The 144,179-nt window shown below is 41.7% G+C and overlaps 3 protein-coding genes and 1 long non-coding RNA gene across 9 annotated transcripts; 2 read left to right on the top strand and 2 right to left on the bottom strand.

Moving 5' to 3' along the window:
* Positions 1-24,344: 24,344 nt before the first annotated feature.
* Positions 24,345-79,048, bottom strand: LOC114681979. Its single transcript, XR_003732971.2, has 8 exons — positions 78,768-79,048; positions 76,015-76,265; positions 59,060-59,247; positions 58,284-58,453; positions 55,713-55,793; positions 34,286-34,393; positions 32,717-32,812; positions 24,345-27,139 (listed from the first exon to the last, which is right to left on the bottom strand). It is a non-coding gene; the product is annotated as an uncharacterized LOC114681979 (long non-coding RNA).
* Positions 34,594-58,289, top strand: LOC114681978 (glycine receptor subunit alpha-4). Its single transcript, XM_028855734.2, has 9 exons — positions 34,594-36,243; positions 39,985-40,115; positions 40,395-40,462; positions 41,189-41,412; positions 41,553-41,635; positions 43,132-43,272; positions 46,977-47,191; positions 51,523-51,672; positions 57,773-58,289. Exons 1-9 carry the CDS (start codon positions 36,176-36,178, stop codon positions 58,061-58,063), a joined length of 1,371 nt encoding a protein of 456 aa, XP_028711567.1. The 5' UTR covers positions 34,594-36,175; the 3' UTR covers positions 58,064-58,289.
* On the top strand, positions 77,095-88,412 carry Morf4l2 (mortality factor 4 like 2). 4 transcript variants are annotated; one of them, XM_037198995.1, is made up of 4 exons: positions 77,095-77,181; positions 80,808-80,897; positions 85,614-85,710; positions 86,855-88,412. In XM_037198995.1, the coding sequence occupies exon 4, from the start codon at positions 86,880-86,882 to the stop codon at positions 87,744-87,746; it is 867 nt and encodes a 288-aa protein (XP_037054890.1). In that variant the 5' UTR covers positions 77,095-77,181; positions 80,808-80,897; positions 85,614-85,710; positions 86,855-86,879; the 3' UTR covers positions 87,747-88,412. The 4 variants fall into 4 exon arrangements, with proteins under 4 accessions (XP_037054890.1, XP_028711564.1, XP_028711561.1 ...); XM_028855731.2 differs by lacking the exon at positions 77,095-77,181 and adding an exon at positions 77,970-78,051; XM_028855729.2 differs by lacking the exon at positions 77,095-77,181 and adding an exon at positions 79,398-79,501.
* Positions 88,413-111,596: 23,184 nt separating this feature from the next.
* Tceal1 (transcription elongation factor A like 1) lies at positions 111,597-113,470 on the bottom strand. 3 transcript variants are annotated; one of them, XM_028855754.1, is made up of 2 exons: positions 113,361-113,470; positions 111,597-112,670 (listed from the first exon to the last, which is right to left on the bottom strand). In XM_028855754.1, the coding sequence occupies exon 2, from the start codon at positions 112,638-112,640 to the stop codon at positions 112,143-112,145; it is 498 nt and encodes a 165-aa protein (XP_028711587.1). In that variant the 5' UTR covers positions 112,641-112,670; positions 113,361-113,470; the 3' UTR covers positions 111,597-112,142. The 3 variants fall into 3 exon arrangements, with proteins under 3 accessions (XP_028711587.1, XP_028711584.1, XP_028711585.1); XM_028855751.2 differs by having other exon boundaries at positions 113,365-113,467; XM_028855752.2 differs by lacking the exon at positions 113,361-113,470 and adding an exon at positions 112,996-113,196.
* Between the last annotated feature and the right edge of the window lie 30,709 nt (positions 113,471-144,179).

The following is a 144,179-nucleotide window of genomic DNA, read 5'->3' as shown; positions in this document are numbered from 1 at the left end:
ATGTTTTTCCTATGTGTAATTAACAGAAGAAGTCTGGGCACCAGAGAACTCAAGTGATGTCGCCCATCTAGTAAGGGGCAGAAGTCAGACTGCTGGCTGGCTGATTTCATATGCATGTGCTATCAATGAGCATGTGCTCAAAGATCATGAGGCATACACGTGGAGTTGATAAAGCTGGGTTTGTCAGTTCACTGCAGCAAATGAAAACACCCCGTTCTCATCCACTGTATTCAGTTCCCCTCAAGCATCGAGTAACAAACTCAACTGTATCAAGCACAAATGTACTAATGATCTTTGGCTGGCAGGCATTGATAGAAATGGCGATTGATCAACATTTACCTGAACTGTCTCTACCTTGGAGCCACATCTTCCATTTAGTGACCAAAGGTTTCATGTTTAAAGTTTAAGAAAGACACTGAGATCGACTGATCTTTTTTTTTTTATTAGAGATTGATTAGAAGAGATGGTAATGCTACAGATAGACAAAAACATGGCGCTGACTCTGAGATCAGCCCTGCATGGTAGAGTAGGAGTTTCTTCTCACACTTTTCACTGCAAGTGGAGTGTGGAGGAAACTGAAAAATGTCTCCCTTTTCACTCTGAAATTGGCCATTGCTGGGGTAGGTAATCAGTAAGTGCCCAGTTAAAGAACTTCAAGTGCACAATAACTATCTTTCATAGCCATTATAACACAACCCTAGCTAATAATAACCACACTTGAAATTCCTTCTAGCTGCCTCTTTGAGATGACAGTCTGTCCACATGTATTGGGGGAGATCTAAGTGGGGGAGGTCTAAGTTCACACTGAATCCAACTATGATGTCTCAATGAAGCCCTTCATGTGGTTACCATGATTAACATTTTTATTTACTATTATTAATATTCAAACGTAGTTAAAACCTTAAGATTATAACCTAGTTTGCTTATATATTTGTGTATGTATAAGTTCATACAAATAAAGGTAGAGTAGGTATTCATTTCCTATAAATTTGTAAGAATAAAGCGCTGAAGGAGTAAAATTTTAACTTGTCATTTTTACATAAAGTAACTGAATTATTTGACATCCAGATTAGTTGTGGTTCCTTTCTGGCCTCAAAATGTTCTTCTACCTCTCAGAGCTTTTCTATATATCCTGAAAACATTTTTAAGAAGTCCTTACCAGTAAACCAAAAATTGACATACAGGTAGTTACTGTTTATTGCTGAATGACTTTCCAATGTTGACTACAAATCTTTCTCAAGGTGCTTATGACTTACATATTGCCTCTTATACTGATGAGTCCTAATTTTACCTCCCTGCAGCGGTTTGAGTGGAGAATGTCCCTGCTGGGTTCATGTATTTGAAGACTTGGTCTGCGGTTGGCGGCACGGTTTGAGAGAGGTCATGGAACCTTTAGGAAGTGAAGCCTTCCTTGATGGAGGAAGAGCATCACCAGAGGCAGACTTTAATGGTTGATAGCCTCACCTCACTTACTGTTTGCTCTCTCTGCTTCTGGCGTGTGGACAAAAATGTAACCAGGTAGCTTCCTGCTCCTGTCCCGCATGCCATCCCTTCCCCACCATTATGGATTCTAGCCACCTGGAACCATAAGCCAAAATCAACTCTCTCTTCTTTAAGTTGCTTTTGGACATGGTATTTTATCACAGTGACAGAAAAGGAACTAATACACCTTCCTGCCTGCAGAATAATAAAATCATTACAATATTTTCTATGCCTAAGTTATCTCTGGGTTTTCTAAAGTGGCCATTTAGATGACACAATGATTTAACATTTTACCCTATAAAAGAGAGAGCAGAAAGATAATTAGGTTTATCTAAGCTTCTCTTTGAATTAAGTACAACTATTAAAAGAATTTTGTCTGTCATACTTAGCATCAAAATAATCTGACAAATTAAAAGCAGAATTCATCAACCAGATATAAGTATGCAAATGGAAACATATTTCAGTGCCTGCATACTTTTCAAAAACCTTACTTCTATTTAAACACAAAGACTGTAAAATATCTGTGTGCCAAAATCTTTCTTGGGATTTTAGCTCAAAACCCTCTATTCCGTTTCCATTTATAAAGTTTCTGCACAGGTGCTAAGGGTATTTATTTGATGAGTGGTCAGAAGTTATTGCGTATTTCAGGCTTTCAATAGATGCAGGAGATAAGACATAGCTACTTTTGTCTAAGAGCCATAATAGCAACAGTAAAAAGTGCACAAACCAGAGCTGGCGTAGTTCTAGCTTTCCACGGAAATACTGGTTCTCTATGCAGTGCAAATTCGGTGTTACTGACTCTCATCACTCGTCAGCATGTTGCCACACCTACTAAACACCATCAGTGTTCCTTCCACACTTGCTGGTGTGCTCTAAACACAAGTGAGCGTCTTCATCATAGTCACCACTGTTAGCTTGTGCAGACCTTCAGAGACACTTCGGTCTGCTTTACAGGAACTGGTCAACAGTACTAAAAAATATAAATAACTGCGGTAGGCGGAACACTTACATCGCAAATACCAAGTTGTGGGTTCCACCCCTAGTATGCTAAGTCCATTAACTTAGAGGGACCTAAAATGGGTTCACTCAGCTTGCTATATATAGGTGATGCTTTTACTCCCAATACAGTCCATGTCTTTCCTTATATATGGCATGAGACATACTACATCCTACTTTATCCTCTATGTTTTAGATACTTTTTAGAGACTATTAGATCTTTTTGAAAATTCAGTCCTTCAGAGGATAGTGTTTCTCCAAAAGTCTTTGTTGTTGTTTGAGACAGGGTCTTACTATGAAGTTCTGGACAGCCTGGAACTCTGTGTAGACGAGGCTAGCCTCAAGTACTAGAGGTGTGACTGCCTAAGCTTCCCAAGTGCTGGGATTAAAGGCATATGTCACCACACCTGGATATCTATCTTTTTAAAAAATTACCCCCAAATACCCAATTTCCTCCAAAGTGAGGCACACATGGGATTTTTTTAGAACTCCCAAAAGGAAGCCTGACTGCTTCTCATGCCCACTACACGAGCTGAGAATCTCATGGTAGGAACAATGCAACTGACAGGAATGATTACTTCTCACCCCTAGCAAGAGTCATAAATAACATTCTACTCTGCAAGTACAACAAACTATTCTAAATTCAGAATCTATGCTTTTTATGAGCAGTCTCATTGTCCTCACTAACCTCTTAACTGTTAAAGCAATTATATGCTGTAACAAATAATTCTTGCCATGGCTATATGACAAGAGATAAATAAAATAGTCGAAAGTTTTGAAAAGGTACATAATGACTAAGTAATATATACTGTCCACTTTCAAATGCTGCTGCATACCCACTGTCTTATGAGAGGTCTCAACATCTCATCCTGCAACATAAGCAACAGAAGAGACTAATATCATTCTTACTACAGACTATGTTCTCTAAACTAAATCTCGGTGGTGTTGAAGCTTGTCCACCACTGATTCCCGTCCTGCAGGCTGACTATGTTTACTCTTGGCAATAAGTGAGGAACTAAGACAGAAAAAAGCAGCCCCCAAAGCTAGAACTTGCCCTGGTCTTACCAGTTAGCCCTGGCTGTTGCCTGCTAAACAAAGTCACAGAACATCAACATCAAATAAGGCCAATCCATGACCATGAAAGATCAAGACTACAGTGTAACTAGCTCTGAACAAAGACAAACTATGAACAATGTTTAAACCATAGACAAGACTGAACTTGCCACTGCCCTTGCTAATACGAACTGATGCTCCTTTATCTTTGTTTTCATATTTCTCCTCACAACAGATCATTACTAAGATGCCTTATTATAGAGATGCCTGCTTCCTGAGTGGAGACAGGAGGATTCCTGCAGGTCATCGGCCTGCAAGCCTAACTGAATCAATAAGCTCCAGGTTCAACGAGAAACCCTCTCTCAAAAGCTAATGTCTGGGGAGTTGGCCCAGTAGGTAAAGTGTTTTCTCTGCAAACACAAAGGCCTGTCTGGATCCCAGGAGCCAAGGAAAAGCCAGGCATGCTAACGCATGCATGTAATCCTAGCACTAGGGAACAGAGACAGGAGGATCCCCAAGGCTTACTAATCAGCCACCCTAGACATAATGGTCAGCTTCAGGATCGAGAGAACCTGTCTCAAACACTAAGGTGTGAAAGAAGATATCCAGACCTCAGCTGCTGGCTTCCACACATACCTACAGGGGTGAGCACACTCATGCACATGCATATACCACATATATGCACATGCACGCATGTGTGGGAACATAGACACACACAGAGAGACAGAGACATACACAAATGTATAAAGTGGGTTGTGATCTTTATACTCATGCACATACATGCACATCCATGCATACATACACAAAGTGCACACATATACAAGGTGAAGGAGGAGGAAGAGAAAGGACATGCTTTAAGACTCTGCTTCCTGAACGTATTCAACCTAGAGCAAAGACCTGCTCCCATATGCCCTCCTCACCACATTGAGATGAACCCAAATCCTATGACATTCTTAATACCATCTTACTAAGGTATAACCTAATTTTCCCTTGCTGCAATAAGTAACACACATATTACTTCACTTTTATTGCTCCCATTTTACAAGTATTAAACACAGGACCCCAAATTTAAATAACTTCTTCAAATTATTCAGCAAATAAACTAAGAAACCTATGCAAGAATCCAGGATTTGCTCTTTGCACTACGCTACACAGCCCTTAAAATACTCCACACATAGAAGTTGTATTACGTTTCTGGCAGTTCCTCAAAAGAAAATTCCATTTTCTGACAAGTTACATCATAAGCTTGTATTATACCCTCTACAACTGGCCTTGCCAGGGGCTGGAAAGATGGCTTGGTGGTTAAGAGTGCATACTGCTCTTCCAGAGGACTCACGTTCAATTCCCAGACTCACATCAGGTGGCTCACAACTTCCTTTAACTCCTACTCTAGAGGATCCAACACACTCTTCTGTCTTCTGTGGGTACCTGCACTGTTCCCATAGGCACCCACACATATTTTTAAATTAAATAATAACAAAATAAATTTTTAAAAAAGATTGTCTTCCGCAATTTTAAAAGCTCAAATTAGCCTTGATCACAGTAGTGGGTCATTAAATTGTGTCTGTATGTTTATCCAAGATATGGAACCACTCTTGGTACCCATACTCAGAAAATGTGGTACATATACACAATGGAACTTCATTCAGCATGAAGAAAAATTACATTGGAAGGAAAATGTAGGGAACTGGACAACATATTAAATGAAACAAGTAGGATGTAAAAAGACAAATGTTGCATGTTTTCTCCATATGCAGAATTAAGGTTTCAATCTATAATACTGATATATAGTCTGCATAGTCTTTAAAAAAGGTACTCCCGGCCGGGCGGTGGTGGCGCACGCTTTTAATCCCAGCACTCAGGAGGCAGAGCCAGGCGGATCTCTGTGAGTTCGAGGCCAGCCTGGGCTACCAAGTGAGCTCCAGGAAAGGTGCAAAGCTACGCAGAGAAACCCTGTCTCGAAAAACCAAAAAAAAAAAAAATAAATAAATAAAAAAAAAGGTACTCCCTCCACCCCCTCTAAACATATATATTAGGACACAGGAACTGAAAGAGACTATGAGAGGGGAGACGAGAACTAACTAAATTGAGGGAGAGGAAAACAAGAAAAGGGTGGAACAAATCTGACATTGAAGTCTAAGGAAGGACTTTGAGAGTGGAAGGGGACCAGCAAAGAGGCAAAAAGAGTAAAACGTAACAGGATTGATTAGGAAAACATCACATGGAAGCCGGGTTCTGTATGCTAACCAACAAAGTATAAAAAGAGAAAGTGGCATGTGTGTGTGCTTGTGTGCATACATGCTTTCATGTGTATGTGAGTTATGATTTGTGACGCATATTAATGTTACCTGATTTATTCTGGGATTTCACCTGGCTAATAGAATTATTGTGACCCCGTCTGCCCAGTACATAAACAGGAAACGCTCATTTTTTTCAGGTCTCTTCGAGGCTGGTGCTGACAGAGGTTAAAAGCTCTGCAGGCCATGGTAAGGCCGCTGCTAGCTCAGCACAGGACTTTCCAGGGAGAATGGAGGGAGGGGCCAGAGCTACCGCTGCAGAATGTCTATTTAGTGCTGATGGAGGACAATTACAGCTAGTCTTACAACAAGGACAGAATACTTCCTCTGCTGCCAGCCTCCCAGCCCCTTTGTGATAGACACACGAACTGGGGGTTAGGAAGAGGTCTAAGACATGACTTCTGCTCTATGGCACTTACCTTAGACTCCCCACAATGGGGAAGACTTTCTCTTCTCTCCTTCCCAACTGGGAACAGTGTTGAATTGCTGAAAGAAGCTCTCTTGGTAAGAGGGAGGGTGGACTGTGGGCTGATGTAGGCATGAAGCCCAGCCATGGGGTTCCTACTTAGGTGTCAGGATTCATTGACCTAGGATAACTGCCTCGCACACAAGTTTCCACGGCAAGGGAGGAATATGGGGAGAGGAACAAAGTCTATTCAGCAGAGCCTTAGTAAACAGAAATGTACATTAGGAGAACAGGGGGGTTGCCCAGAGGCTGTACTTATTTAAATCTACTTGATTTGGCTTCTTCTTTAGCTTGGATGGCCTTGGTAAGCAGGGGATGGCTTACATGAGAGTAGAACCGAGGCTGCCCCCAGCCGCCCATGCTTTCAGGTGTTAGGAGGGAGCCACTAGGAACCAGATTCTTTCAGTCTTAAGACTCGGGACGGTGGCTCTTGTGGACTCCCTAAAACCATATTCAGGTCCTTCCCATAAGGCACCGTAGTCACAGGGCCAGGGGCTGTGCTAGGCCAACCTCACATGCAAAGGCTCTAAGAATAGGAGGTCCTCTCCTCACAAGATCGTAGACTAGTGTGTTCCTTGGCATGGCTCTTCTATTAAACTATCAGAGGGCACCATGGACATATGAGAGGCATGGGATAGATAGGATGGCTCACATGCTCCAGAGATTTCACCCTCCAGACTCCAGTCATAAAGTTTAGAGCGGAGGGCTGACTTTGTCCATCTGGACTACTAGTCTACTGTTTATCTCAGAGCCACCACATACAGTTACCAATCTGGTTTCTGCTCCTACCAGGGGAAAGTTCCAACCTCCACAAAGATGCAGTTTTTCCTTGTGCTTCTCCAGCAGCCCAGCCTGTGCAGTTTGCATTTATTTTTCACTATTTCATTTAATATTCATATATGCATATGTGTTTTGATCCATCCATCTCCAATTCCATCCCCTCTAATTCCTCTCGTATCCCTTCTACCGCTTTTCCCTTCCAACTTCAGAAGCTTTTTTAAAAAACTTAATACCCACTGAATTCATGGAGTGCTGCCTGTAGGTATGAGTGTGGGACCATCTGCTGGAGCATGGGTAACTTAAAGGCTCCCATTACCTAAGAAAGGTGACTCTCTCTCCCTTGGCAGCCATTCATAGCTTCTCAGCTAGGGCTGGGGCCTCATGAGATCCTCCCCATCCATACTGGGATTTTGGCTGGTCTGATCTTGTGAAGATAGTCTGCATTTTAAAAAAGGACCTAGGTTGGACATGTTGGCACACGCCTTTAATCCCAACACTGGGGAGGCACAGAAAAATGGATCTCTGTGAGTTCAAGGCCAGCCTGGTCCAGTACAACCAGAGTTACATAGTGAGACCCTGTTTTTTAAAAAAAAAAATGAAAAAATAGGAAAGAAATTATCAATTAAAAAACAGTGAGAATATTCCCAAAGCACTGATACATTTTATTAAAGCCCCTCATTGGAGGGAGAAGAATTTCCCAAAGTGTGTTTCAGAGAATGACACTTCCTCACAATGGGGAAAAGTTGGACCCCCTTGTAAGGAGGTGGTCGGTTTATCTTCAGAACACAAGAAGTACTTCAGTCCTGTCCAGCCCAAGGAAATTAAGAGTGGGTGTGTGTCCTTGTTACCTCAACTGTCAACTTGACATAGCACAGAGTCACACCTCAGAAGGTGCTGTCAAACTGATGTATTTCCAGATCAGACTGTCTTGATTGTTAACTGATACAGAAGGGCCCGGCCCACTGTGGGGCAAAGGATCATGGGCTGTGTAAGAAAGCTAGCTAAGGTGGGTAGGTGGGTAAGCGAGTGAGGCATCAAGTAGCATTCCTCCATGATTTCTGCTCTGCTTCCTTGGCTCTGAATCCCCCAATTAGAGGCAATGATGTATGGAATAGCAAGAAGGCCTGCCTTCAGGTTAATGCTGGAGTTCCTATTTGGATTTCCCTCAATGATGGACTGTGACTGAAAAGTAAGCCAAAAAAAAAAAAAATCCTTTCCACTCCTAAGTTGTTTTTTGGTGGTGGTGTTTGTCACAGCCACAGAGTTGAAACTAGAACAGTGTGTATGCCTCCTCCAAATTCTTTCTCGCCAGTTGGCAGAATTCAGAGTATACAGTAAGATATAAAACATGGCCCAGTAATACTATGGAAAGAGCTTGGTCCCAGAGTGAGTGTATAGCTTAAAGCCTACCATTTCACCCCATCTCTCCACTAGGCTATGAATTCACTACTGATTTACTGAACCACTGAAATCGGGTGCTGCTTGTTACAATATCTATCCTATTCTACTATGACCAATACAATCAGGACATTCTTTTTTCCTGTAGCTTCTCCTGGGAGAAAAGCTTCTGAAGTGTTTATCCTCCCCGAGGAATGGCAGTGTAGTATAGTGAGCACTAGACATAAAGTCAGACAGAACGATAATCAAATCCCAATGCACATCAGCTGTGCGGCCAATTTACTGAGTTTGTGTTGTCTGATTTAAAAATGAAGATGCCAATGCATAACTCACAGAGCTGGTGGAAAGACTGAATGAGATTATATGCAGAAAGTGCCCAGCACACAGTAGATGCTCATTTGAAGAGTAACAATTACCATTACCTAGGAAGCCCTGACATGCTAAGTGATGCCTAATAATACTATGGTCTTATAAAAATAAATAGTTTTTGTGGTTCCTTCCCAAATCCTGAGAACAAAGTGATTGGCTTGGTATGTACTTGTCTCAATTACTGCCTTCCCAGCTTCCTCCTGGTTTGTGTCTTTTAAGCAGTATCTTCCTTTCCCTCATCCTTAGGAACGAGCTGATGCTCAATGTCCCATCATCCTCTCATTCCAAACCAACACCAAAGTCCCAAGTAAAGCTGCACTCTACTGGGTACCTGCCTCCTTAGAAGCTCCACAGGGTCAACTGTGTCTATCTTCTAGACTTGGGCTGTCAGCTCCACAGCCTCTGGCATCCTCTGAGCTGACTCCTATGGCTGGAACAGGCCAGGGCTCTATTGCTCCCCTTCTACTCCGTTCAATTTCGGGCTGGCATCACTGCTCGGGGATCAGCTGTGGACTGTTTAAGTGTCAGCCAACACAATGCCACTGAATGTTCCAGAAAGACATGCCCCAGCACTCTGCAAAGAACACAACTTACAGCTCCTGCAGGCTGAGGGCTTGAGGGAGATTAGTTATGGCAAAGACAACTCTGGTAACAAAGGGGATTATTGATCAAGGGTGCTATGTGACTGCTGTGTACAGTAGTAAAAAAAAAAGGTTGAATTCATATTCATCTACCTATTCCTGGAGAAAGCAGAATCCATGCTTATTTTCTTGTCTTGTAAGAATTTTTATTTCAGGTTTATGTTTTTTTTTTTTTTTTTTTGATTTTTCAAGACAGGGTTTCTCTGTGTAGCTTTGCGCCTTTCCTGGAACTCACTTTGGAGACCAGGCTGGCCTTGAACTCACAGAGATCCGCCTGCCTCTGCCTCCCAAGTGCTGGGATTAAAGGCGTGCGCCACCACTGCCCGGCAAGGTTTATGTTTTTAAAAGGTAAGTTATTCAATCCATTCCTATCCCCATTCTCTCCCCCTCCAAGAACCCCCCCCATCCCTCTACCAGTCCTTCTCTCCCAACTTCCTGTGCTTTTTTTTTTTAAAAACCCCACTGAGTTCACTTAGTGTACCCAGTATGGGGATGGGTAAATGGCCATCTACAGGAGATGCCATTTATTGTGATGCCAGGGATCAAGTCTAAGAGGTTTTGCATATTAGGCAAGTGCTGGACCACTGCACTATAGCAACAGCCCTGATAAGGTTGTGTGTAACCTGTCTAGCTCTAGTCCCCACCCCTTTCCTCCTCCTCCTCTCTCTGTCTGTCTCTGTGTCTGTCTGTCTGTCTGTCTGTCTGTCTGTCTCTCTCTCTCTCTCTCTCTCTCACACACACACACACACACACACACACACACACACACACACACACACACACACTAACAGAGCTATTTTTAATTTTGTTTCTCGAAGTCTGCCTGGATCTCTCATCTCTTTTTCCTCTATACTGGGGTTAGCACTGACTTGAGACTCTTACGTTCCCTTAGGCTCCAGGCTGGTAAGTCTTCTGAGGTATCCACTTTGTGTGAACTACACTGGTAGGTGGTACTGGAGAGCTTGCTCTTACTGAGGAAAGAGGCAGTTTCTCCTTAGCTCCTCCAGGCACTGACCACCTCCTCACCCCAGCCCCTATTTTTTCCTGATGCTCTTGACTAGAAGGCTTCCAGACCCTTCCATAATCGAGACTATTGTGTGCTCTGTGTGGAGAAGTCTCTCAAACAATGACAGTATTGGAGCTGGCCCAGGAAGCACTTCTCAGAGACCCCCCAGTTTCGATGCTGATCACACTGGGTTGCAGCTGAGGTCAGTTGTCATGGCTCTTCATCTGGGCAGGAATGTGTCTAATGGGAGCTCCTGGAGCTTGCACATTGGGAACAAATTCTCCTGAGTCTTGCCCCTAGAAGGCAGACCCAAATTATTTAAATCCATGGAAAACTGTAGAAGGAAGATATTGTTATTATCTCTCAAGTTAAAGGAAGAGGTAATTGAGGCTGTATAAGCTTACACAGCTAAAAGGACGTAAACATTTTCTTCTTAAATAATCTGCCTCTCAATCCTACATCGCTAACCACTAGGCACATCACCTGACTAGACTACCCCTCCTGTGCCCCATACGTCCTGAGTTAGTCTTAAGTATTCTTTACTCAGGATCTTTTCCCATTTTCTGGAAGCATCATCCATTTCACAGAATGCCCTAGAGTAAGGTTCAGGGACAGTGTGCCCATAGGGGCACAAGGAGCCCTTATTGAGAATGTGAGGAGGACCAGGAAATGAAAAAATGGAATGGAGCAAAATCAAGTATCTGGGGAAGGAAGCAGCTAGCAAGGTATCTGGAAAGCAGAAAGCAAGCTCATCTCAGCCCAGGCAATCAGCTGCTGACTCCACTTTCCCCACATATGAGCACATGCACTTTATCACACGCACATGCTGCTGTGCTCAATTATTCCAGCACAAGAGCTACCAGAGAAGAGACTGCTTGTTAGCAGGGGAACTTGGCAGATGTGCCCTCCAGCTCTGTTTTTGAAAGAAGCCAGAGTGTTGGGGGCGGGGTGAGCTGCAGAACTCCTGGGGCTCAGAGGACACCTCCTATGAGGACAGATGCTGAGGAAGCCATCAGCTGCTCAGCATGACTGGCTCTTCCCAGACACTCTGAGCAGAGCTTTGTAAGAAGCCTGCTGCACTTCTATGACTGTACCCTGAGTCAGGCTCAATAGGCGGACCCAGAAGCCCCAGGCCTTCTTCACTCAGCTTATCCTGCTCAGACCCCATCGGTTCTGCAAGCTTTCATCCTTTGGTGTGAAAGTTCACACTTGGGTGATCCCCCAGTTCTTGAAGAAAAAGACTGCTTCTTGGTAAACCATCGCCACGTTTCTCTTTCGGTGGACCAGCATTTTGTGTCTGTTTGGAATCTGTATATGACACACTATTAAACACCTTTGCAACTGACACTCTTTTTGAAGCTTCTCTCTTACTTTCATACACAAGTCGTTTCACACATATTATACTTATGTGGTTTAGTTTTCTCATCTGAGAAATGAAGATGATACTATTCTACTTCCTAGATGGTTTTGAGAAGGTGATGACAAAGGATTCTGAAGGTCCTGATCAAGTAGACAGGTGCTACAATGTGCTACGAGACTCACTTGTTTCAACACCAGCTAGCAAGCTTCTTATCTGCCTGATGACTCCTTTCTTAGTGTCAAGCAGGGTACCTTGTACACAGCAGATTCGCCACAGAATCCTGTTGAATGACATACAGATTTGACTGGGAACACAGCATTTTAGGACTATACATGGCTGTCGAGTCTCTATTTTACAAGCCAGGCCTTAGACTAGGTCTTTCCCATCTCCCTAAGATCAGCATCAGATGACACAAAATGAAGACAATGACACTCCTTTTAATTTCGGAGAGAAGAGATGAAGGGACGGCTCTAAACTATAAGACTGAGCCACAGCACAGCTTTCCTCCCTGCTTGATAACAAGCAGCTGAGGAGATGAGGAATTCCCAAGGTCAAGACTGAGAGGAGAGGGTAGTAAGAGGGACAATAAATAGCAAACGTAGGGCATGGTTAGTCTTTCCTTGGTCATTATAAGACTCAGTCATTATAAGCATACCAAAGAAAGAGGCTGAATGGGACCGAGTCACTCCAGCATCAGCCAGCCTGCCAAAATAAGGGACATGACCAGAGAAGCACAGGACTGGGTGGTACATTCAAAGCCACCTTCTTCACTTTATGCCGAGGCTCAGAAACCCGTGGTGATTCTTCAAACACCACAGAAACAGTGGAGGGCAATGCCATCTCTGAAATTCAGGCAGCCAGATCTCGGACCCGTGTTCATTTTACTCCCTCTTTTCCATCTTAAGGAATTACTCTTAGTCCATATCCCCTAGCCAACTTTGACTTTACTACAATCCCCAAGTTTGGGAAGACAAAGGTTGTTTTTTCCTATTTTATGCAGAGGAAACTGAGGCCCAGGAAGAATTTTCCATTAGTAGTCACACATATCTGTGATATGGCCTCAAACATAAATTAATGTTCCTAAGATGGCGACTCTGTGACTAATGGTAATGTAGCTGGAGTCAGATAAAGCTAGGTTTGAATCACAGCTCCACATGAAACCCAGAGGGGGTAGCTTATTCTCTATAAAGCTCAGTTTTCTTAACTATAACCCAAGGAAAGATTATACTATTGACCTCTTAGAGCCATGGTGAGCATCAAGTAAAACAGACACAAAGTTCCTATTATGGTGATAGAAACACTGTAGTTATTCTCTCCATAAGTCAATAGGTATTTCTTTCTCTCTGCACTCTCCTATCCTTGGTGCCTCTCTCCAGGAGGAATCCAGTGAAGTTGCTAACAAAAGCTGAAATGTGAACTTTTCAACACACAACTGGCAGATTTCCCTTATCATGTGGTGCTAAGCCCCCTTCCTGCCTCCCTTAATCTGCCAAGGACACTGGACAAGTATATCCAAAGCGGACAGGCACTCCCTGTGCCATTTGTGTTCCTGGGCAGGCAGCCTACAAAATATTTACAAAGTTTTGAAAAATCAGCAAATCCCAATTGTCTGACCTTGGAGGCAAAGACAGACAGAAAGACAACAGATGTAGAGCCAGGAGGACTGGGGCACCCCAGCTTGGGAGTAGGGGAGGAGCTAGAGAGAAAAGTGAAGGCAAGGAGACAGGGGTACACAAATATGGATGCTTATCACATGATGGAGTCTGTTTCCCCGTAGAAAGGCAGATGACCAGCTTGTACAGGGCTAGGACTCCTATTTCTCTTACTACCACTGAAATCAAGGTCAATGGTAAGTCCTCACACTGGTTCAGTGAGAATCCTAACCAGAGGACTTGACTCAGAAGAAATGAAAAGAAAAATGAGAAGCAATTGCTTTTTCCAGAAGCTTTCCTCTTTTATGTCCCCACATATACTTATCTGCTCCTTCCCTGTCTATACTGTTTTCCTGGTTTGTAGGAGACTGGCTTAGTTGTGTCAGACAGACAGCCCTATGGGTTAGGTTTCTTGATTCAAGGTCTCAGAACAAAGATGGAGAGATGGGAACACGAGAAGACAAAGATCACATTCTAATGAGACACGTAGAGGATGTGGAGGGTCCTCAATGGTCTCTAGCTAAGGCATCTTCTTTCACTTTAGGTGCCCTTCAGCAGAGACACTTCCACCAGGGAGACCAAATGAGCCCAAGGACATATCCACATACCCAGCTTCTTTAGCCTGAATGTGCCTTCCCCAGACATATGTGCTAGAAGCTTAACTGCCTAAGAAACAATGTTTGGAGCTGGCATTCATGACTGGATAAATTCCACTATAGAAAAGAATGTGGGATGAATTCAGCATTTCTTGCCCTTCTGCTTTCTTCGATGTGAGGAAGCAATAGTCTTCTTCTATGGAGGAAGCAACAGCCAGGCGACACCTCCGAGCTGAAGACTGACCCATGTGCACCGTAAATGAACTTCCCAGGCATGGAAACCGTGAGAAATGTCTGGGGTTCTTTTTGTTCATTTTATTTTAATTTCCCAGCCTGTGGTATCCTGTTACAGCAGCACACAATATACTAAGGCACCAGGGGTTGGGCTTTGTGGCTCTTAGGCCTCCCTGTTCACAACCACTTCCTGCTGTCAGAAAGGAAGAAAGAAACACAGGAGAAAAAAGGCAACACTTGCTGAGCAAAGGCTTGTAGCCAGATGCAGTTCTGAATACTTCTCCATACTGTATCTTATCTTTTCCTTCCTTCCTCTTTTCTTTCCTGCCTTTTCCCAGGATTGGGATGTTCCTGGGGGCAAAGGTTTGCAATTATTGAAATTCTGGTAGAGTCACACTATTACGATTAGTTCACTGATAGTCCATTTCATTTAACTTTATTTCTAGTTATTCTTCAGTTAACTTCATTTCACTTATTTCCCTCTTTATTATCAATCCTCTCCACATTGACTTTCCAGGGAGATACTCTGATCTATATGGATTACATAATAGTATTACTCTGTCCATCTCTTGCTGTTTGTCTCATGTAATTTAATTCCTATGGAGCTAACTCCACTGATAGACTATGGATTTAATGTGTTTGTTTGCACTACTGCATAACATGCCATATTTTATATATGTTGAATTTTACTCATCCATTCCCTTGTTTGTGGATATTGGTAAGTTGATTCCAAACTACCTTATTACAATATCACAACAAACATTTTTCATGCTAGTCACTTAGTGTAATTTGAGTATAGTTCTTGATGTGTATAGTCAGAAACAGATTTGATCTTCACAGGTTAGATTAAAAACTCAAATCCCCCCTCCCAAACTTCTAAATTCCGCTCCAAAATGGTTGTGTTCATTTGCATAATCCTTAGGGGTATGTGAGGATCCTGAGGCCCCTATTTTGTTGCCAACATTTATTGCATTACTCTTATTTTTTTAAATATTTCACCAGTCTGAGGTGTACCAAATAACATGTACTATTATTAATTAGCTATACTGGTTGGTCTCTCCCTGCTCATGAGACTGAATGACTTCGTATCTGAACCTCCCCTCTTCTAAGTTGTCTGTACATTTGCTGTCTTCTCTATCTGGTTTCCTTTCTCTGCCCATTTATTTCCTCGCTGCAACAGAGATCTTTACTTTTAATGGATTACAGTAAAAACCCATCTACTGTTCCTTTATGGGTTGTGCTTTCCACGCTTTAAGAAAACCTATGAACCTTAACATAGTAAAGAAATCCCCTACATTTTCTAACAATAATTGTACAATTTTGCCTTTCATGTTAAAGTCTTCAATATTTCTAGAGATTATTTTACATCTAGCAAGTAACAAGCATTTAACCTTATTTTATGTATGTAACAAATGAATTTTCCCAATATCACACATTCTGTGTAGCAGAGACCTTCCCTGTGACTCTTAGATCACAAGCAGAAAGTTAACATGCATTCCCTGAGCTCCTATGGCATGGCATGTAGATCCCTCAAGAGAGATTCTGGTGGATTTTATGGTACAGAACCTGCCTCTAGGAAACAGGCCATTAGGGATAATAAACATAGATACGAGAAAAGGATTCGAGAGTATATAGTCATAGATTCACAAGTATGTGAGGATAAAAAAAGAACTTGGAAGATGAGAATACACACTTGGAGAGATAAAAAGGAATGCTCATCATTCCTAGGCTGGGATGGAGAAAAGGACAGGACTAAGGGTATGAGGAGAACGCCTGAAATTTGTACTCTGCCGCACTCCTGCAGCCCAGGTAGCATTATGCAATTAGCACAGAGTGCAAGAGAGAGCAGACACTGAAACTCCTACATATGCCACGAGCTGCCTTTGCTGGTGTGCTCAGGGTTTCCTTCTCTTCATACTGCTCCCACTTCAGCCCCAGGGTACCAATTAAGAAGGAAGCGAGGTCAGTTTTCACTGCAGTCCAGTCCACAAAAATCTTCCTGAGTCAGCTGTCTCCCTTTTTCAGAAACATGGATGGAACTGAAGGGACTTATTTATAAAATAATAATAATAGCTGATAACAATAATTATTACATAATATGCGCATGGTCCTTCCAGAACCCGTACTTTCTCTACAAATATGTTCTACCCAGGTCAGCAGTGGGAGAGAAGATAGCTAATTGAGGAAAATTGTGTGGACTAGATGCCTGGACCTGTCAAAAGAAAACAAAATTCCAAATCCCTCGGGTATGAAGACACAAGCCAAAAGTTCCAGGACTGAGTTGTCTCCCTTTTTCCACAGGCATCCTTCCCTGTCTCAGGATGCTGCACCATGCCACAAAGGTATAACAACTTATATTCCAAACTTGGCCCTCCCAGGAGGCTGCATTGCCAAATACACCCCAATTATCCTCAGCAGGGCAGCCTGTATTTAGTAGAGCCTGCATCGGGACCTGCTTTTGCTCCTAGTATTCGCCTTCTGCTTTAGTGATTTGAGACTCTGGAGGGGTAGGCAGGAGGGGAGCAGAAGAGAAAGAGACGTGGGGGGATAAAGCAAACAGAACTCATCAAAGCCAACAGACAAAAAAGCTCCAGCTCCCAGCTTCTTAATTCTCTCAGGGCCTACTCTTTGCCATTGCAACCAGTAAGCCTTCAGGTTTACTTCAACCCAGCTGATAGTGACGAGCAGAGGCTGGCTGCTTTGCCTTGCCTGGGACGATTAAAATACTTGGTCAATTAGGCCGGTTCTGGGGATATATGAAAGCGAGAACAAAGGGAAGAGTGAGGCTAGGCAGCACCCCTAAGGAGTTCTCTTGGGAAGATGGTGAGGGTCTCCAATGCCAACTTGTATTAAAATTCAGTATTCTTGGCATAATCTCATTGAGCTATTGATCTACTTCTCCTAATCCCTCCAACATCACCCAACTCCATGTGCATGCCTCAGCTACTCAATGAGTTGTCATGTGATTACTGTGTGTCTGCGTGCAATTTTTTTAGAGTGGATTAAAGCATGAGCAAATGAACATATGGAGCATGAATTATGTCTAGAAATAAACTTTACTTATAAAATAAAAAAAAAATCCAGTATTCTTGGTGAAGACCAACCCTGACCATTTCTTTCCCTAAGCCTCCAAAAAAGATTCCTCTGCTTCAGAAAAATGTGTGTGGTGACCAGTCAGCACATAGCCATTTGTTCTTTCTTTGGCCAAGAGCAAGGAAAGGAAATAGAGTAAAAGAAAATAAGAAATGAAGAAGCAGCACATCCCTTAGGACACAGTCATGGCAACTTAAAAAGTCTCTGACCTCCAACTCTGCCTTACCAACTTTCCCAAAGGCACCATTGCCACAACCCTTATTTGCTTCTGTCTGACCATTACAGGGTACTAAGCTCATGGATGGACAGGCATGTCCCATGGTGGGCAGTCTTTAAGGCAGTGAGTGGTCTCAACCTTCCTTCCTAATGCTGCAGCCCTTCAATTCAGTTCCCCAACCTTAAAATTATTTCCTTGCTACTTCATAACTGTAATTAATTTGGCTGCTCTTATGAATTGTAATGTAAATATTTGATATGCAGGATATCTAGTATGTGACCTCCATGGCGGTCATGAGCCACAGGTTGAGAACCACTGCTTTAAGGGGATGTCACAGGCTGTATTATTCTCACTGGCTACTGCTTAACTAGCCACTTGCCCCAAGAGATTGAGGCTGAAGCTAGACATGGGTAAGAGGCAGAATTAGTGACCCACACTATGACCTAGGCTTTGAGTGACAAATCAGACAGGAGGCTAATGCTTGGGTAGCCACCATTAGTCCTCTAATGAAGAGGTAGGGTTGAATGCTAACATTCCCAAACTCAATGATGTAACAGAGAAGGCTGTAAGCTGTGAAGGAAAAACTCAGGGCTAGGGAGATGGGGTTTTTGTCCATGTGCACAGCTAGTAAAAGGTTACTTGCTCATTTGTTTCTTAATGGAGTGGATGTCTTCATTTGTAAATGGACACAGCTTCCTCCTGAAAAATGCATCTTCCTTCTTCTGTGCTGCACCCCATGCCTGATATAATTTACATACCCTTCTCATATCCCGAGTGAACGGCTGACTCTCACAGTCTGAGGAAATAATCATCTCTTTGGCCACAACCGCTAGACCTCAATATCTTACATATATTATTTTCTGAGCATGTGTGGAATCCCGCTTTCACCCATCAATCACTTGTTGAGGGTCATTAGACTCTGTGAAGGCAAATCATTTTGCCTCTACCACTGTATCCAGTACTTCTAGGTACACATTAAATATTCAGTGAAGATTTTTAAAATTAAGCCTATTACGTATATAAAGCAATTTACTGATCACTTTAAATAGAAATAACATCTACACAGTGAATCTTACATTTATTGAGCATTTACTATGTATCAGGGCATCTGTACACTCTAATTTAACACTCAGTAAAATAATGAGAGGTAGAAAGTATTATTATTTCCATTCCATGGATGGCAATGAGACTCAAGGATATTTTTTCCAAACTCACACGACTAATAAATGGCAGAGCCTGGCACCAAACTCAGGTCCCTTAGACTCTAAGGCTTCCCACTCCTGCATCTCTGCATCTCTGGTGATGGGGAAGTGCCACTAATAATAAAGTCATTAAACTGGCACCTTGACATGTTTGTTAGCTTGGCACAGTTACTTAGCCACTCTGAACTCTCTCAAACCAGTCTGGCCTAAGGGTCTCAGCTGACAACTTGGAGATTTACATCCTTTTTCCTATAAATACCCCAAACACAAGGGCCAAATCTCAGTTTTAAATGCGTGCGCGCGCGCGCGCGCACACACACACACACACACACAACTTCTTTTTATCAAACAGTTCAAGGATGTTCTGCTGTTCCTTGTTTTACAGATAACAACATTGACGCTTAGGAAGATGACACCAATTTCCTAAGGTCATACGGTTAAGGAGGAGTAGAGCTGATTCTAGAACATCCAGAAGCCACTGGACTGTTGGCACCAAAAGCCCTGGAAACCCTGCTTTTGCCATGGTGAATCCCAACTAAGCGACTGCCAATTTTGGTCCAAGCAGCTAAGACCTCCATGCGGTGCCCTAAGCTGTCAAATAGCAAGCAACTAGCTCTCCATGCCCTACAGGATTACAATCACATCACCTTGTGGAAGAATCAGTTGCTGTCTTAGCCTCCAAGTGCTGTCTAAGAATGACCTCAATCACTGCTCCCCGACAGGGGAGGGGCTTATGCTCAGAGACAATCGGAGCAGCAAGGTGCTTCTGGGCCATTTGTTTTTCTATCCTGGCACTTAAACAAGAAATGGAACCTTGGGGGAAGGGCTGTAATATGAATCTCCACGGAAGAGGGAATGTAAAGTTTGTAAGGAGTATTAACGTTAAGGAAACAGTGCTCCGCAGACAACAGAGCAGTTGAACACATGAATTCACAGAGATTGTGACAGCTTGGACATGACCCACAGCCAGGAAAAAAAATTCCAGCACACAAGGGGCAGGGAGGCATGCAATCCCACCGTTAGTTTAGGAGCTACTGGCCTTTGATAGCTGCTGGGAGAGGGAGAGTCTGTTTCCTTTAATGATGTGCCCTTGGTAGGCTGGCACACACCAAGAACAGTTAGGCAACACAAACCAGACTCAATAGTGAAAGAAGGCAAAAACAAAGAAATCAAAGTCGCGTGGGAAGGCATGGGGGTGGTGGTGGAGAAGGTGCTACGGGGGGGGGGGGGGGGGGGGAGTTCAAATACATCGTATGAACTTCTCAAAGAACAAATTAAAATGTTGCTCTCAAAAACCTGAATGCATGCCTGTCCTTCCCTTCTAGGTTCTTCCCCCCTTGAGCCATCTTAATCATTTTGAAAGTCCAATGAATTAAGAAAAGAGGTTAATTCCCACCCAGGGATGACAGCACTGCTCTTTGGAGATAGACAATGGTCATTAAGAGACCACCACTCCTTTACAAAGCAAAAGGCACGGATTAGTGGAGATTTTACCGCAGCCTAAATCGGCTTAGCTCCAAAATGGCAAAGAGCTTTTGACAAGGATCTCTTCGATTTCTGCTAGTGATTCCTGTGAAGCCCTCCTCCTGCTCCCCGCTCCTGCTGCTGTCACCCCACCCCCAGAAGACGCAGTGGTTCTCTGCTTCTCCCACTGTCAAGGGAATCTGCTCCGAAACACTAACATTCCTGGGCTTCCTTTGCTGAATTATTCATTTTTGCTGCCTGGGCATAACCAAATACCTCTCACTGAAAGCCCGGGGTAGGGGTGACCAACTCCATCCAGCCCCTGCAGCTAGCCAGAGGGGAAGCCGAAGAGGGAGGCAGATGGCAGCAGGGCTGGCAGCTGTAACCTTAGCACGAAAGGATGGCTGAAAGGAACCCCTGGAAGATGGCAGCCACAGCGACTGTGGGGTTACCATGCTGGTGGTGAGGGCTGATATCCTCCTACTTTGGTCCAACCTAGAAGGCTTGCTCTCACCATGGACTCACAGGCCCAGAGTCTTCTGAGTGCTCAGCACTCACAGTTGATCTAGCACCAGGACTTAAGAGACCTCAGTGCCCTATCTAGATTGGTCGCCAACTCTATGTGGCTGGAGACATAGGACAAGCTATCACGAGTGTAGTTAGAGACACTGGGGTCACGGGATGGAGAGGAGCTGAAGAGGGGAAGGGGACTTAACTGCTGACTCAGCTCTAGCATTAACTGGCTGTCTGAATCCAGGACCATGGCTGGCCTCCCTTCGCCCAAGTCCTCTCCTTACATAGCAGACAGCACAGACTTGGAAATGCTTCTGATCGTGAGCTCTATGGATACAGCATGAGGATACGACACGAGGATACGACACGAGGATCACAGTCCAGTTCTGGGTCCTCTGAGTGTGGGAAGGTAACAACCCATTTACTCTGCCAAAGCCTCAGTCTCCTCATCTGTAAGAAGGACAACAGTAGCACCTATCTCAAAGATTCCTGAAGACATGTATAACGCAGCCAGTGCTGGGCCCTGGTGAATACTCAGAAATGCTGGGTACTCATCAGAGGCCACAGCCCTTGATCCTCAGAGCTTCACCTTTCCAGGTGCTCTCAGCTGTCTCTGCAGAAGAAACATGGCATTCTCTTACAAGTTGCCTAAGGCAGCCGTTCAGAATATATTCAGTCTTGGAAATACTGCATGGGGACCAGTGCTCCCATCTCTCCCCAGACTGCAGGCAATAAATAAATGCTGAGGGCTGTTTAAGGGGCCAAGAACGCTGAGCAGGTAGGCCAAGAGATGCAGCAAGAAGCAGCCGATTCCCTTCCCCCGCCCTCAGGTATTTACCAGGCCAGCAGCAGCTGAGGGTCTTACCTTTTCCCTTTCCCAAGATCCTGGTTTTGCTGTTTGCTATGCTTCTGGGGTACAATGCAATGTACTTAAACACTCGAAGCTATGGAGGAGGGGCCCAGCTCTGGCTGCATCCTACCTGTACTTCTTTACAGAAACGTGCAGACACGCCACCCTTCTTATGTAGGTGCTGCACATCTGAAGTTAGGATCTCCTGCGTGTGAACAAGCCCTCTAACCCACTGGGCTCTCTCCCCACACCTATTAATGGCTTTATGGATTGAATGTTCATACAATTCATATTCTGAAGCCCTTACCCCCACTCAGCATGATGATTATTTAAAACCGAAGACTTTGGGAGATAATGAGGTTCAATGATGGTAAGTGTGGGGTCCTCACAATGGGATTAGTGTCATGGTAGGAGAAAGAGAACAGACTTGAGAGTCTCATTGTTTCTCCTGTCCCCTTCCCCCACGTTAGGACACAGATGGCTTGTAGCCATCTTCCCATCTGGGCAAGGTAGTTTTGCTAGAGACCTTGCAAAGAGAACATCTAGGCCTGGCCCCATGGAAACACTGCCTTTCAGCATTATTCCATAGGCTAAGATGGGCCGCAGTGCCTCTTCATCAATCAGTCATTCGTGTACTGATCCAGCAATACTTCGCTGTCACGTTTCCCATGCTAGATGCATAGTGCATAGGACTGAGTGAGTCCCAGTATGGTAAGGATGAGCACTTAAGTACACAGGAAGGTGGGATTGCAAATTCCAACAAGCGCAGTGAAACAAAGAGACAGGGTGTAAGACAAGGTAAGAGGCCAGGAAAGAGCTCTGAGGAGATGCTGTTTAAGTCTCATTCCCACGAAAAACCAAGCAATATTCAGGCAAGTGTGGAGGGAAGGTGAGTGCAGACACAGAGTGCAGCAGGTCTCCACCCCGGGGCCAAGGTGTTTGCAAACCTGTTCTACTGGAGGAGTCAAGTTCTCCACAGCCTGGGTGCCCTCTGGGTTTCAGCTGTCTAAAAAGATCCCCCCATTTGAACTTGTGTCAGATTGTGGAAATGACCATGAAGACGAAGAAATACAGATGCCTGGGCTGCACTGTGACAGTGACTTTGATTAAGCAGATCACAATGGGGTCTTAAAAGTTTTCATTTTTCCACGTCTCAGTTGGTTTCAATATTTGATCATGGAGAATCACATTACATATAATGAATAAGATGAGGATGACCGCTAGGCAGTGGTGGCACACACCGGGTGGTGGTGATGCACACCTTTAATCGCAGTGCTCAGGAGGCAGAAGCGGATCTCTGTGAGTTTGAGGCCAGCCTGGTTTACAGAGTGAGATCCAAGACAGGCTCCAAAACTACATAGAGAAACCCTGTATTGAAAAAAAACAAACAAACAAAAAAGATGAGGATGATGAGCTGATGGCAAAAACTAAACTAGTAAATCAGTACCTGTGTTTGGGTACCACAGGCAAATGGTGAGTTTGTCTCATGAGCCTTCTTTAATCTTTAGGTGTCCACTTGAAACTTAGGTTTTTTGCCATATTGGGGGAGGGGAGTCCAACAACCTTGGTTTGCCTAGTATCTGCTGTTTTATAATAACATCAAAAATTCTGTTTCCATGGTAATCCCTTAGTCTTGAACAGCCCAAGATGTTTACTGACCCAAGTTTTCTAAGGAAGTGCTCACTTTATCTTTTAAAAGAGAAATGTTACTTACTGCTCCTCACGGCTGCAGCACACAAGAGAGTAGACTCTGCACCTCCCCTAGGCAATACACTAGAGCCCCTGTTGGCAGGGGCAAAGGTGAGCCAGTGATGAGGATGTAAAAACAGAAGAGCTGACCCTGCCTCCCCCTCACTGCCCCCCCACCTGCCATGTGGTGACATGGATGAGGGAAAAATGCCCTCCCCCACTCACCCCTTGCCACCTGTGGCAGGAGAGCTGGCCTCGGGGGCATGAGAGCTATTCCTGCCCCTCACCAACTGCAGCACTTGGAGAACAGGCCCTGCACCTCACCTGGGCAAAACAGTAGAGCTGGCCCTGGTGGTGTGGATCTGGGTAAATCGACCCCGAAGGCATGATAGCAGGGGAACTTGCCCCACTCCTTGCTGCCTGCTGCATTGGGTGAGCTAGCCAGGGCAGTGCTGGAGAACTCACCCTGGTGGTGATAATGAGGGAAAGCTGACAGGCTGACCAATCCAGCTACTACCCAGGCCGAGAACCAAGGCTGTAAGTTAGGCCATCCAACATCCACTTCATCTATGAACTGCAGGAGCATGTGAAGGGGCCAGACCTGCAGATCCAAAGCTGTAGGATTTCCATGACACAGGGCAACAATAAGATATCCAAGAGGAGTTCCTGTGAGGGCCCAGCATCAATAGTATAACAGAAGCCATTCCTCAAACCAGACCAATGACTCATTGCAATGAACACTTGCAAGTAAAGATGTATGGACTAAAGGGTACACTGTGTGACTCACTGAGCCACACTACAGCATCCATTACAAGACTGTTTGTTTTTCTTTTAAATTTTATTTTGTTTCACTTCGGGGGGAGGTTGCAAAGGTAGAGGGCAGATATGAAAGGACAGGAAGATGAATGGGATCGGGATGCATGATGTAAAATCCACAAAAAAGCAATAAAAAGTTTTTTTTTTTTTTTTTTTTAAAAAAAGGGAGGTGTTACAAAATTTTCTCAATCTCCCCAGACATGAGGTGTCCTGGCCTGCTAAACATGCCTTTCCATGCATCTGAAAAGAGGTACACAGGCTTCTGCCTTCAGCTTCCTAGTATGTAATTTCTCCATTGTCTTCCTACATGTGCAACTTATCAAGAAGGAGCTAGACAACAGCCAGTAGGTCTCACAGTGTAACAAAAGTACTGTAGACGGAAACACCAATGCTTCAATAAGGGCTAAGCCCTGGTGTTAGAAACTAAAGCAGAAAGAAGCCATCTGCTGACAGATCACAAGGTAATAGAAAAGAAGACATATAGCATCACCATGGTAACCAACCTCCAAAGGCCCTTAGCAACTGCTCCTTTCTATATGAGATTTCCCTAAACAAGGATATTTCCTACTTCCTGTTTTCGTCTTCAATAAAGATGTTAATTTTATTTTCCTTCATTTGTGCTTTAATGTTCCAGGATCGATTTAGAGTCTCTTTAGTTCTACCCTTTCACTATCTTTTGCAATCCTTTTCTTCCCGTCTTCCCATTTTTCCCTTCCCTACTATGTCTCCTTTGTTTTTGTTTTTTTTTTTTTCTTCTGGCCTCCCAATTTCCAGTCCTCTGTACCCTTAGCAATATTTCTATTTCTCTTCTGCCAGATCCACACCCTCATCCAGGGTGCTTTATCAGACACAGTACCAATGTCCTAGTAAGTACTGGCTGTTGCTCTAACTGAGCTCTAAATGGTATTCCTTCTAAGGCCCACATTCTCGGTTCTGGCATCTTCCCACCACTTAGCTAGAAACACAGTATAGCAAAACCATTTCAGAGCACAGAGCCAATGAAAGGAAAGAAGGGCCCCGGGGTTGAGTCATAATCATCATTTATCAAGTGCTGTGTATCTGACCGTGCTCCAGTGCTTAATGTCTCTTAGTCCACTTAATATTTACAACATCCCTGATGGATTTTATCTTCTCGGTTAACAAACAGCGGTAGAGAATGGGGTGTGGTGATGCATGCATGCAGTCCCAGCATTTGGGAGGCCAAGGCAGAAGGATCATGAGCCCAAGGCAGTCTGGGATACACAGAGTTCCAGGGCAGCATGGACTGCATAACAAGAGCCTGTCTAAAAATGAAGCAAAACAAACAAGACAAAAACTGGGGATCCAGAAACAGGAGAGTTAAACTTCTTGTAAAAGGTCACATACTAAGGAGCAGAAGAAAGATCTGAACCCAAGTAGGCTACCTAAAGCCTGTCCATTTTGTCTACTTCCTGAAGAGAATTAAGGAACATATTGTTCTGACTACTTAATGAGAACAAGGGGGTCAAAGAAAATACATTAATTGGTATTATTTGAAGTATGAATTGGTCAATAAAAAGCTATTGTACAAAAATAAGTAGAATAACACCCTCCCACACAAATACCACCACCGACAACACAAAGCATATGTCTTTTGCTGAAGCCCACAGCAGTCGGTCAAGTGGAAGAGGAGTGGAAGAACCCTAGCTGTGAGCCCCTTCTTTCCTCATACAGTTCCTGCAAACACTCATTCTTTATTCAGCAAACACACTTACAGTTGTTGTTCCCCATAAGCCAGCCTCTGGTGGTCTTAGACCTCCATATATACTTGAGGAGTTGTTAGGGGCCAAAAGTCCTGTCTATAAGTCCTGGGTGTTCAGCTGTCATTTCTGAGCTTGTTTCCAGGAATAAGGATATTTATGAGTCAAACAAAATGATGGCTATGGAAGTGCCATCTACAGTGTCTAGCACACAGAGGCCAACTTTGTAGGGGCAGACTCCCTTCTACATGCTGCATTCTCCCAGAGATGGAATGGATCTGCTGGTACTGGGCCGTCTACCGACCATTAGGATGGCCTTTGTCTTGCTTTGTGCATTTAGAGATTAGGTTTCATATAGTCTAAGCTGGCCTCAAACTTGTTATGTAGCTGAGCTAGCTTAGAACTCCTGATCCACCTGATTCCACCTCCAAAATGCTAGGATTACAGGCCTGTACCACCATGCCCAGTAAAGTTGGAACTCTAAAGTTGCCCATAACATGTATGTACTTGTCTCGTGGAGAAGGAAGGACCTCACTACAGGTTACTTACCTCTTGTTCCTAAAGAAGAGCCTCTCTGCCCACTATGGATGGAGCATGGCACTTCATTACAAAACCATGTTGGGGGTGTTTCTAGATAAAAACATTGCCAAGACATTATTGTCATTATTGTATTGAAATAATGGATGCCAGAGCTACAAAGGAAGGCTGTCCCAAAGAATACAGTTTAAAGAAACGGTTCAGAAGGCTGAGGAGACAGCTTAGTACATAAGAGTGCTTGCTTGCCTATGCAAACATGAAGGCCTGATTTTGAATGTCCAGCACCCACATAAAAATTCTGGCATGGCTATGCTTGCCTGAACCCCTGCATCAGAGTACTGAGACAGGGAATCCTTGATCTCTCTAGCCTAGCCGAGAGAGCAGATGGTCAGTTCAGTGAGAGACTCTGGCTCAAGACAATAATGCGACCAATAAGGCAGAGAGCAATAGAGGAAGCTACCTGATGTGCTCCTCTGGCCAATGAATGCATTCACATATGTATGTCCACAAACAAGACAACACACATACAATGCACAGCGTATACTGATTAGTTACCTTTCTATTACTGTGAAGAGACACCATCTCCAAAGCATTTCATTGGAGGCTTGCTTACAGTTTCAGAGGGTGATTCCATGATCATCATGGTGGGGAGCATGGCAACAGGCAGACAAGCATGACACTAGAACAGTAGCTGGGTGCTTATATCTGATCTGTAAGCTCAAGGCAGAGAGAGAAGCTAACTGGTAATGGCATGGGCTTTTGAAACCTCAAAGCCCAACCCCAGGGACACACCTCCTCCAACAAGGCCACACCTCTAATCCTTCCTAAACCAGCTTTCAAGGTTCAAAGTAGGGACCAAGCATTCAAATATATGCACATATGGGGGTTATTCTCATTTCAAACTACCACATTCACACAAAGACACACATCTCTCTCTCTCTCTCTCTCTCTCTCTCTCTCTCTCTCTCTCTCTCTCTCTCACACACACACACACACACACACACACACACACACAAAATATGATTCGAGTAGATGGAAGGAAGTCAAGAAATTTACAGGAAACTGATCCAATTCTGTTTTTCTCTCTTGCTTCCTCCTGTCTTCTTTCTTAGCTCTGATTTATTTTTGAGAACAAGTTACTGAGTAAACAGTGGAAAATGTATATTATATATGTGTAATTTGACTAACTTGTGGCTTAATATATCTTCTGTGGCCCTTTCCTAAAAACTGGAAACTGGGGAGGGCCAGATTTCCTGACCTTGTGCTGTAACGAGAGGAGGTCATGGTTATAGAGTGCAGTACAGAGCACAGGTGTGTACATGCATGTCTTTTGGGGAAGAAAACCGTGGAAATGTCACAGAGCATAAAGTAAACTAGTTTGAGTTTTTGGTGGGAGGGAACAATCTGACAAGAAACACATAAAAAATTAAAACTTCAGCGATCTCATCCAAGTTCTTCACTAAATCCTTGGTTCACTTTGAGCCTTGGCCTTCAGTGACTCTACTGGTCACACTTGTGGCCTTCAAAAAGAAGGACTTGCATTTGGTCTCAAAGATCTGGGCACACCTTACTTGATTTTTGCATAAGATTTTGAAGAAGGAAAATCCAACCTTTCTTCTTTTGCCACATGAAAAAAAACCCTCTTCTCTCAAATATTAGTCTTTCTCCCCATTCTTCACCCAAACAATGTGTCAGCCATCAAATAGAAGTGAAACGGCATGTCTAAATCACCCAAGAAGACAGTCGGTTTTACTGACATTTCTGTTCATGGTTAGTGGTAAGGTAAGCTACTAGGCAGGACTGACGGGAACTAGCATCATGAGGAAGAGACTTGGGAAAGAAAAGAAGACCTTTAGAAGAACAACTGAATTATTCTATTCATAGTTCATCTTGTGGAAGAAAGGATATCTTCATTGGGATTGAGACAACTTCATCACTAACCACAGAAAAGTTTGGTCAGGAAGCAGGCACTGATTTTGACTACTGCTCCTTTATATTTTAAGCAAATGTTAAGAATCCAGTTTATTCTCACTTGACCTTGAATAGCTAGTCGAAGCCTGGCTGGCTTTATCTCCTGAGTTCACGGTAACTTGTTTGACCTTTGGGGAAAAGGCCTATTCTACAACCATGTTCTGGTGAATACAGGGGGGAAGTGTATAGTCAGGTGTTTGCGCTTTATAGACTAAAGCGTACTGAGTTCGGCTTCTACAGAGAAGATAAGAAAAAAAAAAACCTGTTCGAAAACAAACAAACAAACAAAAAGCCTCCAGGGTGGCTTTAGATTACTTCAAAGCTTGAATGCTGTCTCTTTTCCACTTCTACTCACCTCCGGAGACCCTGGGAGATGCATGACAGAATAAAGTCCAATGAAGAATCAAACATTCTCTACTTCCTACTGCCTGATTTGCTAAATGAAAAGATTATCTTTAACCCTTAGTGGGCATCAGAAGAATTAGTTCAGAACTGAACATTAGATATCTAAATATTTCCTGGTCACTAGCTATAGAATAGAAGAAGCTTTATGTACTATCTTCTATTGTCTATCTTGATTTTTTTTGCCAGTTTATAAACATTATATAGTTATGTACGGGGAAATCAAAGTGGGGTAATAGTGGAAGTATAAGAAGATTGTATAGTGTTGTGAGACTTTCTTTGTCCATCTGTAAAATGAATCAAAGAAGGATCAATTGAAACAGAATGCTGAATATCAGATAGTTGTTCTGTATCCCACCAACTTGGAATGACTTCCGAACCTCTGACAATTTGAGCCCATTTGAATATGCGTGAAACTTCTCAGAATAACTATGCTTCCATTTCAGTCTCTACAGGACAGAGTCATGGGGAGCAGCCTTTGGAATCACTAGAGGCTACAGTAGACTAAATTCCATAGCATGATTCATGAATGAAGAATCCCTAGACACCAAACATTGCAGCACTGATTAAAAACTTCTCGTGGAGACTGAATCCTAGCATCTGGGTGGTAGAGGAGCATTTTTTTGTTCTGGGTTTTGCTTTGTTTGTGTGCATTTGTATTATCTGTTTTGCTTTGTTAACAGAGTCTTGCTACATTGCCGACACTGGCCTCATACTCTCTATGTATCCCAGGCTGACCTCAAACATACTATCCTCCTGCTTCTGTCTCCCAAGTGCTGAGAATGCAGTCATGCATGACAATCTGAGGCTTAGCACTTTGCCTTTCTCCTCTGACTGCTGCTGACTGTTATTTCATTTTGAATGGATTCACAGGAAACATTTTATTGGCATCAGAGTCATTTAAAAAAAAAAAAACAGAAAAAGAAAAAAAGCAAAGAAAATTCTCTCCTTCTAACACACCTGCCTAAGCTGGTCTCCCCGGCTCTCACTTCCAATTTCCTAATGAGTGCTTCTCTGCAGTGCTAAAATGTTCACCCCTACTCAGTGAGCTTTCTAACAGTTGTCTTTTTTCCATTTTACCACTTCATAGACCTGGCGATATACATGGAGAACACACGGTCCCCCAAGTCCCTTTGCTTGAGGTAATACAGCTGAGCAGATTTCCTGCCTCTGCGCTACTGCTTGCCTGGAAATATCAAGACCTCAGCATCCTATTTGTCTCTCCTGAAACTGGACCATAATTGAAGCTAGTTGTACTGGGTTTGCAGTTGTGGAAGAGCACCTGCCTTTGACTCAGCAGTGGCCATACTGCTGTGGAAAGTGAGGGGATTATAGAACACGTGGGAAGTAATACATGGCAGCAAGGCACTGTGAAGGTTACAGAAAGAAACTGACAATGGGTAGAAAAGAGAAGTCAGATTTTTCAAAGCACCACGCAGTGTCTAAGGATGATGCTGCTGACACTGCAGGAGCAGGTGGCAGAAAAGCTGATGTGTGTGACCTGCTGAGCTTTGGAGGACCCTGTTATCTGATTAGCATCTTCGGTGATTTTTTTTTGAAGTACTTGATATTTATTAGAATTTTTTATTTGGGGTCATATGCAGTAAAACATCACAAAAATGAGTAATCATCCCTGGTGCAAAAATAAGTGGTTCAGTTTGGCACCTTACCAATTCCGATTATTCTGGATAAGTACCTGTGGCTAAGGGGGCTTCATTAGCACAGTATATGAAACCACAGCAACAAAGGTTGACTCATCAAAATCCAAATTCTTCAGCTATAGTCAGTTGCTCTTGGATGATAATTGCTAGCAGCAGGAGTATCACCTTCAAATTATGAAGGAGGGGACCATTCTATTAGTCTGCATGCACACATATGTGCATAACTCAGATGATGAGCCCCGTAGGCATGCAAGCTTAGGCTAATACAATGCTCATTCAATTACATTTCTAATTCTTAGCATACAAATTTTCGAGACTAAGCTCTATCTATATTACTGGTGTAGCTTCTGTAAATTCAACTTTGTACATAACTCTATGTAGTCACCAAACAAAGTTCTCCTCGCTTCAGTGTCTGGTGTCCTACCTACCACAGTGCACGTTTAATTAAATCATGATGAAAAAGGAAAGGGAGAAAGATAGAAAAACTAAAATAAAGGTGGAAAAGGAGGGGAAAAGAAAAGAACCATAATCCGAAACGATTAGAAACTCCCTGAAGAGGCCCCACAGTGAACAGTGCTGCTAATAATCTCACCTAACTCTCCCAGTGAGGAGAAAGGGCTTACGGCTGGATTGCTGGAGAGAGTATAATCATTTGGGAGAGTTTCTCGAGAGTGATGAGCTATGTCAGCACTAGCAGGTAGATTCTGCAATAGATGGAAATGAAGCTCACTACTGCCTGCTGAAGAGCTGCTGGTTTTCTATGCCCTGCAAGATGTAATCTGCTCAGACGCTCTGACAGGCACTCAGGCCTGGACCTGCTAATCCGTGCAGAAGCCCCCTTGGACAGGAATTCTATTCCTAGTCCATTAAAATACAAGCTACACCAGCGAGCCGAGCGCACAGACTGCTACTTTGTTCACTATCGTATCTCTGGCACCTAGAACATCTGCCATATGGTTTGCACTCAACACGTCTTTGTGGAGCACATGCATGAACTAGTAGAAATGAAACCCATTCGATACGATAAATATTTATTTTCCTAATTTCTCTTGGTTTTTCTATATAAGGGCTTCTCATTTTATACACCCACAGATTATCAATAATGTCCAAATGAGTGAAATAAGATATTCACAAGCATAGCCACAAACAAAAAGAAAATTTAGCTTTGAGGAGAATCGTGACATGGTCCTATCAACTCTGAACAAGAATGTGGAAGTTATAAAAGCCAAGAGTCGAGGAAAATCAATGCAAACTCTGTGGGAAACCTTAATGAAATTTCTGCACAGCCAGTAAATTGCCCTCACGTGACTGATGGAGTGAATGATGATTCTGAGGATGTAGCAGGGGAAAAATAATGCACACCTCAGGGCTGGTTAGTACATGTTCTCTAGCTAGAGCACGACCACACTGTTCTACCTGGGCACTGAATACAAAAGCCAGCAATAAAAGCAGGGGTTGCCCCCTGATGTTGTTCTGGTGGAGACAGCTGCCCTGTCCTTGAAGACTGAAAGGATCTCAGTTAACCTCTCTACAGGCCTCCCAGAAGAGTATAATCCCACATTATCCCTGCAAAGTCCATGCCTGAAATGTTTCATGAAAAGCAGGTCAAATCTTTGAAGCATCAAACGTGAACCAGTCACTCTCCAAGGCTTGGGTGAACATATCTAACACATACAATTTTGTTCTCCCTTGCCCCACCTGAATCCAGCACTATGAGACTCCCAGCGTCTCTGAGGCTGTACTCTGCCATACTCTTTACCCCATCTTCCAATACCTGGAGGGCTAAAGGGCTTCCTGCCCTCTGCTGCCAATGCTCCCAAGCACCAAGTGGAGCTCCTAATTTCACGTAAACTATCACATCCTTGAAAGTTCAAAATGACCCAGAAAAAAAATGTTCACATACAAAAAAATGATGTAACCATGTCCCTTGGAGCTCTAACAGAAATACTCTGATCATCATCGGTAGATTTCTTAAAAGATGTCTGTCTTTTATTTTCATATACACTTGCTTTCAACTCCCTACCCCATTGCTTCCAAAAACTTGCTTAAGCCTGAGAGCTTTCTCAGACTGCGAATATGGCCTACCTTTTGAGGTATGTCTCAGTCTACTCTCTTCTTCAATAAGTGAAATGGGAAATATCAGGACTACAGCATCCACAGTTACCGGAATACGTCCTGGAAGTGATGCCAAACCATTCTCCAAGTTGGCCTCCCCAAGTATAGCCCGGAAATCACAGATTTTACAAACTATACCCATTTGCTCTTCACATGGAAGTTTCTGGAAGTCTGCTTGTCAACAGGGTGCAGCTGCAGTTTTCACTGTATAGGACTGAAACTGATGGCTTCCCTCTGTGGAATTAAACATTTGCAAAAATGTGTTTGATGCACTTTTAGCATTTATAAAACTACACTTATAGAAGTAATTTTTTTTTGAAGACAAAATACGAAAAACACATTGTTTATTATAACTTCTATACCACCTGAGCAATGCATGGAAGGCAGTTCTTATGCCGCTGTAGCATCCAACTGGCAGACTGGAAAAGATACAGTACTTTTTGGAATGTGGAGATTCGTGAGCATCATAGTATGGGAGTGAGAAGGAAAAGCAGTTGTAGGTCAAGGCTGGACACAACTTTGTATCCCCACCCCCACCCCCCATCATTTCGGAGAAATGGCTTCCTTTTGAGTACAGCAAATTTTGAAATTAGCATCTCAGCTGATCCTTGCCAATACCAAGCAGCAGCTTACTCAGTTTTTTGTTTCCTTCTTTATTCAGAGTCTGCCCCTGGGCACCCTAGGAAGGCTGTACCTCTTCATCAGACCAGCCAGACATTTGCTCATTGCTGCAGCCTCTCATGAGAAAGAATCTGTCCTCCCAGGAAGCTGACCCTGCCATGCTTTCAGCTCTCAGGGATCCCATGGGGCACAGAGGAGGTGAGACCTGCAACAATGGAGCAGTCCCCAGGGGACTATGCCTTCCATTAGCCAAGAATTCCAGATGACTGAATGTGAGGCCATGGGGCCCAAGGGGCAAGTGAATAAAAACTGCTTCCTCATTTCTCCTTATTACCATTGTCTCATGCTGGTCCTTTCTCTGTATGTCAAACTTATCATTCTAACTTGACAGAGGGTGATTCATAGGTGGTAAACTTGAGGAGCTGGATGCCAAGGGTGAATCTTTTAAAAAGTGTTCCTTAATTGCCTATCCTGTGCTGTGGATTTGGCAGATAATGTGTCCCTGCTCTCAGGAAGCTCTTGACAGAGTGGGGGAGAGGCAAGGAAATCAACGAGTGTGGTATGCCGAGGAGATGGAAGGGGAGGGACCCGAGAGAATACACACGGGGTCTCCTAACTCAAACCTAAGGGCAGTGATGTGGTTCCATAAGTCTTGCTTGACAAAGCAACAAGGACACTGAGTCCAGATGAGTAAGAATATAAGGAAGAATACTTGGTAGGTAACACGTGAAAATACCCCCAGACTACAAAGACAGAAGAAACAGTGTTAGACAAATCAGTGAAATGAAAAATAGGACTAGATAATTTTGCAGGGTCTTGTCCTGCCACCTGAGAGAAGTAGGGGTACTGCTGAGGCAAGGGAAGAGACAGGATCAGGGGTGTCAGAGGGTGGGGAAGTTACACACAGGAGACAAGTGCAGCCCTCTTCTCAGCTTCCCAGCCTGGTGCTCTGCCCTGAAAGGTCCCCGGTTCGGTTCCTGCCTAAAAGTGGGTTATGCGCCGCGTAAGGGACACAAGGAGGAAAGGTGAGCAGGGGAAGGGCAGCTCAAGTGTTACCAGGGTAATTAGTATTTTGCTTTTACCTACCATATAAGCATCGAAGCACTTAACATTCTCAGGCCCAATTCCAAAAGCTCAGCTCACTCATCAATATTTCAGCATTTATTCTTGAAAATTCTCTTCTTTGGCTTTCATCTGTAATTTGAAAAATCCTTTTCCTTAATAACACAGCAAAAGAAGAGAGATGCTGCACATGAATGCCTCGTTATTAATCCCTCTGTATAGGCAATAGGACCCCCTGGGCAAGAGCATCTAATCTTCCCAAATCTCTTGCTGGAGAGGCTGGAGAGGCTACAGCCAGCCAGATGACAAATTGATCAGTATAAAGTGGCACTGATCCCTTCCCCCAGCACACACTCAAACTCTGCAGAGCTGGTAGGAGAGTTGCCACCGAAGAAAAGAAAGCCTTTGGTTTCTCACTGCTAGAATTCAGGAGGAAAGTGAGAGGTGTAAGATAGAGGGGGGCTAGAGGAAGAACACAAGGAAAGAGGGGGAAGGAGGGAAAGACAGACATAGGGGTGAGGCAGGGGGAAGGAACAGAGGCAACCTGAGATGGGAAAAAAGGTGGATGATGGAAAAGTTCAGGGAGAGGAAGAGAGCAAAGCGGGGAGGGGGAGACACTAGGGGAAGTCCCTGTGCTTCCTTAGCTGATGTGTGGAGAAACTGGACAAAGAGCAGCCAGGAGGAAACAGAGCTCCGTAAGCATCTGGATGGCATGGGCAAATGTGCAGAAAGAAAGCAAGGGAGGAAGCTCGGCCACGCCCCATCTCTCTCCCTCTGAGATCCAGGGTTGTGGGGCTACTGGCACAGTCCTCCCCACCTCACTTCCCACCTGTGATCCCTCTAACGTTTACAAAGCCAATATCCCAGCCATGCTCGTCCCCGTACCTCCACCCAGGACAGTTGTCCCTTCCCACAAGCAGGCCTGGGAATGGACACTGAGGAGGAAGGATTTTGAGAGCTACAACAGGTGACAGGCTCCACAGAGATTACCTGAGGGAGGGAAACCAAGCAGGAGAGAGAACGCGCAACTACCAGGTTGAGGGGGATAAGAGAAAGATAGACTTGGACAGGTAAAGAGAGGGGCAGACTGTGGGCCGCCATCCACCATGCCTCCATCCATAGGGTACAGAAAAGCAGTCCCTGCAGTCAGCCTCTTCTACACCTTTGTTTGACCTGAAGCTGTCATCTTTAGGATACCGTGGGGCTCCCCCATGACCCCTCTGGGGTCTTTTTCCTTTAGAAAAAGCATTAATTAAGACTTGACTCTAGTGCCCTATCTTGGCTCCAGGCAGAAAAGAAGGCTGTTGGGTACAGGGGTAATAAGGCTGTCTATGGATGAGCATTCCTCCCGGAGAGTTGGAGGCTGGACCTAACACCTCAGGCTCTCCCCAAGCGGCAGCTCAGCAGCCCAAGCTCCTCCCCAGTACTCAGACAAGCTGGGAACCCCACTCCAGCTGCTGGCGACTGTGCCTTTAAATTGCTGCTTTCGGAGGGTGCATCTAGGGGGATGTGGGAGGGAGGGAAACATCTTTCTACCGGGCTCCTTCCTCCCTCCCCTCCAAGACTCTCCAGGGTTTGCAGGGTGATTGCTACCCAAAGAGAATCTTTTCTGGCTCCCTGACCGGCAGGCTGAGGCCCTTCCTCAGTCCAAGACAAGTCCAAGCCGGAGCTGGAGCTGAGAGGGTTATTCGTGTCAGGTTCAGTTCCAGAGGAATAGTTCTAGACCCTGACTGCTAAGGACAGGGCAGAAAAGAGTCAGGAGAGGAAAAAGAGCTCAACTCCTGGCCCAGCCACACAGGCTCCTTATTCCAGCCCAAGTTGGAGAAGGGCTCTATACTGTTGGCTTTCCCACAGGGATACCTGCTCTCACCTTGGCAGCCAGGCTGAGAAAGGACTCCAAGGTCCCTCTGCAGAATGGCAACTCTTGTTCCTGCAACCCTCTTCCTTCTTCTCTGGACCCTGCCAGGGAAGGTCCTCCTCAGGTGAGCTCAGCGGGGTGAGAAGGAGGTTGCATGCAAACACTACCTGGGGGGCTGGTGCTAACAGATGGGGTAGCTGGCACAGTTTCTTCTAAGTTTGCAAAAAACCAAAAACCAGTCTGGAGGGCATCGGGGTGGACACACCCTCCTTTGTCAGGACCCAGGAGCTGTCCAGCCCAGATGTAGGGCTCCAGTGCCGGTGGAGGGGCTTCTATATGGGTGGATTGCATGGGCCTGGGTACGGGCTAGGTAGCTGAGTCCTAAAATGGAGGTCATTTGTCCTGTAACTGAACCCTATATCCCTACCAGCAGGATCCCTAAAAATGACAGAAACATATGTCACATGTCTGCCAAAGAGGCTGCAGGTGGCATAGGTTTGCTACAGGACCACAGCAGGATGGAGCTGGGCTACCTGAACCTTAGCTTTCTGTAGTCACCCTGCCCTTGTATACATGGCTGCTCACCGTCCTTTTAGAGGAACCAGGTTAGCAGTTATTTCCTGAGTTTGCAAGCAAGGAATTCTTGGGGCTCCTTGTAAATGTCCTCTGACTGTTTGCCCCCTTTCATTATAACAAGAGCTAGTTCAGGTTGACACGTACACTGAGTAGAAAAGATAGCTATGGCTTGGCGGAACCGGTCTTCAAAGGAGTGAATGCCAGCGCAGTCTCAACCCAAGGAGTGTCCCAGAACATCTTGCTTCTGAGGCGCTTTCGGCCCCGTTGTTTATGGACACACTGGATGGCAGGCAGGAAAGGGTGCAAAGTGGGCCAGTATGCTTAGAAGTGAGAAGCAGCTCCGAGTGGGATGGCAACTTAGAGGGAGGTGAAAGGGTACAGACATGATAGACATAACGGGGTCACCGAGTTGACCCTTGGAGAGGGGAGACTGCCTCGAGATCCAAGAACACGTGGCACAATTACCATGTGTACTTATAGACTGGATGCAATCAGGGGAAGAGGGGCTCTTAGAGTCCAACTTCAAGCTATCTGCTGGACGTATGGAAAGTGAAGCCTAGAGAAGGAAGGGTAGTGACCTGCTCAAGGTTGCTCAAGCACCCAGTAGCTGAACCAAAGTTCTCTCCTCATGCCACCCAAGGGCCTTGCATGAGAATTGTTAGCCCTTGATCCTTCTAGGTCCTGTCAGTGTTTGGAACTTTTCAGGAATGAACAAGTGGATACAGTGGTTTCACAAAGTAACTCTTAGTCATGTTCCCTTAGACAAGACAATCTTAGAAGATGCGGGACCAAAACAGGTTTGGAGACTAAAGACAGAAGATTCACAGCCTCTCCTAGAGTCCTAGGACGGGACTAGTGGAGAGGTGACCTGAGTGAAGCTGAGGACAGTAGAGAGGTCTCTTGCTCTGTAGGCAGGGCCATATGGCGTCCCAGCAGGCAGGTGGCAGATGGCCAACAGCAGCAACAGCAGCAGCAGAAGCACCTGGCTAGTGTGGGCATCCTGTGGTGAAGCCACAGACTTCTGCCTGCCCCAGCATCACTACCAACCTCCTTGGATTTCCCCAGCCTGCTTATACCACCTGCTCTGGCTACTCCTGCCAGGGGCCAGGGTGGCCCTGTCCCCAGGGCAAGGGATTCTGCCTGCTTTGGGGATTCAAGCAGAACTCTAGGAAGTCACAGCAGGACAGGTCTTGACCATTCCTCACTCTGGTATATCATCCTGAGCTACTTGCCTTGTGATAGTACTAGGACAGACACATTGAGTCTTGAAGTTACTGGCTCTGGCTCTGAATTTTGGCTTTACCATTCACCAGCTATAGGCTCCTGGAGAAGTCACTTCGCCTCCACCTCACTGGGCCCCCATATCCTAATCTACATACAGTCAGTCCTCCATATCCATCAGTTGCACATCTTCAGATTCAAGCATCCCAGACACAAAATATTTAATAGCACCTTGCTGCTCATATTTGGATTTTCCTTGTCCTTATTCCCTAAACAACCATGTGTATAACATTTACAGTGCATTAGGTATTAGAACCCAGAAATGATTTGCTAGTACACAGAAAGATGAGCACAAGTTATATCCAAAGACTACAGCATTTTATATAGAAGATTAAAGCATCTGAAAATTTGATTATCTACAAAGGAGTCCTAGAACCAGTGTCCCATGGATATAGAGAGCCAACTGTAATAGAGATAATGAGGGAAGACAGGTGTGAGAATTAACCTAGCTAAGGCTTGTGAAGCATTTAATGTGGTACCTTAGCTTCTTTAATGATTCTACCAGTCACCGACTAGAACACAGACTTATTGGGGAAAAGGGACAACTGGCTTAGAGTCTAGGACACAGAAAGACAGCTGTCATCCTGCTGCTCAGTCCCACAGTGCAGCAGTTGTGGCAGCTGTGGAGACGGCTATGTCTGGCACAGTGATGACAGTAAGCTGCATCAAGAAAGTACCTGTTCTAGCCACAAGTCTGGCTGAGTGCAGTCTTGAGATCTACCTCTCTGCTCGGGTGTTGCGGAGTCCCTGGTGCCTAGTCTGTGTGTTGGCTAGTACACTAGTACAGGGGTATGTGGAAGGGACTTTTCTGCTCCTAGAAGGAAACTTGTGTATGTGTGTACAAGTGTTTGCCTATGTGTGGGCACGAACACATGTGGGTGCGCACTGACATGCATGTGTGCATATATGTGTAGAGGCCTGAGGTTGATGTCAAATGTCTTCTTCAATCATTCTTTATCTTATATATTGAGGCAAGGTCATTTGATGAAGTCATATCTAGCCAGTTTGAACTCATCGAGCTATCCAGCCTGCCACAGGAGAGCAAGACTCCCCCGTGGTAGGATTATAAGTGGGTTGCCATGTCCACCAGACTTTTATCTGGGTGCTGAGGCTCTGAACGCTGTTCCTTGTGCTGGTGCTATAACAGAAGCTGTAACAAGCATTTTAGTCACTGATCCACCTCCTTGGGTCTCTTAGGAGGAAAACTGACAAAAGACAAGAGGCTAGATTCTATGCCAGGCCAAAACATCCTGACATCTTCCCCCAATTAAGCTGTTAGGTAGAGAAATATGGGAGTTTCCCTCAGTACGATCACTCTATTGGGAAACTCTCCCATGGCTATAGATCCCTGCTTATTTACCATATTCACCAGCCTGTAGTAGCCATGAGCCTACACTTAAACATAGCTTCTTGCCATGCAAAAAAAGAAGAAAATAAACGGCACAAATGAAGCCTCCCCAATAGAAGCTGAGTCCTAAGTCCTGCAAATCTTACAGGAAGCCCAAGCAACTGATACCAGCTCTCAGGGAAGCTGTTTGTCCTAAAGCCCCTCCTATCCTTGACGAGGCTATATCAGCAACACCCTGGGTAAGATGCTGTTCTTCTTTGAATGCTTTCCAAGCGCCTTCAGGAAGAGAACACTAAGTAGCTTCTTAGTCCGCTGTTTGAGTCCTGACTGTGTCAGTCAGAAGTTCTGAGACTTCGGGCAAGTAACTTTCAAGCCTGTTTTCTCATCTGTAAAATGGAAATGAGAGTCCTAATGCCATGTTTTTGAGAATTAAGAATAAAATCATATAATGTATGTGGAAGCCATTTCCCAGGACTATTGTTGGGTAGCCATGATGGCTCATAACTGTTTGTCTGTTCATTTAGTACACCAGAGGCCCATTCTCTCCTATCTTACAGCCTGATGGGCAGATTCATCCAAGGGTGATGGAGATGGGAAAGCACAATCTGTAATCAATGTAGAAAACAACTATGCTCAAACTTCTTTTCTTCTCCTGTCCAGTGTGGCTTTGGCAAAAGAGGATGTCAAATCTGGGCCCAAAGGGTCCCAGCCCATGTCCCCCTCTGATTTCTTGGATAAGCTAATGGGACGAACATCTGGATATGATGCCAGGATTAGGCCCAATTTCAAAGGTAAGAAACATCCATCTACTAAATTCCCTCCATGCTTACTGTTTTGGGTGGCACATTACTTAGCTAGTACCCGATGGCCAGCCTTAAGGAAGGAGGCTGGAAGTCCAAGGCTAGATCTTTTAGCTCAGAAAGAGCCTCTATTCCCTATTGCCTGTGGGTCCATTTGCTGTCAGTCTTTTCCCAGCAGTGGCCTGATCTGAAGCTCAGAGAGGGATTTTTGGAACCTGGGCTCAGCTTTCTGGAATGCCCTGCCAATGGGCTGTGCTTTGCTACCCTTAGGCCCACCTGTGAATGTGACCTGCAACATCTTCATCAACAGTTTTGGCTCCGTCACTGAGACCACCATGGTAAGGGGTCTTCCTATTCCCCACTTCCATTCCAGTGTGAATGGGAGAAGCTCACCAGATAGCAAGCGTTTCCTTTCTGTTGTCCTCTTCCTGCTTTGTGATCACAGCTTAAGCCCTGGGAGATTTGAGCTGATGACTGAGAGGTTACTGCTAGTCCAGGGTTATCCTAGCTAAATGCAAGTGAGTCTAAGAACAGTTTATCGAATATGTGAAGTAATCCAACGCAGAGTGCAGGCTTCTGAATCAGGAAGACCTGAGTTCAAATTCCAATTCTGCCACCTAATAGTTATGGTAAACAGGTTGACTTATCTTTCCTGGTCTTTGTTATCCATATGCAAAGCATAGACCATGAAACCATTCTCCACGCAAGAAAGATGAGCGGTTTAAATAAAATGATGCATCTGAGGAAAGTACTTAGAGCTGAGGATGTGTGGCTCAGTGATACAGTATTTGCCAAGCATGCTCAAGAACTTGGGTTCAACTCCCAGTCCTACAAAAAAGAACTTAGCAGAGAGTCTGGCATACAGTAGATTTTTAAGTGAATGTATTTTCCCTTCCCATCTTTGCCATATTTGGCCAAAGTGGGCTTTCTCCATTGGAAAATATCTACTGCCCCCAAGATGCATCTCCAGCATTTCCTCCTCATGGCCCTTCTGCTCATGTTGGTTTTACTGGACCCCTGGGAAAAGCACTGCCTCTGATAGGCCCTCCTCGCCACCCTTCCAGGACTACCGGGTAAATGTCTTCTTGCGGCAACAGTGGAACGACCCACGCCTGGCCTACCGAGAATATCCTGATGACTCTCTGGACCTAGACCCCTCCATGCTCGACTCTATCTGGAAGCCAGACCTCTTCTTTGCCAATGAGAAAGGGGCCAACTTCCATGAGGTGACCACAGACAACAAGTTACTACGCATCTTCAAGAATGGGAATGTGCTCTACAGTATCAGGTGCACCTAATATATAGCAAGGGGATTTTGTATCAAGAAGAAGAAGCCAGATAGAGATGGAAGGGTGGGAAGATGGCCCGTGCTATACAATGCGGTACCCTAGTAAACTGATGTCATTACTCTTTTACTGCTCCCACCAGATTGACCCTCATTTTGTCCTGCCCAATGGACCTCAAGAACTTCCCAATGGACATCCAGACCTGCACAATGCAGCTGGAAAGCTGTAAGTGTCTCTAGTGAACAGCAAGGCGAGGCCTAGCTTAACAGCTAGTTAATATCCTCTGATGATATTGCAGACAACAGAGGGACTTGCCCAAGCACACACAATCAATTCTGGCCATGGCTAAGCCTAGAAGCCAAGGTTCCTTGACTCATAGCCCAGTGTGGTTTCTGTGTTCCCACATGACTTGCTGGGTTGACTATTCCATAGAGCTTGGGAACATAACGACTCTCAGTCTTTTACGGGAACACAATGTCTCCCAGCCTTTTACAGAATGTGCTTGCACTGGCCATGGGCACTACCTGAAGGATGCGTCCTCTGTCCAAATTTCTTCTTGCATCCCTAAAGTAGCTTTACCTTCCTCTCCCAGAATTAAGACATTGAAGATGCCCATATATATGACAGTTTGGGGCAAGATGAAGGTACCCTTGGAACTCTGATTCTCCATGAGTACCGATAACGATTACAGAGAATGAGACGACAGCTTCAGGCATATACATAGGACAGTGCCTAGAGAGATGAAGTCGGCCAAGGTCCCCTATACGAAGGTGTCAGAAAAGCCAAAAGATGGCAAGGGTGGGTCATCATTTACTTTCACTCTTCACCTGTCACCTGGGTGAGGTGACACTGAGACAGGAGGCATCCCCCAGAGAAGAAAACTTGTTGCACTGTTTCTAGCACGTGGGGACAGTGATGCCAAGAAAGTGCCCTGTGGTCCCACCCTCCAGAATGCATCCACCATCTTTACAAGCAGGTTCCCTTTATCCCTCACAACTTTAAAACTTAGTGGGGCAGCCTCTACTAGCCTCATTTTACAAAAACGTGGATAACTCACCTGAAGTCCCACAGCTACAGTGAACCTTACACTAGATTCTGTAAACCTCCGTCTCCCCTTACATGTGAGAACACGGTCATCATGTCTGTAACAGGAGCCTTCATGAACTACAAGTAATCTGTGAGCAACTTGGCCTGCTCAGCTATTAAGTCTCCATTTTTTCCAACTCAAGTCCCTGGCTAGGAGTCTGTGGCATGCACATTCTCCCATGCATGACTGGAAGGACAGAAATAGCTCTCTCTTCCCTGAGGTGAAGTGGCAGAAGCCCTGGCTCGGAGGCTCAGCTCAGGACATGTGCTTGGTACACATGCTTACTCCTCTGGGTTTAAGAAGTGGCAGGAGGTTCCCAGCTGGGGTCCTTGACATCTTTCCAGACTTCTTGGCCTGCATCCTAAGTCTGCCAGAGTAATTGCTCTCTAGGCATTTACCAAGCTTGAGACCTACATAGTAGTGTAGGATTTTTCTGACTTGCTCATTTAGTTCAAGCCTGTGAGACAATTGAGGACATACCCTCTTCTGAAATGTCCCCCTTTCCAAGATTTAGTGTGCCATTTCTAAACCCCAAACCTTGCTCCTCAACTATGTACACTTGCTAACTTTAACTCCACCTCTATCCTCACCCCAAACATACACTCGGAAGCTCTGACATCTCTGTCCCTTGCAGTTGGTTACACGATGAATGACCTTGTGTTTGAGTGGCTAGAAGATGCTCCTGCTGTCCAAGTGGCTGAGGGGTTGACACTTCCCCAATTTATCTTGCGGGATGAGAAGGATCTAGGTTATTGCACCAAGCACTACAACACAGGTAAGAATCAGATAGGTCTTCAGTGTTTATAAGGTACTAGAGGGTCTCAAAAGGAGAGACAAGGGGACAAGGCAACCAGGTTCCACTAGAGTCTCAAGAGAACAGAAGAGCTATGATGCTCCATGTGTCCTATACCTTGTTTCATCATGGAAGTGGCTATCAGCACCACTTTCATGAAGAGAACACAGAAAAGCCAGAGATGACTCAGCAGGTCAACTGACAAGCCAAGTATATTCTCTAGAACCCACATGGTGGAAGGAGAGAACTGAATCCCATAAGCTCTCCTCTGTCTTCCTTACATGCACTGTGGCATGCTCATACTCACACATATCCATATAGAAAAAATGAATAACGGGAAAATAAACTTTAAAAAGAAAGTTACGGAGGAGGGTGTAGACTTTAAATCAGTTGCCACCCAGTTAGTAGACATCAAATCTACAATTCAAATCCTGATCCAAACTCAAAGCCCATGTTTGTACAGCTCTCATATGCTGCACAGTAAAGAGGCCTGTGACAACGAGCAGCACAGGAGTCTCATTTTTCCTAGGGCCAGTTCGGCGTGAAAGCTGGGAAATCTACATTTAGGAGTTGTCAATACCTGCACTCAAATAGAGAGGACACAGGCAGCTGACCAGGCACACTTTCCATAGTCACCTCCACTGGCCAGCCCTCCTGAACTGACTTCTTTTCCTGAATATGGAGCATGGGAAGTGGAGAGGAACTGTTTTTCATAACGGGGCAGCTCAATCCTTCAGCTTCCTAAGAGTAGCTGGTTCCTCATCTCCTTTAGCAACTTAGCTGTGCGGGAGTTGGGGGAAAACAGTTCCTTGAATTGACAAACTACACCTGGAAGGAGAAATTAGCAGAAACTTGGGAGGGGGAGTGGCAATTTATAAGTAGGTGAATTGTTTTCAAGCTTTTGTATTCAATGTATTCGCCTGGGGAGTCTTTTAAAAACACTGATTCTTAGGCTATAACTCTCGGAGATTCTGATCACATATACTACAGAAAATGCTTAGAAATTTGCATGTTAACAAGTATCATGAGGCTTATGATGCAGGTAGTTCAGGAAACACCATATTTTGAGGAATGTTAGTCTAGAGGCTAGTTTTTTTCCTACTTATTTATACAGGAATTCCACCCTTAGAATGTGTTTTAAGAAAATATTACAAAATATCTCATTGGTTTTAGTCACTAAGGTTTCTCTGTCACTATTAATGCTAACAAGAACTTGGAATTATTCTAACTATCCACCCGTATGGCAGAAGTAAATTAAACAGTGTGCCTGCTTGGTAAAATAGTGTGCCATCGTGAACATGATACTTTCACAGTTCTTCTATCTTCATGGGAAAGTACAAATTTAAAAAAGGAATAAGATTCAATGATGTGCCAGGCAGCGGTGGTGCACACCTTTAATCCCAGCACTCAGGAGGCAGAGTCATATGGATCTCTGTGAGTTCGAGGCCAGACTGGTCTACAGAGTGAGATTCAGGACAGGCACAAAACTACACAGAGAAACCCTGTCTCAAAAAATCAAAAAAAAAAAAAAAAAAAAAAAAAAAAAAAAAAAGAAAGAAAGAAAGAAAAGAAAAAGAAAGAAAGAAAAAAGATTCAATGATGTATACAGAGCATGACTATACTGTGATTAAAAACAAAGCAAAAATATGTATTTAATATCCTAGAAAGGAAATACTACTACTAAGTATTTCTAAAGTAGTGTGATACAGTTCAGTAATATAAACCTAAGTTTAGATTCTAGCTTTTTTATATCCTGGTTGGATACCATTGAGAAAAATAGTTGAATCTCTTTATGTTTCAGTAGCATTATCTGTAATATGAGAGATAATCATTTTACCCACCCCAAAAAGTGCTACAGGATTTAGTTAAAGTAATTAAAATCTAGTCACTTAGTAGTGATTTGATAAATATGAGCTTAAGAATGCTATTCTTTCTCTTCTCCTTTTTCTATATTAAACAAATGTTAATCTTATAATTAAAATCCAAACTATTACTGCAATAAAGAATGGAAGAAAATACGGGTACATAATAAAGGCATGTCCCAGGAAGAAGTCCATAGTGTTGAGTAGGGGTAGACTAAGGGATGAGCAAGATGTCATAGAGATATACAGCATGCCAAAGCCGCAAGCAGGAACAGTTCAAATCACTGGTCTTGAGTAATCAGAGTTAAACCTTAGTCAGAATAGCATCAAAGCACACAGTTGCCTCTCCACGTTCACATGTTCCATGTCCGAGTGTCCTTCCAACCTCAGAACGAAAGCATTAATTAAAATTTCACCTGTGCTGAACATATATAGACTTTTCCTTTTCATTAGTCCTCCCAAATCCAGAACAACCATTGGCATAGAACTTACATTGTGTTATATCATAAGTAAGCTAGAGCTGAAAAGATAGGGCTTAGTGGGTCAATGAGTTCAGTTCAGTTCCCAAGACCCGTGTGGTGGAAGGAGAGAACTGACTACTGAAAGTTGTCCTCCAACTTCCACACAAATGCTGTGTTACACACACACACACAAACACACACAAATAAATGTTTAAAAATGAATAATACAGACCTAATATAAAGTATAGAGAAGGGTATGCATAATTTAAATACAAATATGATGTCATCTGATATAAGGGATTCAAGTATCCATGGATTTTAGTATCTGTGAGGGGGTCTTGAAAGCCATCTCCCAATACATATTTGGAGACAGCTGTCCAAGTCATCTGCTTTTCCTCTTGTGTTATCCTAAGCCTCTGGTTTTGAGAGAAGCTGTTAGTGAATGTTTTCTTAGCTTCAGCACCACGGGAAGCAGGATAAATTAAAGAGGACTGGCATGTGAAAAGGAAGAACACAGAGATATGTGCCTAGAACCAATGCCCTTTTATGGTGGAACAAAATAGTGTTTCCTTGTACTCTATGGGAACCTGATTAGCAGAATCCAGAGCTGATCTCTGTTGCAAATCCTTTCCAATTGTATACTAGCTTGTTCTTCTCACTTGCTTAAGACAGAGAGAGTGTTTATTCCAGCTGTTACTAGAGATTCAGGGACATGAGCAAGTGCAAAGAAGGATGGTGAGATGCAAATGAAGTCCAAACCAATTCTTTCATAATGATGATTTAGTGGTAGAAACAGCTACTGTGCTCAGCACCTCGACTACAATATTTCATTTAACTTCTAACAGCCCAATGATGGAGTTGATATTCTTAATTATTCTGTTTTCTGTTCAGAAAGCTTGGGTGGAAACTGGCATGGTGGTACAGCACAGAATTCCAAATTTGATGTCACCCTGGGCTACATAAAAAAAAGACTGTCTCAAAAACAAAAGGCATAACAGTCAAAAGGCTTGGGTGAATTATTCAAGATCACATAGCTATTAAGGGAAAAGTTGAGATTCAACCCCAGAGGGTCTGAGTCTGGAGCCCTCTTACTCTTTATCCTCTTTTTGTAATTGTTACTTGAAAGATCTTATGCTCTAAGGTAAAATTCTGGGAGCAAGAAGGCAATCTTTATGGCTTGATTAGAGAGCTTTTACAGTAGCGTCTGGCATTACCTGGGGCCATTTTGAAAGTATCATTTATTGGTCAGCTGAGGATCCCAGAGGTTGGTTCAGCAGGGCTGCCCTATTCCTGACCCACATTCCCTCAGGCTAAGCTGCAGTCTGGGGACTCAGAGCCTAATACTTCATTTCTTTTCTTACAGGAAAATTTACCTGCATAGAAGTGAAGTTTCACCTGGAGAGGCAGATGGGCTACTATCTGATTCAGATGTACATTCCCAGCCTACTCATTGTCATCCTGTCCTGGGTCTCCTTCTGGATCAACATGGATGCTGCCCCTGCCCGCGTAGGCCTCGGCATCACCACTGTCCTCACCATGACAACCCAGAGCTCTGGATCTAGAGCTTCTTTGCCTAAGGTGAAGAGATATGCAAGAGAACCTGCTTGACATAAAGCCTCCTATTCCCCATTCATCGCATGCTCCCCGCTCTGCTACTCCCTCTTTACCCTGGATTTAAGGTTGTAAATGTGGATAAGCAATAGCTGGCATGCAACATGTCTTCTTCTCCATAACGTACTACTCATAACAGTACAACAATGTGAATGTTGCTGGCTAGGGAATGAGTAGAGACAGTGCCTTACTAAATACTAGCATGTCAACATCAAAAGACCCTTATCACACAAAAAGTTCCATTCTCTCATAGTACAGATGAGAATGAAGATCAGAGAGCTTAAATGACCTCCTCAAGGTCAATCCTGACCAGAAACAACCAAAGAAACAGTAGAGTTTTGAATGAAATTCTGTCCTCTTTCTTTAACAATTAAGGTATTATTATAAAGTGCTCTAAACATAGTGTTTATTTTGGGGGAAGGAGAATACTTTGAGGTTGCAAATATAATAGCAATTAAAGACAGTAGACTCTGATCATCTGGGGCCCATTAATGTTTTGACTGTGCAGAAAATTTGTGCTGATGGGAGTAAGAACAGTTCTCCCTGCATCATGTATTCATGTAGGGGATTTAAAGGTCACCTCAAAGTCCTTATGGTCAGCGAGGCTCGGAGAAAATCAGGGAGTGAGGCCGTTTTTTTTTTTTTTTCATTCAATAAATATTTGTTGAACACGTGTACTATGTACCAGGTACTGTACTTGGTCATGGAAGAATAACAAATCTTACCTTGAACATATCCCTTCTTATTCTGATTTGTTGGGAACCTGGCACTGAGAAATGCTGTCTCTCACTGGTTGTTCCAAATAAGACTTTTTTTTATTGGAGACTTAAGCAGTGTGCAATATGTATACTGACAGCATGTTTATGAAATTGCTATAGGAGACTTTAAATGTAGGAGAATAGAGTCAGGAAGATTTAGGTTTTAAATCCCAGCCTCATTATTTACTAATAGTATGACCTTGGGTAAATTGTCTCTCAATTGCCTTGCCTATAATATGAAACTAAGAATTCTACCCCCTCCATGAGGTTATTGTGAAAAATAAATTATGTATTAACATACAAGGACAGTCTTTGGCACATAATTGCTCAATAAATGCTAATTACTTTTATAATTATCAGGTGTCAGAGTTAAAAATGTGAGTTTTGGATCTGGGTATAAAGCAGATGGTTTTTCATTTGCTAGAAAACCTTTGAGCTACTCCCAAGCCCCCTACAGAGATAAACAGGGATCAAGTTCAGATTAGGATCAAGCACCCGAGAAGAAGTTGTCAGGGATTCCTTCCTGTATGTGTTTCCCAAATGGACTGGGGTCTTAATGAGGCTCTTAGAGGCAGCCTATCCCTAGAGGAGAGCCATAGGGCCAGCCTGAGCTATGATACTTGTATTATTATAATAGCCTTATACGGGGATCACTGCATTAAGAGCCCTGCCCCAATTTTTTGTCTCTGTCAAATAAGAAGATTCTTCATAACCCAAGAAGATACTGCAATTTATGCCTTCTTTCAAAGAGAATTTCCTTTCTGGTTCCCCACTGTGAGTGAGCACAATCCATCTGTGCCTAGGTATCATAGTTTCCTCATTTTAAAAAAAATGGACTTCGTTAAGAGGTTGTTTGCAACATTTAGTACCTTCTTGTCATATTTTCATGACTTTTGAATAGCCGCGTTGGCCAGTATGTAAAATATTCAGGCATGTACCCTAAACTGAATAGTCTTGCTAACTAGATCCATGGAGCAAAGGACTCAGCAAGCCAAGGAGCTCTTGTTCACCCTGAGTTTGCGCAACATTAGGTTTCCTGGAGGTGTAAGGAAGGAGATGAGGGCAGGCCAGAGGCATCTGACAGCAACACCACTCTCACTCAAAACACAGATCTACCATCTAGAGATGACAGCAAAAGAGATTTCTTTGAAAGGGAACTCAGGTAGGGTAGGCTTTTCTCCATAGACTCCCGAAACCATTCCTTCACCGCCTTGTGCAACACCCTAAAGACACTGACTTCCATCTCTTTGCCGGGCTCTCGATCTCCACAGCCGCAAGAGGAAAAACTAAATGAAAGACAAGATATAAAGCTGCACCAGGGAGGAAGGATAAAATTCTCTGTATGTTGTCCTTAGCTCGTGAGGCAAAGAAAGGAAAGAAGGACAGAGAGAGCAAGTAGGAGCCTGCAGAGACAAACACATTGCTAACTCTTCTACCCACTCATTCAAAAACTACTTGTTGTGTGCCAAGCACTCAGGTATTGGGGATAGAACACTGAACACTATAAAAATAGTTCCTGACATGGAAAAGCTCAGGCTAGCGGAAGAAATGGTCAGCTATGTGATGGATGCTAAAGAGGTATGGGTAAGCCAGTACATACAGAAGGAAAAACACACTATAATGATCAGGAGAGGCCTCTCAAAAATATGATAGCTAATGTGGAAGCTAAAGGATACCTGAATCACAGAGAGGAGACTGGCTTCTTTAAAAACACTGAACTATTTCACTGTGGCAGGATCATCGATTATAAGAGGCATAATGAGGCTGAAGAGGTAAGCAGAGGTCAAAGGCCATGGTAAGTGTAACATAGCTAGATCACAAGGGTAATAGAGAACCTCCAAAGGGTTGTAATAAAATCACAGGGACCTTTTTAAAATGTGTTAATGACACATTTATCATTAACAAGCCACAAATACATAAGGTACACTTTTCATTAATAGTCTAAAACCCTTCATGACTATCCCTTATCACTGCCTCATTACTCATCTTCGTAGCAGGTATTTTAAATCCCTGAGAGCCCAGTGGGCCTGGACGATAGACAGTTAAATGGGATGCCTTCTTCATAGGTGGTGAAATGGAGACAGCATCAAGGAATTCTTAATCAGAGTTACCCAGTAACCCACTACTACTCATTCTTCCAGTGGAACTGCCCAGAAATGAAAGCAGGGTGTGCCAACTTTAACACCTCAGTTGCAGCAGATAATTCTGGTGTGTGTATGTTTTAGAGGGAGGAACAATATGTACTGTAGGATTCTTAATAGCTTCCTGGTCTTCTACCCATGATATGTCAGTAGCTATCACCATTTTAAAATCATATTGCCAATATTTTTGGTAACATTGCTAAATGCTCTTGTGGATGGAACAGTTTTTTCCAGTTAAGAACCACTAAGATGAGAGGTTAGGAATATAGCTTCTTGGTAAAGCACTCTGCCTGTAATGCATGAAGTCATGGATTCAATCTCCACTATCACAGAAAGCCAACAAGTAGAGAATCTATCCAATGAAATCTTTTCCTCCCCTGGCTGGGATCTGCAGCACTCTCAGTGCCCTATAATGCAGAAGCTGATAAAAAGAAGTCACTTTTCACGAATCCTACTCCTGACAGGAAGCTAGATGGAGTGAGCTCAAAACTACACAGGGAACCCCCTTGGTTAAGGGGGTGAAAGGATCCCACTACACTAAAGCTCTGTCCCTCCTCTTAGAGCCAGCTAGCTGTACCCTGTTCCTGGGAGGTTGGTGTTTAACCTTGACCAGGCAAGTCAAAACACACTCCTAAGAGCTGCCAAAGGCAGGTAGGTGTTCAGAGTGCAGCAGGAACCAGATGGGCGGATGCTGAGAGGGCCTTGCAATTACTGAAGTGCCATGACAAGGGCTAGGTGGCACTCCTCAGGATTCTGCCATCCTCTCCAAGGTGAGAGACGAAGCCTTAGCTGACCATTGCACTCCATTCCTCAGGAGTGTCTCCTGCAAATGCAGCAGAAAACTCCACAGGGTTAACAGGACAAAAGGAACGAGGAGCTCCTAGTCTGCCAGTGAAGCTGTAACCTAAGTAAATGTCAAGTTCATTAATTTGAAAGCTCAGAACTTCCCAGTCCTAATACCACCTTCTAACTAAGTGATCTCTGCTAAGACCCTTTCTCTATAAGTATTAATACACACCACCTCACACGAAAATTGTGAACCCTCCCGAATTATCATTGTGGCTATGAGAAACCCAGGGGATACCAGAGGGCAAACAAATACGATTTTGATTATTGCTATTTACTAAGAGGGAAGAATCAGAAGGTAAAACAGGAATGCAAGAAGAATAAATAAAGGAAATGAAGAATAGGGAGGAAAGGCTCATAAAAGCAGAGGGTAGAGACTGCTAAGAGACAAAGGATGGTAGGCCAGTCTCTTTGACATAGGCCTTCAGATAAATATACATATCGTGATAGATAAAACTGAACAATACCAAGCCTTTGATATGGGCTGGAAATCCACTGGCTAGTCCACGGAGGACTCCAGAAAGGATAACTGCTCTGTTGATGGATGTTGCAGGTATCCTATGTGAAGGCGATTGACATCTGGATGGCTGTATGCCTGCTCTTTGTATTTGCTGCCTTGCTTGAGTATGCTGCAGTCAATTTTGTCTCTCGTCAGCACAAAGAATTTTTGAGACTTCGTAGAAGGCAGAGACGCCAACGCATGGTGAGTACCTAGAGGGAGGGTTCCACTTCCTTTCTCCTTTGGACTCCTTCCTCCCTATCACTCCTCCCACAGAGTCCCAATCCAGGGGTCTAGTGCTGGGCAATCAGGAACCCTAGATTCTAGTCCCAGACTAGTGACAGTAAGATTAAATACTTAGTTCCTCTGATTCTGTTTCTTTTAACTATCCGATGGGACATTAACCCCTATATGGCAGTAGAGGGATTAAGAGTATGGCATATAGTAAGCACTTAAAACATGTTAGCCAGGGCTAAGCATGGTGGCACACACCTTTAATCCCAGTGTTCGGGAGGCATACGTAGAAGGATCTCTGTGAGTTCGAGGTCCGCCTGATCTACATAGCAAGTTCTAGGACAGCCAGGACTACATACAGACCCCGTCTCAAACAAACAAAAATAGGTTTGCCAGTATTAGAACCTTATTGGCTTGGCACAAATGCTATTGCTTTGAGAAGTACTTGTAGGGTAAAAGGGTCAGCCAAAAAAAACACACCCTACCCTGAAATCAGAGCCAAAGAAACACTTTGGCCCTGAAACCAGAGCCAGTGAAAGAAACACACTTTGGCCCTGAAACAAGAGCCAAAGAAACACACGCTACACCTGACCAACTCAGCACAAAACTAACCAATCCCTGAGCAGGAAAAACCAGTTCCTGAGCACAAAACCAACCAATTCCTGAGCATGAAATCCAGTCAATCTCTGAGCTTGTCCAAGCTAAGGGATTGAAATCTGGCCAATTCCCACCCTAGAAATCTTCACCCTGGAAAACTCTGCCCCTAAGAAGCCCTATAAAAGCCCTGTAATTGTTCAGTTGGGAGCTGCCTTTTTCCACCCTGGCAGGGGCATTCACTCTCCTGGATTCTTCCCTCCCAAAAAATCTCTTGATGATGTTTGGGTGAGACCTTCTTTCGCTGGAACAGAGCAGAGAAGCAACAACTTTAGCCAGAACCAGAGCGGAGCAGAACTGTAACACTTTCTGGGGAAACCTCCTGGCAGAGCAGACTTGTTACACTCCTAGGGACCTGAGCAGAATTGTAACATCTTCCCTGGGAAAACCCTCCCCGGCTGGGATGTTACACTTGGGAAGCCTTTCCCTGGAGTAGGACTGTAAGCTGCTATGATTATGGTGACTTTGTGGTATTCCTGGGCTCCCGACTGCCAGGAACCCTTTCTATCCGAGATGCAAAGCTTATAGTAATAACAGTTGTTTCTGGTTTCCCTCACACCAAGAAGAAAGGTATTCTAAGTTGTCCTACTGGTAAGAACTCAGTTAGACACTGGAACCCTTCAAGGGGAGCACTGTAAGATGGTCCCCATATTTGAACTGGAATTAAAAGATCACTATTTGCCTCTTTTGACTGGTAGAATTTGGCATGATCATCAGGCACTTCAGAGTTGTCAGGCTTGAGGTGGTGTTCTTCCTCACTCTTGTTTGTTAGCCTCATTTCTTCTGTAGCAGAGTGATCACCAAGGGGAGATAGAAGAGGAAGTTGTCATGACAACAGAAGCAGCTTCCCCTCAATTGCCCAGACAATAGGCGCTAGGTAAGTTGCCATGACAACAGAGGTGACTGGGCTACCCAGAGAAAAACAAGCTCCAATTATGGCAAAGCCAAAAGCTTTGCTACTGGTTGCTTAATCTTTAGAGACACAATGTCTCGAGTTTTGACTCCTTGTTTTCTGCCTAATCCAGAGACTTCAAAACCAAAAGGCCAAGTACATAATTACTTTTGGAGGATAGAAAACAAATTACCCGAACCCACTGTTAAAAATCTTGACTCTGGGGGCAGTAGATGTAGCTCAGTGGCAAAGTACTGCCTAACATATACATAAATCTTGGGTTTGATCTATAGTAACACACAGACACACACACACACACACACACACACACACATACACACACACACACAAATTCTGACTCTAGCCTATCTGAGACATACTAATATAAGGACTCTGTTCTTCCTAACACCCAACTCCCACCTCAGTTGTTCCTAGAGCACCCCACCATGACTTCCAATGATCACACAAATTGCATGATTTCACATTTCTTTCTGGGGAAGACAGGGCTCCTATCTTATGTAGATTTAATACCACTTCTCTGCACTTTAGTTCTTTCACGGTTCCTAAATAGTGAGCCCTCTAGTGGATAGATATAGAACTGCATCTTTTTGAATAAGCTTCTTTCTTCCAGAGATCTGCCTGTAAGACTTCCTGCCTCATAGTGGGGATAGGAAAACACAGAGTTAGGAGAGAGAAAGAAAACAGGATTCTCCCTTTTCTAAAATAACGATCTCAGCATCTTCTTTAGTTGTGTGAAACTTGTCTGAAGGTACCAAAATCTTAGATTCACAGGAGTCTTTGATTCTGATAATTTTTAATGTTGCCTTCCTAGGAAAGGAGAGCAGGCCAAATAGTCCAGAGTCCCTTTTCTACCTAAACTGTCTGTGTTGATGTCCCAGTAACAAAGATTACTACAGTTATTACAGAGCTACTCAGCTTGACCTGAGCCCCACCTCCTACCCTGTACCCATCCAACCAGCTACTGCCCACATTCTGTCTGCTCATGTTCATATTCAGGTTGGCCATCAGCTTATAGCGGAGTGAGCCACAGTACTCAGTTATTACAAAGTTTCTTAGCAGTAGCTTGATGCCTACTTAGGACACTGTGGCTTGCCTAAGAGTGGCCTGTGGCTTTATTACTGTGACTAAAACCCGAAAACCAAATCTGTGCCATTAATAATATCCCTTTCTTGAGTTTACTAAAGCTAATGCAACCCCAGTGGGACTATCCAGGAATCTTGGAGGCCCTAAACTGGCTAAACAAGTTGATGGGGAGCTTATATTTGTCTAGACCCTCTTTTGGGGGCCTTGATGTTCCAGTAAAAGAACTAGAAACCTTCAGTCTGAGAAAACCCAATGGAAGAGGAGAGAAATATTCTAATTCTCAGGAACCCAGAGTCAAGGTCCAAATCGGGTCCTTCGGGAACCACTCACCTACTCATCCAGCCTAGGAACGGTCCTTTTCTTTCTAACCTCTCCTCAATCCCTTGTCTCCCCTGCACAATGGTCTTCTCACTCAGCTCAGCACTGCCTAAAATAACGGGTGTTTTGCATGCGCTTCTGCTTTGTCTTCCCATTGACCTAAATGATTCAGAGGAAAGGGGGAAAGCCTTTTTCTCATCATCCCTGCAGGGCTAGCCCCCGGCTCCGAACACAGCAGCTAAAGGCAAAGGCTGTCGAACTGGATAGACAGAACTTCCATCTATTATGAATCCAATAACTTGAGAACTAGAAAAATTACCAAATACCAGCAAATCCTCTCAGACTTACTCTCAGAATCTTGTTCACCTCTCCATCTGCGACTGAGAACTCCACCCCATCTCCAATTCCTTTTCCTCCTGCCTGTCTCCCTTGACTATCACTCTTTCCCATCTTCATACCCCACCTTCTCCACTAGGCATTTATTTCCCAGGCTGGCACAGGTATAGCTTCCTTCTCTAGCCTCTCATCACTCTGCACCCAGATAAGTAGAAAAAAAATTCACTCTATTTCAATAAACATGGAAATCGCAAAGTAATATTTAATGGCACATTGTCCCTCCCCAACACATATAAACTCACCACTCAGAATGTGTTGTAAATATCTAATATTCAAAGCCAGGCCCCATTATCCTTGGATTTTAGGCTACTCATCTTTGCTGGGCCAGTCATAAAAGATACATATGAAAATTAAAAAGAGCCAAGAGCAGCTTACTTTACTGGATATAGTTTCCCTTCTATATGAAGTTATTTTTTTCTAGCCTGGGAAATATTTCCACATAATTTCCTCAGATTTACTGAATAAAAGGAGAAATAATAGGATTTATAAAAACAGAAATAGCAATTGCATCTGACTTTCTCCTTTAGAAGTTTTTATCTCAATACCTATATTCTGTAGTTGTATCTTCTAATTGGGGGGCTAGGAGAAGAATGGGGTACAGGGTCCTGAACTGGAATGCTAGGAAGATTTCTTTAACTTTACTTACCCCTCTCATTTTTCAATTCCTTCTGAGATACCTTGCTTGCCTCTGGTTCTTTTTCTGTAAAATGGACCCAGCAAACCTCTCCTGTAGAAAAAGTGTGAAAATTAATTACAGATTGCATGTGAGATGAATCAAGATCTTTGATAAAAGAAGCTAAAATGATAAGTGAGCAAAGCCTTCAGGCTGCCAAACTGTACCAGTTCGAAGTTGAAGAGCAGGATAGTGAACTGGCTCTGACATACATACATACAAGTCTCTGTAAAGACCTGATAAATCAAGAACAGGACAGCAAAGCTCTGTGGTGGCAAGACTTTTAGGTTTTTCATATGTTTAAAGTGCTACTCCCTTTGCAGAAGCCAAAGGCTATGGACACATTGTATAGTGGGGCAAATAGGAATTATTTTTCCTGCCAAGTATTTCATAACTGAGCGAGACTCCCTTCTGAGTAGACTCTTTAGTTTGGGACCCTGACAAGATATTAGCATCACAGGAACAAAAAGCCACTCCATTCCTTATATCCTGAAGCATGTGGTTCATCAGCCCAGTTGTCCATTCAACAGACATCTACTGGGACAGGCAGCATGCTTGGAACCTAATAGACACTCAGTCTACATATGAGATAACAGATTGCAGAGGAAGGAATAGGGTTTGTTTGTGAATTTCTGGCCTGAGTTTGTCTGCCACTGATGCCCAGTACCAGGCTTGCCTTCCTAACAGTTCAGTTTTGGGTGATGTAATAGTCAGGAGTTACTATGACCAACCATACCAATATCACATCTATAAAACTACTTTTCAATGGGGTTCTATAGCTGCAGAGTCCTTATTATAAAGATCCCACAATGTCCCTCCAATTGTGCAAAATGTTTAACACCTTCTTTGTGTGCATTTTACATATACACATGTCACATACCCACACAATATACATGTATCTTGTTCTTATAATGCATAGAACTACATCGGGTAACTAGGGTGATTTACTCTTCCTGTTTTACCTTGAATTTCTCAGCGTTAGCGATGAGAGCCTCTAGTCTCTTGGACCTCCTCAGTTCTGGGAACTTGAGTTGGTAGATGAAATCATACTATGAAAGGATATTTCATTTCAGGCAATCTCTTAGCTGAAGCTTTTACCACAGAGAATTCAATCCTTTTAATTTATATAATAATCTTCTATGTGAAGGACATATTTTTTGTATATGAGAAATACTCTTGTGGGTATTTCTTCCTCTTCCTCCTGCTCCCCCTTCTATTTCTTTTATTTCTTTCTGTCCTTATTTCCTGCTTCCCAGCTGTGTCACAGCTACTCAGTGTTGTCAGCCAATGGTTGTATTAATAGACTTCCCTGTCTACACCATACTGCTTACTACTTATATAAAACGTACCTCCTCTGTGTTAATGTGTCTATCAAAAACATGCATTGTATAGGAATGTAATGCATACTGGGTAATAAGTATTACTGTAGATTTACTGATTCCTTTCGCAGGTCAGCTAATTTGTAAAGAAATATACAGATCTTCAGAAGATTGATCAACTTTAACCTATGTTGCCTAGCTCACTTGGTCATGTAAAATTTTTAGAATTCTTAGCTTTAAGTCAAAACCATTTTTTAAAAGTACTATATACAAAACAAACTAATTCTAAAGCTTTTTAAATTCATTAAAGTCAATTTCACCAAGTCAAAATATCTCAGCTTCACTGCCTGGTTTTTGTTGTTCTGTTTACCTGTCAGAAATAATCTATCTGCCTTTGAGATGTTGACACTTTGGTGGATTTTAGATGACTCCAAATGATGCTACACATATTCAAAAGGCAACTAGGTGCATGTCTCCAAATGAAATCATATAACTTACGCACAACATACAACTGCTTGGCTGATATATGTGTATATGTATATATATATGTATATATGTATATATATGTAAATTTTGTGGTAAACAAAAAAGCATGTAGTGCGCTGGTGTAGTGAGCCATTTGCCTGTATTACATTGAACATGAGACACTTATGTGTGGTCTGGCTAACTTTTACTTTGGCCTCAAATACCACCTTTTATCTCTTGTAATTCTAGGAAGAAGACATCATACAAGAAAGCCGCTTCTATTTTCGTGGCTATGGCCTAGGACACTGCCTACAAGCAAGGGATGGAGGTCCAATGGAAGGTTCCAGCATTTATAGTCCCCAACCTCCAGCCCCTCTTCGAAAGGAGGGAGAAACCATGAGAAAAGTCTATGTGGACCGAGCCAAGAGAATTGACACTATCTCCAGGGCTGTCTTCCCCTTTACTTTTCTTGTCTTCAATATCTTCTATTGGGTTGTCTATAAAGTTCTAAGGTCAGAAGATATCCACCAGGCACTGTGAATAGGGTGGAGGCTATAGTGTACAGCTTCTGGCTTCCTGCTTTCAGCTGGGTGGGCTTTTCCCTTCCATCAAACTCTGTCAGGAGCTTGAACAGTTCCTTCTTGACCTCCCACTCATAAGGTCAATCACCAGTTCCCAAGCTTTATGGGAACTGCCTAGTGCCAACGGTGGCTGTACTTACAAACATGGCTTATCTACCCAATCCAGATTTACTGCTTACTCTGCCATTTCTCATCATTCGTCCATGGGCCTGATGCCAGAAAGACGTTCTGTCATTGCTGGGGATCCTCTGAGAAGAATATTTAGACTCCTGGACTCTTGGCTTGTCATCTTCATCTTGTCCACTTCCATTCAGAGCCTGCCCTTTATTTGGCACTTCTCTCTCTCCCACTGCAAGCACAAATATGGAGTCCTGTCAGTCCACAAAACCTGCTCGGAATGGCACAGGTTCCCTACTTCACAGGGATGGGGCAGTCATAGGCTGCGCTGGACTAGAGCACTGTTACATTGCCCAACAGAGAGAGAGAGGTTCACTTCGAGAAAAGCTACCATTTTCAGAACCGGGGAAAGAACCTAGGACTCTCAGAAACTCTACCCTCCCAGATCTACCTGAACTTCCTAGTCCCAGGTATCTTTGTTCTAGTCCTTCATCAATTAGCATGACCACTGGTTTTGTTATGCTGCTGGGTAGGAAAAAGGTAGGGGGAGGCTTATTCCTTAGGAAATGTATTTGATGATCTAGGAAAGGGAGCTGAAAGGCACTAACACCTAAGAAGAGTGGAGAACAGAGACAATCTTTAGAGAGACTCTGACTGGTTTTATTTCTTCTTTTTCTCCAAAGTCTCTTTATTTTCCAGGACCTTCTGACTTTCTCCTTGGCAAGCAAATAATGGTGCCATGCCACTTTGTCCTGGCTAGTGTAGGCTTCAGAGGTCCTGAGGAGGAAATGGGCATGTAGTGGGTGTCCCTATTAGATATTTCGAGAACTCCACCTACCTCGGGTAGTAGCTGCACGAGTTAGAGCCACACTTGGGGTTGTTTCTTTCCCCTTTGGCTTCCCTATCTTCTTCCACAGGACTCAGGTGAGGGGACAAGAAAGGTCAGAACGGAGCAGGGTAGTGTGTCACTCTGTGTCATAGGGACGCCTGGGCCTGGTGCAATGAGTTCTTTGAAGTGATCTGACTCTGAAGAACACAGAAAGATCAAAATGTGAAGAGAGCAGTGGGAACACACAGACAAGGAACCTCTGCAATATGACGACCTTTTCTCCGGACCCAGAATAATAATGCACTATGGAACCTGAGCTCTCTTCCCTCCCTTCCAACTTTCCTCCTCCTTTCTCTCCCCACTTCCCCCTCTTCTCTACTTCATCTCTGCCTCCCTACTTCACCCTACAAGTATTCCTAATGCAAAGCCAATTAAGTCAATGGTCAGTGTAAATTCTACAGTACAAGGACCAGATCAGCCTTCTTTCTCCATTGTCATACTGAATCTGTCTTATTCATTGACATACCCTTTGGTCTCCCTTGATTTTGAAGGCAGTACTTTGGAATGACCAAGGTAGCTAGCCTAGATTTCTTTTTCTTTTCTTTCCTTTTTTTGAGACAAGGTCTTTCTGTATATCTTAAGGTCTCCTGGAACTTACTTGCAGTCCAAGCTAGCCTTGAACTCATAATCCCCCTATCTCAGCCTCCCTGGTGTTAGGATGAACAGTGTATACTACCATATTCAGATCTAGAAATTACTTTTATTGGCCACATTAGCACTCTCATACCAAGAATCAAAATTGTAAAACTGGTTTATAGGACGGGATTAAGTTGAAAAGGGAAGAGAGCGCCTATGTTCCCATTTCTGCCCAGGTAGTGCCAATCAATGAGAGGCCCCAAGCAATACCCCTTTGAAAGGAGCAGAGAGCAGCTCTTTGACACTGTCCCTGACGGGGCTGGGGTGTCAGGCTGCTGCAGCCCGGAGGCGGGGGTGGTGGGGGTGGACTATGGAGATGAGCTTACTACACAGAGCTCTACTTGTTACAGATCTTGTCCAGATGGGCCAACTACACAAATCTGCCCTGTTGGAAGTCTCAGGAACAATGCCCTGGAGACAGCTACAGTACTGAGCAATAAAGGCTGTCCAACTGGGACTCAGAGCAGGGCATCAGCTGGTGCTGGGTGCCGAAGAAGCCAAAGTACCAACCAACATAATAGACCAAAGGAATTCACAAAGCCACTCAGAGCCAATGCCAGGTGGAAGGTACGATCCTTCTCACTGGAGCCCCTAGGCAGAGGAAGTATTTGCATAATGCCAACGTCAGATCCAGGGCAAATGGCTTTCATTTTCTTTGTTCTTCCCACATACACACAGAGACTAGAGAAATGCTAGGTTTCACTGAAGGAGTTTGACATTTAGCAAGCTGTTCAATCACAAAACTGTTAAATTTGGTTCCTTCTTACCAATGAGTTGAGAAAAGGTGACGTAAGAGTCTCACTTGGAGGTCATGTGCACTTATCAGCTCTCTTGTAGTACTTACCCCTCAGAGACCAATACTAATTTCTGCCTGAATCACATCTGATGTGATTCTGAGATTTAAACAGCATTTTTAAATGGGGGGCTGGGGCTTCCTATGAAGATAAAGTGTTCGGGATATTTTCATTAATTCTTTGTTAATATTTAATAGTGGATAAATATTTCATAAATGTATTCTTCAAGAAGAAAGGCTTTATTTATTCAATTGTTAAGGCTATTGGTGCCTCCATCTTCCTTCCAGCTTGTTCTGCCTTGTGGAATGCCAGTGGTTCAGCCTCCTCTTGCCCTTTAATCTATTAGTAGGTCCTTTTGCTCTCTCCAAATTCACAGGCCAAGCAAAAAGGAGCTAAGTGGAAGAAACAGACCGAATAAAGTGTATCCCTTTATCTTTCCCATAAGCATTTCCCTCCTATTGTAAAAGAACAGGCCAGGCAGCAGTGGTGCACGCCTTTAATTCCAGCACTCAGGAGGCAGAGGCAGGCGGATCTCTGTGAGTTCAAGGCCAGCCTGGGATACGAAGTGAGTTCCATGAAAGGCTTCAAAGCTACACAGAGAAACCCTGTCTCAAAACAAACAAACAAACAAACAAACAAACAGGCACCCTTCTGTTTAAAGTGTTAGACTGATTTAAAATTACATTTTCTTTATGGTGAGCCATGCAAATGCCTCCCTCAACTCTATCCAGAATGTATTACATCGTTTGAATTTTTTTATATGTCCTCCAACCAATCTTGATTGTCTATATCAGTATTGGCATCATTAGTCTTATTTCATGATTTCCGTCTACCAAAATCTCAAAATTTGTACTTCACCATGCTGGGATTAATCTTGTTAGGTTACATTGTTAGGAACACTAACCAATCTAGTTCAGGAACCACCCAGGGGTTAGGAGCAAGGTTCCACTCACTGGTTCAATGGAAGAATAAGCTTTTGGAGGGCAAGAGATGCATTTTCTATAACTTGCTAGCCTGCACAGCTATTGGTACCCACTATTACCTCGTAATACAGAATATGTGTAATTAGAATAAAAGCCTATCTTCCCACTTGCTATATCATATATGCTTCTGTTCATTCCCTTTCCATTAATTTATTAAACACAGAAAAAGAGATCTGGAAGAAGTCCTACAAAATCAGAGTTCATACAGCTATGTGCATACAATGCAGTCCCCAGCTATAACAGAGACAAAATGAAGAAGACACTAAAACCTTGTAGGTTGAATCACTGAAAAAAGAATTATAATGTTCTTATTAAACATTAATAATACACCATATATTAACACTGGGATCAAGCTGTAATTAAAAGCCCAATCACTACATAAACACTGTCAGGGACAAGTGAGTACAGTAGTGGGAATTTAGGCAGCGCAACCATCTGCTTCCCCCCTGTTCTACATGTTGTTTCTGTTGAAGAGACAGTCATCTCTGAAGGGAAAGCAATTAATACGTTCCTCCCAGCCTCACACTCTGCTCTACCACAGTCTCCAGCTAGAATAATGTTTCTAGTCTACAAATATGGGCTGATGGCTTATTAGTCAGACGGCTTGTTAGCAGATTGAAAGCCTAGGGAAGAATGGCCTCTGAGCCAATTCACCCTCACAAAGAATCCTCCCCATGGAAGGCATAGAAAGTCTGCTCATATGAAGTCACCTGAAGAAGTCCCATGGGAACTCAACTATCACCACTCCCGAGCAGCTCGTTTTGTGCCCTCTGTTTTCACTGTAAAGTTTTATACAAATGCCCTGCTGTGTTATACTGTGTCGTATGTTATATGCAAACAGATCTCACTATTAATTTCCTGTAATAAGGGGAAATTCTTACCATCACCTAAATCCAGGGACCATTTTGTCTTACAGAACAAGTCTGGAAAAATACAAGCATATTCTCTATTCCATTCATGACAGTTTGATGTTTAAGTCAGTGTGCTGCTTTAGTACCAGACAGAGCCTACATTTGAATGACAATTCCCTCAGCCTCAGTTTCCTCTTCTACAAGTTCAAACTCTTGAAGAAATCCAGAACACAGTACCTACATGACCTTGACCAAATTACTGAACTATTCTGTACTTCAGTTCTCACATCTGTTAATTGAAGATAATAGTAACTACCTCATAGTGTTGCTGTAGGAACTGAACAATGCAGGTATTTAACTCAGAATTTGGCACACAGTAAATTGCTCAATAAAAATTAGCTATTGCCTAAAAGTCTGTCTTCTACACCTGTCAAATATCTAACACTTGGACTGTTTAAAACTTCAAATTTCCAAAATAAGTGTGGGCTTCTCTCTAAACCCACACTCGCAAAAAAGGCCAGCCTAAAATCACTTCTCTTTTATATTTTTAGTCTTTTCAGTGGCACTAGACACCTACTAAGATATAGCATGCTTTAAAAATTATCCATGAGAAATTGCTGAATATCGCCGAGACTTGGTCAGTTTTTTCATGCTTTGCTTGGTTACAGGCATCTACAACCTGCAGTTAATAGGCTGCCTATGTCATAGGATAGGGATGAATTTGGTTCAACACATTTGTAGATCACAACATCATGCTGCCAATATCAAACAACAGAGAAATGGGGAAGATGAGAATGAATCTCTCTCAGATTTGAGAATAGAAACTACTATCCATTTGGCCTTGGATTTCTCTGTAGGTATTATTCTAGCGCCCCATTTCCAGTTACCATTAAGTTCCTTAAAATGAATGCCTTTACTATGATTCCCACATCCCCACCTCACCAATTACCCCTTATTACATTGTAATCTCTTGCTTCTTCGTCCTAGTCATTCTTTAAATGTTCTTTCCATATTCCTTAGACTACCTTCATAATTGCTGTATTAAATCAAAACTTTGCTAATCTCTCATGCTTCACCCTAACATTTGTCAGAGCTGCCACATCTGCTTTGCCACATCTTTTCTCCTATGACTTTCATTCTCCAATTTCTTCTCTTGCTTCTCTGACCATTTTTTAGTTGTGTGTGTGTGTGTGTGTGTAGTGCATATACATGACTATTCAGGTGTGTGCACCTATATGAGTGCATGCAGAAGTTAGGGGACACGAAGTGTCTTCCTTTATCACTCTGCCTTATTTCCTTGGCACCAGATCTCTCGCTGAACTGAGAGCCCACTGTTTTGGCTAGGCAGGCTACCCTGAAGCTCCCAAGATCTGCCTGTCTCAGCCCCACAAATGCTGGGCTTACAGGCATTTATAGCCAGCCATTCTTGGATTTGTTTTGTTTTGTTTTTCGACACAGGGTTACTCTGGGTAATACTGGCTGGCCTGGAACTTGCTCTGTAGACCAGGCAAGCCTCAAACTCAGAGCTCTGCCTGCTTTGCCTCCCAAGTGGTGGAATTAAAGGCATGTGCTACCACCACTTAGCTCCTTCTTGGATTTTTAACATGGTTGTTGGGGATTTTTAACTCAGGTCCTCCTATGCATGTAGCAAGTGGTATTCCATATTGAGCCATCTCCCCAGCCCCTTGTGTTCTTATTCTTCAGACATTCAATTCCTTCCTGAGTTCACAGCTCTTCACTGCATACTAAAGCTCTGGTGTTTGTAACCATTTCCATGGCTAGGACAAACAATATGCTTAATGGTTCTTAATTACTAACTCAATTCCACAAATATCCCCAAGTCAACCTTCACAGAACTGAAGAACTCACAATCTTCTTCCAACTTTGCTTTACTTCTTGCCCAATCCTCCCAACCCTGACAAGGGGGACTTCTACTTACTCAGTCACCCATGCCAGACACTTTCTTTCATAGCCCTCAAATCCATCAATCACCAAATCCTACTGAACACTCCACTCTTCAAATGGTCCCCCCAGTCCCTATCCTCCCTGACTTTAGTTTCTTCAGCCACCGAGTCAAAGGTTTTCCTACCTCCCACACTATTGTCAATTGCACCATAAACAGTCTATTTCTCATACATCTGAGTTTTCAGTCCATCAACAGCTTCCTCCACACCTCAGGGAAAAGCCCACGTTCCACAAATGGCCTAGAGTGGATTTTCCCTCTGGTCCCCACCAGTGCTTCTCCTCTCTTCTACCACTCCTGTCTCCAAAATGTATTCTCCATTCAATCATGGTGAACCCAGCCACAGCTAACAGATCCTGCCTCACAATCATGCTTTTGCATATGCTATTCCCTAGTGTTTAAACACTTGCCTTGACTTCTGCTGCCTCAGGGACTTGTTTTAATCTGTCAAGACTCAGCCAGAAATCAGGTTTTCTGTGAAGTATTCTCGAGCCCGATATTCAGATAGATTTAGACTCACCAATAATGCTCTATACATAGCTCCATATATGCAGTTGTAAGATTATATATGCTGCTTTGCCTGTGCCTCTCACACAGAAATTTGCATTTGAAGCTCAGAATCAAAATGTATTTATCATTGTATGACCTATACCGAATCCATTACATAAAATGAATTAGTGTTTGCTATATAATTTTTTAAGTACTAAACACTGTAGCTCCTTAAATTTTTTTTTTCAACCACTGAATTGCAATACTAGTTCTTTCCAACTATACTTTCCCTGAAAAGGGTCATATTATTCAAGTGCCATGCATTCTTGCACGTTTTGTTTTTTGGGAGGAGTACAAACATTTCAGTAGCATTTCATCCTGAAAGCAAACCTTTGAGGTAAGATAACCATGTATCCAAGCAAGAAGTGAGGGCAGGAGACTCAAAAAATTGAAGTAGCTTACTCTAGCCTCACAACAGAAGCAAAATTCAAGTTTCCTCTTTCTCAGTGCATTGCCTTATCAACTGGGCAAGAGATTTTCAAATCATCTTCAACAGGCCCCAAAGTCTTATGCAAAAAAAAAAAAAGCAGACACCCTCCCAAATTTGCACATACACATATTCAATCAGAACAACTCTACTTTTAGCTTATATAACTGCTTTACTACAGCATTTTGTTTGGGGGAGGTGAGGAGATGGTTTACTGCTTTTACGGTTGCTTTAAAACTTGTGAAAATCAAAACTGTATTGTTTATAACTTTCAGATATAAGCCATTTAATGTTAAGGGGTGCTCCAGCTATATCATTTGGCTGATATATGAAAACTTTGTTTAGGGGTATATTGACTGGCTTGTTAATTCCATGGCCAAAATCTCTGACATAAACAACTTAGGGAAGGAAAGATTTATTTTGGCTCACAGTTTCAGTGACTTCAGTCCATAGTCTCCTAACCCCATGTGCCCAGGTGAAGCATCATGGGCGTGAGAGTGAGAGCACCCACATCATCGCTGACTAGAATGGGAGATGTTCACTGGATGGCACACAAGAAGCAGAGAGGTGACTGTTGAGGCTCTGCTGGTTTTCTTTTTTTTTCCCCTTGTAGTCGTCAGTCTGAGACCCTGGCCTAGGGGATAGTACCATCCAAATTAAGAGTAGATCTTCCCTACAGTTAATCCTCCCTGGAAATGCCTTCACAGAAGTACACCCAGATGTGCCCTCAGTAATTTCCTAGGTGATCCAAATCCAGCCAAGTTGACACTGAAGATTAATCATCACAGAGCAAATAGACTAAAATGAAAAAACAGCTGGGACAAAAAACTCTAATTATTAGGCATCTTTCTTACTGTAATTCCCTTTTCAACTGATCAACCTATAGAAGTCCAAAATTATGTGTTAACATACTTCCCTCTACACTTACTAACAATGTCTACGGGCTGATCTCTGTCATATCAGTCCTCAGTTTCTCACAATACTTTTGTTGTTGTTCTTTCGAGACAGGGTTTCTTTGTGTAGTCTTGGCCATCCTGGAACTTGCTCGGTAGACCAAGCTAGTCTCGAACTCAGAGATTCGTCTGAGTTCTGGGACACTCTGACTCCTAAGTGCTGGGATTACAGGTGTGCACCACCACTGCCTGTCCAGTTTCTCACAATATTTGAATCACTTTAATCAGGAGAATCACTGTTAGCTACACAACTAAAACCATTAAGAAAAGAAAGAATGTTTCAGACCTTGGTCACAGATATTCATCTGTTATCTTGAGTGCATTTAATGCTTATCTCATTTTCACACAGAGTAACAAATATTTAACCCTTTTGGAAAACCACTATCTCATAGGCTTTCCCATAAGACAACACAGTCAACAGATCACAATGTCTTATAATTCTAGCACCTGATACAACAGGAGGATCTTCTCTAATCATTCAGTCTTGTCTCTTTATCAAACATAAGGTTACTGAGGGACTGACTGAAAGCTCAGGCCCTTGTTTTAAGTTCCCTTTGTTCCCTAACAAAATATCACTTATTAGCTGTACACATTCATTTTGGGACTGCTCTGGCTTAATGTGCAGCAGATTCATGCTAACAGTAATTTGTGGTGGTGGTGGACTGTAACCACTCGGTCCTCTACCCCTGCCTTCCTCATCTTTTGCCTGATATGACTAAAAGCCACAGTTCCTGTAGAAATAAGAGAACACAGACCTTGGGTTGAATTAGGACAGTACTACTACGGGTGTAAAAAGATCATGCTGAGTTCTACTTGTAGAAATTCAGATTTTCCTTCACCAGAGGTTCTTCGTGAGTTTAGGGATCCATTAGCTTTATTTTTCATTTAGCTTTCCCTGTGATAGGAACCTAATCTGTTATCACCAATTGATGGGCCTGAGATTCAGGATGAACTTTCTTGACCCAAAAGAGACCTAAGAGAGAAGAGCAATTAATCAGACTTAAGCTCTTTCACTTCTACCTGTTACATACACACTTTCTTCAAAATATCTTGGTGGAGTCATTTTCAGGGAACAGGAGTCAAGTAAAAGAAAGGGAGGGGGTCAAAACTAACAAATATGTCTTCAAAATGTCACTGTCTGCTGTTATTCTTCAAGCAAGTGATAACTAGTTAGGAATTTAGCTACTTGCCTTTTCTTTTTATTCACCTTTGGGGTGGGGGAACTTAAAAACAAGAGTCTGAGCTGTCAGTCAGTCCCTCCATAACCTTATATTTGATAAAGAGACAAGACTGAATGATTGGAGAAGATCCTCCTCTTGTGCCAGGTGCTAGAATTATAAGACACTGTGGTCTGTTGTGAACAGTGATAGGTATGTATTGCTCCATTGACATCCTCATTTGCTAGCCTCCTAACTACTTAAGACCTGAGTCAAAGATGAAAACAAGCCAATACCCCAGCATTAATATCTACCCCAATGTGAGGCTGTCTAATTGTCCTCAGAAGCTATTTTAAAGCTATGCTCTTGCTTTAGACCCACTTGGAGTATAGGAGAGATCCTCTATTGTTAAACACAAGCCCTTTTCCCATAAGTTCCTCTACTGTGCTTGATTTAAGAGATAAAACTTGCTGGGCCATTTGCCTTAATAAGACCACTGTGAAAGTAATAAGGAATGGTTACCACTTGAATGCCCTTCTAGACATCCTCTACTATGCCATTTTGGATCTACAGGGAAGGAGGAAAGTTTGGTGTAAACTGACATAAGCATCCAATCTCTGGTTCCCCAGTTACACAGAAGGTCTACTTATGAGACTGAATTACTGTGCAGGCTCCAGTATTATAAAGTCTCCATCACTGAGCCCAGGTAAGGCAAATCCCTTCACTGGGAATTTAAAGCTACCATTGAGTGACCAGTGTAATGTATTCATGCAATTAGGAGCTTCTTCATTAAGACAGACAGAAGGTTTTCATCTATAGATACCATTACCAAGCTTGGTACAATGAAGGTAGGCAATAAATAGCAGCTGAGAGCCGGGCGGTGGTGGCGCACGCCTTTAATCCCAGCACTCGGGAGGCAGAGGCAGGCGGATCTCTATGAGTTCGAGGCCAGCCTGGGCTACCAAGTGAGTCCCAGGAAAGGCGCAAAGCTACACAGAGAAACCCTGTCTCGAAAAAAAAAAAAAATTACTGCCGGGCGGTGGTGGCGCACGCCTTTAATCCCAGCACTCGGGAGGCAGAGCCAGGCGGATCTCTGTGAGTTCGAGGCCAGCCTGGGCTACCAAGTGAGCTCCAGGAAAGGCGCAAAGCTACACAGAGAAACCCTGTCTCGAAAAACAAAAAAATAAAAAAATAAAAAAAATAAAAATAAAAATAAATAGCAGCTGAATGAGCAACTGCACCTGTAGAAACATGAGTGTCTGGTCATACTGCCAATTTTTTGTTTAGGAGGACAAATATGTAAATGTTATGCTTGTGGAGATGAAGGACATGGCAATAACAGAGAGGTAGAAAACATGAAACCACAAGACACTGAGAAGGCAAGAATCAGGAGTGGGCTCCATTCTCTATGTTATTTTTACAGAGGTCAGTGGTCCTTCAAGGGCAAGAAATGTAGCCGAGTGCTTGCTTAACATATAAAAGAATTCCATTTCTAGCATTAAAACAAAACGGGCAATTGATTTACTTACTTATTTTTGAGGAAGAGTTTCTCTGTGTAGCCTTGGTTGTCCTGGAACTTGCTCTGTAGACCAGGCTAGCCTCTAACTCACAGAGATCTGGCTGCCTCTGCCTCCTGAGTGCTGGGATTAAAGGTGTGCACCACCACTACCTGGCAAAAAGGTAATTTTAAAATAATTCTCTCCTCTTATTGTTGAAAACTTCTAAAGATTTTTCTTCATGTCTAGGAATATAATCAACCTTTAGACTGGCTTTCACCTACCAATATTGTGTCATTTGCTTTGGATTCATTTGCAAATGTTCATGGAGTACTTTCCATCACATGCCAGGTACTACATACTAAGTACACAGAATACACAGCCCTGCCCTCAGAGGTCCTACAGTATGGCAAAGAGATAAAATTTGATTAAGTTGTTAGAAGTAGAAAAATGGAGAAACTATGTAAGTATTATGGACAATGTTTCTGTGATGGAAAGAGTATGTCCTAGAAGTGTTTCCTAGGACAGAGACTTAAGACCTGAATGAAGAGAAAGGAACAGAAGCATCCAAAGAAACAAAGTCAGGAGTAGGATGGGGTTTTATTGTTGTTGTTGTTTGTTTGTTTGTTGTTTTGAGACAGGGTTTCTCTATAGCTCTGGCTGTCCTGGAACTCACTATGGAGACCATGTTGGAGTGGAAATCACCGAGATCTGTCTGCCTCTCCCTCCAGAGCTGAACAGGAACAAGGCAGTTTTAATAGGGCAAGTGAAAGAACAGATTTGAATTTTGCAGAGGAGGAGGAAAAACAATCAAATAAGCCTTCCTGACTTGTATACTATAGACAAACAGGCTTAGTTCATCAAGTGAAAATGCCCGGATCTTGGAAAGGCAAAAGCAGTGGGTGCTCTAGGAACATAAAACAAGGTACTTAACTTGGTCCTGGAGAGAAGGTTGGAACACTGTGAGGAAGTGACACTTAAAGGGAGACTCGAATACTGGATTAGCCATGATGAGGTGTGTAAGGAGGAAAGAAATGAAGAGTCTCTGTGGCACACTAATCTACTGCTTCAGTTAAAGCAGGTCTCAATTGTACAACTAATTTTGTTCTGCCTCAAATTCTAGATGCCTTTCCGTCATAGCCACATCATGTCTAACTTACTACAGTTCTCTCAAATCCCACCTTCTGTGATCCAGACCCTGTTACGTTGCTTCGATACTTTATTCCAAGTTTGTCACTTAATATTTTAAGAGGTCTATTATTTGCTGAGCATAGTATTATGTGCCTGTAATCCCAGCACTGTGGAGGGGGAGGCAGGAGGGTCATTCAAGAATTCAAGGCCATCGTTGGCTACAAAGCAAGTTCAGAGGTAGCATGTGCTACATGAGACCTTGTCTCAAAAGCAAACAAACAAATAAACAAACAAAAAGTCTTTTTGGTATGGTTAAGACTCACTGTCACCCATAGCCCTAAACTCCTTATTAGATCCTGGAATGTGTAAGCTATCCTCTAGTACTTTAGCATCACCCAGAATAGCTAGCATGGTCATGAGCATGGATGTTTGTAAATGAAGGAGTAGATGATACACTGGAGTCTCTGAAGCCCCCTTTGTAATTTACTAGTACCTGGGATATTTACATAAGGAAAGGGGTCTGCTTTCCCTAAAAGACTTCTACCACTTTCATCCAAAGCCCTAAGATCTGAAATACACAACTCCCTCAAATGGTCTCTGCTCCTCACCCCCTTGCAATTTTGCCCCTTCCCCCACTCTACCTTTTATTGTTTCTTCTGTCTCCTGGTTGTCAGCCAGGATGAGAAAATGGTCTAGCTGTCCTCAGAGACTTACGCCAGCCTGGACTGCTCTGCAGTGCCATGAAGGGCCAGGACTTTTGTTTACAGCTGGGAGCCTGGTGAGGCAGTGATCACAGCTGACAGCCCCACTCTGGAGCAAACATCAATTTTCCTCTGTCCTCTTAGCCAAGTTTCACAGACCAGCTTTATTGAAAGTTGGCTGTACTGTCCTGGGACCCACTGACGTCCCACCCACAACTCTAGGCTGGGAGCAACTGGGTGTATCTCAGCTTTGTACCTTTTAGGAACTGCTCTTACTCTTTTCTCTGTCCTCAGTTACTAATCATTTTACCTCAAGCTCAGGGCCTTGAAGGAACATGTCCTCCGAGGCCCCCGTACCCTAAGCCTTATCTGCTCTGTCACAGTACTGTATAAGCAGCCTCACTTGCTCATCCATATGGTAAAACACTGCCGCAAATAGATCAAAACCACTGTTTCAATGCGTGGTTTGTAGAACCTGCCATTCTAAGCAGGGCGGTAAGACACCTTTTCTCTAAATGTCTGCACTTTCACACACATGTGCACGCGCCCATACTTCACTTTCAGATGGTCTTCCTGCTCTTCAAAACTGTAAATAAGGTAGGAAAAAGCATCTTCTAAAAATAGCTATGACGTCCTCTGTCACATATTCCACAATCTGGTCTCCTGCCTCTGTAGCGGCTTTGCCTTCTGCAGCACTCATCAAGGGTGAGTGCAGAGCTCTAACACACTCTTAGCTCGCTCTTGCAGAACCCTAGCTTCCATTTGCCTGTGTTTTTCTGCCTTCTAGCTAACAGTTTCACGAACGAGCAGAAGGTTCTTTCTGTGGTTTTCAACCTCTCTCTGGTCCTACTGCCTGAGGGATTGTAAGATGCCACTTACAGAAGCTCATTTCAGCAAGGCTTCTTGTGGCGCCTGGTGGAGGGGAAGAGGTAGGAAGAGACTGTCCTTTGAGGAGACCATATCAATTTCTAGTAAAGAGGTTTGTTTTGGTTTTTCAATTTGACTCTCTCCCTAAATATGACATGGTCCATCCCTACTAAAGAGTATAAGTTCTGACCGGGCAGCAATAGTGCATGCCTTTAATCTTAGCACTGGGGAGGCAGAGCCAGGCGGATCTCTGTGAGTTCCAGGCCAGCCTGGTCTACAGAGTGAGTTCCAGGACAGGCACCAAAACTACACAGAGAAACCCTGTCTCGAAAAACCAAAAAACAAACAAAAAACCAAATCCTAATATTTCAAGGTTAAGCATTTCTATAATAAGGATGTCTTTCTTTCTGGCTATTTATATCGCCTCATTCCATAGGAATTTCATAAAGCCAGTCAGTCCCGCACATTTCTTTGGATCAGTTTAGTTTGTTAGCCCATGGCAAAGCAAATGGAAATAGTCATGGGGGAAAATTTGTCCTTTTAGTAATCTCTGTTTTCTCTTCCGTAATTAAACTAACCCCTCATGGCTCCACTTGATGTAGAAAAGCTTATTTCAAATGACCAAACCACTGAGAATTGAACCTAGTCAGCGATGACCTTTGATGACCTTCAGATACCAGACTTGTACATGAGCCCTTGTTTTTCTCTTCCTGAGTTAATAGTTTAGCTTGAAGCATGCCAAAATTCATGGTTTTGTCAGCACACACTTTACTTGGAAGGATTACTTAAAGCCACCCATGGTATACATTAACTCAGAAAGATAAAGACTGCTTTTCGCCAGTGACTGTTGATGCCTGTAGTTCGAACTTTGCATCAAGTGGTTGCTTTGAACCATTTTTCTCCAGCTAAGTTTCTTAGGTTTGTAATTCCCACCTAGCATCTACATTTTACTAGAAGTGATAGAATTTATGGCTTCTGAAGCTATTAACTGCCATGTTTAAAAGGACAAGCCAGTAGTACTTGAAAGTACATATCTAAATTGTTTAATAGTAGACAGAGGGTTGCTTGTACTATTTCCCTACTTTTGTAGAGTGCTGAATGTTTCTTTAATAAAATAGTTCTTTAAAGAAGAAAAAAACTAAAATGTGCTTCATCAGTCATGGATTAGAGTACACACATGGGTTTCTCTTCAGAAGAGTTCTTATTAACCAAGACATTGAGTGGAACTTATACTTTTTCTTTTGTTTTTTTTTCCAGACAGGGTTTCTCTGTGTAGTTTTTGGTGCCTGTCCTGGATCTCACTCTGTAGACCAGGCTGGCCTCGAACTCACAGAGTTCGAGAAATATTAAGATTTGTTTTTAACCTTGTACATTAAACAATCATTATTTTAAGAAATACTAAATAAGATAATCAGAACCAATTTTTAAACACTTTTTTTAGATTTATTTATTCAATTGTATATGCATGAGTGTTGTGCCTGCATATATGTATGTACACCACATGTGTACCTGGTGTCCATAGGGATCCGAAAAAGGCATCAAGCGCCCTGGAACTGGAGTTACAGATGGTTCTGAGCCACCATGAGTGTTAGGAATTGAACCCTAGTCTTCTGCAAGAGCAGTGAGTACTCTTACATGCTGAGTCATTCCTACAGCTTCTACTTGATATTTTTAAAGTTTGGTCCTGATTTAGGGCTGGAGCACTCACATACTGTCTCACAATTGTATGTACTACCAGTCCCAGGGGATCCAATGCCCTCTTCTGGCCTCCATGTGCACCAGGCACATACACAGTGCACACACAAAAAAATTAAAATTATATATGATATCAAATAAAACTGAGGCTAAAGCAATTTTGCTTACTACCCATAAGACATGGGAGGACACTGGGGATAGACAGTAGAACAGTCTAACCACTACTGAGCACTACCTTTTGGACCAAGGACGGTTTTGTTATTCCGAAGGTAAGACAGGTAAGGACTACATGTCCTGACAGGCAGGTTACATGCTACACAATGGTACTCAACTAAGAGAATACAATTCCTGGCTGAAATGTCTTTTTCAACAAACTGCCTTGGTGAGGTTGCAGCAGTCAGCAGGGGCAAGGAGAGGGGCATTTTTCTCATTGTTCCACTGGAGTGCACATATCTCTGCAATTTGTCTGCCCTTAGGTGGCCTATGATTCTGATTACCACAAAGGCATTGTATGAGCTAATGGTGGTCTTGCAAATTAATACAGGGTTCATAGAGCCACTGAACATCCTGTGAGGGATGAGACCTTAAATAGTTTCTGTCTGGCCTTAGGCCTTGGAACCAAATACAATTAAGCTATCTTTCCCTTCCAGTTGAAATCATGTGAAGACAACAGGGCAGCTGTAAACTCTAAAGAATGTTTCTCGTTTTCTGAGAACTGACTATACGTGAGGAATCTACTTGAGGCCTTATCCCACTAAGTTAAGGTTGCAGGGGAATAGACACATTGATGGGGCAACATAGCAAAACAGGAAAAAAGCATGGCTTTAAAGCCAGGAACAAGTTTGGCCTTGCTCTGCAATTTACTGGTTGAGCAACTTTAGGTGACTGTTTAACTTCTCTGGGCTTCTGTGAGGATTTGCTAAGATAACAGATGGAAAGAGCTGAGTCCTGTGCTACCTGGAATACAGAAAACATTGTTTCTAGCCCATTTTTTTGTTCCTACTCTGATTCTAAAACTAGTTCACATTATTCCTGGTCTTGCTCTTACAAGCCTACCCAGCAAAGCACAAGGACAGGCCTATTAGAAAACTGTAGCAGCAGTCAGAAATAGAGATTCCAGTGCCAGACATACCCCTGCTAAAGAATCTCGGGACTTACCTCCCTCTCCTGACCCTATCAATAAAATGGAGCACCCTTGCTCTGAGAAGAGCAGAGAAAATAAGCCACCTTTTGGGGCATCTGTCAAGAAACATGCACTATACTAGGCCCTTTCCTATACCGTCTCTCATCTAAATCAGCACTGTCCTGCAGAACAATCTGTCACGGCGGAAATGATCTGTATCTAAATGTAGACAACAGCTAACAATATGTAGTGACCTTTGAAATATAGCCAGAACTACCAAATGAATCAACTTTTTTTTAGTCTAATGAATTATGACTTAATCAGTCACATATGGTAGTTAGATACTATATTATATAGGGTGGCTCTAAGATCATGAAAATAAAATGTTTGTTTCTATCTAATAGGTGGTATGACACTCAAGTTTATAAAATTTATAAAATAAAAATCCCTTAAACTTGAATAACTTTGAAATCTGAAAAACTTCTAGTCTTGAACACACTGTTATTTTACAAAGCCCGACAATGTGGTGTGCCATAATACTTGGTCAGTCTCACTCAGTGTCAAATTCCTTGAATTGTTTCTAAAAGTGCTTGGATGAGCCACAACCCTGCCATCAGAGTAGCTGAGAGGAGGGGACCTAGAGAGTGCATATCTGGTGTCAGATAAAACCTGGCCAAAATATGAGAGAGAAACTTCTCTACATTTTCTCTTGGGTCAAAAAGTATCAATGTCTCACAAACAAAATGAAGAAAAACCATTTAAATAGAAACTAAACCAGAGAACTAGAAAGCTTAATTAAATACTAGAATTATAAATGCCAGGAATTATTCAGATATTTATCACTTGTAAATTATATGAATGAAATTAACTTTGCACCAGAACTCAGCTTAATCACTATAAAATGACGTTAAGTTTCACCTAAGTTATAAGCTTATTATTGGGAGCTATGTGTATAAAGCAATAGAGTGGTGACCCATAAAGGGTTTTCAAATCTCTGTTCTACTCACCACCCTCAGGCCTTTATTATACACAAAATATTATCACACAAGCTAAAACAGGTAACTACAGACTAGAAAGAGTCTTGAGAAATAAGAAATAACAAGGAGGCCATTCCTAGGCTTTTGTGTTATACCATATTATAGAAGGGTATGGAGGAATGAAAATCCTCAAGCTATTTCCACATACTTGGTTTGCTTTCTTGCTAACTTTGGTTCAGTCAACATTAGTCAAAGCAGAGAACAATCTATAATGTAAGGATTATTTCAGACTCTGAAAAATAAACAGTTATGGTAACACTTCTACATATTCCTTAATCTGCAAAATAAGACTGATACTATGTAGGGTATCTCAGAACACGTATGTCCTTTTTATTTTGCTTTACATTCTATGGCACCCTCTAGTGGTGTACAAACAAGTGTTGCATTTTTTGCCCTCCAAAGCAGTGGTTCTTTAATTTTTGAGAGCCTTGGATTCACTACAACAATTTGTAGTGACATAGATTGCCAAACTCCATCCAGAGAACCTTTGATTTATGAGATTGGAGGTGGTGCCTAAGAATCTAATTTTCTGGTAACTTACCAGGTGATGCTGATGCTTCTGGTTTGCCTAGGAAATACAGTTGAACTGTTCTAAAAACCTTTCACCACTGTGGCTGGAGAGATGGCCCAGCAATTAAGACCACTTGCTGCTCTTCCGGAGGACCCGTGTTAGGTTCCCAGCATCCATGTCAGGTGTCTCAGAAGAGTCTATAATTCCAGCTCCAGGAGATCCAATGCCTCTGACCTCTGAACTCACGCCACATACCCAAATGCAGATATATATATATACACCTACACATAATGAAAAACAATAAAATTAAAATCCTAAAAAATCCTTCACTCACACGTGCACAAGTACATATCATTGATAACTGGAACAGATATTTGTTGGTTGATTATGGTGTACAATTTTGTTAAGAAAAAAGTAGTTAATACAACATCCAAAATATAGAAAACATTAAAAAAAATGAGGGTCTGGCTGGGGAGATGTCTCAGGGAGTAAAGTGTCTGCTGCTCAATCATGAGGACCTGAGTTCATTTCCCTAGAACCTACATAAAAGCTGAACATGGGGCACACGTCTGTAACACCAGTGTTTTAAGGGGACTATTGGTGGAGACAGGTAAATCCTGGGGGCTCACTGACAAGCCAGTATAGCCCACATAGACTACTCCAAGTTTACTGAGAGACCCTACCTCAAAATATAAGGTGGACAGAAATAGAGGAAGAGACGTACAATGAAGCTGACCTTTAGCCCCAACATGCACATGCACAGGCAAGCACCCCTGCACACATATGCAAACACACAGAAATTAAAAAAAAAAAATCTCAGGGCCACATCATCATTTGCCCTGAAACATAGGGCAAGTAAGTATGAAATGTTCCACTATTTACTATCTGACTCTAAAGACACAATCAAGTTATGTAAAATGCAATGAGCATTTTTAAAAAATGCCTTTTAGACTTGTAGAAACAGCTTAGTCAAGAACTGCACTACACCCAAGGCTAGATCTGATAACCAGAACCCAGTGACATCACTCAAGATAACCAGACACAGTCCTAGACCCCATGACGCCCTCTGGCCAGTATATAAGCAGGGACCCAGAGCACCGCTCTTCCTCTTTGCACCTGGAGGGAAGCCACCTTGATCTACCCTGCGGCTGGAGAGTCTGCCCTAGGATCCCGAGACTGGACTGGATCTTCGAACAGGTAAGCCACCTTGGGGCGGGGGTAAGCTTAGGACTGTAGTTAGGAACTTAAGAGTGTGAACTTTGTATGATGACCCTCCGCATAATAAAATATAACTTTTTTATACCAACTTATTGCTCGCAACACAGAAACATCACATAAAATTAAGATGTAAACACACATATCTGCTAAAATTTTCAAGAGGAAAGGACGATAATTTCCAATACTGAGGTCTAACTTTACCTCCGAGTTAACTTTACAGACTGACTATAGTCATCTGCAATTACTATTTGGAGGAATTGTAAGTTTTTGAAAATAACGTGGGCAAAAAAAGCAGAAAGGATATTCTTCCTTTCTTTTTTTTTTAATGTAGAGACATGATCTCAAAAACTGGTCTTAACTTGGGGTCTTTCTACCTACTGAGTGCTGATACTGCAGATTCGCAACCACAGCACACACAGGATTTCAGCATCAGCATTTAGGCTCGTTTATTAACGCTGAGTAAAAAAGAATACAAGGGAGAAAGAAAATCTGGAAGAGCACATGACTTTTTTCTTTTTAAGGAAAGAAAGTAACAAAAATATTTGGATATATAATTCCCTGCCTAGTGTTGTTATTTTACAGAACTTGATTTTATTATTCTTTGGGAATTTAAGATATATATGAGACAGCCAGAGATGATTGAGTTCATCAAATTATAAGTGGGTGGAGCAAAAAATAAATAAATAAATCTCACAATCCCGGGGAACCTAACAGCAAATCCTTTGCTGGGATTTGGTGACATCTAGTGGCAGATTCAAGAGGTATAAACCTCACCCAGTGAACTTTCTGGAAAATTGACCGAATGCATATTTGCCTGAGGATCACTATGCTTGGAGACTAGGACAAAAGGTAGGTGAGGCTTAAAAGTCCACAAAAATTTGGAGGGGTCTCTATCATAGCGGAATTTATTTCCGTACGTTCTCATTAGAAATTATTTCCGCCATTATGCAGTAAAATTGGTGAGGGACAAAGGGAAGGTCTCGGTGATAGAGAGGCGGGGAATATACTTGAAAACTTTAAAGAAGCACTCTTTTAAGCTACTAATATAGCTTTGGCTTTATTTTGGTGGATTAAAATGCGGGAATAAAGCGCATCTATACGGTCTAAAATTAAATCAGACTAGGTAGAGTGGCACATGCCTTTAATCTCAGTACTCGGGAGGAAGAGAAGAGACTCGGGAATCTCCATCCAGGCCATCCAAGAGTTACATAGGGAGACCAGGTCTCAAACAAAAAAAAAAAAAAGGAAAATAAATAATTAAATTAAATCAGCAGGTCTTTTCTAACAAAAGCCCTTTACTTCTGTTATTAGTACTTTGCCGTAACTATTTATCTTTCCATAAAGCAGTTTGCAAACAAAAAAGCCGCAATCCACCAATATAAAGCATCTCACCTACATACACAGTCAGGGCCCCTCCCGCCACCGCAAGGAGTGCACGCGTGCGCACACCCATCACCTCCGGCGCCACGAGGGCTGGTGTGCGCCCACACCCACACTCCACGGCCACACGAGCGTGCCCGCGCACATGCACCCTTGTTCTCACGCCATCCGCCCGTGGCACTCACCACCCTCACACACACACAGCAAAACCTTCATTATTCCTTTTTTTTCTCCCGTTCCGAGAGTTGCGCAACAGGCTCGGGGGGGCGTGGCCCTAGGTTTGACCTCGCTCTTCCCACTCGCGGGAACCTTAGCTCATTTCCGCCTATCCTATTTCCGCAAGCCACGTAGACACTTCCTTTCCCAGTGGTGCGGGGGCGGGGGAGGAGAACGGACCCACAAACCCATAATGCCTCCCTGCAGGAGAAAAAGGGTGAGCCAGGGAAAGGAGGTGGGGGTAAAAAAAAAAAAAACCCACGGTCAGAGGAACTCTGGGTCGTGAAAATAGGCCACGTGAACACGCTGCCCTATAGACTTATGACCCAACGGCTGTAGCGCATTTGGAGGGCGGGCTAAGAGCCTAAAAGGGCGACTGTCATTGGTCGGAATCGGCACTGAAGAAGGACGGTAATTGGTTTGATTTCGGCCCTAACCATGAAGAAGCAGGTTCCTAGCACCCGCCTTTACTGCGGCGGAGTGTCACTGCTGACGTGAGGGCGGTGGTCCAATCATTTGGTTATGGAACATTCTAAAACTGAGACAAGACGACTACGATTGGCTGAAAGGCTAGGCCCGCCCCCAGGGTGACGTGTCTGCCTATGGATATCAGTTGCCAGAGAAACCTGGCTTTACTATGGCGGTTGGAGGAGCAGCAGTGATCACACGTCGGCTGCTGGAAAGAACTGGATTCTCGTTTCAGGTTTCGGGGTGGGGGTGGGGAGGAAGGGTCGATGATTTCCTTTTTTCTTCGCGTCTATGAACAGGATTAGCTAGTGGCTTCACATTCAGGCAAAGCTGGATTCATATTCCTGCTCGCCAACGCCCAACTCGGGCAAGGCTCCTTTCTGTGTCTCGGTTTCCATGTTTGTAATACGGTGATTATAGTATCCATCTCAGAGACGTGGACTCAAATGTCCACAATAAAATAGTGCGTGTAAGGTATTCAATGTGAAGCCTGTCTCCGAAAAATATTAGCAATTGTTATTAAAGATAGATAATTTGCGTAGCAGGAGAAAATTAAAAATTACGCAGATTCGCTCGATATAGTATTTTTTCTGAACATAATCTTCTTTTCTAGAAGAAATTGTGATAATAGGTATATATTAAGCCTTACCGATAAAATAATTTGCTAGCCGAGAATTGCTTCAGAATAGCTGGGGGTTGGAATTTTCCCACATTAAAGTCAAAAAAAGAAAGGAGAATGAGAGCAAGCTAGATATGAAGCACATGCGATGAGTAGGCCTTGTTTGAATCCAGATTCGAGCACACCAATTGTAAAATTTTCTTAAAGACGCATCGGGAATTTTTAAATGCGGAATTAATATTCTTTAATGAAATTGTGTCAGATTTTTTAGGCGTTTATGGTAGCAATGTGGTTATGTTTTCAGATTGCTTTATTTTGTGGAAATATGTATTTATATACTTATATATTTGCTGAGGGATTAAATACTGTCTGAAAATGGCTTCAAAATACGTGGATGACTAGGATTTGCTTCAGAATAATTTCAGCGGTAGAGAAAGATGGGAGGGGTATAATTGAGACCCTAGATTAATAATCATTTTAAGCTGAGAGTTAGGCAGATGGGGTTTCCTGTATTCATCTTTTTCTGTTGGTATATATTTGAAATTTTTCATAATTTTTAAGTCATTTTTTTCGGTAGCTTAAAAAATGTGGGGGGGGGGAGCAGTGGGTGGGGTTACAGATGAAACAAGATGGCCTTCAGTTGGTAATTGTTGGAGCTGGATGATGGATTCGCATCGGTTTGTAATGGTGTTCCTTTACAGTTTTGTTTATTTCACATTATCCTTGGGGGAAATTAATCATTTTTTTCAAAAATTGGTAAACAAATAAAGCACATCTGAAATTATAACTACAGGAAAATAAAAATTGTACATTCTCAGCTTTGATGTTCTTTGTGTGAGAAAAAATTGCAGTGACTGATGGAAAAGAAAATCACCATCTCATCTCTTTTTGTCTTTTTCCATCTCTTTGTTTGACCTTCTAGGTCACCATCAGAAAAGCTAAGTTTGCTATACAATAAGGATCAGGAGCTCTGACCCTGGTTGCAGAACCATTCCTGTTTGCAGAATACAGGGTAAGTGCCTTCCTTCTGGCCTCAGTTCACAGACAAGATAATATCACACAACCTTCCTAACTGTCTAGGAATATTTTGAAGATTAATAAGCTTCCATCTGAGAGAATATTCTAAATTCTGAAAGGGGAAGGATGCACATTAAATAAACAATATAGGCCTGTGTAATCTTGATCTCTTAATTAAAAAAATTCTGAAAATTAGTGCTGTGTGATGGTTTCACAGATTCAAATAGTATAATATCTTTCTCAAGAGCAATTGCAGACCTGATACATTTGATTCCCGGCTCTGCCACTTACTGTGTAATCCTGAGCAAAACTTCCTTTGTTCCAAAATGCCCTCATAAAAGTATTTGCTAGAATAATACTTCTGGCTTTAGTAGTTGTGAAACATTTTATACACACACACACACACACACAAACACATTCTTGTAAAATAGTGAGTATAATTTTCTTGGAATTTTTTTTAATTAATACTTTTGGTTTCTCTCATTTTCCAGAAGCAGCAATTAGCTACTAGAACTGAATTGTGAAATTATCTGATCAGAGTTTTAAGTACATTTACTTTAGAGGAAATTGCCAGGAACCCTGATTTTTTATCTGCCATATCCAGCAGCTAAACATTTTTTATATCGTTTTCCTCTTTTGTTCAGACTGAAAGTAATCTATTGGGTTGGGAATGTGGCTCAGTGTTAGAGTGCTTCCCTAGCATACATGAAATTCCAGGTTCGATTCCCCCCTGCTCTGCACAAGCCTGGGGTAGAAGCAGGAAGTTCAGAAACTCAAGGTCATCCTCAGCTTTATAATGAGTTTGAGTCTAGCCTGGGTCACATGAGACCTTTTCTCCAAAAAAAAAAAATTTTTTTTTAAGAATAAGGAATGTTTCAAGATGCAAATGAGAAAGCTGATGTATGCCTGATTTTATCCAGAGACCAAGAAATGAAAAAATGATGTAATATGTGGTCCCATGTGTACGGTTAATGAAAGGTTTATGCCAACAAATTTTGGGATTGTTAGCTACATATGTTTGTGACACATACACACAACACTGCATTTGGAGTCTGGTTGCCTGAAGCAGTGAAAAGAAAAGGGGTGTGTCCCAGTCAGAGCTACATTCGGAAAGGAGTTATATACTTTCCTTAATTTTTCTCCTTTGTGAAAGCTGGGTTTCAGCGGAAAGCACTTCCCTGGTAGAGAGGCAATGTAGAGAATGATTGGGGCTGAAAGTGGATCGCTGGGGACTGACAAAGCAAGGGCCAGAGAGAGCTGAAATAAGGCCAGCCTTAAAGAGGAAAAGGATCTTAACTTGGACCTTTGGGAACTGTCCAAGTGGTATGCCTATAGAACATACCGTGTACAGGGGTAATGAAATGAAACTATAGGTAAAACCCATGGCTGAGCACCTCACAAAGTCATGAGGAATGTGTATGGCTCTGGGATTTTTCTCACTAACCTTACTTCTCCCTACAGCCAGTCACTTACCAGCTTTCTTCATTTCCTTCTAAATGACTTAATTGCAAACTTGTCTAAAATGTGTACAGATAATGCATAAGAGTGTTTTATGATTTTCTTTATACAAACTATGGTGTCGATATAGATACTACTTTATAACTACCTGTGTATTTAACAAATTGTCTTTGAATGTCTTTGTCCTTTCATAGAGCTCTGTCTAACTTCTTTTCATGGTTTCTTTCACAGTGTCATTCCTCTAGCTAAGATGATATTCCATATTACAAATATATCACATTTCGTCAAACACTATAAGGTTATCTCCAGTATTTTGCTTCTAAAATAATACCACACCAGTCACCTTTTATATCCATTTACAGGTAGTATTCTAGAACAACATTTATGCCCTTAAACCATAATAATTGAACCATTATGATACTGTTACAAGAACAACCAGAAATCACTGGTAGGACCTAGAAATGGGTGTGGTGGCTTGTGCTTGTAACTTCAGTGGTTGGAAAGCAAAAGCAGGAGGGTTGATGCAAATTCCAGACCAGCCTGGACTTGGGAAGAGAGCCCCTCAAGAGTCACATAATTTTTTTAAAGTCACATATTTATGAATATAAAATAGCATTTCTCATTGAGAAAAGGATAGACTCATCAGTACTGCACATTGAGAAAATATTGCTGTAAATTTGGGGGAAACTAAAAACATACAAAGAAATAATATAGGAACTCATTTCTAACATCTGTGTGGCATTTTCCCTGAGCACAACAAAGCCAAAGGTTGCAAAGGAAAAGCCAGCCAGGTTTGTTTGTAATACTGAGATATGAGTACACACAGTCCGTAAGACACTATTAAAATATTTGAACAACAACAAAAAAAAACATGGTGTGATCAATGTGAAATAAGCACCCTAGAAGAAAAGGAAATAAAAATGACCATGTAAGAAAAAAAAGATCTGACCACTGATTTATGAAGATGCCTTGAGATCATACATTTTCAAATGAAGATACTCCACTATGCAAGTTAGATTAGCAAAAAAAAAAAAAAGCAAATGAGGGATTTTTGTTGAAAAGAAGATGTTTGAAGCTTCGGGTATAGTTGGCATAGCAGTCGAATGCTTGCCTAATATGTAGGAGGCCTTGAAAAGGTATTGAGGCTTGGGAATATAGCTCAGTGGTAGAGCACTTGCCTTACATGCAAGGCAAGAATAAAAGTGAAGATTTGCCGGTGCTTCCCAGAAGATGTGTATTTTTAGGGTTGTGAATACATACAGTTTTTGAAGGGAAAACAATTTAGCACCATGGTAAAAAGCCTTAAATATGTTACACCTCTTGATTCACTAAATAAATCAACTTGCCGTGTTGGGGAAAATATAAGAAAATGTCTAATCATAGGCCAAGAGATGAATATTATAACCTTAACATGGGGACATGATTTTTTTTAAAAGATGAGATCCAAGATTTGATAACATGTGCTCACCTCTACTTCAGTACACAAATAGGGGCAAACATAAAACTACCTTACTCTTTGGATAATTCTAGAGATAGCATGGCCAGCCTGGTCTATAGAGCAAGATCCAGGAAAGGCACAAAGCTACACAGAGAAACCCTGTCTCAAAAAACCAAAAGAAAAGGAAAAAAAAAAAGATAGCATGTAGGGATTGAGTGGGAAAATGGTATATTGGTCCAAGACCTATGTGCTCCAAAAGATCCAAGATTAGGTATAATACAAGCTCTGTGTTGGTTCTTTCATTCTATTTAAATGAGGGAGAGGAAGACTGGAGTGAGGTTTGGGGAGGCAGGGAAGAGACAAAGTTAAGCCAAAATTTAAGCACTGTGTGCTAATATATGATGGCAACTTTTTCATGGGGTGGTGTCAAACTTGTGGGAAATGTGGGTACAGAGCATAGTAAATAGTAAATCTGTCCTGAAACGTGTATTACATCTAGGAGCTAGATGTAGAAGAGGTTTAATCCCAGCACCTGGGCTGTAAGTCGGCCATGTGTCCTTGCCTTTACTCTGGTCATGCAAGCATGGCCCCAATTTTGTATGGATTTTCCTCTAGAAATATCAAGACAGTGCATTTAGCATAGCAATGTGTATGAATGGTAGAATTGTTAACAAAATGGGCAAAAATGTAAAGTTCAGCTGTCATTCTCAAGTTCATTGGTAAGGAAGTGCTGATATTCAGTATGGCTTCCAAAATGGTTCCTGGATGCTGTGATTTTTTTTTTTAAATTTATTTATTTAAATTTTTTTCAGTTTTATGGAACAGTTAGATTAAGATCCTTTCTGTCTTCATAATTCTGCATTTAAAAAAAACAAACCTAGCAATAGCATTTTGTGAGTGTGAGAGTTTACAGAATAATGGCATTTCTAGCTACCATCACCATAGAATCTTTACAGGGCAATTTTTATCTCAGCATAATTTTCATTCCCATATTGTTAGCTTCTGTGTTCACCAATTTCAATGCTTGGAAGGCTGATAGTACCTTCCACTATCTGCTTGAAGCTTTGTGTCTTTTGAATTAAAGAGTATTTCCTTAAACTGCATAGTATTCTAAGCACCTATGGCTTTCATTTCTAAGCAAGTCTTAAGTCTGAATTTTCCTCCTTGGGAATTCCATGATACCTACCCACATGATTGGCTAAATCTGGCTTTAATTAAAGCTGGGCTGTCACCCTGTTCTTGGGGTTGCCCTGAGTATGTAACAGTCATGTTTTACACATTTACACTCCTGCTTAAAACAGATGGGATCACATTGGTCATAGGAATAGTGCTTAGTTCTTCTTATGCTATCTGTCCATTTTAGGCTCCCTTTCTGTGCTGCTTCCCTAATTAAGTAGTGACGTTGAACCGTTTTCAGTGTCAGTGTATGGGCCTTTGCTTAGTTCATTTGAGTATTTGGTAGTATGCATATCTATTTTATATTACTGTCTCCCTGTTTAATATGTAAATGTATATAGTCCCTCCTTGCAAATGCCACTTCAGGGAACATTTTTGTGTCTACATTCGTGTGTGGAAGTGTTTGTGTGAGGTGCTGTGCTAGCTGTTCAGCCATAACAAGACATGCTTAAGGCAGCCTATAACAACCAGTAATAGTTTGTCATGGATCATTTGTCTGGGTTCTTCCAACTCCGTGTGGCAAACAAATCAAGAACTCTTAATGGTTTCTTTCATATGTCTAAGACACATTTGTAATTTTTTTCTTGCATGTTGTCACAAAAGTTCATCTTCATTGCACATACCTACTTTCCTTTTTAGGTTGTATTCCCACTTCATCCTTCAGACCATAGGAGATCTGTAAGATTCCATCTGGGAATTTACTAGGAGTCCTTGGAAGGGAAAGAAGGAAGATTGTGTAAGTCAAGGGGATTGTCTAATGAGTCATGCTATAAGAGTAGCAGGAAACTTATTTTTAATGTATTTTCACTGAACATTCTTTCTCTTGAAACCTAACTAGCTTCCAAAATCACATTCTTATTCTCCAATGAGGGTCTCACCATTTTATTTTATCTGTGGTCTCTTTCTTGATATTCCTTTCTAATACCTGATACCTTTCTTCCTTAGGTTTTCCAGAATTCTATGTGTAAAATTACTCTGTTCTCAATGAAACGGTTCACTGGTTCATAGTATATGCTACCAGCTATACTACAATTACTTAAATCTCCATTTCTTTGCTCTGACCTCTGACCTGAGTTTTAATATTCTGTTCCAAGTGCCTACCCCAGATACAAAAGTCTCAAACTAAGCATCTTCCTCCTCTGAGCAGTGTGTATATATATCATCCTCATTTAACGATGATGCAAATAAGATCATCCTCCAAACTTGAATGTTGTTACTGACACCTTCCCCAGTTTCTCATCTTCCAGCAGGCAGTCACTGAGATGTTTTGTGCCTGTAGCTATCACTGGACTAATCTTCTTTTCTGATGGTGACAAACTAACCCTTGAAAACCTGTGCTTTTAACTACCTAGGCTTAGTGGTGCAGAATTTAATTTGAATCTAACCTTCACTTATTGTATCCCTCCGTGAGGTGTGTGTGTGTGTGTGTGTGTGTGTTGTTTCCCTTCATTGCCGTTATACTAGTTAAAGCCTCCCTAGACTTGTATACACAACCTTGACTGTTAATTCTTTTTACCTACAACCCATTAAACTACTCTTCCCTATTACTTTCAAATTCTCATTCTTGTTCCAAAGTCTTGAATTTCAACTCTACTTCCTTTTATGGTTTTGTCACAATATCTTTCTCTAAAATTAAATCCCTGTCTTTTAAATAGCATCAAGAAGTGAATTTGTGGGCATGTCTGGTGAGCTGTTGGGTGAGGCAAGGCTTGTGGGTGGTAGTAAGGATTAGAGAAAGGAGAAGATAGAAATGCACTTATAAATGGTCCAGAAATAGGACCTGAAATCCATAGCCAACAGATTTGGGCATGTGGTGTGCTCTGATGGTCCTCGAAGTCACGCTGGTAAACAACCAAATACAATACTTTTGTGTATTACAGTGGTTGGAATAAAAAGCAGGGTTGAATGAGTTCCAGAAAGCAGGCTTCTCAAACTCGTGGACAACAATCTGCTGAAGAAGACAACTTTAAGAAGCCAACTCGAGGCAACATGCAGAGAAGCAAGATGAGGGGAGCTGCCTCAGGAAAGAAGTCAGCTGGTTCACAGCCAAAGAATCTTGAACCAGCCCTCCCAGGAAGGTGGGGGGGTCGCTCCGCTGAGAACCCCCCTTCTGGCTCTGTGCGGAAGACACGGAAGAACAAGCAGAAGACTCCCGGCAACGGAGACGGTGGCAGTACCAGCGAAGTGGCCCAGCCCCCTCGCAAGAAAAGGGCGCGGGCTGACCCCACTGTGGAGAGCGAGGAGGCGTTTAAGAATAGAATGGAGGTGAAGGTGAAGATTCCTGAAGAATTGAAACCATGGCTGGTAGAGGACTGGGACTTGGTTACTAGGCAGAAGCAGTTGTTCCAGCTCCCTGCTAAAAAGAATGTAGATGCCATTCTTGAGGAGTATGCCAATTGCAAGAAGTCACAGGGAAATGTTGATAACAAGGAGTATGCAGTTAATGAAGTTGTGGGAGGGATAAAGGAGTATTTCAATGTGATGCTGGGCACTCAGCTGCTCTACAAGTTTGAAAGGCCCCAATATGCTGAAATTCTTTTGGCTCACCCTGATGCGCCAATGTCGCAGATCTATGGGGCTCCACACCTACTGAGATTATTCGTGAGAATTGGGGCAATGTTGGCCTATACGCCCCTTGATGAGAAAAGCCTTGCATTATTGTTGGGCTATTTGCATGATTTCCTTAAGTATCTGGCAAAGAATTCTGCCTCTCTGTTTACTGCCAGTGATTACAAAGTGGCTTCTGCTGAGTACCATCGCAAAGCCCTGTGAAGGTCTACTGACCACTCACTATTGTCTGGTATCTGTAAACACTTCTGTTTAGTCCTTTCATTGTATAATTGATGTTCTTTAAAACTGTCGATGTAAAACAGGGCTTATGTTTCAGTTTGTTTCCTGTTCTGTTGTAAGCAGAAAATAAAAGGAGTGCCTGGCTCCTTTCCTCATTTCAAAGTTGCTACCAGTGTATGCAGTAATTAGACAAAGAAGAAATTCAGTAGAACATTTTATTGCCTAGTTGACAACATTGCTTGAATGCTGGTGGTTCTATCCCTTTGACACTACACGGTTTTCTAATATGTGTTAATGCTACGTGATAAGATGCCCTGGTTCCTAGTGCCAAAGGTTCAACTTAATGTATATACCTGAAAACCCATGCATTTGTGCTCTTTTTTTTTTATGGTGCTTGACGTAAACAGCCCATCCTCTGCAAATCCATCTTTGTTGTTCCTTAGGCATTCATTCTATCTTTGCTCAAAGTGTGGAAGGATGGTGGTTTGTTCCCTGGTTTTTGTATTTTGAGTCTAATGCACGTTCTAACATGATAGAGGCAATGCATTATCGTGTAGCCACAGTTTTCTGAAAAGTTGATATTTTAGGAATTGTATTTCAGATCTTAAATAAAACTTGTTTCTAAATTTCAAAGCAAAAAAAAAAAAATTGTGGTGTGCCTTTTATGTTACTGAGATTGACAAATGCAGGTTCATGAAATATTTTGGCAGCTCAGAAGAATTTGTCTTCCCAAAAGAAGAGTTCCTTTCTTGGGCTGGATAGATGGCTCAGCTGTACTGCTCTTTCAGAAGACAATTTGGTTCCCTGCAGCTTACACCCACCTGTAACTCCAGCCCCGGGGGATCTGGTACCTTCTGACCATCTCAGGTACTTGTATGGACATGCACATGCCCCCACACATACACATAATTAAAAGTGAAAATATTTCTTTAAAAAGTGCTTGCTGGAGCAAGTACGGTTATGCCCTATCTAGTCGTTGCCCCTCCTCGGTGTGGCTTCTCTGGGCTAGATTGCTTATTAGTGCTGCTTGTACCAGCCAGGTTTGTTCCGGATGCTTACGCCTGTGACTGGCATGTATACCAGGATGAGTGCTCTAAACTGCCCCAAACTTGTTCTTTTTATTTTTTTTTGAGAACTCTATGTCCAGGTCCCAGACTCAAAGCTTTAATCCTTTCCCACCAGAGGAAGCATGGATATGTCACCCTATGTGTTATTTCTATCAGGAATACTTGTGGATTTTTCTAAATCTTAGGGAAATTTCCCAGTCATGTTTCCCAACCACCCACCCCACCCCCTATATGGATGTTTTTATTCTTGGCAAGAGAAGTATTCTATAGTTTTTAATTGAAATTTGGGGAAATGTGATTAAGGGCCAATTGGAAATGGGAATCATGAATCCCAGTCAGAGTCCTTGAGGTTTTTTTCCCCCATTATTGGCAGAAAGGCAGAATCATGGCATATATTGTTCAGTTTGGACAAGCATAATGCTACAGACTGAGCAGAAATGTGTTTCCTTAGTTCTGCCACACAAAAGGATCATGGTGTGAGAGAGCTGGCTTTTCTTTAGGATTGTCCATGACCATCTCTGCGTCTTCATATATGTGCTCATTTCTTACAAGAACCCAGTCAATTGGATTAGGGCCTGCTGTGGTGACATCACTTAAGCTTCTTTCGGTAAAAACTATCTTCAAATATAACTACATTTTGAGTTGGAAGGGCTATATGAAAAGGGGGCTTATAATTCAGCCCATCACATGGGGTTTAGTACCCCTAGGCAAAGGAGGTGATAGGGAGTGGGGCAAAGGTTACTGGAATGGTACACAGCTGTGTGGATAGGGGCCATCCAACAGCAGTTGTGATGCACATATGAATCCTGAAAACAAAGATGCCAAGATAAAATGACTAACCTCTGTTTCACTTGTGCATCATGCCAGTATATAGCCTCCTCCCTTTGGCCAAACTGGGATCCAGAGAAGGAAGACCTTATATATGTAGGCTATATTGGGAAGCCTGAGGTACACAGAGCAAGGAGAGAAATGGAGGAGGTGAGGTACAATGTGAGGCTGTCTAGCATACATGAAATAACCGTAATTACTATTTTACCATACACCCATAGAAGTATGAGTGTGCATATTTTAATAAAGGTGAGATCAGAATAAACATAAGTGTTTTTTTTGTTTTGTTTTGTTTTGTTTTGTTTGTTTTTTGGTTTTTCAAGACAGAGTTTCTCTGTGTAGCTTTGCGCCTATTCCTGGATCTCACTCTGTAGCCCAGACTGGCCTCGAACTCACAGAGATCCGCCTGCCTCTGCCTCCCGAGTGCTGGGATTAAAGGCGTACGCCACCACCGCCCAGCCCATATAACTTTTTGTCCCCAGACTGATGTGAAAAGGACTCTGTGGTTTTGGTGTATGTCGGGGGTGGGGGTGTGCTTTTTTCTTCCCATTTTTAAAAAGTTACTTCTTTGAAAGATTTTTGGAACTATATTTTATCATTTCCCTTTTTCCTCCCTTTAGTCCCTTCCATATACCCCTACTTGCTTGCAGTCAAATTTATGGTACAATGGAAAAAAACAATGGTTTTTCCATTGTTTTAAAATGAGTGAATGGAAATAAAATGTCAAATGGGAAAATTCTGGGAAAAAAGGTAAGGAGGGGCCTAGAGAGCCAGCTCAGCAGTTAAGAGCACTTGCAGAGGACCTGGACTTGATTCCCAGCACCTACATGGTGGCCCACAACCATCCATTACTCCAGTTCTGAGGACCATACATACATGCATGCAAAACACACAGAAAATAAAAGAAATATTTCAAAAGAGTTGTTGCATAGCAAAATTTGTTATAAATTGACACTCACTAAAACAGCCTATTTTAGCCACCAAAATAGAGGAACAGAATATAAATTTCTGAATGAATATATGTATTTCATATGTTGGAACATATGAATCACTGAAAGAATAATAGTCAAACATTTTGAGAAAATATTTCTGGGAGTGATTTTTTTTGCATTGCCTTTTACTATAAAGTACATTCTAAATGGATTAATGGTTCACATTTCATCAATGAAACCAAAGGATGCTGCCCTAAAAATAGAGGTTTTTATACTCTTGACTCAGATATACCCTTCTGAATATTAGTATACTGGCAAAGTATCCATCAAAAATGGGTAGATTTAAGTATATAAATATTTAAACAGCTTCATGATGAAACAACATGGAGGAAATTGTGAGACACATAAATAGCCTAGTCATATACCAATAGCACGGTCATATATCCACAGCATATATGAAAGCCAAATAGTTGGTATCCTTAATGTTTTTTCTATAAGTAACAGTGGACAGGAAAGTAAAGAAAGCTAAAGATACAGGCTAATTTTAAAAAGGAGCTTTTCTTTATCCTTTATAAATTGTTTTGAGACAATATCTCCCTATGTTGCCCTGGCTGACCTGAAACTTGCTATGTAGATCAGGATGGCCTTTGTGCTGGCCAGTTTTATGTCAACTTGACATAGGTTAGAGTCATTTGAGAGATGGGACCCTCAGTTGAGAAAATGCCTTTATAAGGTTGGCTATAGACAAACCTGTACAGCATTTTTTAAATAATCCCTGGGGGAGGGCCCAGTCCATTGTGGGTGGGGCAACCACTGGGACTGATGGTCCTGGGTTCTATAAGAAAGCAGGTTGAGCAAGCCATGAAGAGCAAGCTGATAAGCAGCACCCCTCCATGGCCTCAGCAGCAGCCCCTGCCTCCAGATTACTGCCCTGTTTGAGTTCCTGTCCTGGCTTCCTTTAAATGATGGACTACAATGTGGAAGTGTGAGCCAAATAAACCCTTTCCTCTCCAACTTGATTTTGGCCATGGTGTTTTATCATAGCAATCGTAATCCTAATTAGGACAGAGATCTACCTGTCTCTGCCTCCCAAGTTTGGGGATTAAAGGCATTCCTCACCATACGCAGCCTTAGATAGAAATTCTTAAAATACTATTTCTTGCTGTCAGCATCACCCTTTTTGTAATGAGCACTAAGTTAGTTGCCTGAACATGCTTTTAGGCAGTCCATCAGTGTATTTGTCAGACAGTAGCAGAACCCAGCTCCTGTATGACCACTGTGCAATGACTAGACACACTCCATGTTAGTCAGTCCTCCAAAACTTCTGGTTGGTCTAGGTGAAGGGACAGGGAAGAGTAGCAGAGGGACCTGCATAAACAATAAAGGGGTTTTGTTGATAATTGTATGCACCTTATTGATTACCTAACTACTCTCACTCTTTAACCCTGGTGCATGGAGCATGTAAATTGCTCAATGAATAGAGTCTTTGTATCTTAGTAAGTACCTCATTTAGATAGGTGAAGTCTTTGGATCAGATGGCTTAAGGTATTCAAATTCTGAATTAGTAATTGACAGGTGACTACATGAGCAGGTTTGGAAACCCTTTGTCTTTACATCCTCTGTGGGATCTAGGGTTAGACTATCCAGGTGAGTTCTTAAGAAGAACTTTGATCCAGTTCAGGAAACACTGTATGGATGATACTCATGAAACATCTCAAAGGATGAACAGGATTTGCTTGTTTGTTTTGTTTTTTATTTTTGTTTTTGTTGGTTTTTTTTTTGTTTGTTTTGTTTTTTGAGACAGGGTTTCTCTGTGTAGCTTTGTGCCTTTCCTGGGACTCACTTGGTAGCCCAGGCTGGCCTCGAACTCACAGAGATCCACTTGGCTCTGCCTCCCGAGTGCTGGGATTAAAGGCGTGCGCCACCACCGCCCGGCGTTTTTGTTGGTTTTTAAAGACAGGGTTTCTCTGTGAAATAGTTCTGGCTGTCCTGGAACTCACTCTGCAGAGCAGGCTGACCTCAAACTCACAGAGATCCACCTGCCTCTGCCTTCTGAGTGCTAGGATCAAAGATGTAGGCCACCACCGCCCAGCTAGGGTTTGTTATTAAAACTTCAAACAAGAGGCCTACCAGGAGTGGGGTTTAGCTCACTTGCTTAAACATGTAAGAGATACTACATTTTTAAATTGCTTTTAGGGACTAGAGAGATGGCTCAGCAGTATGAGTTTATACTGCTCTTACAGAGGACCTGGTTTCAGTTCCCACACCCATGCCAGGAGAATTATAACCGCCTGTAACTCTAGTTGCAGGGAATCTGACACACTCATCTGGCCTGCATAGGCACCTGTACTCATATGTGCATTACCAACATACAGATATACATCATTAAAAATAAAATAAATCAGCCATATGTAGTGGTGCATGCCTTTATCCCAGCACTCAGGAGGCAGACACAGGAGGATTTCTGTGAGTTTGAGGCCAGCTGGCTCATATAGCCAATACCAGGCCAGCCAGGGCTATTTTTGGCACAATAAATATTCAGAAATGATCATTCTCCCTTACGAAAAGGTAAAATGTGAGGGATCTATCCTCAAGAGATATAGTTCTCAGCCTGATGTCTCCAGAGTAAGGGTCTGTAAAGATACCATGAAGAATTGAAGAAAACCAGGTGTGATGGTGTATGCATGTAATCTCAGAAGACTAGAGGCTTAAACCTGGCCTACATAAAATGATGTGTCTCAGAAAAATGGAGAGTTCCTTTACCTTCCTTATTTTTGTCATTTAATTTCCAAGGTAAACATATGTAATAATATATATATATATATATATACATATAGATATGCAGTATATATTCCAAACTATAATGTAAAAATATGTACAAGGAAGAATACAAGGTTGGGAGATATTTTATTCTAGGTTGTGCTAAAAGTATAGGTAGATAAATAATTGGAAAACTTTTTAGTAATTATTGAAAATTAAAAACAGATGTACAAGTAACAAAACTTTTTCTTTTAGACCTTATAAAAGGACACCCCAGGCTATAACCCGGGGCTCTTACTGATCTTGGCCACTGTCAATTTTGACAGTTTATCTTTTTCTAATCTATACTGTTGCTTCCTTTGAATAAAGTTATCACCCTACTTAGAAAAAAAAAAAAAGCTTCTACATGGAGAAACCCTGTCTTGAAAAACCAAAACCAAAAAAAAAAAAAAAAAAAGTTCAAATTTTCAAAGAAAACTCAATTGGTCCAATAGGAAAGAAAGGATGGGATGGAAAGATGCATAGAAAATACACGGCAAATAGAAAACACAAAGAACTGTGAAGGCAGAAATGGATCTACAATATGTCAATAACCCACATGAATTAAACCCTCTTATTCAAAGAAAACCCCAGGCTGAATTAGTTTACAGGACATAGAGTTCAGGGTTGTTTTTTAGGGTACTACCCAGAAGAGTTTAAAATAAAATGATGGGAAGAGGATGAAGTATAGTTCAGTGATAGAATGCTTGCTTAGCATGGGTAAGACCCTGAGTTGAATGCCTAGCACTGTAAAAAATACGACAGAAAAATATATAGCAGGCAAACAGTAAGCAGAAGGAAGTTGGAACAGCAAGTCACATGTAGCAAGCTTTCTCATTGGATTATCTTTGGATCGCCAACCCCCAAATAACGACTCAGAGACTTATTATTAATTATGAAAGCTTGACCTTAGATTAGGCTTGTTCCTAACTAGATCATATAACGTAAATCAACCCATATTTTTGTTAATCTATGTTCTACCACATGGCATTACCTCTTTTCCATCTTGCACCCCTGTCTCTATCTCTTGCATGCCTAGATTCCTCCTCCTCTTCCTTTCTTTCCCCAGAAATCCCACCTATACCCCCTGCCTAGCTATTGGTCACTCAGCTTTTTATTGCACCAATCATAGCAATACATCTTCACAGAGTGTACAAATATCCCACGATAGTTATAGTTAAATCACTAATAGTATTCATCCATAGGAGCATGGCATGTGATAGACACAGTGCCAAGCAAATGCAGTCAATATATTGACAAAAAATACTGGCGAGAAGATATGAAAGCACAGCTTTAAATTTATGTAATATGATACATTTAAACTTAAATTTTTCTCAGGCTCATGACTTTTCTGTCCTCTAAATAGCTGTACAATTACTTTCAATCACAATTTGAGTCTTAAGTGATTAGAATGCCCAATACCAAATAATAATGGGCCTCCTGAGCTTGATTTAGGATTAAGCCTTCTCTGCTTAGCTTGCACCAACTTTTGATGACCCTCCACCAGTAAGAAATGTACCAAGTTTCTTCTCTTGGCCCATCCTCCTTCCCTAGCTTACAGATTTTGACTTCAGGCCTGTCCACCATTGGAGTGAAGAGAAAGTAAGCAGGACAAGGGCTGTAACTTCTTGACTTATAGTATAGCAAACCTGTTTCACAGCTATTGGATCTAGCCACTACTTAAAGCAGACTCTCAATACATACAAGCTACTGAACTGAAATTTGTATACCATCAGTAAAACGTTGTATTATTGTTCCCCCAGCCACCCATGCATTCCATACAGTTTCTCTGTTGAAACTCATAGCACACCCAAACATTTCTCCGGAAGGCTTCAATACCAAGCATTTGCTCTCCTTCCTGGTCCATCTCTAGCACACAGGAAAACACATGTATCTTTTTCTTCCTGATTAACTGGAGATTCAGACAGATCACAACACATTCACCTCCATTGTATTCCATCAGCACAGTTTCATTCTTTAACTGCTAAGATTTCTCATGTTACAAACAGATAATATCCCATTGTGCTTCTCAATTTCAACTTCAAGAGGTCCAGCTGAACCTGTGGGATGAAGGGAAAAGCAACACAACTCATCATCCTTGAAAGCCTGGCTAAGAAAACTCCTCTTCAGGATAGGTTAGGGATATGTCCCAACGGAGTACTTGTCTAGCATTTACAAAGCCCTGGGCTTCATCCCCGACATGCAACCTAACCCCACCACAAATAAAAGGAAAAAGAAAAACTCTGGAAAAAGAAAAAAACTTCCCTCTTCATAACTCTGCTCTTGGCCCTTTAAAACCTCCTTATAGATTGTAGAGCTGCTGGCTGGTTGTTCGAAAGGTGGATGTAACTTCATACCTGTCACATCTTGATACCTAAGAGTGAACTTCTGATTTGACATACTGCCCTGCGAATTAAAGCCAGCTAGGCCCTTAGTCCTGAAAGTGACCATCTAATGTTTAAGAGACCTTTAAAAGGCAGAGTGGGGGGGGGGGTGGAGGTGGAGAGATGGTGGCTAAGAGAACTGTCTGCTCTTCCAGAGGACCTGGATTCAATCCCCAGCACCCACTTAGCAGCTCATAACTGTCTGTAACTCCGGTTCCAGGGATCCAACACCTCACACAGACATGCATGCAGGAAAAACACCAGTGCACATAAAAAGGTAAAAAGGCAGAGTAGGGTGGGAAGCGTGGGCTTTTGAAGTATGACAAAACTGCCAAAAATCCAAGCTCTACAATTTACGAGATTAAGGACTTCATCTATGTAGTCAGCCTCTCTGAATTCTGTTTCTTCTTCATTTAACAGGATTATTACTATATTATAAGATAATTTTTACAAGGATTAGAGAAAGACAACACAGAGCACCAAATGCTGCATGTAACCATTGATGGACACTCAATCGCATGTTTCCAAATAATTTGCCCCTTTCCTTCTTTTAAGTGGTTCACAACCGTCCTAATGCTGCGACCCTTTAATATAGTTCCTCATGTTGTGCTGACCCCCACCCATAAAATTATTTTCATTGCTACTTCCTAACTGTAATTTTGTTACTATTATGAATCATAATTTAAATATCTGTTTTTTCCAATAGTCTTAGGTGGCCTCTGTGAAAGGATCATTTGACCCTCAGGTTGAGAATTGCTACTTATCTTAGTAAGATGTGACAAGAAAAGGAAAGCCCAGATATGATCTTCCATACCATTTCTGTATCCCAGGATGAATTATGTGGTGGATTATGTATAAGCAAAGAAACAACATTTTCATTTGAAGAGTTAAAAATAGAAGACAGTAATCATTGTATTTGTTTCATGTGTTTTTCTGAACTTTAAATTCTAGGTTTAGAAGCACATTGAAGCATATATACTTAGAGCTCCATAGATTTCGAAAGAGGGCTCCACCTCCAAACTCATCAAAAGCTTTAATGCCTAGTGAGATCTTTTCTCCCCCTCTGACCTCATCTACTGAAGATGGAAGATACATATGGCACTATGTGTTGGCATTAAGTGATTTTCATAAACGTTCCAACAACCCTTAGGTGTACTTATGTAATCATGATCATTTAAAAAAAACGCAACAAAACAGTATAGTTCAGTGATCGAGCACACATTGAGCAGAGGTGAAGCTCTGGGTTCAATCATCAACACCCAAAATGGCAACTTAGGGGCCAAAGACATACAGTTAAGAGTGGCAGTCCTGGGACTTCAATCCAGTTCACAGATAGTTTTGAGTACTTTTAACCACTACACTGTCCTGCCTTGGAAACTTGTACAGCTACATGAAGCTGGGAGACATGAGACTTTCTGTGAACGATAGTGGAGGTCCTCCTAGAAGCAGATGCCAAGATAAGAGTCAATGTACACCAAAGAGAAGCTGGAGAGAGGCTTTGCATGGATAAAGGAAGGGAGATCAAGAGAGTGTTCAGACTGTTACATAACTCACACTTGTGGAAGATGAAAGGAAGAATTTAGTACAACAGAGCTTCATATGACTGCGTAGTAATGAGAACCAGGGATATGCTAAAGATAATGTAAGCAAAATGAAAGAAATGCCTCCCACCCCCCACCTCCACCCCACCCCCGGCGACATGCATTGGGCTGTGAAGTCTTAGTTCTAATAATCTAGTAGTGCTTACTTAGTCATGGTATTTGTAATAGTCTAGAGATTCACAATCTGATGAGTAATCTATATAAGGGTAGTTACAGGAACTCTTTCCTTGTAGTTATCCATGTATCTTCTGCTGAGCAAGGCCTCAGTATGTTGCTGGGGGCATGAGTCTTATCTGTTCTATGCTACCTCATCACAGAAGCTTCCTCTCAATGTACTGTCTCCTAAGAGCAGGGTGATTGTTGTTAGCATGTGGCTGTTTCTTTCTTCCTCCCTCCTCCTTCCCTCCCTCCCTCCCTCCCTCCCTCCCTCCCTCCCTCCCTCCCTCCTCCCTCCTCCCTCTCTCTCTCTCTCTCTCTCTCTCTCTCTCTCTCTCTTTCCTTTCCCCCTCCCCTTCTCTCTTTCCTCCTAGGATCCTGAGACCTCAATGTTTTTTCTGTCAAGAACTTAGCCAGGCAAATCAGTGCTTGGACATGTGATTGAGATACTAGCCTTTTGTGTGGGGAAGGAAATGATGAGGGGCCTGGGAAACAAGTATTTCAAACACCAATTCATAAACTGACTGCCTTGGTTTTCAAGTCAAGTGCTATGTGTAGGGCACAGGGTTGTTTGAACAAGAGACAACATTTTCCTACAAAGTTAGAGGCTCACAGGCTGTTGCAAGCTCCCTTTTCTGGGGTCTCTTGTACTTCTAAGCCTTCCATAACTCAGACATAAGATGGTCTGCACCAGGCAGATACAGAGATAAGTCATCACAAAAATCACTGAAACAGGCCAGGGCACATCCCGAGCCCTTCTGAGAATCAGAGCAATGTGGATGGGAGAGGGATGGACAAGGTCTTGTCTGCTGGCTAAACTCATTTTTTGCCAGTTATTCTAGAAGCTCCTTCATTGAACTCTGAGAGAAAGATCAGCTACTTCTGCTTCAACTCCAAGTGAGACCACAACAAGAAGAAAGGCAGCATGCTCTGATCAGCAAAGAAGACCATTGATTTACCCCAAGTAAACCTTTCCAGAACAGCCCTGCCATTGGCCCTAGAGGACCTAATGCCTCCTGAAGGCTGGAGCGCCAAAGGGTAGAAGCATCCCACAGAGGATTGTAGCATTGGCAAGCTCTTCCTGTAAGAGTGCCCCCTTTGAATACTAAGGGGATGGATTTACCCTTTCTTATTATAAACCTGGCACTTGTGCCCAGAAACCTTACCTCACTCTAGAAGGAATTCCAGCCCCACTAGCATGCAGCAGGCTGCCATAGCCTTAAAGAGAGAGACCTGAAGACATGAACAGCTCCCAAAATAGCGTGAGAGGGAGGGAAGGAAGGAGAAGGGAGTGTGTATGAATAAAGGGTATATTTTTACTTATTTTATAGAAGTGTAATTTTCTCTGCCGTTTTTCGTTTTATTTTAATACATTAGAAAAGCGTTTGCCTCGAATTCTTATGAATATTTTGTTAGAATTTCTCACTTTATAGTTCACCTCTCCTACACAGGAAACTATATTTCATAGATCATTGCCCTCTAGACCTCGGTGGTAGGTGAAGGCACTTTTTTAGTTTTAGCTAGTATGCTGTTTGAGTAGTAGTAACAGGCTCTCTTTAGACTATTGTGTAGTAAGAGATTTTCATAATGGTCTCCCCTGCCCCAATGGTCAATAATAATCTAGGTTGTGAATTTCTATTTTCCCAAGTCCGTAATAAGCCATAGGGAGGGGAGCAGAGCTTTTCCACTCCTGACCTTTACTAAGAATACAACTTGGGCATGTGGTGGGAGCTAGAAATTATCCTTTGCTCTAAGCCACTGTGGATTTTGTTTTGCTTACCAAAAGGAACTAGGGGGTGGGGCAAAATTGTAGGGAATACAGTCTAGAAAAAGATCGGCTAGCTTCTCCAGCTCCACTGGGGAGCCAAAGACAGCAGCCATTCTCATAGCCACCTACAGGGACTGGGTTGCCTACCTCTTCCCCCATTTATGCTCAGCATGCCCACACCCTCTGTACAAGGAATCTGGCACCCACGCAGGATTCAGAGCGCTCCCCCAACAATCCTCCTTGTGCCCACCGTTTCCTAAATCAAAATGGACAGAGCGATTAGCTGTCGTGTTAGAACAGCAGTACATGACCAGCTGCAGCATCCATTTCTCACATCTTTTCCATTCCAGAATTTTGCAACTGGTCCCTACTTTTGCAGGGAGCATTTCTCCTCTTTTCCTGGGCCAGAAGCCACCCTGCCTTCAGTGCCCAAACCTGAGTGCAGTCCCTTTCCTAGATACCTTTCCCAAAAGTCATTATTTTATTTTATTTTATTTTTATTATACATTTCTACTTTGAAACGCAGCTACGCAGTCCTGGACCTGCTGTGGTCATTATCCTAGCCTCTGCCTTAAGCTAGCGTCAGCTCATTAAAAACCACTTCAGAACCAGAGCAGGCACTACCTTTTTTTTTTTTTTTTTTTTTTTTTTTTTGTCTAGTGGACACATTTGTTTGCCACCAAGGCAACAGGGAGACGACACTGAGATGGAAAAGAAGACTGGGGCTACATGGTGTCTTAAATGCATGCCAGCACTTTCTGTGTTCAGTGATGTCTGTGTTATCAGTAAGCTTAGGTTCTCAATTAACCCAGCAGCACTTCATCAGGAGCCCAGTCGCCCTCCCTACCCCCCACTTGTTAATCCTTTCTGTTTCTGGTGGAGACACTAAAAGTATATTATCTTCCAAGAATTTCTGTTCCCTTTCTTCTCAGATTATCAGAGAGGATCAGCACTTGGGATAAATAGACAATGGTTCCTTTTTTCTTTCTTATTCCCTAAGACTCTCCACTTCCCCACCCCCAAGACCCGAAGGTCCACCACTCCCCTTGCAGTCCTCTACAGCCACTGAAAAGACAGGGCCCAGGAAGTGAGGCCCAGAGTGAGAGATAGATTTCTGCTACTTCTTTTCACTCTTTATCCACTCTGTTCCTTATCACTACTGACTGAATTCTTTTTACTGTTATTATCAGTCCACATCCTGTTTGTCATTAGAAAATAGAAAAGGTCTGTTTTCATTTGAGAAGCAAGAGGTGGATAAAAGAGTCCATGTGGGTAAGCAAATAACTCAGCCACCTGTTTTTGCTGCTCAGTGACAATACAAATATAGATCCTCTTAAGCCGCCACTATTTTGGAAGTTTGAAATGTACAGAGCAGCTGGAGCTCCCGTAGGGCCCCCTGTGTATGTGAGAAGCTTTTTCCATGAAGTCAGCTATCATGACCACATGATGCCCCAGTACAGAAGCAAGTTGGATCTTCATATTTTAAAAGCTTGTTACTGTTGATGAAAGAATAATCTCTAAACTCAAAACAACAGAGGAGAAAGTGTATTCTAGAGCCAAATATGAGTGGCCATGAGGAACACAGATTCAGGTTTCCCCAAGATACCATGTTCCAACGTGGTAACAGTTCCATGAAGTCTTAGAATAATGAAACAATGAAACCTGTAACTCAAGAGACTTCAAACACTTTGGTGGGCACATTGCATAGGCAAGTTACAGAAAAGCAGGGAAATCTCAGTCTTAGGCCTCAGATACTATCAGTTTTAAACTTTCGCTTGGTGGAAACTAGGGTCTGTTTGCACATTCCAAAGGATTTACCTAATGATCACAAAGATGTTAGCTCCACGTACAAAGGAGGGCAATAAATGGCTGTTAAGGGGGCTAAAGATAGCTCTGGACTTGCAGCATTCCAACCTCTTCACATCACTGAAGTTCTAATCAGTCAGTCAACCTGTTCCAGTCTGCTTTTCTGTTGCTTTGATAAAACATTCTGAACACAAGCAACTTGTGGAGGAAAAGGTTTATTTGGCCTAGGCACCCCAATTATAATCCATCAACCAGAGAAGCCAAAGCAGGAACTCAAGGCACGAATCTGGAGCGGAAACCGTGGTGGAGTGCTGCTTAGTGTCTTGTTTCTTCTCTAGCTCTTTCCTAGCTTTCTCACGCAGTCCAAGCCCACCTGCTTAGGAATGGTGCTGCTCACAGTGGGCTGGGGCTTCCCATTTTAATCGTCAGTAAGATAATTCCCTACAGACATGTCCATAGGCCAGTTTGATGAAGGTAATTCCTCAGATGAAGTTTCTTCTTCCCAGGTTATGCTAGTTTGTGTCGAGTTGACAATAAAAACAACCAGTATGCTGCCTAAGTAGTCACAACTTCTTTCCAGGAATTCTCATTCATAGCCCCTCCTTACTGCTTACCACCTAAGGGTGAGATGCAGGTTAAGGAGTTTACAATTTGCTATTTAAAGGACCCTCTTTAAGTAAAAGGATATTTAAAAAATATAGGTTAGGGATGACAGGGTGGCCTATTGATTAAGGCAATGGATGAATAAAAGATATGGGCAATGCAAACAACTAGGTATCCATGTTAACACATATTTACAATGAGAAATTACAAGCAACACACTTTGATTTTAACAATGACATACACAATAGCATAATTGGAAGGGGAAAAGGCATTTTCTTACTGCCTGGTACACCTCTATAAATATTTCTTCCCCCAGAAAACACTTTTGGTTGAAAACACTTAGATCCTCTCTTCACATGACATTTTGGCAATATTACTCTTCCTAAAGAAAATTCAAAAGGCACTTTAGCCTTTCCTTTAGCATAATAAATTGTTATTGATTTTAAAATTTCTCAGACTAATAATTTGTTATTGGTGGTAGGTATATTTTTACTATTTTAACATTTTCAAATTTTTATTATTGCCAAATTTGAGGAAAGAATTAGTGACTTATGTCAAGTTTCTTTTTAATATTGAACATTTCAGAGCATTTCAAGTTTTCTTATGCATATACACACATATAAATAATGTGTGTGTGTGTGTGTGTGTGTGTGTGTGTGTGTGTGTGTGTGTGTTCTTGCACATGTGCTTTCCTGGGGATGTAATACAGAGCCTCGTGTATAATTAGCAAGAATATTGAGCTATAGCCCCAACCAACAAATCCTAAATATTCTTAATATACATAATTCAGCTTGACATCAATACCTTTTTGTGGTAGTGTATTTTGAATTGTATGATACCTTGGTGAGTATAAATATTTCATGCCATATCACCAAAAAATAAATCAAGCCTAGGTAGATGTATTAGGAAAAGTCACAGTTATAGATGCTATGATGTATGACCAAAATTTCATATATATACATAGCTGTGTCTGAAGCTTGGAGTCCTTTTTAAAACTTACATTTTTGTGGCAAAATTCAGTTACACATAGATAAACTGAGACCATAGTTTCCTCCTAGCTGACTATCAGGGGTAATTCTCAGCTCCTAGACATTCACATTGTTCGTGTAGTCCTCCTTAAACTTCAAAGTCAATATTGGAAATCCCCGTCACACTCAATCTTTTTCATGTTTTGGAGAAAGGGCCAGTTCTTTTAAAAGATAACGTTATTATCTCAAGATCACATAGTGATAACCATTTTAGCGTAATGGTTTGGAACCTTGATTGTATTTGTAAAATCTGTCCTTCTAAGTAATGTAATCATGGGTGAAATACCTCATTATATTAATGGATTCCATCTAGTGTCAAAATAAGGACATACATAAGTTGAGTCCATTTGATAATCAGCTTATATTCTGCCTTCATGAACCCTTGCTAAAGGCCTGTACAAATCAACTCTAGTTGCTTGTACAAATCCAAGGGCCTTGAAGCTTATGCTTCATTAACTTCAAGGCGATTTCACCTCTTCATTACCTACCAGCCATTCAGCTTTTTTTCATGTCTCCTATATAACTCTAGCCTGCTAATGAGTTCCCAAACTTCAGTCTAACATAATTGTGGACTACTTAGTGCTTATAGTTCTAACATGTTACATGATAAACTGACCAATACTATTTTTGTTTTGGTTTACAGTGCTGGGAGTGGAACTCAAATGCTCCAACACTGAGATGGTGATGGGAGATCTTTATGTTTTGGTCATTCAACAAAATGTAGTCACAATGATTTCTTATATATACACTGTATATGTCAGGCTGATAGATACACAAAGACCAAACACAGGAAAATATCGTATTTCCTCAAGAGACCTCTGAGAGTTTCACCATTACTGAGTGCTTGCCATGTGGCTGGCATGGGGATAGCTGCTTCATGTAGGCATAGGGGTTAGCCCACATCCCCTTAATTCGTTAATATGTGAAATGTGAATTCTTGCCAGGTCAATAGAAATTTGAAGAAAGTAGTGACAGTGTAGATTGGAATTACTAGAAAATGTTTTTTTTTTTTTTAAACCATATAAATGACTCTTATTCACAAAGCTTATAAGAATCCAGAGTGGATCATAAATTCCAGGATTTGTCATGGATTTTCCTCTGCTTTAGCCAAAAGAGACCACCCAATCAGTGTAATCCAAACATACTTTATGCATTTCTTCTCTGCACCCGTGCCTCTAGAATAAGTAACTTCCCTAAGTCTGATATTCTAAAGATCAGCATCACATAAATGGTTTTCTTTTGGGAATATTTCTGAAGCATTAAAATAGACCACACAGGCTGAGAGCCATTAGTAACCAGTTAAGTGATAACACAGCCATATTTCTGGAGGAACCAAATAGTTTAGTTCAGGCTTGTGGAAAAAAAAAAAAAGATTTTGCAGAACATTGTGGACCCACTGCTTCTTGTGTGTATCTGGTTTCTTCATTGCAAGGGTACACACAGATCTTCAGCTGGAACACCTTTGATCTCTTCTCCTATTCAGTCATGGATCCTTAGCTATAAGTGTCTTGACTCCTTTCTAGTCACTCCAAAATAAATGACCTGAGACATTTCTTATGCCAGACTGAACATAGGTGAAAAGAATTATCCTTCCACTGAAGTAGATTATGGTCAATCTTGTTATAAAAAGCCCCCAAGCTGGTATGCATGGAAAATTCCCCTGTAGAACAAACACAGATAAGGAACGCTGTTTCAAGTTCAGTCAGAGAAAGAAGGTTTAGACCAAGAGCCTGTACACCAAGCCTTGGTGAAATGGCTTAATAAACAGCAGATGGATTTCCTTGTGGGCTATATCAAAGTTGTTTTTGAGACCTTAAAGGACACAGAGTTTAAAAACAGTAACCCTAAGACAAGGCCTGGACTGAATCTCTAGCACAGGAAAAAAGATTGATTTTATCTACAATTCTTCCTTTCCTCTGAGCTGGCAAGTATGTCATGTTACTTACATAGACTATTGAGATTACTAGACCACACCTTCTATTGCTTATACTGCATATTTGTTACCTTAATATTAATCAACACCGTGCTAATTTGAACCCAGTTCAAACTGTCATTTGTGCACAGTCCTGAATTTAGACCAGACTCTGAAAATTTGTAAATACATATTTGCACATGCTGTAAGGACATAATTCGCTTTTATTTTGGGAGAAGACACTGCCAAGCACATTTTGTGCTAAGGACAATGTACTGCTTCTAGTCTCATTTAACAATGTGAAAACAATAACAAATAAGATTAAATATGGCTAAGTTCATTTAGAAAGTCACAGAAAGAGTTTAGGCTGTAACTCATGCCCAGGGACTGTGAACTATTCCTTCTAGACTATGACTAGTTTGTATGATTCAGGAAGACATTTCACCTTCTATACTTTGGTCTAGAATATGGTACTGAGGTATTCCACTAAAGCTAACCCTATACAAATGAATGCCAACCATATTCCCACGGTCAGGGTGAGCTGAACAGGCCTTTTCTAGAAGTAGGAACTGAAGGTATCAGAAGACAGGCAGGGCATCCATGCAGAGAAAGGAGAAGCTGCTAACCCCGGATAACTGCTGCCATGGCAACAGTCACCAGGCCCCTGTCTTTCTCTGGTGGAATCTGAGGGAGTCCAGGGAGAATTCTGGTCCACGGTTTCCTGCCCCAGTGGCAGGAACAGAGCCTGCCCTCCCTCTAATTAGCCTGCTTTCACACAGCAGGACCTGTCTGCCTGGGTTCCTTCAGCCCAGGGTGCTCTGCTGCTGCCTCCCCTGCATTCTTTCCTAAGAGCACATTATGGTGGCAGTTCTTGATGTCAGGCTAGCATCTGTTCACTGCAGCAGGCCCTGCCCAGCCTTTGGCTCTCCTGTCTCCTGTCTCAGCCTTGCTCTGCCAGAGGAGCAGGCAGGGTATCCAAGTGGGAATACAATAGCATGAACCTTCTCTTTTTTGCTTCTGGTATTATCTTAACTGAAGCCTAGAAACACACACAAACACACACACACACACACACACACACACACACACACACACACACACACACCGTGGATATTTCCAGAAAAGCAAAGAAAGCCTCTGAAGAAGGGTTGGGTAGCAACTTAAGCTTTTGCAAACATATGGGGACAGAGAATATGGTCCCATCTGGGCTGAAAGGAGCCAGTAACACTCTGCAGCCTGGGCAGAATTTATGTTATCATTCACTCAGTGGAGGTTCTGAATGCATACATTGATGCCTGGAACTCCTCGTCTTGTCTCTGTTTATGCTCTCTTGTTCCATAAAATGAGGCTGTCGTAGAAGCATTAATGAGGTGCCTTCTAGGTTTAGAATGATGTGATGCTGTACTCCTAACACACTGAAAAGAGGCCTCTTTGGTTAAGGAAACAGTCTAATGAGTTAATTTGACCTTTGCAGTTTGTCCTTGTAAACTTACTGTTTGTTTTCTTTAGCTTTGCCCAACATTTTAAATTAGGAAGAAAACATGACCCTAAATGATTAAAATACTAGTTTCTAGGGTTAAGGATTCCAGGAAAAATGGGACAAGAGAAGTGTTAGTCATAAGACTTAATAATCCGTTATATTCCTTCAGATTTATGGGATCCAGAGCATCTGGTGACCTTCAGATAGTATCAGGATGTGCCTCAGAAATGTACCACTGCCTGATTAATGAATGCTCTGGCACTGATTCATCAGTGGCTAAATTCCACTGCCATAAAAGTTCTTAAATAAGGTTCTGGAGAGATGGTTCATCAGTTAAGAGCATTTTCTGCAGGGGGACCGAGGTTCAGTTCCCACTACCCATATGGAACTTCAAAACTTTCTGTAACTACAGCTCCAGGGATTCTGATGTCCTCATCTGGCCTCTGCAGTCACTGCATGTGTGTGCTACACACATACACATAGGCAAAACACTCATATATATGAAATAAAAATAAGCAATTTGAAGTTCCTATATAAGATCATCACTTGGAGTTGGTGTGTTCCTTGAGAAGATCATGCAGCCAGTTCTGATCACTTAGCTCATCATACTAAAGTTTATTTTGTACTACCACCATGCCTCTCCAATAATTGGATTCTATGAATTGGTTGAGATGACTCAGCTTTTGTAAGATATCAGGAGCATCACTTGATCTGTATGGAAGCAGCCTCCAGACTGCTAGCACCTTTCCTGGAATCCAGAAAGTTACTTGCTCCAGACTGGCTTTCATTGCTGTGCTCTAGCACATTATACAGCTACTCTTTATACCAGGAACTCACTAAAGGACCCAGAACAAACCAACCTCAGCTTTTGGTGTAGGTAGCAGAGGTTGGAGTAAAGGAGGTAACATCAGACTGGTTCAAGGAGATTATATTTAGTGAATATTTGTTCTGCACTATGTCCTGGATATGCTGGGGAGCAAGATACAAGTTTCTTTGAGAAGTTCAGTGATTTACAGAGGAAGTAGATGCCTGAAATAATTTTAACACATAACAACAACAACAACAACAACAACAATAAGAGTTTAAGTTGCTTGGTACTTTAGAAGCACCAGGAAAGAACACCTAACAGCTTGGTTTGGTGGTTGTTAGGAATATCCTTTGGGACTGACTAAATGGGATTTTGCTGAACAGAAGAGGTGAGGACATTCTAGATAGAAGCAGGAGCCTGAGCAAAGGCATGGAAGTTTTTCCTCAAAGGCAAGAGTAGACTAGACCAGCTAGAAAGGATTTGGATGCCACTAGTCTATTACAGAGACTAGTTTGGCAGTGTACCCTAAATGCAATTATTCTACTCTAGTTACATTATATATATATATATATATATATATATATATATATATATATATATATGTGTGTGTGTGTGTGTGTGTGTGTGTGTGTGTGTGTGTGTGTGTGTATTATACAGAGAGAAACAAAAATACAAGGAAGCATGATCAGGACTGGCTATTGTGTGGTAGTAAATAACACCTGTATGCTCAAAGTCCTGAGAATAATTAGTAGTTGAGTGCTCAGCCTTAAACAGAACATTTATAACAGCCCCTTCTAATGGTCAGTGATCATCTAGGAAGAAGGTCAGAAAGAACATCAAAGCTGGAAGATATTGATGCTAGAGAGATGGCTCAGAAGTTAAGAGAAGTTGCTTTTCTTCCAGAAGTTGCTTTAGTTCCCTGCATCTATGTCAGGTGATGCACAACTGACTATAAATCCAGCTTTGGAGGTTCCAAGTCCTCATCTGCCCTCTGTGAGCACCTTCACACATATGGGTGCACACACACAAGAGAGACAGAGACAGAGAGAGAGACATAGAGACAGAGAAAGACAGAGACAAGAAATAATAAATCAAATATTCCAAAATAGTCTTTTTGAAAAAATGTCTGAAAGACTAGGCCTGGTGGTACACGCTTTTAATCCCAGTACTTGGGATGCAGAGGCAGGTGGATCTCTGAGTTTGAGGCCAGTCTGGTCTACAGAGCGAGTTCCAGGACAGCCAGGGCTAAACAGAGAAACCGCGTCTTGAAAAACAAAATCAAAAACTTCTGAAATAAGAATTTTGTGAAATGCTCTCTTCTGGGGATGGCACAGCCAATTTCAAACATGACTTCACAACATCTGTGGTTATATGCTATAGGTCTACATAGTACTAGGTCTGTCAACAGTTGCTCATGGACCAGGGAAAGGCACATGGGGCTCTACCCTTCCCTGATAAACTCTTGGCTACTGAAGGATTCTGGTGAAGGGAAGTCATTGTCTTCACTCACTGTGCTTGATGAGCTCATGAGGCCCCAATGGATAGTTCCATGCTGAAGGTAACACTGATGATCCTGGTTAAACTCTATGGTCCTCAAAAAAGGAAAAGAAATGTTTGGGGAAAAAAGTGGAGGAAGGAAGGATAATTAATAGAGGTGGAAATGAGACTAAAAGGGATGGAGAGTTGCAGTAATCAGAATACATTTTATGTCTGTTCAAAATTGTCAAAGAACAAATTTAATACAAATTTTAAAAATGAATGGCCACTGTGGCATATTTGTAATAGTAAAATACAGAAACTACCTAAGTCTCCATCATTAGGAAATAAATTATAATATGTTCAGAGTATGCAACATATACATCATTTATATCTATATTGAGTTCATATGTAATGTGTAGATTATTCAGGACATATTATCAGGCTAAAAAATATTTATTTTTTATTTATTCCTTTTGTTTTTCACATGATGCATCCTGATCCCATTCATTTCCCCATCCCTTTGAATCTGCCCTCTACCCCTGCAACCCCTCCCCATAAAATTTAAGAGAAAAAAAATAAAATTTAAGGGAAAAATTTTAAGAGAAAAAAGGAAAACTCAGTCTTATCATGGAAGTTGTAGTATGACACAGTGAGTCACACAGTAAACCCTTTTACCCATACATCTTTACTTGCAAGTGTTCACTGCAAAGAGTCATTGGTCTGGTTCAGGGCCTCTGGTTTCTGCTACACTATTGATGCTGGCCCTCACTGGGACTTCTCTTGGATGTCCTGTTGTTACCCTGTGTTGTGGAGATCCTGCAGCTTTGGGTCTGCAGGATTGTTCTCTTCATGTGCTCCAGCAGATCATAGATAAATGTTGGGGTGGGTCAACTCATAACTGTTTCTGGTCCTGGATAGTCGCAGAGTTGGTCAGCCTGCCAGCTCTCCCTGGTCCTCACTTCCAAGATGAGCTCTCCCGCATTGCTCTGACTAGTTCACCCCTTAGAGTTATGAGCAAGGGACTGGGCCAGTTCTGCTTTCGTTCTGTCAGGGTCAGTTTTTCTCACACCTACACCTTCAGGGCCAACTCTACTGTGTTGTCCAGGTGAGGTGCAGGGGCCACTCTCCCGAGTGCTGTAGCTGGTAAGGGGCAGGGACAGCTCTCCCACCTGCCACAGGTGACTAGGGGCATCTCTCCCCCACCCACACCATCATATGGCAGATGAAGGGCAGGGCCAGATCTTTCAAGCTCAGGTTCTTGACTGGTTCACCCCCTCTCCCCACTAGGGTCAGCTCTACTGTGTTGTTCATAAAAAAAAATTTCAATGGATGAAATACAGGATGCGGCATCTTTCATGCAGTGTCAGTTAGATCCTATTAGATCCATATATATTTATATGTATGTATGTTATATACTTACACAATACCATCTATGAATGTGTTTTTATCCAGAGCACATTGCTTCTCATGTGGATTAACTTATTGGACCATTTTCCAGTAGGTAAGTTGAAGTGTTTGTTTTTAAAATATATCTGTAAATATATAACATATATTTTCAATGTTTTATTCCAGTTTTTCATGTATCATTTAATATTGTGTGTTATTCACATTTTTTGAGACAAGATCTCACTGTGTAGATCTGGTTAGCTCAGAACTCACTATGTAGAGCAGAATGGTCTTGAACTCCCAGAGATCTGCCTGCCTCTGCCTCCTGTGTGCTGGTATTAAGGGCATGTGACACCATAGCCAGTGTGATGCTCATTTTTTTAACTTTAAAGAGTTTTAATGAGATGGAGTATGAAAGGTAATGGAGAATGGTTGGCCAATGAATATGATGTTACACTTAGGAGAAATAAATTCTGGTGTTTTACTACAGAGTGAGAACGTTTGTGTGCATGTCATTGCTATGGAATATTGGAGATGGGAATGTCCTAGTTTGAGCTCAAGTTTTTTTTTAATTCTGTTTTTGTTTGGGAGTTTGTTTTTGATTTGTTTTTTACATAGAGACTCACTCTGTAGCCCATGCTGGCCTAGAACTCACTGTGTAGCCCAATCTTGTGGCAACCCTCCTCCTTAACTTCCCAAGAGTGGGATTTCAGGTTTCATTTACTATCACATGGGTATTAACTTTTATCTTCCTCTTTACTTTATACCAGTTAACTGAATAGATAAGGCAATTCTGCAAGAAGCCCTGAGAGAAAAACCCACTCTAAGGTCGATAAGGCAATCAAAATTACAGTTAATCTTGGATATTTAGAAAGGGAGTTTCTATTCTAATTACACAGCATGGTGTCCATCTTTCAAATTTGGCTTCCTATCCCAGGTCTCCGTTACCTCATGTTTGAGTCCAGGAAGAAACAAGAGACTTTAAGAGAAAAATCATGGAAAAGGCTATTTTGCCCAGCATTGTAAAAAATAATTTTTGAGCATTCTTTTATTACATTCAAGTCTTAACAGCATTGTGACTATATACACTTGAGTATGTTTAATAATAAAGCTGGAGAAAAGGACATTCTCTAAAGATCTAGAGGAGACACACTACAGTTGTGGCTCACTAGTGATTGCAAAACAGGTATTACACCATGGGGATATTAGCAGAGCAGGGTCCATTGGAAACATCAGGACCTGGAAGGGGCAGCCGTGCCTGGTAGCTATGGCAATGCATGCAAGTACAGCAGACCATGAACAGAATGTGGCACTCATTTGGAATCTCACAGAAATTTTGGGTGAGCACAAGAGTAATTTCTTTAGCTGTTAATTTCCTGTTTCAAAGGAACCTATTGAGGTTGGGAGAACCTACCAAAAAAACAAACAAGCAAACAAACAAACAAACAAACCAGAGCTCAAAGGATTTTTTTCTCATCTAGTTTAACAGCAGCTCTGTAAGGTTTTTCTTACTACTATTTAACTTGGAAAATGTTTTTCCTACTGGTAATAAAAATCTCATTTATATTTCTGCTTAAGAGATTCAGAAGAGGGGCTAGAGAGATGGCTCAGTGGTTAAGAGTGTTTGTTGCTCTTCCAGAGGCCTTGGGTTCAAATCCCAGCACCCACATGGTAGTTTACAACCATCCATAACTCCAGTTCCAGGCCTATACCCAGTGTACCTACATGTAGGCAAAACACCCATACACATAAAATAAAATAAATCTTAGAGAAGAGATTCAAAAGAAACATAGGATTAACTTTTAAGTTCTGATAAATATTTATTAAGGATCACATTGTCTTTATAAGCTAATTACGAAGTTTTGTTTTTTAGAATTGCTTCACATTTTTATTATATTGTTTGTTATGCAACATAAATAAAATGTATTCATCATGAAAAGTGAGACTTTAGATAAAGCAAAATTTAAAAAATATAAAAATCACCTATTATCTTTACCACACAGATAACCAATGTTAGCCTTTAAGTATATAGTTTTTTAGCTTTTCTTTGCATATTAATATATAAATGTGTTTTCCTTTTACAAAAATGGGAATGCTATGTATATACCTTTTGCTTTTATCACTTCACATATATAATGTATATTTTTACATGCAAATGGATTGGACTCAGATTTTAAACGGTTAAAGAAAAAATAATAAAAGCAATCCTGTGCCAGTTACAAGTCAAACACCTGAAATAAAACTGCACAAAAAATTACAACTAAGAAGGGAAGAGGCATGGAAGAACATGAGTCCAGGTAGCAATGCTATTATCAAGCAAAACAAAGAAAGGTGGAACACATTAAATGGGGTAAGGGCGGCTCCGTTTTGCCTTCCAATGCATTATCATCAGTTTATTTCGTACTCTCTTCATCTCTTCCAACTCATCAGCTGCCTGTATCATTTCTTCATTACTTAAATTTCTGCCATGGATGTCTCCTCTAAATTGAGGGCGGGAACGGGCCAGCCTTTCTTTGAAACTTCCCTCCTCTAGCTTGTGTTTGCCCACCCCACAGGGAGGTTGCTCCATGGGAGGGCGGTCCTCGAACAGGTTCTTCTGTGAGAGGCACTCCTGCGGAGGACGATCTTCCGACAGCAGCATCTCTGGCAGCAGCTCAGGCAGAAGCTCTTCAGGAAAGAACTCCTCCTCTGAGGACTGCTCCTCTGAGGACAGATCCTCTGAGGACTGCTCCTCCTCAGAACACTGATTTTCAGGAGACTGCTCCACCGGAGGCTGCTCTTTGTCGGTCTTTGGAGTGCTCTGTGGTTGTACTTCATTTTCTTTGCATGAGTTTTCCATACTGAGAATTTTCTTCTTCAAGCAGTTACTCTGGAGACAAGAAAAAGCAGACGAGAGTCACAATACTTGGCGGGCTGGATCAACACCCTGGTTATGAGTTTCAATCCCTGCCTTTCCCAGATTGAGGCGGGTGTCTTTAAACCTTAGCTTACTCAGAGGCTCCCGCGCTCTCCCGCCTGCAGCTGCGGAGCGGCCCCCTCCTTCCCGAAAGACCACCATTTTTCCCAGCAGGCCTTGCCACAAGGCCTCTCCTGCAGAGACCGGGGCGGAGCAGTGAAGTCCGCAGACTGTTCCCCTCCGTGTTCTGTCTCAGACCCCGAGCCTGTCCCACTGCCCACCCTTACCCCACCCTTACCCCAACCTCCGGCCCTTGAGGCGCCCGGGTGACACCAGCAAATGTACAGATAGTCGCCAGACAGGGAAGGGGGCGGGGATAGAGGGAGGAGAAACAGACCCGGTGACGCACACCCCTTTTTGTGGGGACCAGCTAACCTCCCCAAGACAGCTCCCTTGGGGTTCACCTTCCTCAACCTCACATAGAGCATCGCCCTTTGTACCCCACCCCACTCCCAAGACCACCATTTTCTGCACCGAAATTGTGGGCGGGGGGGGCGGGGCTGGAGCGTAGTGGAAGATCGGGATTCTGCCATGCAGGTACGATCCCACTGGTTACAAGGCACCTCTGACAATCACCAAATCTAGAGGATTCAGGGAACTTACTTACTTCTGCTTTCCTTCTCGACCAAAGGGTAATAGAAAGACGGTGTCTGGACAGGCAAAAAAGGACTGGGATGAGAGGGACTTGGGCAGACATAGGCTCCTGGTCACGTGAGGGGCGCGCGTCACTGCCGGGCTCAGATCCCTAGTAACCACTTTGGCGACCATTTGCCAGCGCTTGCCAGAATTTCTTGACCTCAGACACAATGGGAATTTTCACTTACCCTCTCCCCCTCTTTTATTTGCCTTTTCTTGGTTACCAGAGACGACGAGCATCTGGCTCCCCAGGATTACCTTTGCCTTGCTGCATCTCCAATGTTATGTCTCAGTCTCACTTTTCACTCTCCCCCAGTTACTGAGGCTTCAGATTTCCCCTGTCCTTTAGACCCTGCACTGAAATTTCACTGTTTCGCCCCCATAAATCAAGGTAACATGCTCAGGACAGGCAACGTGACAGATGCCTGTAATCCCAGTTCTCAGGGTATAGAGACAATAGGGTTGCCTTAAATTGGAGGGCAGCCTGTCCTTCAAAGCTAGTTCCAGGCCGGTCAGAACTACAGAGCAAAATTCCTTCAACAAAACAAAACGAAACTTTTCAAGGGCAGTGGAGAGATGACTAAGCACTTAAGAGCACTTGTTCTTGCAGAGGACCTGAGTGTGATTCCCAGCACCCACATAGCTCACAATCATCCATAATGACTGCAGGCACGGACACACATACAGTAAAACCCACACATAAGATAAAATAAATCTAAAAATAAAATACCACTCAAATACTAATTTTTGTGTTTAACCCACATTCCCATCACATCACATTTTAAATATCCTGTCATTTCCATGATAGTTAATCTTTCATTTTTTTCTTTTCAACCCATTTTTAAATTTTTGAGCCCCTCAACTATGTCATAAATAGAAACTCTGGGATAAATTAATAATCATCTGATTCTACACCTCTAGAAAGATTTAATTCTGTAAAGTATGTAAATCTAATGACTCTGTACTTTGATTGACATAAATCAAAACACTCATGTGTCCATCTACATATAAAATAGTCAATAGAACTTTTTTATTATGTGAAGTGGGAAAGCACTTGGTGCATAATATGGTATTATTCTCCCCTCTCTATATATCACCATCATTCAATAGTTACTATTCATAGTGGAAAAAATAGATTTCACAGAAACCCTAACTTCTTAATAGCCAGCTCTTGGTTTTGTGGTTGAAAAGGCTTAAATTAATTTGTTAAACCAAAAAATATTTGGGTCTTGAGATATCTGGATCCCCAAAAGATAGATGCAGCAGATAGGACATTGTGTATTAAACTAAGTAATAATTCTGCTGACCACATACTTATAAGGATTAAAATCATGTATACATAGTTTGATGGCATCACAAATGGTACATGTTTTGGCCTGTGCCTTTTTCTGATCTTTAACCTTAAGCCTACTTCTCACCTATCTAAAAAGCATGAATGCGACTTCCTCAGGCACATTTTTCTTCCAGGGAGGGAACTCTTTTTTTTCTGTTTTACACTTCCAGGGTAAGTAGGCATCAGATCTGTGAGGGTTCTGAAATCTATTTTTTCCCTAAACCTAAGCAATTTTGAGATGTTTCTGAACATAAATTCATATTTGAAATATCAGATCTGTGAGGACTTTGGAATTTACTTTTTGTCAAAACCTTGGTTATTTACTATGTTTCTGAACAGAAATTCATTATGTGAAATATCCAATTTTATTGCTTTACTGTAAATTTAGTTTGTATTGAAATACAAGCTAATTTACTTGTATATCTTATCCAAAGTTGTTTGGATCTTACTCTTTTTTTCTGTGCTGTGTGTCTTTAAAATCAAGTTTACCTGTGCTTTCCTTAGTCTATCATGAAGGATTTGTTTTTCATTTGTGCAGTTTCTTTTTTAGAGAATTTCAATTTCATTATTTTTTTCATTCCTGTCATTATTCCCCTTACATCCTGTGAACACTGCACAGCCTAAAAGCCGTTCCATTTAATTTTTGACATTCTAAGTTTACACAGTAACTGATTATTTGCACTTGCCTTGGTAGGTGCCCTTGATACCATGGAAACTGCTAGAATTTGTTTGATTATTTCCCGTTGCCATCTGTGAGATATAGTGGGCAATCTTTAGTGGGCTTTTCTGTGACTTGACTTCTTCATGTACAAAATTGTACACAATAATAGTACCTACCCTGTAGGATTGGTAAGAGCAGTATACAAGTCAATGAAGTCAGTATATGTAAAGCACCTGGCATAGTGATTAGCATATAGAAAGTGTTCTGTAAGTTAACTCTAATGTAGTAGGGGTAATTGTAGTAGCATGGCATAATACTAGCAATACTCTAACTCTTCTTTTACTTTAAGTATTTTTACTCAGGTGTGGTGGTGCAGCTCTTTAATCCCAGCACTTGGGAAGCAGAGGTAGAGGCAGACACAGAGGCAGGCATTCCTCTGTGAGTTTGAGACTAGCCTGGTCTACATAGAGAGTTCTGGATCCGCCAGATTTACACAGGGAGACCTAGTCCAAAAGAGAAGGGAAGAACTGGTGGTGGAGAAGAATTTACTACAAATATTTTAACCAAAGGAAAACCTAAAGAAACCCCTAGGTTTAACTTGCTTTTAGTTGACTTTAAAAGTCACTACATTTCTCCTGCTTTCACTTCCTCAGGGTCTGCTCTCCCACACCTACACCATCAGGGCCAGCTCTACTGTGTTGCCCAGACAACCTGCAGCGGCCACTCTCCTGTGTCTGCAGCTGATGACAGCTCCTCGGCTCTTCGGACCTAAGGGCCAGCTCTCCCAACTGCCACAGGCAGCCAGGTGCAGAGAGGTGGAGCGCATCTCTCCCTTGCCCATGCTGCCATATGGCAGATGAGGGGTGGGGCCAGATCTCCCAAGCTCACATTCTCAGGGCTGTTTACCCACACCCCTGTCAACAGGGTCAGCTCTACTGTGCCGCCCAGATGAGGTACAGGGCCTGCTTTCTCGAGTGCTGCAGCTGGTAAGAGGGAGGGTCAGATCCCTCCTCTGCCGCAGGTGGCAGGGGCAAAGGGCAAGGCAGGGACATCTCTCCTTGATCATTGCTGCATAGGGTGAACTAGCTGAGGCAATGCCAGAGAGCTCACCCTGGTGGTGAGGATGGGGGAGAGCTGGCGAGCAGACCAACCCTGCAACTAGTCAGGCCCAGGGCTCTGAGTTGACCCACCCACAACATCCACCCCATCTATGATCTGCTGGAGCATGTGAAGGGGCTAGCTAGTCCTGCAGACCCAAAGCGGCAGTATCTCCACGACACAGGGCAGCAACAGGATATCCAAGGAGTTCCAGTGAGGGCCCAGTATAGATGGTATGCTAGAGGCCTCGAACCAGACCAATGACTCTTTGCAATGAATGCACACAAGTAAAGGTATATGGACAAAAGGATATACTGCATGACTCACTGTGTCACACTACAGCTTCCATGTGGAGATTTTTCTTTTTTCTTTTACCTCAAATTTTATTTTGTTTTTTGAGGGGAGGTTGCAAGGGCAGAGGTCAGATACAAAGCAATAGGGAGATGAATGGGACGGAGGTATGTGGTGTGAAAGACACAAAGAATAAATAAAAAGAAAGTTAAAAAAAAAAAAAAGAAAATTCTTCCAATGTCTGATGATCTCTGGACTCCCATTAGAGAAAAATAAAGGCTCATTTAAAACTCTTGGGGGAAAGTCACTACATTTGAAGGTCACGCTGTTGAATAATATGAGTCTCCCACTAATGTTGCTGTAAATAACACCTCTGACGTGTGCATTTTGATGATAAAAATTGCTTAAGTTACTTTTCAGGGACACGAAGGCCACTTTCACTGAAAGGACTGATTCTTCATTTGAGCTTACAAACAGTGACTAAAACAAGGTTTTACAAAAGCTTGTCACTTCTGTGTTCCCATTGTGTCTGTCTCTTCTGCTAGCTTAACTTTTGGGTCTGCTTTCTGCTCAACTCAGCACATAGTCATGTTGGCTGCACAAGAAATGCATAGAAACTTCCTCAATCTGGTGTGTCCTCCTTCTCAGGTTGAAGATGTCAAGGCAAAGACAACTAAAATATTTTCAAGGTTCACAGAAATGTCTCGATTCTGTGCTTATGTGTGTGCCAACGTCTAGGTTTCACCATACTCCGTTTCAGACCACTGGAAGGGTGCCTCAGTCTCCAGGCATTTATTTCTCCTTTCCTGAGGATAAAAAAAGAGCTTGAAACCTGGACTGAGTTGCAATGTTTTCCCCCTGCACAGTGCTAGTCTCTTCTCATTTTGTTGGTATTACAAATAAATAGTTTTTTCTTGACCCAACAACATGTCCTAGTTCCTTTGGCCCCCTTTTCAGCCATGAATAAATGGACTTGAGTACCAATATTAATTGGCCTATTCTCAATGTGATGCTTTATGTAATCTTTATACAATTATGGTCCCTCCAAGGCCTCATTTTAAGGGGTTAACTTCCCCCAATTAATTATTTTAGCTATTTCTGAACTGACATTTATGTTCAAGGGTACTTCCTAAAGGCCTCATGTACTTTTTGTTTTGTTTTGTTTTTGTTTTTTGTTTGTTTGTTTGTTTTTGAGACAGGGTTTCTCTGTGTAGCTTTGGTGCCTGTCCTGGATCTTGCTCTGTAGACCAAGCTGGCCTCGAACTCACAGAGATCCGCCTGCCTCTGCCTACTGAGTGCTGGGATTAAAGGCGTGTGGCACCATCGTCTGGCTATATATATACTCTTGACCAAAGAACAGTCTTCCTCTATTAGGGAAGGCTGCTCTCTCGCACTGAATGTACAGCCTCAGGAAGGAATCCATGTGGAGTGGTGAGGTAGTAAGGCAACACCTGCTTAGCCAGCCAGATCAACCGAATCAATCCAGGTAATTGAAGTGACAGATTTTTACATCCCCCTGAATTTGTAACTGTCTGAAAATATTGCATAGTCTGCTTAATGTAGAGCACGGTGGCTTTACCATCCTCTTCATTCTATTCATTGTAGTATAGACACTAGACACCTGAAGATGCCTAGTTTGTAGTATAGTTCTCTTATGTTAAAAATAGATTTTTTTTACATAATATATTCTGATTATGGTTACCACTGCTCCCGCTCCTCCCAGTTCCTTCCCACCTCCCATCGCATCCAGATCCACACCCTGTGTGTCTCTCTTAGAAAACAAATGGACATCTAAGGAATAGTAATAAAATAAAATGAAGACAAACAAATTGGAATAGGATAAAACAATTCAAAGCAAAAAGAGCCAAAGAAAAAGCACACAAAGTGCATATGTACACAGAAACACACAGGATTGCACACACAGGAATACCATAAAAACATAAAACTAGAAGCCATAATATATATGCAAAGGACCTGTAGGGTAAATAATGATGATGATGATGATGATAAATGCCTTGACAACATTATGAAGGAAAAAACCTCCAAAGATGCTGTTGCGTTTGTTGTCTGTTGGCCATCTACTGCTGGGGATGGGGTCTACACTTAGAAGTGGTTTGTTTTCCCAGTGAGACTCCCTTGGAGAAAACTAATTTTTCATTTGTGTGTAGCTATCAATTGGACTTAGCTTGTAGTATATATTTGCCAATGCTAAAGCACACAAAGGAATCCTGTTCAGACTGTAGTCAACTGAGACCACATCAGTGTAACATGCACCCCTCTACTTTTTAAAAACCAAGTTCATACACTTTTGTAAATCATTTAAATTTTTATTTAAGTACAGAAGCTTCTGTTTTTTTTTTGGGGGGGGGTAAATATCATCTTGTTATATCCACTCTCTCATTCTTTGATTCTATTATCCAGAGTGCCTGCTACAAAGTGTTCATTTAAAGTCTGCCAACAGTACCAAACAAAAAGATCAAGTCGACAAGCTCAGGAGAAATCCCAGCAGAAAAATTTGACTCTGTGCAAAAAGAATATCTTTTACGTATCATGGGAGGCATCCAAGAGAGCCCCTGTCAATCTGGCTCCCTTCCTCTTATTTCTAAGTGCAGCTTCTCAGGGTGGGAACACAAGCTTTCTGATTCTGCAGATGGAAGATATAAATGAAAAATTAGTTCTCTCCAATGGGTATATAAACCACACTTAAGGACAGGGCCCATGCCATGTGTTAGGTGACCAACACAAAACTAACTCAATGGCCAGGCGGTAGTGGCCTTTAATCCTAGCACTCAAGAGACAGAGGCAGGTGGATTTCTGAGTTGAAGACCAGCCTGATCTACAGAGTGAGTTTCAGGACAGTCAGGGCTACACAGAGAAACCCCATCTCACAAAAACAAACAAACAAACAAAAAACAACCAACCAAACAAAAAAAACAAACAAAACAAAACCCCAAAATAAACCAAAAACTAACTCATTGGCATTTTTGAAGATTTTTGTCTTATATTGCTTTGTTTGGGCATTAAAAAATCTTACTGGTCTTGAGGAGCCCCCAACTGGATCAGGCCCTCTGGATAAGTGAGACAGTTGATTAGCTTGATCTGTTTGGGAGGCATCCAGGCAGTGGGACCGGATCCTGTACTCAGTGCATGAGTTGGCTGTTTGAAACCTGGGGCCTATACAGGGACACTTTGCTCAGCCTGGGAGGAGGGACTGGACCTGCCTGGACTGAATCTACCAGGTTGAGCTGAATCCCCAGGCGAGTCCTTGCCCTGGAGGAGATGGGAGTGGGGGGTGGGATGGGAGGGGGGGTCCGGTGGGAGAAGAGAGGACAGGGGAATCCATGGCTGATATGTAAAATTAAATCAAATTATAAAATAAAAAAATCTTGCTGGTCTTTTGCTTGTATACTATGGTTTCTGAAGTAGTGATTTTATATTTTTTGTGGGGTGGTCTTTTTAAAAACTTCTGGTTTGGTTTGTTTGTTTTATTTGTCTGTTATCTAATGAGAAAGAGAAAGGAGGCAAGGATTGGATGGGTGGGGAGGTGGGGGGATCTGGGAAGAGTTGGTGAATAGAAAAATTAGATATGATTGTCTCTGATAAGTTGCAAGGTTGTATATTTACTCTTGATTTGAACATGGTAAGTTGGAGGGTAAGATAAAGGAATTTTGAGGAAACAGAAGCAGGATTTTTTTTCTGCACATTTGGAGTCTGAGTGTGGAATGTGAAAAGATCTGAATTAAGACTCGTAACTTACAACGTGTGATGGAGATATTGCTGGGTTCAAACTCCTAATGAAGGTGTCAGTCTAAGGAACTCACTTTAGGGATCATTAGTGACACACTTTCCTAGCATGCATAAGGCCCTGGGTTCAATTCTCAGAATACAAAAAAGAAAAAGAAAAACCCATTTTAATGGTAAGTTCTAGGAAGGTACAAATTGTTCCCATGAAAGTATGGGTGGTAATAAATATGCAAGGTGGGATAAAACTGCTCTTGATGTTCTCTCTGCTGAGCTGTTTCCATTAAATGTGAATTTGACCATGCTTTCTTGGTTTGATATTATTAGACTTTAACCATATTTCCAGGATGATGGATCTGTAATTGAACAGACAGCAGAAAATGGAAAAGCTTTGATGGATAAAGAAATGAAGAATGACATTCTTCTAACAATTTTAGGAGTATTTTCTCAGGGCCCTATCACTGATATTAGAGATATTTCTATTCTCCAGTGCTATAGAGATTGTGACTCTTTAGTTCTCCTAATGTTTGTTTCTCTTACTATTAAAAACTAAAAGCATTGGTAAAAGCAGCCAATGTAATCTTCAAATCTATGAAGGCCTGATACATAGTACAGAGCTGTGACAGAAGAGATCCCAGTACTGAGAGGAGGAGTGGATACAAGCTCCCATCCTTAACCCAGAAGCTATCTCCAATTGATAACCACTTGCAAATGAAAAATTAGTTTTCTCCAACAGAGTCTTACCAGGGATACAAACCACTTTTAAGGGCAGGCCCATACTCAGCAGTAGATGGCCAGCTAACACAAAACAAACTCAATGACATCCTTGGAGAACCTTTGAGGTTCTTTATCTCATAATGTAAAGTCAGGACATTTTTTTTTAAACCTTACAGGCCCATTGTATATATATGATGGCATCTGGGTTCGTGTTTATATTATGGGATTCCTGTGTGTGTGCACTTGAGTATCTCTGGATCTGTATGTGTTTCTTATGCTTTTTCTTTGGCTCTTTTTCTTTTGTTTGTTTTGACCTATTCTGATTTATTTGTTTTTGTTTTATTTCATTATTATCCTTTAGATGCTTCTTCTTTTTTTATAGGAGACAGAAAGAGTGTAGATCCAGATGGGAGGGGAGGTGGGGAGGATATTGGAAGAGTTGGGAGAGGGGAAAGCATAATTATAATATGTTGTATGAAAAAAACTATTTTCAATAATAGAAAAAAGAATGCATCTATTAAAAATGGGTGCTAACTAATAATGAAAACAATGTGGTAATGGAATAAAGAGTATATTAATAATGAAGTCACATGTTTATGTCTGGATTTAAAATTTTTAAAGCATTCATTTACTATTTTGCTTTACCTTGAAAAACATACTTATTTTAGTTATATACATCGGTAAGGTCTTATTTCGGCCAAGAAATAGTTCATTAAATTGTGTTTCGATGTGGGGAAATGTAGTACTTTTCACAACTTCTATGAATTTGGAATAAAATTTAATATCCTCCAAAACCAGGAGGGGGGGTTATCAAACCAGGGTGTGGGGTTTTGGGGGAGCTGACCCAGTGGATAAAGTGCTTGCTGTAGCTCCATACACAGGAGAATACACTTGTACAGACATGTGTACAACACACACACACACACACACACACACACACACACACACACACAAACTGGGCAGAGGCTGAGAGCATAGTTGAATAGTAGAGAATATACCTAGCATCTGTGAAAGGTTATAGATACATAGCACTAAAGCAAAACAATGCAGCACATGACACCTAGACATTATGTCAGGATAGTTCTGCATTGAAATACTTTTAAACACTGCTCCTAAATGGTTCCAGCCATGTTCACACACAGCCAAGGCAGGATAAAAGACCTTTTCTAGAAGTAGGAACTGAAGGTATCAGAAGACAGGCAGGGCATCCATGCAGAGAAAGGAGAAGCTGCTAACCCCGGATAACTGCTGCCATGGCAACAGTCACCAGGCCCCTGTCTTTCTCTGGTGGAATCTGAGGGAGTCCAGGGAGAATTCTGGTCCACGGTTTCCTGCCCCAGTGGCAGGAACAGAGCCTGCCCTCCCTCTAATTAGCCTGCTTTCACACAGCAGGACCTGTCTGCCTGGGTTCCTTCAGCCCAGGGTGCTCTGCTGCTGCCTCCCCTGCATTCTTTCCTAAGAGCACATTATGATGGCAGTTCTTGATGTCAGGCTAGCATCTGTTCACTGCAGCAGGCCCTGCCCAGCCTTTGGCTCTTTTGTCTCCTTCTGTACGGTAAATGGCCAGCCAAAGAAACACTGTCTGACCCTGAAACCAGAGCCAAAGAAATGCACATTGGCCCTGAAACGACAGCCAGTGAAAGAAACACACCCTGACCCTGAAACCACAGCCAAAAGGTTAAAAAGGGCCAATGAAAGAAAGACAGTTTGGCCCTGAAACCAGAAGCAAAGAAACACACTCTGCCCCTGACCAACTCAGCACAAAAACCAAATACAAGTTCCTGAGCAGGAAAACCAACCAATTCCTGAGCATGAAATCCAGCTAATCTCTGAGCTTGTCCAAGCTAAGGGATTGAAATCTGGACAATTCCTACCCTGAACAAATCTTCACCCTGGAAAACTCTGCCCCTAAGAAGCCCTGTACCTGTTCAGTTAGGAGCTGCCTTTTTCCACCCTGGCAGGGGCAGCCACTCTCCTGGATTCTTACCTCCCAATAAATCTCTTGAATGTTGTTTGGGTGAGACCGTCTTTCGCTGGAACAGAACAGAGCAGTAACTTTCGCAGGAGCCAGCAGAGCGGATCGGAGCAGAGTGAAGCAGAACTGTGATACCTTCACTGGGAAAACCTTCCCTAGCAGAGCAGAGTTGTTACAGCCCTAGGACCTGAGCAGAACTGTAACAACTTTTTTAGGGAAACCCTCCCCTGCCAGAGCAGAGCTGTTACACTGGGGAAACCTTTCCCCGGAGCAGGGCTGTAAGCGGCTAAGTGTATGGTGACTTTGTGTTGTTCCCGGGCTCCCGACTGCCAGTTTGTGGTATTCCTGGGCTCTTGATGGCCAGTATCCTTTTCCATCTGAGCTGCAATGATTACACCTTCTATCTCAGCGTTCCTGATGCCCTGACCCAGACTTTAGGGAATGTCCAAATGGAAATGCAATGACATGAGCCATTCCTTTTCTGCTTCTGGTCTCATCTTAACCAGGACCTACCTACCTACCTACCTACCTACATACATACATACATACATACATACAGATACACACACAACACACACACACACACACACACACACACACACGGACATACAGTGACACACACGGATGTACATGTAAATACCCTGCATGTTCGCAGAGAAACAAAGAAAGGGCTGTCAAGGAAGGGGGTTCAACTTGAGCTTTTGAAAACACATGGGGACAGAGATGGTGGTCTACACGTGGGCTGAAGGAAGCCAGTAGCTGGCTTGGGGCTGGGCAGAATTCATGGCATTTTTCAATAATTGGAGGTTCTGGAGACATATACCCAAACCCTCTCTTTGCTTCTGTTTACGTTCTCCTCTCTAGAAGTCAGGTCAGCCTGTAGGAAAAGTAGTTCAAGACTGCTGTTACGTCACATTCCACCACACTAGACCAGGCTTCTCTTAGGGATACAATTTGGCCCAATGGGGACATTCCCCAGACCGAAGCAATTGGAGCACTTCCTGAAATCCACATAAGTCGGGGACACGGCCCTTTACTTAGGCTGTCCTACCTTTCTGGACAGTAGCACATTCAACAGCTTGTCTTCAACTTGGGGGTTCTTAACCCCCCCTCCACTATCTCCAGCCATTATTTGAGATGGCATGAGAAGGATTGGGCACATAATTTGTATCAATTTAAAATGACAACGGAAGGTCCTTTGTCTTAAAAACAACAAAAAAAGAGAGAGCCATTAAATGTACCACAACATAAAGTTTGCGCTGTGTCATCTCTCTTTTGACATGGCCTTTTCTTTCTCTTTAAAATAGACTTGTTGTTTCTGAGAATTGCTACAGATATACAGGAAAATTGAATAGAGAGTACAGAGAGTTCCCACCTATTTCACACCATGTTCTTCTCATTAGTGAGAAGTTACTCTTTTAACTAATGTATTGACATGCCCTTTGTTTTCTGAATACTCTTATTCTGTTGTAAGATCCTTTCTATAATGACATGTTACTTTTAGTTGTGTCATTTCAGGTCTCTCTTTGCCTTTGATGACCTTCCTAATGGTACTGGTCTGATGTTTTGTAGACTGTCCCTGTACAGAAACTTTTCTCTTTTTTCCCATAGTGAAACTAGATTTATGGCCTTTGAGAAATAGGTTACAGAGATAAAGTGTTGTTTCAACACAACATAGCAAGGCTATATTTATTAGTATGATTTATAAATCTTTTTGAGGCAGGGTTTTAATGCGTATCTCTGGTTGGCCTGGAACTTACTATATAGACTGTCTCTGGTCCCAAGAAAATTCTAGTTCCCCAAATTCTGCTGGTTAGACAAAAGCCATCTTTCTTCAGGAACCTGGGAAGCTGGTTCCCTTCTACTAAAAGAAGCCATTTCCCTTAGCACTGGCAGAGGGGACAAATGGCTGTCTGTGGTGCTAATTAGCATACCACAGCTCATTCTGGCCTCCAGGCTCCCTCAGTATCACAAGTACCTGTCACACATTTCAGAGCGCATGCTGGCATCCTAACTTTTTTCAGCTCTTCTTTTTTTTAAATTTAATTTAATTTTATTTTACAATTACCGTTCAGTTCTACATAACAGCCACAGATTCCCTTGTTCTCCCCCTTCCTGCCCCTCCCCTTCCCCCCAGCCCACTCCCCAATCCCACCTCCTCCAGGGCAAAGCCTCCCCCCCCAGGACTGGGATCGACCTGATAGACTCAGTCCAGGCAGGTCCAGTCCCCTCCACCCAGATCAGCTCTTCTTGTCTCCTCCTCTACCTTAAACTCTTTCACCTCATATTCTTTCCTCCACGCAGCTACTAATTCTCCATATAAGCCTGCTACTTTGGCTAAGCCTATCTTTTTTTTTTTTTTGACCCACTCTGTCCTAGTTTTCCTCATGGGTCTCCTTCGCTCCCCTCAACATACTTCCCCATCGCTCATCTCTTTGCTCTGCAATTGTTTCTCTCATGGTCAGGTCCAGTCTGCTGGTCATGTTCAGTCTGCTACTTTCTCTCTCTGCTCTGGACTCTTCCAGATGCCTCTGGCTGTTCTCACTCTCATATCTACAATAAAAATCTTCCCCTTAACCATACCATAGAGCAATCATATCATCAGTTTATACATAGACCAGGCTTGCCTTGAACTCCCACAGATCCATTTGCCTCTTTCTTCCAAGTGCAGGGATTAAAGGTGTCACGTTTTACTATGTCTGTCAATTTATGACTACTGACATTGATTTTGACATGTGTTTTTACAAATGTCATTCAACCTAAAGAAAAGTAAAATGTTAAAACATTCTATAAATTTCACAGTTAATCCTTATGTTGTACAATAATAGTTTAAAATACCAATATAAGTAAGGAGAATCACCAGAAAAATGTATTTAATATTTTGAAGTTTGTACAATCAATTATGTTATTTTCTTTTTGCTATATAAATACTTGAACATTCTACAAACACTCCATTCACATTCTATACATTCCTCTTTTGTCTATCTCATAAGCAATGACTGAAAGGAAGTGGTTGACAAATGTAAAGAAGTAGACAGGATATAATTAAGTCTTAGATTCATTTGTTTTTATTTTTTAAAGATTTGAAATTATTTTTTAAGTTGCACATATGTGTGTGCATGTTTGTGCATGCATGCATGCTTGTGTGTGTGTGTGTGTGTGTGTGTGTGTGTGTGTGCGCGCGCGCATACTGTGCACACAGGAGTCTGAGATGGCCAGAAGACATCATAACAACTAAAGCTGGAGTTATAGGCAGTTGTGAGGCCACCCGACATCAGTGTTGGAACCAGTTCAGGTTCTCTGCAAAAGCATATGTGTTCTTAATTGCTAAGCCATCTCTCCAGACTCGGTCATTTGTTTTTAGAATGTAATTCTGTGTTGGATGAAAGTTATGAATGGAGCTGAAAGTATGGCTTCTCTTGATGATCAGAATCCAATCCTGACCCCATGTATTTGTATAAGTTACTTGCTTACGTTTTCCTTGAAACTTGCAGAGCTTTCATAAATGACAGGACTATTTCTGATGCTTGAGACATCAGGAATAATACATTCAAAAGAGGCAACTGGAATGGCAGAAACAATATTTGCAGTTCTATACAAAGTTTAATATCAATTTGATGAATTAGACATATATACACCTGAGGGGATCATCATTGAAATTAAACTGAATATACAGATCAACTGAGAAGAAATGACACTTTAATACTCTTGAATCTTCTGATTCATGAAAATATTATACCAATCCATAAGGTGTTTCATAACTAATCTTGATATACTATAGTTTTTCAGTGCAAATCTTCATGTATTTCATAAGATCTAACCCTAATTGCTATATATTCTTATGCAATTGCAAATGGCATTTTTTTTCAACTTTGAGCTGTTTATTTCTAGTATAAAATATGCACTTTATTTTTGTGACCCTTTATCTTGAGATCATGATTAAACATAGAGGCCAGGCAGTGGTGGCACACACCTCTAATCCTAGCAATCAGGAGGCAGTGATCCATCTGGATCTCTGTGAGTTCAAAGCCACCCTGGATTACATGAGATTGAGTCAGTCTAGGAGAGAAAACAGAGCCAGGCAGTGGTGGTACACACCTTTAATCCCAGTACTGGGAAGCACACACACGCCTTTAATGGCTGGGCAGAGAAAGGTATATAAGGTGCGAGGAGACAGGAACTAGAAGCCTTTTCAGCCTAAGCTGAAAAGCTCATTTGGCTAGATGCCTGAGGTTTTTCAGGCTGAGGAGTTGGTGAGGTAAGAGGTGGTGGCTGTGACTTCTCCTTTGTCTCTCTGATCTTTCAGCATTTACCCCAATATCTGGATCAGGGTTTTTTGTTGAAAGACCTATTAGAAATTCGTGTTACATCTGGCATCCAACTTGTGGGGCATGAATTCATGAAAAAAGCCACTTGCCTCTGGTTCAGGCCTGAGCTATACATGATCGAGATCTCCAGCCCACCTGGGCCAGGAGTCCCTACCCTGCTGACTAAGTTTTTGTTGCAGCCTCTCTGCAGCAAACTCCATAGGTTTTTTGGGTTCCAAAAACCACAGGAGATAGTGACGTTTGCATACTTCCCCCATGCAGATCCCCATGGCTGGATCTTTTGGTTCTTTCCTCTCCTGGTGGGTTTAGACTTTCTCTGGGCCCCCTCCTCAGGCTGCTGCCACACTGTCATCTGAATTGTCACTGTTAGCAGATTTGGTGAGTCAAAGGGGATTTCTTAAAGGGAGGAATTAGTTAAGGAAAGTCCCCCCACACATTAAAAAATGGGAAACATTTTTACAATGGAGGGCAATTGGTCTTTTTGACTATACATTAAACAGTCTGAAAATGTAATAGTTAAATTAGAGGATAATTAATGTTGATGGGATAGGTGTAATGTCAATTATAAATATTATTTGTTTTATCATTAAGTAAGTTGGTCAATATGAGTGCCAAAATAAAATTTTTAGAAAAACTTATTAAAAAAGATCATAGAGTGTGGTGATACTGTGTTCCCCAAAATATCGTGTACCTTAATAAACTTATCTGGGGTCAGAGAACAGAAAAGCCACTAGTTAGGCAGTGATAGCACACACCTTTAATCCTAGCATTCCAGAGATAGAAATCCCTCTGGATCTCTGTGAGTTCAAGGCCACATTGGAAAAAGCCAAGCATGGTGACACACGCCTTTAATCCCAGAAAGCCAGCCTTTAATCCCAGAGAGTGGTGGTAGAAAGCAGAAAGATATATAAGGTGTGAGGACCAGAAACTAGAAGCATTTGGCTGGTTAAGCATTTGGCTGGTTAAGCATGTGGCTGGTTAAGCTTCAGGCTTTCCAGCAGCAGTTCAGCTGAGAGCCATTGGGATGAGGACACAGAAGCTTCCAGTCTGAGGAAAAAAGACCAGCTGAGAAGTTGACCAGGTGAGGTTAGCTGTGGCTTGTTCTGTCTCTCTGATCTACCAGCATGGACCCCAATAACTTGCCTCGGGTTTGATTTTATTAATAAGAACTTTTAAGATTCCTGCTACAATAGAGATATTCAGATCCAGACAGAAGAATTTAAAGGAGAACCAATCTCAGCATTGCATTATAAGGTAACAGAGAAACAGCCTAAGGCTTTCAAAAAGTCAACCTTAATCTATCCAGTAACCTTACAGGAACTACCCAGTGATAGATATTCTCAAGGCTGTGTAAGAGCTGACTGGACTCCTGTGCAAATGTTAGATTTGAGGAGATTCAAAGAAGCAATAGTCTCACATGTCATCCACTCATCTTTTGTGAAGTAGATGTTAAATTTGTGGTTAACTTGTAATAGAATTATCCTTCAAGATGGAAGAGATTTGGTTACAGCCATCTTAGAGATGGCTGGTCCCCAATTACAATGGAGGAGCTGGTGGAAGGATGAGGACCATTGAACAATGAAGTAGGGCTAGAGGTATGTAAATTTCCAAAGATCAACTCTTTGGAGAAAGTGATTATGCTGATATACAAAGACAATCTTTATATGATGACCATACCCTAACTTTATGCTGCATGGCAGCCTTGAATGTTTGGGACAGAATTGAAGAAATAGGAAAGAAAATGGAGTCATTTACAAAAGTTATACAGGGCCCAAAAGGAACACTCACTGATTTCTTACAAAGATGGACTTCAGCCGTAAATAGAATGACACCAAATTCAGAAGCTAGACAGATAATAATTAAATCTCTGGCTTTTGAAAATGCTCATGCACAATGCAAAAGGGTAATTAGGCCATTAAAGGCAAAATCAGCACCCTTGGAGGAATAGATCTGAGATACAATTAATATTGAATCTCATGATCATGATGATACTTGGATAGGAGAGGTGATTTCCAGAGGTTTGAAGAAAAATCGAAATACCAAATGTTTCAGTTGAGGTAAACAAGGTCACCTAAAAAGGGACTGTAAACAATGTTTTTGCTAGGAATAATCCTAATAGAATCCTGCTCCCTTCTGGATTATGCAGAAAGTGTGCCAAAGGCAGACATTGGACAAATGAATGTAGATCAATAAGGGACAGACAGATAATTCTTTGCCTTTGCCATTGGGAAACTCCCTGAGGGACCTTTTGCAGGCCCCCATGCCCAATTCTGTTCAGTCCTTTCCTTTCATCCTGGAGGAAACTCCTTCCCAGAGCAATTAAAGAACCTGATGCCTGTTGTAAGAAACCATACTGCTCTAGATGATAGAATAGCTTTAGAATATAAAACAAAAATATAAGGAGAAATCATAAATTAAAATTGATAAAGATTAGATTTGGAAACTCCTCAAAGTTAGGGTTGGGGAAGGGTTTTGTTTTTGTCATTTTAGGGCAATAAAAACAACCATCTTGAATAATTTAAACACCTTTGGACAAATAAGCATCCAATGAAGAAGAGACAACTACCCTGAAAAAATTACCAAGGAAAGGACTAATCTGACCTAATGTGATCTCTGAAGTCTCCAAAACGATGATGGAACCCCACAACGATGATTCCATCAGGACAATGATAACACCATTAAGGTGACAAACATCACTCAAAGCCATACTACAAACCGCTCAGGACAATATTGAGATAGCTAGCTGAAATGATCCAGCCTCACAGACTACTCTATCCAGGACTTGAGACAAGTCCTGCACATTCCCATTATACAGAGACTGGACAACTGATACAGCTAACTCTCCCAGGACTTGACAATTAACCCCCAATTTTTCTTTTCAGGATCCCCTAAAGATGCCTTTGCCCCCAGACAGAAGTAAGTAATTTTAAGACCACGACATCCATATTTCCAAGAGGTGGGGTGGGTGGTTTTTGGTCTTTCAATGGGTTATGGACAATTTTTATTATTTAATGTGTTTGATTACAAGTTGTTATTGGTAATGATCAGGAAAAAAGCTAAACAAAGGAGATTAGATTCAGGGCTCTTGTTTGAAAAAAAAGAAAAAAGGAGGATATAGACAAGAGGAAGATTATAGAATCTACTCTGAAAAGAAAAAAGGGAGAAGATGGATATGATAAGACAAAAGGTAGATTATTGAATCTACCCTAAAAACAGATATGATAGGATAAAAGGGTATATTATTGAATCTCCTCTGAAAAGAAAAAAAAAACAGGAATACAGATATAAGATAAAAAGGTAGATTATTGAATCGACTTTTAAAAAGCAACTACTAGTTTTAAATATTTTACATTGGATTGGATTTTTGTATATTGCATACAAATTTTGTACATTGATACAAATTTGAAATTTTTGTTAGAACATACTGTACATATATTTCTACTCTTGTTCAAGGTATTATACCTATACAGCTCTTTAACAATGTAATGCAATTTTCTAGTCCTCAAAAGTTATTACCAACTAATCAGAATATAAGGAAATGAAAATTAGTAGTTAGCCATTACAATTGAACTTGTCAGGTTAGGTATGTTTTCAAGGTCAAACAGATATATTTTAGGTAGACAGGTCATCTTCAAACACTTCAGAAATCTACAGAATATGGCATTTAAGATATTTTAGTAACATAGATTCTTATTTTTTTTTTAATGACAATGAGAAATGTCTGCTCCTGGCAGCACTAATCTACCTTAGAGAAGATGATGGACATTGAAGAAACTCCATATTAAGTTTACTTTCTTTGTGGCAAAAGTTAGCCACGGGACAAAAAAATGCCCTTGCCTCAACTGCGGACACCATACTGTCCAAAATGGATAAGCAGGACAAAAGAAAGGACTGCCAAACTTTGCCAAGACAAAGTAGGAAGGCCCTTCAGAATATCCTGCTTCACAAATAAGTCTGTCAGATATGCTAGGCCTGTAGGCCAAAGATGGATGCTCCAACATTGAAGAAAAACCTTGGGTGACTGTCCAGGAAGCCTGCTGTTTCTGTCATTTCTCACATTTTTTGGAAGTCATTTGCATGTACTTCCTGCTTAGTTAGGTGATATTATTTCCTTCTTGGGTTTCTGAGGGAGCTGAAGACTAGATAGTTGGTATAGTTTTACTTGTTAACAAATTCAGAAAAGAAACTCACTAAAGAGGTATAAAGTATATAAATTTGAAAGACATGAAAAGATAGTATTTACTTGGTAATACAAGTTAGGACAGAAAGTGAATTAGGTACAACTTTTTTTTTTTTTTTTTTTTTTTGGTTTTTCAAGACAGGGTTTCTCTGTGCAGCTTTGCGCCTTTCCTGGATCTCGCTCTGTAGACCAGGCTGGCCTCGAACTCACAGAGATCCGCCTGGCTCTGCCTCCTGAGTGCTGGAATTAAAGGTGTGTGCCACCACCGCCCAGCACCTTTGTCTAATTTCTAACTAGGATTCCCAGTACATTGTTGAACAACAGTGGTAAGAGCAATATTCTTGAATGATGCCTGACCATAAGTGGAAAGCATCAGTTTTACTATTAAATACCACAATAGCTGTAATTTTCACAGATGTGCTATTTTGATTTAATGAATTCCCTTTTTAGTCATAGTTTCCTGATATATGTTTTAAAGCTTTTCCTAATGGGGATCAAAGTCAGGTCCTCGTGTAAACAATTAATTTACCATTGAATCATAATGCAGGCATCTTGAGACATTTGAACGCAAAATGAGTGCTGAATTTTATAAAATGCATCTATTATCACTGAGGTTACATTTTCTTTTTTCTTCTGTTAATGTTTAATTATATTGACTTTTAAATATTAAACTCTTTTTTTACAGTATTACAATAAAATTTGGTTGGTTAGGATAAATTGATGTATTTTTAATATATTGCTGGATCTAATTCCCTAAATTTTTATTAAGACTTTTGCATATGAACCAAGTATGGTTGTAATCCCAGCATGAAGTCAGGAGGATGGTAAATTTGCAGCTAGCCTGGGCTGCATAGTAAGATATTATTTCAAACCAAAGCAAACAAACAAAACCAAAACAAAAAAGAATTATTCTATCTTTATTCATGAGGTTGGTGCTTCTCTTGTAGAATTTTTATATTTGTATCAAGGCAATTCTTACTTTATTATAAATTAAGACAGCTTCTCCCTCTACTTTCTGAAATAATTGTTTAAAAGGATTAATGTGGCTACGCATCCATATTTTAGTCAAGAGCATACTTACTTTTAAAAATATCTTTATTAAGATACTATTAATGTAACACATAGTTCATTCACTGAAGATATGTAGTTCATTTTTGTATATTCACAGATATCTGTAATCATCACCAATGTCAATTTTAAATAATTTTCATCAATTCAGGAAGTTTCATACCTTTTAGCCATGGCTTTACATCCACTATATTCTCCAACCATAGCCAATCACTAATCTACTTCGTAATTTGATGGAATTGCCTATTGTTTCCATTACATATGAATAGAATCATATGATTTATGGTATCTTGTGAGTGGCTTCTTTCACTTAGCACAACATTTTCAAGGTGCATTTGTGTTGTAGCATGGAAAATTCTTCATCTTTATGGCAGGTAATATTCCATCATCTGGATACATCACATTTTGGTTGTCTATTCATCAGTTAACATTTGAGTTGTTTTCAGGCATCAGTTGTTATGAATATTGGTGTTCTAAACTTTCATGTAAAGTTTTTAGGTGAATACAATTTATTTCAAATGCACACAAATCTAAAACTAGAAGTAGAATTGCTGGACTATTTGATAAGTCTGTATTTAACATTTGGCGGAATTACCATTTTGCATTCTCACCAGCAGTATGAATGTTTCCATTTCTTTTAATCCACATCAACACTTATTATTTGGACTGATCATTGCAAATATGTGGAGATATTTGATTTTTGTATATTGATATTGTACACTTCCAACTCACTGAACATATTTGGTAGTTTTTAATAATTTTTGTAGTGGGTTCCTTATAATTTTCTGTATAAAAGCATGCCATCTGTGAGTAGAGAATGCTTTGTCTGAATGCTTGTGTCTCATCAAAATTCATATATTGGAACTTACCAATATACTTAATAAAAGTAAAAGCAATGTTTTGGGGGCTGATTAGGTTGTGAGAACAGAACATTATTTATTATTAATAGTATTAATTATTTTAGTTCTAGGAATAGAATCTGGAAGCCTTGCACATGCTAAGCACATGTACTGGCAGTCCCTAAGGAAGAGTAATATGAAGGAATAATCATGCTATAAGGGTCTGAAGGGTCTTGTTTGTCCCTTCTACTATGAGAGTGTGTAGCTAGAAGGCATTACAAGGCACAGATTGAATTGTCACCAGATATTGAATCTTCCAGCACTTTCACCTTTCTTTCCCCAGCCTCAAGAACTGTAAGAAAACAAGTTGTTTATAAGGTACCCACTCTATAGTATTTTAATATAGCAGTCTGAACAAACCTGGGCTTGGTTTTACTATGTTCCCCCCACCCCCCACTGAAATAGGTGCTTTGTATTTCCTTTTCATGGGTAACACTGGAATTGATCAAAGGGGAGTATCTCCCAGTGGGGCACTGGGGCAGGAGTTAGGCTTTTCGAAATACTATGAAAGCACTGCTAATGTTAATGCCAGGCCTTTGCTGTGACTGCCCCTTTTCAAGTTTATCTTTCCTTGAAATAAGCTAAAATGTTGGGTCCTAGGATGGTTTGATTCCCTAATTGTAACTGTGAGACCCTCCCGTGGTACGTGACTACTTTGAGTGGAGGAATGTTAGCTTACAATCCCCCTCTTTAGCAGCTGGCTGGACTGCCCTCTTAGAAGCTTAGCTGCTTTGAATGCTTCACAGATATTTTAAGAAAGCTATACTGTAACCGCAGCTGCTTGCTCAACTCAAGTTCCAAAAGGCATTAATCTGGCCAGCTCTTTCAAATAGCTAACACAAGTCTTTCAAATAGCTAGTACAAGTCTTTCAAATAGCTAACACAAGTCTTTCAAATAGCTAGTACAAGATTTTTTTTTTTTCCATCATAAATCACAGTGAACTCTCACAGCCTTTTTGACTTGGGTCAGATGAGGAACACCTCACCTAACACCGCACTCGAATGCCTGTAACTGTTGTAAACGGTCTTTGTATGAAGGAGTGTATAAGCTATAAGCAGTGTAAGCAGTCCTTTGTTTTCGAGAAAGGCTGTGCCATGATCAGTGCAAGCATCCTTGCTGCACCCCTGGCCCCACCACTTCTGACTGGATAAGCCGATTGTTGGCTCACTTTGTAAGCCAGCTAGGAGACAACCACCCAAGTTGCAGCATTATGCTCAATAAAAGGCTTCTCTCGGCAGTCTTTTGATCCTTGTTAGTACACCAGGCAGGGCTGGTAGTCTGAAGAGCACAATATGGAAGCGGCAGTGGAGCAGCAGTAGCTGTGAAAGTAGCGGTGGAAGGGCAGCAGATGAGGAGTTCCACTGAGTGATCAGAAGTGGGGACAGAGGTGGCCGAGGTGAGCAAGGCTGCGAAGAACTGAAGAGAAGATGTCGTAGGCTTCTATTTCTGGCAGAGTTCTAGAGTGCTACCAAGTCTTAAAAACCAAAGATCCTGAAACCCTAGGTCTAAGTGATCAAGCGTTAGTCTCTATAGGAGCTGAAGGTTCCAGCACCCAACACTGTTCAGGAGCCTAGTCTCTAAAAGATTCTGCAGTTGACTTTATGTTTGATAAATGTGCTACTTCAATCATAACTATTTAGATAAATCTAACTAAAGATACCACAGCTTTAGGTTTCTCTCAATGGGAAAAGTTTGCTACCTCTAAATTGGTTTCTTTTGAATGCTTAGCTAGAAGTCGTAGGCAATAAAAGTTTTCAGGACTAGGCAACTTGGTTGCTGCTACTCACTACTACTACTGGAATCTCAGGCCTGCAATGCAGTTACCAGGGTTGCTAATATTTCAAACCTACATACTCAGCCTTCAACCTGAGTACTTAGAACTAGAAATACCTTGCTTCTAAAGCCTGGAGCAATAGGTCATTAGCTCTAAGGGCCCGGAAGGATAAGCCCACAGGACTGCCAGTCCAACCTGGAAGATTTGGGCTTTCAGGGGCCCAGACTTGCCAGCAGTAGATGAGCTTCTCTCCTACTCACTGTTTCTATCCTCGCAAAGTGGAAGAACCATAGCCATCTAACTGGTAACAGAACCGAGAGTCATTTTCTAGTCACTATAGTGTTTAATAGTGTTGAGGCTCTGTATGTTTTTCTTTAGTATTTTTTTGTTACTATTTTTTTGGATGGCATAATCTCCATCAATTTATTTTCACTAAAATTTGACTCAAAATAAGCCATTTTATTTTTTTCCCTTTAAAGAGAAGTGCTAGTCTATGTTGACTATATAATGCATACCTTTCAGTTTTTGTTAAATTTGTCATTTGGTCCTTGTCACAGGTAGTTTCTGCCATCTGCTTTTTTCATACCTTCCCATTTACTTACATAACTTTTTGGAAGTTGAATTTTTTTTCAGACAGAGTTTTGCCATTTAGACCAACCTGACCTCGAATACTCAATTCTCCTGCCTCAGCTTTCAGAGTATTGGGATCACAGGCATGAGATACCATCCCTAGCTGGTAAGTGAGACATTTTAAATATTTCATAACAATTCTATTTCTCCTTCAACATGTGGGTCTTACTGTTATTTCTATATGACTAACTGGATTGTTTTAGTCAAAAGCTGTGCCCATACACACTGTAAAACCACATATATAATCCCCCAGGTAGCAAAGCGCTGGCTAAACTCATAGTTACCCTGAGATAAGGGTAGTTTTGCAGAACTCTATTTGACTGTCTCTTTCCTTTACCACATTCAAGTATTAAGCTGCACTAATTGCCTGCTAATTATTCTATTGTTTCCTACAATACTCTGGAGCATATAATGTTCAGAATTGTTCTAATCCCATGAGGTATCTACATAACCTTGTCTTTTGATTGTTTCTGAGAAACTAGCAGGCATATGGTTTAGTCTGCATCTCCAGTGACTATCCAGATTCTCCTAATTGTTTTTCAACATAATGAGTATTTTCAAGTGCTATTTTGACAGCGTACGTGTCATGTCACATCAACAGATTCTCCGATACAAACTAGATGGCTGTTGAAATCACTCTGTGCCCTCCTTTAAGTCAAGGACCATCTCGGCATTGAGACATAACAGAAAACCTTATAGAAAGGATCTTCTTACCTGGACATGGTGGTGCACGCCTTTAATCCCAGCACTTGGGAGGCAGAGGCAGGTGATCTCTGTGAGTCTGGGGCCAGCCTAGTCTACAGAGTGAGTTCTAGGATTCCAGAGCTTTGTATAGAGACCCTGTCTCAAAATAAATAAATAAAAGACTAGCAGACAGCGAACTCCAAATTGCCCCCAGTGCTTCAGTTTAACTCGGCTCCCTTGTTGATGAGGACTGCGTAACTGTCATCAACTGGTCTTTCTGTTTACCTATCCAGACCTGCCATTCATTTATCTGCCAGTTCCTTCATCTGGATCATCCTGGTTCTTCCTCTTTGCTTTTGCAACTGAAGTGAACTTGGAAGGTTTGCTTTCAAACCCATGGTATCCACAATGGCCTTATTTTCCAGCTTTTTCCCTGAATCAGGTTTGGGTTCCTTATCTTATCAATACAGACTACACATTTCTATCAGTCTTCTTTCAGAAAACTCTGAAAATCTCTGGTCTCTTTAACTCCTTGTAGTCAGTTTGTAACAAAACCCTGGTATCATAATGTTGATTGTAAGTAAGGGCAGACCCTACAAATTAAAAGTTTTATTTCAGAAGACTTACCTCACCCTTTATATGCACAGTACAAATGAGGCTCTCAGGCTACTCCCATTTCTTCCTGGGTTACTACCAATTTGAATGTTCCCCTGACCTCTACTTCAAGATAAGTTTCTTGAGTAACTCAGACCTCATTAAAGCACTTTTGACAGAGAGAGAGAGAGAGAGAGAGAGAGAGAGAGAGAGAGAGAGAGAGAGAGGAGTAGGAAAATTTAGGATGAAAGGGGAAGGCAGAGAAGGCCATTGTGGGGACAGAAATAACAAACATGAGGGATGTTTGAAAGAGCCACTCGGAAACATACTATTTTTTGTTTCATATATTTGATATGGAAGTGTTTAATTGAACTCATGCTATATAGGAGATAATGCTCCTCAGAAGCCACAGGTTGCCAAATAAAAAGCCCAGTGCCAGGTGCAGGTGTGGTATACCTCCCCTCAAGTTGTTGGTCAGGGGTGTCTCCAATACTCTTCCCCTAAACAACACAGGCTAGTTTGCTCTTGCTCTTGGTTGCCATACAAACTTGATGGTAAGACCTATTGCTGAAGACACTAAACATTTTATTCACAGGACATGGAGAAATACAATTGTCACTGAAGAGGAAACTTCCTCTCTGTTGGTTAGCTTTCATATAATGGAAGCTGTTGTGTTAGCTACTGTGGGGGGTGGGTCATCAAGTCTTACCCAACTGTGAACCCGGAGAGCTACAATCATTAAAGAACTTTACCGGTCATTATCTGTTTGTTAAAAATAATTAGATTCTACAAAAGCCAAATGAAAGACATTGAAATTCTGAGTAGACAGTGTACTAAAATGTAGCACAAAAGTGCTGTGCCAAATATACTACATACCTTGATTTATATGTGATTTCACATGTAAAGGACAAATCTGTAACTGTGCAATACTCTCTTTTTCTATCACTGTGCACTTGATTTCTATGTACTTATGAGCCATACACTGTAATGTTATTTTTTATCATATGTAATTAATGTAATTATTTCTGTTTAGCAGCATCCTTGAGATATAACTTGTGTGCCATATAATCCATCAATGTAAACTACGTAATGATATAGTCATGGTACACCCAGCAAAGGAGTCTAGGGATTGCATCCCTAAAATAAGCACCCTCATTGGACATGGTGGTACACATCTTTGATCCCAGGACTCAAGAGGCAGAGTAAGATGGATCTTCGAGAGTTCCAGGCCAGCCAGAACTACATAGTGAAAACCTGTCTCAAATAACCAAAAAAATACAAGAGAAAAATTAAAATATTAGGCATCGTCATGCTCTATTTGCAGGACATTAGAGAGCAGCAAACAAATGCTAGAAAAAGCACCATTCTGATACCTCCTTATTCGTCTAAAGTATAGACTTCCAAAGAGGAAGGAAAAACAAAATCTATTTGATTTTCTGAGTTCTATCAAATAAACTCACATCATAATAAAAGAACTTAAATTCTGTCAGTACACCTAGACAGAATTTCATCATACTCCATTGTCTTCTATGTTGGTGTCAAAGGTTATTTACAAGTAATTGTCTAATAAGTGGGCCAAGCAGACTTTATCTTAGGCAACTGTATCTTCCCTAAACCCATCAAAGTCTCTTAAAAATCATTTACTGATCACTTAACAGTCCCTGTTTCGCTCCTCACTCATAGACATTTCTAAATAGTTTTTTGAAAATAGCACATACATTTCTAAGTAATTTTGAGCTAGTGTGCAATTACATTGTTACAATTTCCCCCTATGCTGTGTTTTTTCCCATTTTGTACATTAGCAACTTTATATGCCTCTTCTCCTACTAAAAATCCCTTTGTCAGTTTACTTCAATAAACTTGAAAGGATAGAGAGGAATTTCCCCATCTTTTCCACAATACAAATAGGCAACCATAACCATCATCCAATTTTAGTGCATTTTCATCATCCCTAAAAGAAACCCCATTCCCATTACCAATCATCTCCCATTTCTACACTTCTCCTAGCTCCATGTAATCACTAGCATTTTCTGTCGCTATAGATTTGGTGATATCACTATTTATTATGAACTGAACAATATGTGGTATTTTGTGGTTGTCTACTTTCACTAAGGATATTTTTAAAGTTTACCCACATAGGAGCGTGTATCTACACTTCTTCCTTTTTTGTCAAATAAATATACTGTCTATTCACAAGTTAATGGACATCGCCCCTATTTTTTTGGTTATCAGGAATGATGTTTCTATGAACATTTCTGTATGTTTTTATATGCTTGTATATTTTGATTCTTTTGTGTTTATACCTGGGAATAGAATTGTTTGGCCATATGATAACTCTATGTTTAACATTATAACAAGCTGTCAATACATTTTCCAAAGTGAATACAGCATTTTACATTCCTGCCAGCAAGAGGGGGTGCAGTTTCTCTCCATCCTTGTAAAAGTTTATTTTCCATCACTTTAATTTTAGTTACATTCTTTTATGTGATATGGTGCTATGTTTGTGGTTCTGATTTGAATTTCCCTAATTGATAATAGTTTTGAACTTCTTTTCATATGCCTATATGCAAAACAGGCAAATTCACACCCAGACTAATTATTTATGTCAATAAGGAAAAAGTGCTGCCATTTTTGTGATGGAAGAAGGAAAGGGGTACATTATAATGATAAAATTATGATGATTGGATTGAATAAGCAAGAGTTAATAAGCATTCTGGACTTGGCAAGCATGCACACATCAGAGGACATGAAATAAATCCAACCAAAATTCAAGGGACCTTATACTTCAACAAAATTTCTAGGAGTTCAGGCTTTTTTCCTTCAAAGAAATTTGGAACTTCACAAGACACAGCTTCTGATAGAAGGGATTTTACCCTCAGGACACCTTTTGATGAGCATTTACTTGGAAAACAAGTGTGTTCATATCCTTTGTCCATTGGGAGAGATCTATCCACATAGCCATATGGATGAGACATATTAAGATATTTCTTCTAAGTTGAAAGGTAAGTTGTATCTTGTCCCTTCCACCACCAAAAAAGAAGAACAATACTTAGTGGGCTGAATTAGTTACTTTTCCTGTCACTGTGATAAAACACTACAATACAAGCAATTTAAGGGAGAAATTGTTTATTTTGGCTCACAGTTTGAGGGTTCAGTTCATTGTAGTGAAGAAGTCACAGAAGCAGCAACTTGAGGTGGCTTGTCACACTGTGTTCACAGTCAAGATGCAGAGTGATGGAGCCTAGTGCTCAGCTCACTTTCTCCATTGTATATAATATATGATCCTGGCCTATGAGACGGTGCTACTCATTCAGGGTGACTCTCCTAACTTGATTTAACCTAACCCAGATAATCATTATCAGACACGCCCAGTGGGTATCGATTCTAAAAAATTCCTCACAAACATGCTTAGAGGCTTGCATCCTAGGTTAGTCTAGATTCTGGTCAGCTAACTATATTACCCAACACATGAGCCTATTTGGTTTTCAAAGCAACACATTCCTCACTTGGATGTGTTACTGTATGCTGCTGTTACTCCTATGTTACTCAGAAAGCTGTTAGTTTTGAGTGGGGCCTGGAACAGGAGAAGGCTCTTCAACAGATCCAGGCTGCTGGTCAGAATTCTCTGCCACATTGGTCATATGACCCAGTAAACCTAATGTTACTTGATGTGTCATTAGCAAATATGGGGGATATTTGGAACCTTTGGCAGGTCTCCATAGGTGAACGACAGAGGAAGCCATTGTGATATTGGAGCAAGGCCCTGCTGCCATCTGCAGACAACTATTCTTCCCTTGAGAAGCAACTCTTGGCTTGGTATTGGACCTTAGTGCAAACTGAACATTTGGCAATGAGTAAACAACTTACCATGTGACCTGAGCTGTCCATAATGAGCTGGAGATTATCTCACCTACCAAGCCATAAAGTTGGACATATATAGCAGCAATCTATCATAAAGTAGAAGTGGTATATATGTGAACAGGCCCAAGTACATCCTGAAGGCACAAATTGCATAAAGATGTTGTCCAAATGCTTTTTTTTTTTTGAGCTTATGGTTCTTATTCTTGTAGTAATGCCTTCTTTTCCTAAGCATGTACTTATGGCTTCATAGGGGTGTGCTCTATGATTAGTTGACTGAGCAAGAGAAAATTTAGGCCTTGTTTACAGATGGTTCTGCATGATATGCAAGCACTGCCCAGAAGTGAGCAGATGCAACATTACAACCCCTTTCTGGGAAAACCCTGGAAGATACTGGTGAAGGAAAAATCTCCACAATGGGCAGAATTTCAGATAATGCACATAGTCATATTTCTTCTTCTTGAAAGAAGAAATGGCCAAATGTGTGACTGATACTGATTCATGGGCTACAGCCAATGGTTTGGCTGGATGGGAGTGTAGAATGATTGTATAGTTGCTGAGAATGACATTTGGGGAAGAAGTATGTGGATAGATCTCTCCAAATTGGAATGGGTAAACAATGTGATGAAACTTATGTTCCATGTAAATGCTCATCAAAAGGTGCCGTAAGGGCAGAAGCTACTTTTTGTGAAGATCTAAGTTCATTTGAAGGAAGAAAGCCTAAACTGAAGTTTTGTGCTCTTCAGAGGTAATTGTCTAGGGAACTGTTTCCCTGGAGTCAGCACACAGAGGATAACAAAGCTGTGGTCCAAGGGGGCCAGGATAGACCTCAAGTTGGCAGCAGAACTTGGTAGCATCATCCATATGGTACGGGTTTTGAAGGCATGAAAGATACAAGAGTGAGAGTGTCATGGGATCCTGCTCCAGCACTTCAGAGTGCAAGTGAGACCAGACAATGGGTGGCAGAACCTGAGTCCTTACAATGAAGGCCTTGGGCCATCATCGTGTGACACTGTGAGGGTGAGATCCAATTTGCAGTGAAAAATCCAGGATATATTGGAGATACCATAATCATGGGCTATCCATTAAGGAAAGCTGTAGGTATGGGGTGGAACAGGCCTAAGTGAGAGGTTGTGCTGGATAAGTGGGGATACTTAAACCTTTTGGAGCCCAGCCAATTTCATCTTGAAATTGTGGACTGGAGCTTGCAGGATTTGGTATTTACCCTGATGGATTGTGAACATGTTTGGCTTTGTTCATTCCTTGTTGTGCTCCAAGTTTTCTATTTTTACAAGGAAATGATTTATTCTGCACCATTGTATTAGCATGTAACTATTTTATTTTTATTATTTTTTTATTTTATAGGATCTCACAGTTAAGAGATTGTCATGAGTCTAAAATGTGGATTTTGGACTTTTCAACTGTTGTTAAAGACTATGGGGACTTTTGAAATTATATATCTTTTGCATTATAACATGAACATAAGAAGTAAAATTTTATGATATATTATGAAGTGTTTAGGCATCAAGTTGATGAGGGGGTGGTTTAATTGTTAATAATGAGATTTCCAACTTGATAAGATTTAGAATCATCAAAAGAAGGGTTTGGGGCATACCTATGGGGGATTAGCTAGATTAAATTAATTGGGGAGGAAAATCTGCCCATAGTGGATGGTACCATTCCCCAGGTTAGGACCCTGGACTGTATAAAAAGGTGAAAAGGAGTTGAGCACAGGCATACATTGCTCTCTGCTCTGATACTACGACTTCCCTGTCAAAATGGACTACACCTTGGAAGTGTGAGCCTCAAAAATCCCGTCTCCTTAAATTACTTTTGTCAGGGAAATTTATTACTGCAACAGGAAAAACAACTAAAACTCCACATAACTAGAATTTTAGAGAGCAAGCCCAGCAGTCCCAACATGTTAGGTTTGCCCACCTGCCCTGTTATAATGATTAAACAGATAAGAAGTGGTGAAAGTAAGAAAGTAGATTTAGGACCAATTGAAAGAGTCCAGTAACTCCAAGGTCACCTTCAAGGTAGGCAAGAGATTTATGTTTATACAGAGAAGGAGCTGGAAAAAGAGATATGTATACTTCAGTAATCTTGGTCAAGATGTAGTCCAGTTGATCATTGTCTCCCTTCTGGTTCTTTAATGTAAGCCAAAGCATTAAAGGATTAATAAGCATATTAATCCTGGCATTGCTTGAGAAAATCCATCATGTCATACACAAAGATTATTTGGGGCTGTAGCTTCCCCAACATGCATGAATGCCTTCATATGTGATTGGTCTGTCCTCCAATCTAAACTCATTGCGGGGTTAAAAGCAACAACATTTTTGCCCTTCAACCTTAAATGGGAGTGAGATAGAACTAGGTAGAAAGACATTATTGAATATTATGTGTATGAAGAGTCAAGCAGGTATTTGGACCAAAATAGAGAGACAGATACAAAGTAAAGGCAGAGATGGTAGACATTCTATTTGTAGTCATTTTGTGGGTCCAAGTAATGAATCAAGGTTTTTGCTGTTGTTGTTGTTTGCAAAAGGAGTTTCTTGTGCCTGTAATACCTATTGATCATTTGTGTATCTTTGGGAGTAAATTATCTATTTTAACATTTGCACATTTTCTCCTTGTTTTAGTTACTGTTCTATTGCTGTGAAAAGACACCATGACCAAGGCAACTTTTATAAAAGAAAGCATTTAATTGGGGCCTTCCTTACAGTGTTAAAGGGTCAGTCCATTATCATCCTGGCAGGGAGCATGGCAACATGCAGGCAGGCATGGTGCTGGAGAAGTAGCTGAGAGCTTACATCTGATTTGTAGGTGAAGAGGGAGGGGGCTGATGTGGGTTTTTGAAACCTCAAAGCTTAATCCAAGTGACACACCTACCCCAATAAGGCCACACCCCTTAATCTTTTCCAAACAGTTCTATCAACTGGGAACCAAGCATT

The sequence above is a fragment of the Peromyscus leucopus genome, chromosome X (genome assembly GCF_004664715.2).
Source record: "Peromyscus leucopus breed LL Stock chromosome X, UCI_PerLeu_2.1, whole genome shotgun sequence".
Lineage (NCBI taxonomy): Eukaryota > Metazoa > Chordata > Mammalia > Rodentia > Cricetidae > Peromyscus > Peromyscus leucopus.
This window is presented reverse-complemented; position numbering and strand designations above follow the sequence as displayed.

Coding starts and splice junctions, on each gene's coding strand:
- LOC114681978 (XM_028855734.2), top strand. CDS start 36,176: ATGGCAACTCTTGTTCCTGCAACCCTCTTCCTTCTTCTCTGGACCCTG. Junction 47,192..51,522: donor CTAGAGCTTCTTTGCCTAAG/GTGAAGAGATAT, acceptor TGGATGTTGCAG/GTATCCTATGTGAAGGCGAT. Junction 51,673..57,772: donor GGCAGAGACGCCAACGCATG/GTGAGTACCTAG, acceptor TTGTAATTCTAG/GAAGAAGACATCATACAAGA.
- Morf4l2 (XM_037198995.1), top strand. CDS start 86,880: ATGAGTTCCAGAAAGCAGGCTTCTCAAACTCGTGGACAACAATCTGCT.
- Tceal1 (XM_028855751.2), bottom strand. CDS start 113,454: ATGTCTGCCCAAGTCCCTCTCATCCCAGTCCTTTTTTGCCTGTCCAGA. Junction 112,671..113,364: donor GGTCGAGAAGGAAAGCAGAA/GTAAGTAAGTTC, acceptor TCTTGTCTCCAG/AGTAACTGCTTGAAGAAGAA.